This window comes from Hippopotamus amphibius, chromosome 17, assembly GCF_030028045.1.
Source record: "Hippopotamus amphibius kiboko isolate mHipAmp2 chromosome 17, mHipAmp2.hap2, whole genome shotgun sequence".
Taxonomy (NCBI): domain Eukaryota; kingdom Metazoa; phylum Chordata; class Mammalia; order Artiodactyla; family Hippopotamidae; genus Hippopotamus; species Hippopotamus amphibius.
In genome coordinates this window covers 37,416-178,186 of record NC_080202.1, presented here as the reverse complement: position 1 = coordinate 178,186, position 140,771 = coordinate 37,416, and the positions used below count along the sequence as shown (strand labels likewise).

General features: G+C 53.1%; 3 protein-coding genes and 1 long non-coding RNA gene across 7 annotated transcripts; 3 read left to right on the top strand and 1 right to left on the bottom strand.

The window, feature by feature from the left end:
- Positions 1–23,264: 23,264 nt before the first annotated feature.
- KCNJ12 (potassium inwardly rectifying channel subfamily J member 12) lies at positions 23,265–71,362 on the top strand. Of its 4 annotated transcripts, none has more exons than XM_057716863.1 (4): positions 23,265–23,305; positions 49,879–50,000; positions 55,963–57,257; positions 71,010–71,362. In XM_057716863.1, the coding sequence occupies exons 3-4, from the start codon at positions 56,025–56,027 to the stop codon at positions 71,169–71,171; spliced, it is 1,395 nt and encodes a 464-aa protein (XP_057572846.1). In that variant the 5' UTR covers positions 23,265–23,305; positions 49,879–50,000; positions 55,963–56,024; the 3' UTR covers positions 71,172–71,362. The 4 variants fall into 4 exon arrangements, 3 of the variants coding, with proteins under 3 accessions (XP_057572846.1, XP_057572848.1, XP_057572847.1); XR_009050079.1 differs by lacking the exon at positions 23,265–23,305 and adding an exon at positions 24,950–25,019 and having other exon boundaries at positions 55,963–57,882; positions 71,010–71,048; XM_057716864.1 differs by lacking the exon at positions 23,265–23,305 and adding an exon at positions 24,982–25,019.
- Positions 71,363–78,734: 7,372 nt separating this feature from the next.
- Positions 78,735–137,054, top strand: LOC130840501 (uncharacterized). Its single transcript, XR_009050020.1, has 7 exons — positions 78,735–78,885; positions 95,520–95,671; positions 111,275–111,307; positions 119,982–120,218; positions 131,022–131,081; positions 131,656–131,930; positions 132,930–137,054. It is a non-coding gene; the product is annotated as an uncharacterized LOC130840501 (long non-coding RNA).
- Positions 97,825–100,768, top strand: LOC130840499 (disintegrin and metalloproteinase domain-containing protein 21-like). Its single transcript, XM_057716089.1, has one exon. It carries the CDS (start codon positions 98,253–98,255, stop codon positions 100,464–100,466), a length of 2,214 nt encoding a protein of 737 aa, XP_057572072.1. The 5' UTR covers positions 97,825–98,252; the 3' UTR covers positions 100,467–100,768.
- Positions 130,081–130,848, bottom strand: LOC130840500 (U2 small nuclear ribonucleoprotein A'-like). The gene has a single exon (XM_057716090.1). The coding sequence runs from the start codon at positions 130,846–130,848 to the stop codon at positions 130,081–130,083; it is 768 nt and encodes a 255-aa protein (XP_057572073.1).
- Positions 137,055–140,771: the final 3,717 nt, after the last annotated feature.

Below are 140,771 nucleotides of genomic sequence, written 5' to 3'. Positions count from 1 at the left end.
TGGTGTCTGGTCCCTTCACGCACGGTGGGCAAAGCCCGGGGCGAGATGCCAGCTGACCAAGGACACGCAGGGACAGCTGCTGTGGCTCAGCTCTGGGCCGCTGAGGGGGGGCCCGTGGCCGCAGACACGGCTGGGGACAGCTGGGAGCCTCGCCTGCCCAGGGCAGCCGGGTTCAGGTGCTGTGGCCCTTGCTGGCGGCAGTGATGCGGCAGCAGGCCTGCTCTGCACAGCCCACTGGGCCTCCCTGCAGCCCTGGAGCTGCTGTGTTCTCCTTCCCCCACAAGTGGGGAAACGGGAGCTCAGAGAAGGAAGGAACGTGCCCGAGGTCACACGGCCGGCAGGTGGCAGGAGGCACCTGCACCTGGGTGTCTGCTCACTGCATCACCTGCTGTGGCTGCTGTGGTCCTGCCATGGCCCAGGAGACTCCCCCCTTTTCATTGAGGTAAAAGGTCCATCACATAAAATTAGCCAAAGTGTACAATTCAGTGGCGTTGCATGTGTTCACGGCGTCGTGCACCCTTCTCTGCGCGCTAGTTCCGGAGCATTTTCACCCCCAGAAGGAGTACCCCGTACCGGTCAGCAGTCGCCCAGCCCCCAGCACGCTCTAGGCGTCTTTCTGTCTGTGAATTTGCCTGTGCTGGATGCTTCGTGTGAGTGGAATCATGGTCTTTGTCCTTTGTGTTGTTTTACTTGGCGTAATAACGTCCAGGTTCATCCACGTTGCAGCCTGGTCAGAACGTCATTCTTCCCTAGGCCAGAGTAATAGTCCACCACGTGGACAGACCACCTTTCGTGTATCCGTTCATCCGCTGACGGATAAGTGGTTTGTTCCCCACTTTGGCCATTGAGGCCGGTGCCGGTCCCAACCTTCACAGATGGCTTTGTGTGAACGTGGGATTCAGTTCTTTTGGGCGGGACCTTGGAGGGGAGTTGCTGGGTCACGGCCTCCTTTTGTCCCCCAGCAGGCTGCACTCTGCTCCTCCCCTCCCTTACCCCCGGGGGCTGTGGTGGGGGCCCAGGGCTCTCACAGATGGGGCGATCGCGGCCCAGTGGGAAATGGGCTGTGGCCCACGGGATGCCCGAGTCCTGGCCTTCATGCGGTCATTGCGTGTCACGGGGGCCCTGCCCTGGAGACAGCCAAGCTGTGGGGCACGCGCAGCCCATCTCCTAGGGGCGTCGGCTTTCCTCGAAAATCCGGGGCAGGACGTGACACTTCCCGTGAGAGTAAACCTCGGGCAGATTCTGCAGCGGAACGTCCGCCTTGCGTGAATTTTTCATCCTCCGTCAGAGGCATCCAAGAAATCTCATGGCTTGGATGGGCCAAGACACGCCGGGGCCAGGGCCCTGGCCGCTCCGTGACCAGGGGGTGATTGACGCTCCAACAGGCTCCCAGGGTGCGCGTGTGGGAGGGGTCCCTGCACCGCCTTCCTCCTCCAAGGAGAGGCACTGCCAGAGGTCCCCTGGCCTCCCTGAAACCCTGAGGCGGTAGGGAAGGAGGCCTGCAGCACCAGTGTGACTGGGACCGTGGCAGGGACGTTTCTTCTTCCAGAGCCCGGGCGCCACGCAGTGTGCAGCTCCCCGACCCTTCCGAGCAGCCGTGGACACGCAAAAGCACGGAGCTGAGCGATGCGTCTGTGCTCCCTGCCCGGCCGAGGGGGCCTCTGGTGTCCCCGAGGGGCTGTATTTACCGCCGCCGCCACGGTGCCGGTGGGGCGACTGAGGCCTCCGCTGCCCCCGCTGTGCGGGCTGTGAGGGCAGCGACCTGCGCCCGGTCACCCTGGAGCTCCTGTCCTCACGGGGGAAACAGACACAGCGAAGTGCCAGGCAGAGGTGAGCACCGTGGGGGAAACCACACAGGGAACCGGGAAGCCGAAGGTCAGGGGAGGCCTCTCGGAGGTACCACCTGAGCAGACTCCTGAGCGCGGCGGGGGGTCTGGAGCAGGCGCTTTCGAGGCAGGGGAGGCCGCGCGCCGGGTCCCAGAGGCGGGCCCGGCTGAGCAAGCTGCCTGAGAGCTGGCCCCGTGGCAGAGGTGAGAACAAGGGCCCCACGGGGTTTGGGGCCCAACTTCCAGGCCTGGGGGGTCCGTCCTGTGGGTGTCCTCCGTCTGGTGGACACCAGAGCCCTGTCCAGTGGGGCAGAGAGGGGCCTGGGGCACCCGAGGCTCCAGGCTCACCTGGATGGTCCTGGCATTCCAGGGCTAACCCCACCTTAGAGAGGAGAGAACCAGCTTTCTGGAGGACATGCGCTCTCTCAAGGCCAGAAGCGAGGGGGTCAGGGCCGCAGACACCCGCTGCCGGACCCCTGATGATGTCACACCTGGTGGTGTCCCTTCCCGTCTCCCCTGGAGTGGGCGGGACCACGCAAGTTCAGCGGCAGTCTCAAAGGCACCAGGAGGAGCCAGTCGCCCCCCGCCCCGAGCGTGGCCCCTTGGAGGCCCATCCGTGGCACCTCGTGGGTGCAGGGTGCATCCCGCGGCCCCAACAGACAGCCCCTGTGGTCCGGTGTCCAGGGCTGGGTGCTGCCCACGCAGCAGTATGGGTGGCTGGGAGGGAGGCCCTGGCCTCCAGTCTCTGGGCAGGAGGACTGGCCCGGCCACCAACCCTGCCTTGACCTCTTTCTCCTGCCCCCTCGGAAGCAGGTGTGTGGAGCTCTGGGCCCCGGACCCGGGACCCTTCCTCATTCCTGTTCCCACAGACTCAGAGCCTCACAACACTCAGGCCTGCCCCTAAGCCCTGCCCGTCTTTAGGGCCAGGTGTGTGGGGCTTAGAGGGTCTGTTTTGTGGCCTAGCCCTCACTGGCAGGGGTTTCTCACCCCAGCAGCTCCGGGCATCTTGAAGGACCTGGCCTGGGAGCTCACATGGTCCCGTTACACACTGAGTGAGGCGGCCCAGAGAGGCTGAGCCACTTGCCTGTGGTCACACAGCATCTGCCCTTGCTGTGCTCTGCCTCCAGCCCATTCCTGGCCCCTTGCTTCTTTCCTCTCCCCCTCTTTTCCCAGAAGCTCAGAACTTGGGGCCCACATTGGTCCCAGGCATTCAAATCGAATGTCTCCATTCTGCCTGGGGTCCCCCGGCAGGACTCACAGGTGGGACCCCTGATGTCGTGAGTCTGCCACCTCTGTGGGGCCGAGTCCTCAGAGGGCGCTGGCAGGGCCCTGTCTGTGGAAGGAGGGCTGCCTTGTGGTACGTGGGGGTGACTAGCCTTTCAAAGCTCCTCGTGGCCCCTTCTGTCCCCCCACCAGTTTCTCGGTGTGGGTGTGAGACCGGGAGGTGTGGTGGGCCTGTGTTCCTGGGGGCTAATGTGGTCGTGTGGGAAAGCGGGGCCCCTGTCTCTGAGCCCAGAGCTGGGGCAGCTGATGCGAGGTGAGTGGTCGGCTTCAGGGACCGCAGCCTGGAGGGTGGGCCCGTCGTGGCGTCTGAGATGGGTCCTTCCCAGGTGCCCAGCCCTGTGGTGGGGACGGTGAAGGTCAGATGTGGCCTTGTCCTGGAGGAGCCAGCAGGGAGGACAGGAGTAGGTCCTTTTACTCCCACCAGCCACACACATTCTCAAAGGCAGAGAAAACAAGGAGGAGATACCAAAGATCTGGGCCCAGGGCTGAGCTTGCCCTCTAGACACGTCCCTCTGCACCTGAGCAAATCTTCCTCTCCTCCTTCTGTGATACCTGCTGTCTGCCGTCCTGCTTTCTGGCTCTGTGGGGCGCCGTCTGTGCCACTGGGTCCTTCCGTGTGGATGGCAGTCGTGGCTGCCACAGCCGCGCTGCCCACATGCCAAGCACCGTCCCCTCCTGCTGGACGTTGGGCTGCTTCCAGCTCTCAGCCATTAAAACAGACCCTGAGGTTGCAGCTTCACATATCTTAAATGTTTCTAGAGGGTTATTGCCCTGTTGTAAAATCCCTGGGCCCGTGGGTCAGCAGGTTTCGTTTTCACACTGAATTGGGTAGACGTGTGGGAACGGAGTCTGCGGCGACAGCACGGGTGCCTCCCGCGGCCCCTCCCGTCTCCCTTCTTGACGCCACCCCTGGGTTTCTTGGGTGTCCTTCCGGAGGCTCCCATATGTACACAGTATTGATGCAAAATCCTTTCTGTGGTTCTCATTTTGAACAGAGAAAGGTAGCACGTGTGAATGCTGTCCCACCCCTCGCATTTTCTTCACTTGTTGCCTTCGGAAGTGTCTCCTGTGCGGAGCGATGGTGCCGCCGTTCTCTTTGGCTCCGTGGGCACCGATGTTTGTGGCATCAGCGCCGCGCGACAGGCATCCTGGCCATCCAAACTTTTGTTCTTGCAAAAAGGCTGCAGCAAGCATCTTGCTCAGGTGTCTCACGTGTGTGAGAATATCCACGAGCTGAAGTTCCCAGTGGGCCTGGGGGGGTGGGTCATTGGTTTCCGGCAAGCTTGCCTAAACGGCTCTCTGTGTGGGCCATTTGGCCAGCAGCCAACCTGGTGCCCGCTTCCCTGTGCCCTGCTGGGGTCTGTGAAAATCCACTGGTGGAAAGCGGCGCCTCCAGGTAGACTGCGTTTGGCTTGCATTGCTTAGAGCTGGCAGAGTGGAAGGGGCTGGAGGGAGGGACCCCTGGGCGAAGCCGTCAGCCGTCACACAGGGTGGGCCTCCATGTTAAGGGCAGGCAAACCTTCCCGAAAGATGGACTTCGTCGGGCCCTTGGGATGGGGGGGTCACTGCCCCAGGTGGGAAGGAGGCCGGGCCTCCCGCCAGGTGGATCCCTGAGAGTAAGGCAGGGAGGTGTGGCCGGGAGTGCGGGTTTAGGGGGCAGCCAGGCTGTCCGCTTGGCAGGAGGGGACAAGGACAGGGCTGTGGGAGCCTCTGTCTGTCCCCTGGGTGCTGGGGAGTCAAGCAGGGAGGGGAGGAGGGAGGACCCTGGGAGAAGCAAGCAGGGCGACCCTAACCAGCGAGGCCTGAGCACACACGTAGCCCAGGGCAGAGGGAGGCTGATGTCTTATTCATGCCGGCTGCGCAGAGCCATCCGTCACCCCTGTACCACGCGGCCTGCGCCGCCTCCATCATCCTGCCGTCTCAGGCTATTTTGGGCTCGGGCTCGGCCTTGCCTCCCCCGTCACCCAGGCCCCTCTCCCTGCCTGGGGTGGGGGCACTCACCCTGGCTCGGAGTGACAGGCCAGAAGCCGTGGGTCCACTCCCGCCAAGCACTTGGGTAAACTGAGGTCCAGAGAGGTGGGAGACCCTACTGCAGCAGGGGACCAGGGCCTCATCTCCCCTGCGCAGACCCTCAGGCAGATGGGGCTTGTTCCTCCCACTTGATGGGGGAACGGGAGGCCTTCAGGCGCTAGACGGCAGCCGTAGATCACACAGGGCGTCAAGACCGAGACAAAGCTAGATGGTCTGCACCCGTCACCACTTTTCCCAGCCCTGTGAGCCCAGCGAGTCCCCTCTGGGAGAGCTCAACTCCAGTGTGGCTCCTTCATTCGCTCCACAAATGCCCCAGAGGTCTCCTCTGTGCCCGCCCTGTGCTGGCCTCCGAGGCCACGGAGAGCGACAGCTCGGGAGCACCGCCAGGGCCGCAGAGCATCCCACCTCATCTGCTCACCACCCCTGGTGAATTGTGGGCCCCCAAAATCCCAGAACCTCAGGGGTCCTGGCCGAGCTCCATCGAGAGACCAACTAACCCCGGGCTCAGAGAGGGAGGAAATCCACCCGAGGTCACACAGCATGGCACTGGTGGGGAGGGGAGAGGACACATATAGTCTATTCTCTCTCTGTGCCCATGGTGTTGAGGCCACCTGGCTCCCTGAAGCTCGGTCAGTCCTCATCACAGCCTGGAGGTCTCAGGGGTGAGCCACCCCCAAAGCAGGGGGCCCAGCCCTCCAGCCCTGGGCTCGAGGGGCCGGAAAAAGCCAAGAGACAAGCGCACGTGCGTTTGCTGCCAAGCTGCCCGCCTGCCGCTTGGCGATGCCGGGAGTGGGCGGAGCCGCCGGGTCCCCCAGGCCTCTCCAAGCGGGGTCCCCCGGGCTCCCAGGGCGGCTGCAGCCGCTACCGCACACCGCGGCGGGGGCGGGCCCGCCACGTCCCCGCACGTCTGAGGGGATGTCGGGAGCGGTCCCCAGCGAGGTCCGAGACGGAGACGGCCCCCGAGGTACCTCAGCCAAAGGGCTGTGTCTCGCCTGGGCCCCCCGGGGGGCCGGTGAGGCTGGAGCCAAGCGGGCAGCAGGTGAGGCGGTGGCCGCGAGGTGGCCAGCGGGCTGCGGCTGGATCGTGCGGGTCTTGTCGCCACACGTACACCGGCCCCTGCGTGAGCCCAGGCGGAGGACGGGCAGGGTCCGCCCGGTGTGCCAGGCCTGGGCGGTCAGCCAGCACCCGCGCGCTGCTTCTTTCCTTCCCTGCCCCGAGCACGCCTGAGCTGTCCCGGGGGTCATGGCCACACCGGCATGTTTCTCTCTCATCTTCCCGGGGAGGGCTGCCTCCAGGCCGACAGGGAGGTGGTGTGACGTGCTCCCCCCTCCGCGCCCAGAGCCGCGCCCGGCACACAGTAGGTGCTTGGGAAATACTGTCGAATGACGGTATTGGACAAATGAATTACGGTCAGTTCCACGCTCCCTGACTTCTGTCCCTTAAAACCCATCCCCTGGCAGTCTTTCCTTTTCTGTGGCACTTACTGGGCCCCTGCCGGGTGCCAGGCCCTGTGCAAGGGGCTAGGGATCCAGTGGTGACAGGACAATGGCCCTGCCCTTGTGGCGTTGACATTCAAGTTGGGGACGGATGAATAGCAGGAGGAGACAGTGCCTTGGAAAGACAAAGGCGGGATAGAGGGGCCCATGCTGCTGGGGTGGGAGGGACTGCAGGTTAAAAGCAAGTGATCTGGGAAGGCCTCCCTGAGCAGGTCACAGCGAGGAGAATGGGGATCCGTCCGGGGAAGAGCGTTCCTGGCAGAGGGAACAGAGCTTCGCCTCCTCCACACCCTGCCCCCCAGGAGACCCTGCAGTTCCACCTGCTGAATCCCAAACCTCCTCCCCACCTCCACGGCCACCGTCACTTGACTGGACGTGGCCAGTGGGTGCCTCGTGGCCTCCCTGGGCCACACGTGTCCACGGAACCTCTTTGCGTGGCCGCTGGGACTGGGCACACGACCAATGTCTGGGAAATGTTGGGGTAACAGGGGCTATTTCCTGTCCCTAGGGCTCCATCCTTGTGGAGAGATGATGGTGCCCAGGGCTCACGTCTGTGTGGAGACTGTTTCAAACATAAGACCGAGGGTCTGTAGGAGCCCAGATGAGGCGCCGAGCCAGCCCTGAGGGACTTCCTGGAGGAGGAAAGTGTGGGTGGTGCAGGTTCTGGAAAGGGTGTTCCCTGCAGAAGAAATCAGCTGAGCATAGGCCTGGAGGTGGGGAAAAGGGGACCTGAAGTCTGAGCCAGGCTGGAGGGAGGTGGGGAAGGAATCAGGCCCCCAGCAGGCCATCAGGCCTTCCTCTGGGGCCCCATTATGACTTTTAAGCACCCCAGGCACTGTTGACTTCATGAGCGCCTCCTCCGTGAAAATTATATTCTATACCTGGATTGGTTTAGAGACGGAGATTAACCTGTTCATTGCCCACCCGCCTGTCCGTCCGCCCACCCCCCCTCTTGATCCACCTGCTCACCCCACCCATCTGTCCACCCTTCCCTCACGTACACCCGCTCTGTTCACTTAGCCGTCTGTCCACACGTCCGTCTCTTTCGTTTCTTCGTCATTTACTGCCTCAGTCTCTACATTCTTCTCTTGTCTCTAGAGATTTTTCTGGCATCTGACTCCAACCTTCCCAGCGCAGATCCCCTCTTCGCCTCCTACTGCTGACAGATCCAACCCCAACTTCAAGCGTCGCCGGGCTCCGAGGCCCTGCAAGTTACCTCTTCTCTCCTCTCGCTGCTCCCACCCTTGGTCCTAGACGCTCGTGGGCCCGAGGCCCTGCGGCTGCTGTGCCCAGTGAGGGAGCTGTCCTCAAATGTCCCCCTCTGGCCTGGGTTGGAAGCTGTTCCCGAGGGTCTGTGGCTGGGCTCCTGCAGCCCAGAGAGGAGGGGCGACCCACGATCACGGGGGCCGGAGGGGAGGGGACGAACGGAAACAGATGCACGCACGGGGCCTCGGTTCTCTTACGCGCAGTGAGGGGAAGGAGGGCAGTGTCCTCCCCCCACACTCTAAGCTGGTTTCTCGACTCCCGGAGATGCCCGAGGGCCAGGGTGGGGGAGGAGGGGGGGCTTGCTCTTCCCCTCCCCTCCCTGCCACTTAGCCACCTAGCGGCCTGCTGACCTTGGGCTTCTGGAGGGGGCATCTCAGCCCCACTCACGCTGTTAACAGCCCCTGGGGATGCGGGGGCCACGAGCATCCCATGAGCCCCGTCCCACCCCCTCCCTCCCGCCTTAGGACCTGCACGTCCTGGCGGAGCTTCTGGCCTCTCACGCCGACCCCTGCGGGCCCTCATCGCGGGTCAAGGCCTGGTCAGCCTACACACGGTCGTGGAGGACGGAGGCAAGGGGGGCTCTGGCCGGTGTGAGCTGGTGGCTGGATCCGCGGAGCGGGTGGTGATGGCCCGTGGGGAGGTGCGGGGCGTGGGGCCAGCGGCTCGGCACGAAGTCCCCCCTGTCCCTTTGCCACGTAGGAGCCGTGTGCTCGCTGCCTTCTCCCCTCCAGCACGTGAGGGGCCTTTGATCCAGGAGCAGCTGTGCCGGGTGAGGCAGTCAGCCAGCAAACGTCCAGCGAAGTTCTGTCACGCCCTGGGTGCAAGGACAAGACGTAGACCCCCTCGTTATGGACGTCGTTCGTTCACCAGCACGTGTCTGCGGCGCGCCCAGCCTCCGGCAGCCCTGGGCAGAGCGGTGGCAGGGACAGATGTTCCGGGTGGGGAGGGGAAGGACATGTGGAGGGACAAACGGGAAAATTCTCGAAAAGGAAGTGCTGTGCGGGAGAGAAAACATGGTTTCATGTGAGACAAGGGCAGGGTGGCCTCTGTGCGCTGAGGACTTGGTGGGGTGGCTCTCGAGGAGGACGCCTTTGAGCTGAGGTCGGGAAGGTGAGACGAGACTGGTAAGCGGAGAGCTAGGGCAGGAGTGCCGCAGGCAGCAGGAACAGCACGTGCAAAGGTCCCGAGGTGGCGAAGGAGGCGAGGAAGCCCGTGCGAGGCAGAGAGGGAGGTGGGGGAGGGCACAGGGAGGACTGAGGGACCCAGGCATCTGGCTTCTTGTTACGCACAGGACAGTTGTTGGTGAGCTCCGAGCGTGAGGGACATGGCCCAGATCAAGTTTCCTGGGACCTGTGTGGCCTGGCGTGGCTGGAGAGGGGCCGGAGGCGGGCTGAGAGGCGGCTTCTGCCTGTGTCTTGGTGAGCCTCAGGGGCTCCCGCCGGCGGGGGAATGAAGGGTGGGGGTGGACTTAGACTTGCTTGGAGTCCGAGTCATTAGGACTTAGCAGCCTCGGGAATCTTAGAATTAGGGCCCCCCAGTTAGAACTGGAAAGGGCCGCCTCACAGCGTCTTGGCCTTAGATGCTGGTCCCTTTCCTCGTGGCCTCAGCCTCCCGGGCCCACCCCAACCTCTGCCTGAAACAGCCCTGGCCGCACTCCGCCTTTTGCCATTTGAGTTCGGCTTCCCCAGAAACTATCCCGCCCGCCCCCTCCCTGCCCCCAGCGTGTCGGTGGACCCCCAGGTCCGGGGCCGAAAAGCTGCTCCCCTAGCGTCCCACGGGGGGGCCCGTGAGCCAGCGTCCCTCGCACCAGGCTGGCCCGGGACCGGGGCCGCGCGCGCTGGGTGCTGCGTAACACGCCTTCACCGGCTGCTCGTGCAGCCCTGCTGGCGCGGGGCGAGGAGTCGAGGCCCAGCGGAGGGCTGGGCCCAGCCTTGGCTTGCTCTTGCTCTCTTGCTCGGCGGACCTCGGGGGCCCAGAGAGGAGAGTGGGTGGCGACAGGGCTCCTGCTCCTCCGGGGACGGGCACGACGGTCTCTAAGCGGGAGGAACGTCGGGTGGCATCGTCACCGGGGGGCTCGGGGAGAAAAGCTGTGACAAGGGCTCGATTATCTCCCAGCGAGCCGGCCGGAGTGAGGAGAGAGCCCCAGACGCTGGCGAAGCTGATGTGCGTGCGCGCGCGTGTGTGTGTGTGGGGGGGGGGGGCGTGCTGGTGTTGGGGGCAGGGGGATGGAGGTCCTTTCTTCTGGTTGCGAGGCCAGGAGGGCCCTCCTGCCGCACAGTTCACTTCCTCGTGAGCCTCTGATGCAGGACTTTCCGGCGTCCTGGGGGACACTTGGTGAGGATCCCGGAAGCTGACAGACCCTCTCTCCTTGACCGAGCTGGTGCGGGGGGGGCACCCGGGGAGGACAGACCCGCGTTCATCTCTGTCTGGGTCTCCACCAGCTCAACACCCTCCATGGCCTCCAGTCGCCGTGCTGCTAAGGTCCCAGCTCCACTGGCTTGGGTGGTCCTGGGCAACTCGCCCCACAGCCTCCCTCAGGCCCTGCGAGTTCCCTGCTCTGAGCTACTCTGATTCTTAACCAGGCCTGGCAGTTTCCTGCTGCTGGGACCACCACCTTCCTTTTGTTCATGTCATCTTTCCTGGCTTGGTTCAGCTTTTCTCCTCAGTAAACCATCCTGTGTATTTCACCTACTGGCAGGAGTCCCTGATGCGTCCTTGGGTAAGTCAACCCCTGCTGGGGCCTCAGTTATCTCATCTGTTCAATTAGGGTGGAGGTTGGACTGAAATTTCAGAATTCTGAAGTGCCTGCGCTGGGAAGGACCAGAATCTCCACCCCACAGGCCCCGAGAAGGTCTCCACAGCAGTTGGCCAGAGATCAGGCACCCGCCCCCAAGGGGCTCTGCCCCCAATAGACCCTGGCCTTTGGCAGGTGGTCAGTATGAGTGAGGCAAAGCGGAACATTATGGTTTCCATTTTACAATTAAATTTTTAATTTCAAACTAATTTTTTAAAACATGATTTTGCCTTCACAAATATGTCTGGGACTGGAACAGTATCTGAGAAATGGGAACCTGTTGGAGAATCATTGCTGGGGGCTCTCAGGAGGCAGCCCCAGGGGCCTCCACTTTGTCATCTGTGAAATGGGAACACTGATTTTCTCGCTAGTGCTGGGGCCAAGATGAGGCCTCCAGGGAGGGCTGAGCTCTATCAGAGAGGCTCAGTGTTACTGACAGTAGCTGTCATGGTCTGGGGGCAGAATGTGTGAACAGCCCTGCACCTCAGAGGCAGGGCTGGGGGGTCTCCTTCCCAACCTCCCTACCTGGCCCAGGACCAGGAGCCTGCGTGCAGCTGGCTGGAGGGAAGGGGCAGGAGGCAGAGTCTGCTGAACAAGGGCACCTCCCCAGAGACCCATGAAAGCTACAGGCTGCAGCCTGGAGCTGCCGGGGCCCTGAGACCCGCAGCTCTGGGTGGAGGGGTGGCTCCGTTTTACAGGAGAGCAGTGAAGGAGGAAGAGCAGAGAGCTTTGTGCTCTGTCTCCTTCCTTCCTTCCTTCCTTGTCTTGTTCACATCACCCCTTCCTCCCTCCCTTCTTTAATTTCAGGAAATGTTTCCCCACCTCCTGCTGTGCACCAGACAGCTTGCCGAGTGCTGGGGACAACTGGACAGACGCAGGCTCTGCCCTTGGGTCCCTCCAGTTGGGGAGGGGGATGGAACGGGGAGAGGCAGATTCTCACGCACCTTCCAGGGGTGGTAATCCAGAATTACAGCCAACCCTTGAGGGTCCTGGGGGAGGAGCCATGGGGCCTTGCCTGTCAGGCTCATTTATTTGCTCTAGAAGCGTCTCCTGCCTCCGTTTTGGAACCTAATTCAGCTCAGGTCACCCCTCTACTCAAAACCTTCCCATAGCTCCCCCTCCCTTGGAGACAAAGGCAACGATTTCTCAAGACTCCAGAGAAGCCCCTCCCGAGCCCCCATTCATCTCGCCCCCTCTGTTCAGCCCTGTGGGCTCCTGGAGCTCACCTGACTCATCCCACACCAGGGCCTTTGCGCGTGGAATTCTCTCTGCAGGCTGCTCTTTTCCCAGTTATCCTCATGGCACCTCTCTCACCTCCTTCAGGTCTTTCTCAGTGAGACCGCTCGTGGCCCAACCTAAAGCTGCCCCCTGGGCTCCTGCTTTATTTTTCTCTGTGATGCTTGGCATTTGGTGTCCTCACGCTGGGTGCTTATGGCCTGTCTCCTGCACTAGGGCCTCTGCCTGCTCAAGGGCAGGGCTTCTGTGTGTCTTGTTACTGCTCTGTCCCCAGCAGGTGACAGTGCCTGACACAGAGTGGGGGCGCAACACACGGGACTGGAATGAATGGAGGGTTGATCCACCGACTGCCTCCCTCCAGGGCACCCTGCCCGCTCTAGCTGCCAGTCCGGGCTTGGCTGGAGAGGAGGGGGCAGGGCTGAGGGGGGCAGTGGCCCTCCCTCCTCCTCCGCCCTCTTCCACCACGTCAGCCGCAAGACCCCCACTGCGTCCAGAGGTGGGGACTCAGCTAAGTGTGGATCTGACTGTGGCAGCAGCGAGCGGCGGAGAAAGGGCTTGTACTAGGAAGGCTGAGGCCAGATGGAGGTGAGAGATGAAGGAAAAAACGGATGCTCTTTTTAAAAAAAATATTTATTTATTTATTGGCTGTGTTGGGTCTTTATTGCTATGCGCGGGCTTTCTGTAGTTGCAGAGAGTGGGGGCTACTCTTCCTTGCCGTGCTCAGGCTTCTTATTGTGGTGGCTTCTCTTGATGTGGAGCACGGGCTCGAGGCGCGTGGGCTTCAGTAGTTGCGGCGCGTGGGCTCTAGAGCGCAGGCTCAGTAGTTGTGACTCACGGGTTTCCTTGTTCCTTGGCATATGGGATCTTCCCAGACCAGGACTCGAACCCGTGTCCCCTGCATTGGCAGGTGGATTCTTAACCACGGCACCATCAGGGAAGTCCAAAACTGATGTTCTAAATGGTGAAGAAAGGAAACCGATGGAAAGCAGGTGAATGAGGGACAGATGGATGCGTAAATGAATAGATGAATGGGTCAACAGGTGGCTGGATAGACAGGCAGATGGCTAGATGGACAAATGAGTTGATGGACGGATCAAGTGATGAGTGGTCGGGCGGGTGAGCGGGCAGTGAGGGGAAGGGCGGTTATGATGATGATGAGAAGAAGCAACTCATGTGTGCTGAGTGGTCCCTGCGCGCCCTGCCTGCCTTTCACATAATTGGTCTCATTGAATTCCCATTACAACCTTGTGAGGGAGGCATGTATGTCCCCATTTTGCAGATGAAAATAACTGAGTCTCAGAGATGTGAAATGACTTCCTAAGACCTCACAGCTGAGGAGACGTTGAGGCCAGATTGGTACCCAGGTTAGCGTAGCCTTAAAGGCTGCCTTGCTCTTTAGGGCGGGGTCACCATCACACAGGCAGGCACCCTCCGGGACCAGGCCGCCCACCTGGGCACCTCTGAAGCTCCCTCCAGTTGGCCTCCGGGAGACGAGGTCTGGTATTTACAGCTTCATTGGCCCCACAGGAGTGAGACCGTGAGAGCAGCCCACCCACAGCCCTCCACGCCACACTGGCACCCTGCGCCCCACCTACAGGAAAGGGGGTGTGGGCGGGAGCGTGGCTGGCGTGATCCACGGCGGGCAAAGGGAGCCTGTTCCCTCCAGCCCCGCGGTTCCCAGGGCCTGCGCTTCAGCCCCGCAGCCTCAGCGCTCCAAGCCTCAGTGCCTGCGGGGAGCAACGGCCGTCCTGCTGCCCAGCTCGCGCGCTGGGACGCTGGGAACGTACTGCGAGACGCTGAAGGTGACGCGTGCGGCGCACAGTCAGTGCTCAGCTTCTCCCGGTGATGATTCCAACCAGCTCTGCTGCGTCCTCGCTGGGAGTCGTGGCCAAGTCACTTTTCCCTGAGGCTGTTTCCTTCTCTCTCTCTTTGTTTAAAATTAATGTATTAATTTATTATTTATTTTGGCTGCATTAGGTCTTTGTTGTTGCGTGCAGGCTTTCTCTAGTTGTGGCGAGCAGGGACGACTCTTTGTGGTAGTGTGTGGGCGTCTCATTGTGGTGGCTTCTCTTGCTGTGGAGCACGGGCTCTAGGTGAGAGAGCTTCAGTAGTTGCAGCACATGAGCTCAGTAGTTGTGGAGTGTGGGCTCAGTAGTTGTGGCACACGGGATTAGTTGCTTTGCTGTATGTGGCATCTTCCTGGATCAGGGCTCAAACCTGCGTCCCCTGCATTTGCAGGCGGATTCTTAACCACTGTGCCACCAGGGAGGCCCCTGTTTCCTTCTCTTTAAAACAGAGAAGTGGATGCCTACTTTGCAGCTTTGTTAGGAAGATTCCATCCTTTAAACAAAGCTTTATTTCCCCACGTACCTCTAGGTGCTGAGAATACAGCAGAGAATAGAACAGACAAGCGTTCCTGACTTTGGGGAGAGGTAACCTAACAAATAGGTAAATCACACATCATATCATGTGGGGTTTAGCTGTACTTAGAAAAAGTACAGCTGGAAACGGGGTGATGGAGTGGGGGGGTACAATTTTAAGTAAACATTCAGAAAGGCATATCCCTGAGAAGAGACTTGTGAACAGAGACCTGAGTCTGGTGAAAAAGTGAGCCACGTGGAGATGCGGAGGAAGAGCATTCTGGTAGAGGAAGCAGCAAGTGCAAAGGCCCTGGGTGTGGCAGGACCCGGCGTGTTCTGGGAACAGCAAGGAGGTGTGAGAAGGAGGGGATAGCAAATGAGACCCCAGAGGTAGTGGAGGTCTTGGAGATGTGCTGGGTTGGGAGGCGTGGGAGGGTTTTGAACAGAGGGTCTGTGATGTGTGGGGATGGGGCTGTTTCTCCCCAGCAGAGCGGCCCCTCTCCTGGGCCCTTCAGAGGCTCAGCGCTGCCCTCCGTCCTCCACCCCATCCTCCCCCCCCAGAGTCCCCTGTGGAGGCTGCAGGAAGCGGAAAGCCCCCGACTCGGGCTCAGGCAGGTCTGCCAGTAAGAAAGAGCGCATGAGCCTGAGGGGCCAGGCAGAGACAGCGGCTACGTCAGCCCCTCACCTGAGACCCCACACCTGCAACAGCGAGACTGCGGATCGGCCTGGGGGCGGGTGCCAGGAAGTGGCTGCCCAGCTCCACGCCTAACCCACATAATCCCGTGTCACCTTCAGGAGCTTTATCTTTTCCATTTGGAAGCGGTTTGCGGTCCAGGTTTTTCCCAAGACAGAAACCGCTAAAGATGTGCCTGACACAGCCAGGCATCAACCAAAACGGTTCCTCAAGCAAAATGGCAAAAATCCCCTCTCAGCCTCCCTCTGCCCTCCTCAAATGATGCTGGGGGTGGGCCCAGCCTTCAGAGCCCCAGAGACGGGTGAGGCTGAAAGGGGCCCCGCCCAGGACGGGGGCTCCGTGCAGGGGGCAGCGCCTGCCTCGCCCAGTGTGAGCTATGTGCTGACACAAAGCCCCGAATTCCGCATCTCGCTTCCCTCACTGCACCCATTTTCTGTCTAAGCCCTGGCTCGACTGAAGGCCCAGGAGGGATCCCAGGACAATGGTGCCCAGCTCTGGCACTGACCTCGTGGCCACGCATGGACAGGCCTGACCTCGGCACGCCGGCGCACATGCGCGCGCTCACACACACACACACACACACACACACACACACACACACAAGACAAGCTGACCAGAGCCCCTGCCCAGACATCTGAAGCCTGCTGCTCAAGGACAGAAGGGTCCTGGCTACTTGCACACTTCCTGTAATGTGGCACTCACTACTCCTCATGGCAGCTGTGTCTGGCTTTGAGATGCTAGGTCGTAGGAAAAATTGCTCTTTCTTCTGCAGAAAGTACTGAGTAGAAAGAGGCTGAGCTTTGGCCTCTAAGAGACCTTAATTCCACACACACCGCCTGGTCCCACCTCCATCCCTTTGTCCTTACTCTTCTCTCTGCCCCAAGTGCCTTCCCTGCTCCCATTCACACTGTAATGCTGGACCTTTAGGCATCTGAGGACTAGGGGGAACTTGAACCTTGAGACTTCTTTTCTCGGGGAAGGGAGCAGTGCTGCTATGTGAGCATCAAGTCTGGAGTCAGCTGCTCTGAGGCTCTGTGACATTAGACTTAATGTCTCTGTGCCTTGCTTTCCCTTAACATAAAATGTCCAAGATGCTCTAAGTAAGAGAATGGAGATGTGGGTGGACAGGCTTCCTGGCGAATTCAGTGTATTGGACCCAGGGATGAGCTGAAACACCCTGAGGTCTTGGGGCCACCCCAAGAGGCAGAGGTTCTGGGTCCCCACGTTCAGCTGAGCTGCCTGCTTTGGGAATTTGAGGAGGGGCTGCTTTCTCCTCGCAGCGCACGTGTCCCATTCCAGAGACCCGTATTGTGGACAACTCCTGCCTCCTCCCGGCCTCCTGACTGGGAGGGGCTCCCCCTCTCGTCACTCTGCCTGTCTTGTCTTCTGAGTGCCAGTTTCAGGTGCTGGAGATGCTGGCTTTCCAGGGCCTTCAAGAGTAGCCAGAGGCATCAGGAGCCTCCGCCCAGATGCTGGGGAGGGACTGAGACCTGCAGTTGGAGAAGAGGGCTCCCTGGCAGATTTGGAAATGGTGAGGCCAGGAGTGAAGTCTCTTAGGGAACTCCCAATGGCAAGGCCCTGCCCGGCCCCCCACCCCAGGGCTCGGACATCCCCTTCTTGGTCTGACCCCCTGAAGGGTCACAGGGACACGGGAGCTTCTGCCAATAGACACGCGAGGCCCAGATCGAGGAGTGGTGAGCTTGGGGTTCCAAGGCACGTGGCTGCAGGCCCAGGACCGGAGTTGTGGGGTCTCGGTAGGCGTGTTGTCAGTGGGTCCACACCATCGCAGTGCCATCCCTCTGGGGGCTTCTGGCCCTTTCCTGTGCCTTAGACCCCCCTCCTCAGAATTTGGTCGTAAATGCATCAGATAACACCCAGAATTCCAAAGGAGCCAGTTGTCACAGTGACCAAAAAGCACATTTGTGATATGGTAAGCTGGGTGCTTTTTTGTGTACGCATTGATGATAAAGTTGAGTGGCACGTTTGATCCCAACCATCATTGGGGGCCAGATATGAACATAAATGACATTTGGAGAGGTCTGCAACCCGAGAGTGGGACATGAACACATCTGTGACTTTTCTTGATGATGGAGTCCTAGGTGCTGTTGCTGATACCAGGGTTTGCTGCCTTAATTTATAGTCGAAGGAAACGCTAATTTTCTGCTGTGCTTGGTAAAAATAGTGATACTCTCCCCAGTCAAACACGGGGGCCCCAAGGTCCATCCCTGACATTCTGCCTGCTCCTGCTGTCTCTGCAGGAAGAACAGCAACACCGATGATGCCATGGCCAGCGATGGACAGTGACAAGTGGTGATCACTGGTCTTTACGGAAGCCTTGCCCTGTGCCAGACACTTGGTGAGAGCTTTTCCTGCATCTTATCCTTGCCACAGTCCTGCAGGGCAAGCACTGGTATAGTCCCCATTGTGCAGAGGAATAAACTGAGGCACAGAGAAGTTAAGTAACTTGCCCAAGGTCACACAGCTTGTGAGCGATGGTGTCAGGATTTTGACCCAAGCCTGTCTGGCCCCAGAACCTGTGGCCATTACTGAACCCTCTGTGTTCACAGAGGGACGTTCCCTGGGGCTGGGCTGGGCTCTCTGGATGTGCAAGTGAGTCTCTGTGTATCACCCCCACCCCCAGGCGGGTGAATGGGTGGAAACGGAGGCGATACCCGCTGTCCCTGTGCTCTGCGTGGGCCGGCCGGGTGGGAGGGTTCCCTCCAGCCCTGAACACGGACCCGCACTGACCCTGCGGCCGAGACACCAGAAAGGGCGGAGCCTGGTCAAGGGAACAGGGTGGGCAAGGGCGTGTCGGGACCCCGTGGACCAGCCGGGGGACTGTGCCCGTCCTCAGAGCGGCGGTCCTCCTGGCCTCTGGCACGAGGCGAGGCGGTCCCTGAGGAGCTTCTGTGAGATCCGGGTCATCACAGGGTGTTTATTAATCACCACAGACAGGATGGGGTCGGGCAGCTGCACGGGAACCTGGAGCCGGAAGGAGCCGGTAGGAGCCGGTCATGGGGAGGCGTGAGGGGGGCTTCAGGATGGCTTTGTGGACCAGCCTCCCGGGCAGCAGGGAGCCCCAGAGGGGAGGGTCTCCCTCTCCCCTCAGCTTCAGGCTAGTTTTAAAATGAACTAGTGTAGCGGGGGTGGGCACGTGGAACCCTTGGAGGTGGTGTAAAGGCATAACCAACTCACAGAGCGCTGCTCCCCTCCCTCCTGTCCCCTAACCTCCCATTTCTCCTCTTGGGAGCCAGTTTCAGGTGTCTTTCCAGAAGATTCTACCCAACACCAGAGGGAGGGGGTGTGTGTGTGTGTATACATATCCTGCTTAAATAATATCCCAATGATGGCTTCCAGTCCCCTCTCTTCTGCACCGTGCTTTTCATTATGTCTTAAAGAATTTGCCCCGTTAGATTCATTCAACAGATATTTGTTGAGCACCTACTAAGTGCTGTCTCGTGGTCAACAGACCAGACCCCTGTCCTCATGAAGCCTGGTCCTCACTCCCCACAATGAGGTGTGTGCCCCCTGCCCCCCGCCACGGGCCACGTTGTCCTCACCTGCCTGGGAAGCATTGTGGACTGCTGCTGCTACAGAGTGAGAGCTAATGATGTACCTCTTGTGCTGCTGCTACAGAGTGAGAGCTAATGATGTACCTCTTGTGCTGCTGCTACAGAGTGAGAGCTAATGATGTACATCTTGGTACTTGTGTGCAAGAACATCAGTGGGATGAACTCCCAGCATCAGGAGATGTGTCTTCTTAACATGGCCAGCTGTGGCCAGATTGTGGCTGCAATGTCAGGGCTGGGCTGGAGGCGATGGCAGTGCCGGTGGAGAGGGAGATACAAGAGCCGGAAGTGGGATGTGTTTGGGGAGGGGAAGGGAGGAGCCCCCTCTGCTTCTCCTGAAGGAGCCCCCAGTTTGAGGGAGAGTCAGGCTTGGAGAGGGATGGCGATATGATGTGGGACGCCTGGGAGGCTGTGGGTGCCCAGAGCACGTGTGGGACCCGGCATGGGTGGGTGGGGAACCGGGGAGGCCACAGGAACCCCCACTGTGCTGGGCCTGTCTGAGCACCGTCCCCGGGAAAGCTGCGTCCTCTGCCCACTAGTCCAGTGAGTCACCCGAGGGCCTCCCAGGCGCTGGGCCCTGTGCTTGGGCAGCACCGTGCCCACTCTACAGTAGAGGTGATGGGGGCTCAGACAGGGAAGGCAGGAGCTGAGGCCCCAGAAACCCAGTCTCCTCCCTCCCCCCACCCCGCCTCTGACCCTGAGAAGAGCCCTTAAATAGGAGCTTCCACCCAGACTGATCCTTGGGACTGGACCTCAGGACGCCAGGGAGATTCGTCCACCCTGCCGATTTATGACATTTACAAGATAACCTCACTTAAAAAATGCTGACGTGATAAATGCTTTCTGTACAGAGTTGAAAAAAAAACAACCCAGCCCTGAAACCCACCTGTCGTACCTGTGCCAACGACTCTCCTTCCCCAGAGTGGAGGCTGAGCTCCTCTGAGGTGTCCAGTGAGGGGAGCGCACGGGCAGGAGCCCACCGGTGGCCCTGAACGCAGAGCACTCAGGAAGCAGGTGCAGACATCTGCTTCCACGCAGAAGTGAATGCGGGGAAAAGTCTCCAAACCTCCAGATGTTTTGCTTTGCTGATGCAAATATATCTGTAGTTTTTCTTAACATAAGTAGGGTCATGTGGTAGGCCCTATTCTGCCTCTTGATTCTTTGGTGGGGGGTGAGGCAGGGGAGACAGGGTGTCTTGGCCAATTCAGTCTCTGTCGTCAGGCCTTCCAGATCTACCTCTGTTTCCGAGTCAGGCCAGATCAGAGAAGAGGAGACCGAGGCAGAGGGCTCCAGCCCTGCCCCCTTGTGGGCATGGAGGGGTGAGGGGCTGGTTCTGGCGGCGGAGGCCCCGCCCGTGGAGGGCTGGCCCCTGTGGGCCTGCGATGGGCGGGCGCAGGGAGGAGGCGGGCCGCGCCAGCCAGGGCTGGGGCTGGTGATTGGCCGGATTATCCCCGCGGGGAGGCCTCCCTGGGGAGAGCGATCTTTGAGAACCCAGCAACTGCCCTCCCTCTGTTGCCCTTCCTGTCTGCCAGCCTGGGGCCCGCAGGCCATGCCCGCCCCCCTGGAGGAAGGGAGGGGGGAAAGGGAAGCGCAGCAGGTGGCCTCAACTGCACCGAGTTCTTTACCCCCGTGGTTCTGCCGAGGAGGGAGGAAGAGAGGTCTGGGGAGTTTGAGGGGCCTTGTGGAGGCCTTGCTGGTCTTCTTATATCCACCAGCAACCCCTTGAAGGCACGGAGAGGAGTCTTACGACCCACCTCAAAAATCTCTGAAGTTGCAAAAGGGATTCTTGGCATTGCAAAACTCGAAGTTCAGGGATGGATCTAAAGGGCCCCAAAGGCCATGCCTGGTGTCTGTTTCTTGCACCCTCACCTCTGCTTCCCTCTGGGTGGGGATCCTCTCAGGTGGGCTCAGCCCACGTTGGGGCAAAGGTGTCCCCAGCGGCCCCTGGGAAGAGTTCCTTTCCTAGCTGAGCCCATCAGTCTTGGGGATGGTTCTCATTGGTTGGCTTTGGTCACATGTCCACCCTGAACCAATCATAGTAAAGCTCACAGCCAAGTCTGGGTCACCTGCGTTCTGGGCCAGCTGTGGTCCCAGCCAGCCCTCCAGCAAGCAGGTGGTAGAGGGCACGGCGTACGTGTGGGTAAGGTTCTCGGGAGAGGTGCCTAAGCTGTGCGAGGACGTGGACCACTGATGCCTCCCGCGTGGCCCAGCCGGGACAGAACCTGCCTGACGCGCAGGAGGTGCTGGACTGAGCGGCTCCAGGGGAGCGCAGGGAGGAGGCCTCATGGAGAGCCTCCGCAGGAGGGAAACATCAGCCGGCCAGCTCCAGGCTAAGATCAATGCCTGCTTCCTGACGCGGTGGGCGGGACTCAGGGTTCCGTTCCCAGGGCTGCCCTCCCTTGCTGAAGTTCTGCTCTCCTCAGATGGATGCTGTAGGGTCAGCCCAGGGCCTGCAGGTGCCTGGGGACAGGGGGAGTGCGTGGCTGAGCGCTCGCAGGCTGTCGCTTTCTTGACCTCCCCCTGCCATCACATCCCCGCAGTCCCCCTGACGAAGGGCCTCAGCCTCCGCCTGCACACCTGTCACGTCCTCCCAGGCAGTCCCTTCCCCTGGGCTGTGAGCACGCCGGGCGGACGTTGTCTCTGCCCTCACCCGGCTGAGATATCTTGGAGGGGACAGTAAACGAGATGCTGCAGAAAGTGGCAGCTGGGAGGGAGGTAAAACGGGGGATGGGAGACTCTGGGTGCCCTGAGCTGCCCCCGAAGGAAGAACAGTCTGGGGAGAGAGCCCAGCAGCAGAGCCAAGCCAGCGGTGCTGAGGCTGGCTGGCCGGCCAGTGTGTTGGGAACAGGGAGGCTGGGGAGGGGGAGCACGGGGACTCTGGTTCTCAGGCCTGCCCTGGGAGGGCGTGAGCCCGTTTTGTGTCGTAAGGTTCTCCTACTGAGCAAGGAGAAACCTGGGCAGGCTCGTGGGACGAAGCAGCCCCAGGGGGCTGTGACTGCGAGGAGTCCTGGGCTTGCCTTCAGGCAGCAGCCTGCAGGGCAGGGCGCGGAAGCACCAGTGAGGGGCCACCTGGTGTTCACATCTCAGCCGACGGTTACTCTGCGCGGGTGTTGTCAGGTTACGACGTGAGTATCACAGGAGCTGGCAGCTCTGAGCCTGCTGGCCACTCAGACCAGTAAACCCCAGCCTGCAGGGCTTCCCTACCCACCCCTCCGCTGCTCCTCGTGGCTCTGTGTCCTTGGGCGCAGCCTCCTGTCTCTGGGCCCCACGTTCCTCAAACGAAGGAGGGATTCCAAATGGGCCGAGGGGTTCTTTGGCCTCCTGGCCTGTGGCTCTGAGAACGCCCGGCTCAGCAAATGTTTCTTGAACAGCTGCTGTGCGCCCTGCCCAGGGCTGGCAGGGCCTGGGCCCCACCCTGGAGCAGAAGAGAGAATTTCAGAGTAAGAGAAACCTGGCCACACTTGGAGGGTGCTGGGAAGGGCTGTCCGTAGCCAGAACTTCTGCTGTGTGCAGGAAGCCTGCCTCCTCTTGCCTTACTGGCTTCTCATGCAGCCGTGGGAGGGGGATTATTTTACAGAGAAGGGAGTGGGACCTCACCGGGGACAGGTCCAAGGTCACCCTACCTGCCCCTGCTTGGCCCCCTCCACACCAGAGGGAGGTGTGATGCCCCCACTGCTGTGGGCAGTGCCCTGGGAGGGCCGTGAGCCCTCTGCCCACAGATGGGAAGCCCCAGGCCCCTCTGTCCTTCAGTCCCTGCACCAGGACACAGGAGTGCCTCCCCAGGGAAGCTGGCCTCCCTTGTTGCCCAGCCAAGGGCTGTGTGTCCAGGGCCCAGAGAGGCTGCTGGTGGGGTGCAGCTAGGGTTGGGAATTGAGTTCTTAATTCCCAAAGAAGAAGAATGGAAGGGAAGTAAGAAAGCAGAGTCGGAAGGGCGGCAGCCTAAGGAGGTAGGCTCCCACCTCGGGGGGACCTCGGGGAGGATACTCGCTGGTCTGACCGTAGCTCTGGGGGAGGCTTGGGCCCAGGGGGATGACCAGCTTGCCTTCCACTGGCCCTGCTGGTGAGCAGCTGGGGGGGGGCTCTGTGTGTTTGGGGTGTCCTGGGGCTGAGGCTGCCCTGGGAGCACCCCCTTGTCCCATGAGCTGCCAGAATCCTAGACACAGAGTTGCCCCCCAGGTATTCCTGTCCATTCGCCAGCCGAGACCGTGTGCGGGAATCGTCTCCCAGCTGAGGGGCATGCCGGCTCCTCTGTGGATCCTGGGTGGGCTCTCACAGGATGGGTGTCTTGGGGCCCCTTCCTCCCGAGGGGGAACTGTGCTCTCTGTCTTCTGGGGAACCAGGCAGGGGAGGGTGGGGAGCCACTTCCCTCCTCGGTCACTGTGAGGGAGAGGGAGGAACAGTTTCCTGAGAGCTTATGGCCCCCTGGGAGCTGGTCTCTGAGGAGGAGAAAAGCAGGACACCGTGTACCAGTCGGGGCAGGGTGGAGGCACGGGGCTGGAATCTCCTGGAGTGCCCCTCCTCTCTACCACAGCCCCTCGAAGCCGTCAAGGCAAGGGGCGGGGGCTCTCGTTCTGGGGACAGACCCGCGTCTGGACTTGTGAAACGGCCCGCGGCGTGGGGACAATGAAGTGTTGTCGTGAGCCGGCACTCGGTCAGCATCCGGGGTCTACCTAGCCGTGAGCCTGCCGAGGGCGTTAGGTGCGCTCTGTCGTCAGTCCTCCCTGCAGCTGCACGACGAAGGCGGAGAAGGTGAGTCGCGGAGAGGTGAGGGGATCTGCCTCGGCAGCTGGGCAGAGGGCCTGGCGTGGCTCCAGCCCTGGGCGGGCTGGGGCGAGTTTCCTGGGTGGCCTCGGCCAGGCCGAACCCACCAGCTGCCTGGGGCCGGGAGCCTGGCGCTGGTGGGGCCTGCACACCGCTCTGTCTGAGCTGCCGGCGATCTGGGCGGCGGCCAGTAATCCCTCCTGCTTGGTCAGAATCCTGCAGCCAGTCCTCCTGCTGCGCAGACACATAATTATATTTCACATTAAAGGGGACGCTGGAGGCTGAGGAGGCCAGAGAGCCCTTTGAGGCTTGTGCTCCGGGCACAAACCTGCCTCCTTGCCCCAAATCCGAGGCCCCAGAGCTGAGCAAGGGGTCAGACTGGTGATAAAATGGGGTCTCCCGGGCCAAGGCCCAGCCGGGCAGGTCCGTCTGCCAGGATGAAAGGACTGGGCCCGGCGAAGGCTGGGAGATCTGAGGCCCAGACAATAGGCCCCAGGAGGCTTGGAGGGCAGGGCTTGTGGGGACAGGCTGGGAAGAGGCAGAGGCAGGGGTGGCAGGAGAAGAGGGTCACATGGGGGTTAGGTCCCCTGAGAAAGAGGGCAGGGGGAGGAGCACCAAGAGAAAGCAGGAAACGAAAAAGCCAAGCAGAGCACAGGATGAGGAGAGATGCTGTTACCGAGGGGGAACTGTGTGTGTGTGAGTGTGCATGCCTGGTGTGCGATGGGAGACGCGTCCATGGGAAGGCACAAGCTGGGGTCTGTGTGCACAGGTGCCTCCTGCAGCTGCCGCCCTGCAGGTGCATGCTTGGGTGGGTGTGTGCTGCACCTGTGCACCTGCAGCCATCATGCACCTCCCGGCATGCATTTTGCATGTGCGGATCCGGACGTCTGCACTTGTGCACTTGGCTGCGTGCACACGTGTGTGCAAGATTTCCTCGCCCGTGTATGCGTTCGCCAGGCACCTGTGTGGATCTCTGGGCGGACATGCCTCCGTGTGTGTGCACGCGCGCGCGCTCCCGGGCGCAAGTGGCTGGCCGTGTGTCTGTGCGCGGAGGGGGCAGCGGCCGGGCCGACCGGCCAGGCCTGGGCCGCGGGGGCGGGGGCGCGGGGCGCGGCGCGGGGCGGGCGTGCTCTCGGCGGAGAGTTGGAGTGGGTGCCGAGCCGGGCTCTGGTGACAGCCGGGCGCGGAGCTGGGTGCGCGCTGAGCCTCAGCCTCCCGCCGCCTCCTCGCCCTCCGTGCCGCTCTGCCCGCTTCTCGGGGCCTTGCCTCTGCCGCCGCCTCCCCGGGCACGGTAGCCGAGGGCCAGGGCGAGGGGCCAGGGCGGCCGGAGCGGGCCGGGAGGCGCGGGGCGCGCGGCGTGGGGGGAGCACGGCCGGCCCGGCCGGGGATCGGATAGCAGCCGGCGGGGGAGGGGGTGGCCGGCCGCACGCGCCGCGGGACGGAGGGACCCACGGCAGCCGCGCCGGCCCGAGCGTGCGCCCCGCGACCGGGGGCGCCGTCCAGGCGGGTGGATCCGGGCCGCCGGCGCTCCGGCCCGACGCGGCCCCCGGCATGGAGCGCCCCCGGGGGCTGCCCTGAGGCGGCGGCGGCGGCGGCGGCGGCGGCGGCGATGCAGGCAGCGCGGCGGCGGCCGCCGGGGCCGGGAGCGGCCGCCGGGAGCTCGGAGGACGCGGGGCGCGGCGCGCCCCGGGCACGGACCGAGGTAAGCGCGCGGGGGCCCAGCTGCAGCTCCGCGCGGGCCCCCTCCCCGGCCGGGCGAGCGCGAGGGGTGCCGCACGGGGACGGTGGGGCGGCGGGCTGTGTGCGCGCGCTCCCCCCGCGCTGGTGCGCGACGGAGGAAGTGCTGACTGCCCGCTTTCCTCCCGGCCCTGTCTCCAGCCACCGCCGCCGGGAACTTCTTTCCTTGTTAACCTTCGTGCTGGGGGCGCTCCGGGAAACTTTGAGGCGCCCTCGGCCCCCCTCTGGACGACGTGCCCGAGGGGGCTCAGGAGGGAACGCGGGGAGGCGCGTCCGCGGGCGGCGTCCGTCTTACGCGTGACCTTCCCCGGAGAACCCCCGCCACCCGGGTGGGGGTGCGGAGGGGGGCGCGGACGGCGGGGGGCCGCGAAAGTGCCCCCAGGCCCAAGGGCTGTGGGTCCTTCGCGTCGTCCCTCTGGCCCACCTCCTGTGCTCTAATGGAGTGAAAACATTCTGGAAATGGTGTTCTCCGCTGGCGAGTGAGCCAGCCGACGAGTCCAGCCGCACCTTTTTTTTTTTTTTTTTTTTTTTGCTTTCAGAAGTCGGCCTTGATCGCAGAGGGGTGATCCCTTGGCCGCGAAGGCTCGCAGCTTCCAGGGCCGGTGTCCCCTCCCCGTGCTGACGTCTGCTCTGGGTGTCCTGGGGCGCGGGGAGGGGCTTGGGGTGGGGGAGCCGGCGGCAACTGGGTGGGGAGCGCCTTCGGGGCTTCGGATGGGACTTGAGGCCCCGGTGGGTGTCTGGGCTGCCTGTTCTGACGGAGTGTGCGCCCGTCATGTAAATATTTTAAAACCTGTGTTCAGAACCAGAGGTCACAGGAGAGTGTCTCTTTGGAGGTGGTCTTTGGTTTTGGGAGGTTCTCCTGCCTCCCCGCGGCCTGGATCTGCAGGGACCGGGGCCACCGTGCTCCTTGTTTCCGGGGCAGCTCTTCATCCTGGAGCACTGCGCTGCGTGGGACCTTTGCTCCTTTCTTCTCTGCTCCCTGTGCCCAGGACAGACCCTGGAATTAAATGCTGGGGACCTCCTGCCCCCCATATGCAGCGCCCGGAGCCCGGGTTCGCAGGCGCCATCTCTTGGCAGCAGCCGCCTCCTTGAAGGTGCGAACCCAGAAGGCGGTAGCCTCCAGCCCACCCGCCGCTCGTGCTGCTCTCCACTGGGACCCCAGCCTCTCCTTGTGCTGGTTTTCTCCCTGGCAGGCCCTCGTTGCAGGTCTCCGCCCTGGACCGCCACCACGTGGCCGGAGAGGGCCAGGGAGGGGAGAACCTGTGGAGTAGTGGGGGCTTCTGGTCTTTTTGTGGTATACGCCCTCCGCCATTGTGAGAAAAGGACGCCCACCTCGCACTGGGACCCCCAGAGACACTCCTCTGCAACATCCGCCCCTCAGCTTTCTGGCAGCTCCGCCCCCTCCAGTTAGGGAGCTCCAGGAGGGGGCCTTGGAAGGGCTCCCGTCTTGTGGGGCCGAGACCCCTGAGGGGAGAGCAGGGTTCAAGGGGGGAGGGGCTTGCTTGGGCACCCTTGGGGACAGGAAGGGGGTGCCGGTGTGCCGGACAGCAGGGGAGGTCCCTCTTCTCTACTGGTGTACCGCTGAGTGCATACATTGGGCACTCTATAAATGCTGGATTTTGGCACAGCAGAGCCTCCTCCCTCGCCCTGAAGGGCACGGATCTCCTCTTGGGGAAAGGGGCAGAGCCTAAGTTTGTAGGTCTATCCCTGGACCCGCTCCCATTCCCAACTGCCATGTCAGACCCCCATCAGGCTTCAGGTTGCTCAGGAGGGACCCCTCAACTTGTGTGCCTGGTGGAAGGACGTTCAGGGAACTGTGCTGTGCTGGGAAGAGAAGGTGCCCAGAGGGAGTCAGGGTCTTGCTCAAAGCCACACAGCAAGTCAGGGGTTTGAGCAGAAACCTCCATCTAACTCCCCCCAGGCCAGAGGGCTGCTTTGCCAGGCTTCCTGTCCCAGGGCCATGGTGTCCCTGCTCTCAAGTCTGCCTAAAGCAGGACGAGGTAACATTGGTGGCCCTGAGGCAGTGAAATCATAGTGACAGCAGTGATAACAGTGACAGTGACAGCAGTGCCTGCAGTTAAGCAGCCCTGGGACCAGCTCTGCCGTGGGCAGTTTCCTCTGGCCTGGCGAGGCCTCCGGTGCCCTGGGCCATGGCTGGCAGCACCGAGCATGGCACCAGGAGGCCTTGGCACAATGTCTGGGGTGGAAGCAACTGCACTGTCACTCCCAGCAACCTCTGTGGCCCTTGTCTGGCTCCAGGCTGGAGGCTGCTGGAGCCCTCTCAGGGCCCACCTGATGCCCACGCTCAACTCCGCTGCTCCCAGCGCGGGCTCGGCCATCCTCCGACAGGTGCAGTGGGTGCCTGTTGCTGGGCCCCTGCTTGGGCTTCTGCTGTGAGTGATGCCTGGGCATACCTGCCTCTCCCCTGGGGCGGCAGCTGGAACCCTGCCTCGGGCTGGCATGGAGGAGAGGCTGGGAGCGAGGCAGCTCGTGGGCAGCAGGAGGGGGAGAGGCTGGGCTGGCCGCTTGGAAGGTGTGGTGGGTGTGGGCTTGGTCCACCGGATGGCTGCTCCAGGGGAACTGGCAGTGCGGTAGGGAGACCGCCAGGGGACGGCCGAGGATGAAAGAAAGCCAGCCTGAAACGGGGCCGCGGGCAGGGCAGGAGGCCCGGAGGCTTCAGAGGCGCCGTGGGGGTGGGGCTGGGGGTGGGGCTGGGCGCAGGCAGGAGGGTTTTCCAGAGGATCTAGGGCTGAGGGCCCAGCACGGCCAGCTGGTTTCATTTCCCAATGGTCTGCCAGTGTAGAGGGTGGCGGGATCTCTGTGAGGCCCAGGGAGGCTCTGGGAGAGGCTGGAACGCTGCTCGGACCCAGAGCCCCCCTTCCTGCATCCCACAGACACCCTGCCCAGATGTGCCTGTGCAGCGGGCTGGCTCCGGGGGCCGCCCCCACCCAGGGCTGGTCGCCTACAGGCCCTGGTGCCTGCCTGCCATCGCAGCTCCCAGGGTGCTGTGTGCTCGGGACCTGCTTAAGGCCCGGCATGCAGTAGGTGCTCAGTAAATGCTTGCTGGGTCTGTGTCTAGGCTGCTTTCTCTGCCGCAGAGGCCTCCGTGGGGGCTGTGGGGGGACTGTGAGCTCCTGGGGTGGAGACCCGGGTGCCCCACTGCTCAGATGTGGCCCCGGTGCCGTGTCTGGCGTATAGAAGGTGCTTGATAAACGGTGTGGAGTGAATGGAGACCCAGCCCTTGTCCTCAAGGGTCTCATTGTTTTGGGGGAGACTTTAGGGCAGACAACTAGGGCAAGTGAGGCCGGCGGCCTGACTGCGGCCGAGTCCCTTCTCCTGCTGGGCCTCAGTTTATCATCTGTGAAGTAGGATGGAGGCGCCAGGTGGGGAGGCTTCTGAGAGGGCCAGGATGGGAGCGTGGACGTGGGAGCCTCTGTGGTGCCAGAGCCTTGACGTCTGCATCCAGTCCAGCTTTTCCTTGGGCGGGGGTGGGGCGGGGGGAAACTGAGGCCCCGAGAGGGTAGGGGAGGGTTCCACGGGGGAGGAGGGCCTCCCTCTCCCCCTCCTGGTGTGTTGGCTTTACCCACCTGCCCGCCCTGCTCTCTGCACTCGCCCCGCCGATGTTCTGCATCTCAAGGCTTCCTGGCCACCTGCTGAAGTGGTAGCTGCAAAGGCCGCGTGAGGCTGTGGGGGCCCTGGAGACCTGGTCCGGCCCCCTAATGAGCCTTCAGCCCTGTAGCGCCAGACGCAGTTCCCGGTGCAAGGCCTCTAGGTCTTGGGCTGCAGACCTTCCTCGCCCTGGTCTGCGGGGCCCCACAGTCTGGTCCCTGCTGCTGCCTTCCCCTCGGGCCACCCTACCTCCCTCTCTGTTGTGCCTCCAACACACCAGGCCTGCTCCTGCCCCAGGGCCTTTGCACTTGTCACTCCCCTCTGCCTTGAATGTTCCTCTGCAGATCTCCACGTGGCCCCCTCCTCATCACCTTCAGGTCTTGCCCAAATGCCACCTGCACCACGAGGCCTCTCGTGGCTCCCCTGGGCCACACCGCAGCCTCCCTTTCCCCACCTCCTCCTCCTGCTTTTTTCTTCCGAAGAACTTAACACCATCTGCCACATTATTGTTTTATCTTATTGACTGTCCGTCTCCCCTGGCGCGTAAGCACCTTGAGTGCAGGGTAGGCACTGTCTCCCGAGCTGACCTCTGGGGCGGAGCTGGCCCCCTCCAGCTTGCCTGTGGCTGTGGCCCCCATGCTGCGAGGGGGTGTCCTGAGGGAGAGGATGCTGGGACATCCCCACTGTGGGAATGGGCAGCCTGTGCCCCAAGAGGGACAACCGCAGCCAAAGGTGGCACGGCGCTCTAGGAGCAAGGTCGGGGGCAGTGGCTGGGACCCTCTGCCCCCGGAGCCTCCTCACAGCTGCTGGGAGCCTTCCCCAGGAGAGCTGGGCTGAGGCGGGGCTGTGGCATGTGGAGGTAGTGAGGTACCGAGCTGTGTGTGTGTGTGTGTGTGTGTGTGTGTGTGTGTGTGTGTGTGCACGCGCGCGCGCGGCCGAGGTCAGGGAGGGGCTGTGTGCGTCCCACCCCTGCCCACCTCCCCTGCTTCCAGCTGCAGCCCAAGCCCCCTGAGCTGGCGGCTCTAGCCCTGCCATTCGCTAGCACTTAAAGCAAAAATAAATCACTGCCAGCAGCTGGCGTTCTGGGTGGCAGCCGCCACACCCCCCCCCCCCCCGCCCCTGCCCCTGCGCCTCCGGGCTCTTGGTTCCAGGCCAGGCTGGGCCAGGGGGCAGTGAGGGGAGCTGGCTTCATCTGGCCTTTTCACAGGACTAGGGGCTGACAAGGCCCAGAGAGCTCAGGGCCTGGCTGGGTGGCGTGGAGGGCAGAGATGGATGGACGCTGGTGACTCCCGAGGGGGCCAGGATCCGGGGGCAGGTGGGGGTGCTCAAAGGTGGGGCTTCCCGGGGGCCCGGGCCATGGCCTTGTGGAAGCAGGGTGTGGCAAGGGCCCTGGGACCCCTCTTCCACGACACCCTTGGGACCAGCCCCTGGACATCTCTTTTCTTGCCGGCCTCTCCCTTTCCTTCTCAGAGAGCCCCGGCGGTCTTCGTCTGGTGACTCTTGGTCACACAGGCCCTGAGGAGGTCAGAATTCAGCACTGTTCGTGCTTTCGACAATTAAGTCTTGAGTAGGTGCCACTGCTTTGCCTCATGCCTGGGAACTGATGGCTGGGTTGGGGGGCAGGGTGAAGGAGCACGTGAACAGACACTTAAGGAAGGATAGACCTCGTCATAGTCTCTTGCTAATTGTCACAGTTTTTAATGACCAGAGTGCCACAGGGTTATGGTGACGCATCACACAGTCGTAAGGAAGGAAAATGGATTTCTGTTTCTCAAACCTTGTCTCCCCCTCACCCCACCCCAAACCTTTATGCTCCTGAGGTGCCTGTCGTTATAGAACCTTCTGGGTTGTCCGAGTGCTTAACGACACGTGGACCTCGTTATGTACACAAGCCAGCAGCTGTGGTGCCCTCTCTCCCTCTTCTCTGCTTTCTTGTCTCTCCAGCCCTGCTGCCCCTGCTGGTGCCCCGGGCCCCACACTCAGGGGCTTTATCTTCTCTCCTTTGATGGCCGTTGACTTCAGGGCTGACTCAGCGTCTTGGGACCATAGAGTCCTAGCTGTGGAGCCTAGGAATGCACTCAGCCACCCAAGTTTGCCGGCGACGGGCTCTGAGTTGTGGAGTTGTGGCCTCTTTGGGAGAGAGAGCCTGGAATAGCAGAATTGGCATGTCTTAGACCTGGGAGCGGTGCTGGATCTTTGCTGGGGTACCTCCCTCCTCAGACCCCTCGGGAAGCCGTTGGAGAACCCAGATCTCCTGGCTCCGTCCCCAGAAGTTCTGGTTTCGAGGGCCTGGGGGGGAGCCTGGGATCCTGCGCGTGCAGTCTCCCCAGCAGCGCAGCCCCAGCCCAGCCACCGTGGGAAGATCGCCCTGCTGCAGCCCCGTCCCTGGCCCTGGGTCAGCCCCGGCTCCTCTGGGCCTCAGGGACCGCACAGCTCAGCGTGGACAAATGCGAGGCCAAGGCCAGCGCTGTGCTTGAGCCCTGCGGGGAGGGCCCTGGCCAGGCTGCTGCTCTGAGGTCCTCGGCGGGGGCAGGCCTGTGCTGGGCACTCAGTCACCCCTGACCCGCCTCTAAGCTTCGAGTCCGGTGCCAGCCCCGTCACTCCTGTCACCGGGTTTGAGAGAAATTGGAAGGAGAGCCCTGCCTGACTCCACCAAGGGCCCCCGTGGAAAGGGTCTGAGAGGGTGTTAGTTTTTCCTGTGCTGGTCCTGAGCCTCAGTCTCCCCGTGTGTAAAGTGGACGTGAACATCACGGCCCCGTCTGGGCATCTCTTTTCTCATCCCTTTTCCGTTTCAGCTCTGCGATCAGGGCAGCCTCCTCTCTCCCTGCCCCCAGCCCCTCTGCAGGCCGGAGGCTCAACGGTGCCCATCACCTCGGCGTGCTGTGCGCCAAGCTGTCGGCAGCATCTGCCTGGCCGAGGTGGCCAAGTTCTCCCCTTTGCCCCCTCCCCCCACCCCGGGCCCCAGGGGCCTTCAGGACCCCTGGAGGGGGTACCTCCAAAAGTCCCCGGCAGCCATGGAATGACCCAGCCCCTTCCTGGGGCTTCACAGCAAAGGAGACCCCAGCCACCCTCTTCCTCTCCTCTGTCGGCCCTGCCAGCTGGAGCCTCATGGCACTTGTGGGGTTTGGCCCCAATTCTACAGCAGATGCCCCGGCCCTGAGGCTCCAGAGCCAGGTGACCGGGTCTTGTCCCGACCCAGCTGCCCTCCTGGTGGGTCTCAGGGGTCCCCTACGCACCCTGCCGCAGATCAAGCCCTGGTGGATGGGGAGTGGAGGCGGAGCAGCACCCTTGGGAGCTGTGACCCCAGCCTTTGGCCTCCGTCTGCTCAACTGGGAACTGGGAACACAGGGGAAGTGGCTGAACAAACCCACACACCCGACACGTCTGCACTGCCCTGTGCAGAGCAGCTGTCCGGTGGGATGGTCAGTCAGCCCGGTCCAGAGGAGAAAGCAGAGGTGGGATGGCGGGGAGCGGGTGGGGTCTGTACCACTTTCTTTCATAACAAGTCACCACAAACTAGGGGGCTGAAAACAAAACGGATTACTGTCTCTTAGTTCTGGGGGCCAGAGTCTGAAATCAAGATGTCGGCAGGGTTGCTTCCTCCTGGAGGCTCCGGGGAGGATCCGCCCTGGACCTCTCTCTCCGGCTCCTGTGGCTGCTGGCAGCCCTTGGGGTTTCTTGGCTGGTAGACGTGTCCCTCCAGTCTCTGCCTCTGTCTTCCTGTGGCTTCTGCTCCCTGCATCTTCTCTCCTCTCATGAGGACGCTGTCATTGGATTTAGGGCCGTCGTCATCCAGGATGGTCTCCTCTCCACATCCTTAGCTTCATTATACCTGCAAAGATCTCTTATGTGAATAAACTCACATTCACAGGTGCTGGGGGAGCCATCCCTCAACCCAATGCACATGGTCAACCTGGATGTGCTGCCCTGTGTCTTGGCTTTTTTAAGAAAAAAAAATATTTTTAACACTGCATCTTGGAGACCCAAGCACGTACAGTGTGCTTGGTGAGCGCTGCTTACCAGCTGTGGGTCCCGGGGAGACTGCTTGGCTGCTCTGTGTCTCCGCTCGCTCATCTGCCGCAGGGAGGTACTCACAGTCCTTCTCCCCGTCAGGCTGCTGGAGCGATCAGAGGAATTGCACAGGGGAGGCGTAGCAGCTGACCCCTTTGATTAGCACATCAATCAGCAAACCGGTTTTAAGGTCTACCCAGTATTCCCCGCATTGGGCTGGATTTCTGTTCCGTGGGCCTGCCTCACTCCTTCCGGGGCACTTCCAGCCCTTGGCTGTTATCGAATGTAACGCTGCTGTGATCGCCTGGGTACTGAGGTCCTCGTGCCAGGGCCGTCCAAGCAAAAGGCCCAGAAGCGGCCTTGCTGGGTCGGAGGGCTTGTGCCTTGTGGCTGTTAGAGCTACCACCGCTGCAGCCTCCAAGGGTGGTCCCTGCCCCGCCCCTTGCAGAGCTGAGCGTGCCTGGATCTCACCGTGGCCTCCACTCCCTCTGTCTTAGAGCCAGTGGAGTGCTTCTTCCTGTTGAAACGCATTTCTGTCGTTCCCTTCCTGGCAGCTGCCGGCTCCTGCAGGGCCGTTATTTCCCTGACCTTCGTCCTCCCCCAGCGTGAGGTCTTCAGGAGTTGGGTGGTTGCCCCTGTCGTACGCGGGACCCGTTCTCATCCTGGTGGGTCCCCATGGCTAGCTCCAGGGATGGGGCGTAGCTGCCCTGTGTCCAGATGCCAACACCGAGGCTCAGAGAGCTTGCATAGCAGCCCAGCCCATCTCTAGCAGTCTGACTGGCCTGGAGCCCAAGGGACCTCCTCAGGTGTCCAGTTTCCCTGCAGACTTGCTGTCAAAGGAGGGAGAGGGCTGGGTTTCACTCCTGCTGGTCCCCCAGCCCTGGCTCCATCCCGGGCTGCCAGGCAGAGTCCCTCTGGAAATGGCTGGTGTGCTGACAAACCGCTGTGATCCCTTGGCCTGAGGCCATGTGCCCTGGGGGCCTGGGTGTCTTCGGCCTCCTCCCTTGGCTCCTGGCAACTGTCAGCATATTTTGGGGACTTCAGCAAAATGCCTGACTTGGTGGTGGATTCAGCACCCCATGGTGTTACTGGTGCCTTTATTTCTCAGGAAGTGCCGTGATGTTTCGCTGAGACTCGGCACACCAAAATAAGAATGAAGTGACTGTTTACTCTGTGTCCTGTGGTGCCAGGTGCTGCATTCAGTGCTTTCCCGAATATCTCATTTAATTCTCAAAATGTACTGGCCAGGAGAGGAGCAGGGATTGAGAGATGATACACTGAGGGAGGCAAGCTGCCAGACCAAGAAGCCCTGTGGCTGGGCCCCAGGTTCCTCCAAAGGCACAGAGGCCTTTGAGAAGGGCTCTAGCTTGAGGGGAGGCCGAGACCTGGGCTGGGGACCCAAGGAGGTGTAGTGTTGGGCCTGAGCCAGATTGGCCTGGATTTAATTGGGGCTGCTCCCCCACCCCCGCTGTGTGACTCCAGGCAAGCAGCTTCACCTCTCTGAGCCTCACTTCCCTACTCGGAAGAATGGGACCAAGTCTGCCCCATTCAAACTGGTTTTGTGTGCCAGGTGTTAGAACTGTTTCAGAAGTCTAGATGACGGAGGGTTCTCAGAGTCCTGTCTGTTTTACACGTGGAGAAACTGAGAGGGGGAGGGAATGCCACTCTCCATTCCCTGTGACCTCAGCCACAGGACATGGGGCTGGTCCAATCTCCCTCATTTTTGCCCCCACAAAACTAGGATAGAAAGACAGACCATTGTTTGAGCACCTACTCTGTGCTGGGAGGCTCATGCAAGGGGAAGATTTAGGTCAAGGCCCTGCTAAAGCTCTCAGGGTGGAGGGTTATACCCCCTTTATCCATTTCTTATGCAGAGGTAGGGCTTACATCTCTCCATCAACCCTGGGTCCCGGGAGCGTCCCCCTGCCCCATGGCTGAGTTCTGTGCTTCTGTGTATGTGAGCACGTTGGGCTTTCTGTAGACCTGCCCATGAATGCTGCTGGACGGCCCAGGATGGCCCAGGACGTGAGGGCACAGCTTTGTTGCTCGGGGAGACAGCAGAGCTGCCAATGTACTCATCCACTTAACTTTGGACCGAAGTGAAATGAATCCATGTGGCCTGAGTAGGAGTCTCTGCAGAAGTTGGGGGGGGGGGGGTTGTGCTAGGGCTGGTGGAGCAGAAAAGATGCCTCGGGGACGGGGCTCTGGCCCTGGCCCCACAGGAGGCTGTGGTGGCACCTGTGCCTCCGAGGGTATGTCCGGCCAGTGGACCTTAGAGAGCCCTTCAGAATCATCCCTGGTGCCCTGGTCCCCTGCTGCCTGTGTCCTGAGCCCACCCTGTCCCTCCTGGACATGCAGGAAACAAGGACATGAAGCCCTGAGTCCAATTGCAGTCTCTGCTGCTCTGGGGCCTCATGGACTCCTCTCTTGCTTCCAAGCTTGGGCCTCTGGTTCCAGACCCATCTCCTCCCTTTCCATCCCAGAACCTGCCTTCGTCGTCCTGGGGCCCTGCCTCATCTCCAGGGTCCCAGACTCTTAGCTGACAATGTGACCTCTGCATTAGTGAGGAGAGACTTCCACTTACTCCCACTGTAGGTCCCCCTTCCTGCCACTTGCACCCCTTCAGCATGCCTTCACCCCTTTCCTGTGGATGGATTGCTGTGCCCCATGTCCACATGGCCCCTCCGCTCTCACCTACCCGAGGCCATCACTGTGGTGTCTCCTTCTCCCTGCTAGACACTTCTCTACACTCTGCACCTGTTCCTTCCAAAGGTGATAACTGAGGGCCTGCCGTGGGCTGGCACTTCCTCCAAGCACCAGGACATACCAGGAGACAAAACAAATCCTGCCAACATTCATTGTAATAAAAAATTCTCAGTAAACTAGGAATAGAGGAAAACTTTCTCTACTTGATAAAGGTACCTACAAAAGTCTTGGAGCTGACATCATACTTAATGATGAGAAACTCAGCTTTCCCACCAGGATCAGGAACAAGGCAAGGAAGTCCTCTCTCATCACTGCTTTTCAACATCGTGCTAGAAATCCTGGCTAATGAGATAAGACAAGAAAAGGAAATAAAACGTATACAGATTGGGGAGGAAGACATAAAACTGTCCCTATTCATGAATGACATGATCATCTCTGTAGAAAATCTGAAAAAATTGATAAGAAAACTCCATGAACTAATAAGCAGTTATAGCAGGGTTGTAGGATACAAGGTTAATGTACAAGAGGCAATCACTTTCCTATATACCAGCAGTAAACAAGTGAGATCTAAAATTAAAATCACAATACCATTTATATTACCCCCCCCCCCAAAAAAAAAGAACTACCTAGGTATAAATCCAACAAGACCCTGATGAATGAAATCAAAGAAAAACTAAACAAATGGAGAGAGATTCCATGAACATGCATAGGAGGACTCAATATTGTTAGATGTCAGTTATTCCCAACTTGATCTATAGATTCAATGCATTCCCAGTCACAATCCAGGAAAGTTATTTTATGGGTACTGACAAACTAATTCTAGAGTTTATACGGAAAGGCAAAGGACCCAGAACAGCCAACATGGTATTGAAGGAGAAGTACAAAGTTGTACGACTGACACTAACTGACTTAAAGACTTACTATAAAGCTACAGCAATCAAGACAGTGTGGGATTGGCAACAGAACAGACAGATCAATGGAGAAAGACAGAGAGCCCAGAAACAGACGTGCACAAATGTAGTCGACAGATTGTTGACAAAGGAGCAAAGGCAGCACAGTGGAGCAAGGATAGTCTTTCGACAAATCGTGCTGGGAGAACCGGATGTCCACGTACAGAGAAGCTGATGTAGACACAGACCACACACCCTTCACAAGAATTAACTCAAAGTGCATCATGAACGTACAGGTAAAACACAAAGCTATGAAACTCCTAGACGATGACACAGGAGGAAACCTAGGTGACCTTGGGTATGCGTATGCCTTTTTAGTTACAAAATCAAAGGCATGATCCATGAAAGAAATAATTGACAACTGGACTTCATTAAAATTAAAAAGTTCTGCTCTGGGAAAGACGATGTCAAGAGAATTAGAAGATAAGCTACAGACAGGGAGAAAATATGTACAAAGGACACATCTGATCAAGGGCTGTTATTCAAAACAACTCTTAAAACTCAACAATAGAGAACAAATGACAAACAGACAATAGGAAAAAATGGGCCAAAGACCTGAACAGACACATCAGCAAAGAAGATACACAGATGGCAAGTAAACATATGAAAAGATGCCCCCCGTCATGTGTCCATAGGGACATGTAAGTTGAAACAGCAGTCAGGAGGCACTGCGTACCTTTAGAATGGCTGGTGAGGATGTGGAGCAGCAGGAACTCTCATCGCTGCTGACGGGAATGCAGAATGGCACAGTCACTTTGGAAGACTGCTTGGCAGTTTCTTACAAAACTAAACATTCTTTACTATATGACCCAGCAATGATACCCCTTGGTATTTACCCAAGGAGGCTGAAAACCTATGTCCATACAAAACCCTGCACACAGATGTTTATAGCAGCTTTATTAGTTATTGCCAAAACTTGGAAGCAACCAGGATGTCCTTGAGTAGGTGATGGGTGAACAAACCCTGGTCCCTCCTGACAGCGCAGTACCCTTTAGCACTGAAATGAAATGAGCCATCAAGCCATGGAAAGGCATGGAAGACCCGTAAACGCATATGACGGAGTGAAAGAAGTCAGTCCTAAAGAGCTGCATGCTGTGTGATCCCAACTATATGATGTTCCGGAAAAGGCAGAGCTATGGAAACAGCAGGCATATCAGTGGTTGCCAGGGGTGGAGAAGCGGAGACGCACAGGCAGAGCATGGGATTTTTAGGGCAATAGCTGTCCTGCGTGATACTGTAATGGTGGATTCAAGTCTTTGCACATCTGTACAAACCCACAGAAAGTAAGCAGCGAGAGTGAGCCCCGACGTAAACTGTGGACTTTGGGTGATGCCGACGTGTCAGTGTAGGTTCGTCGATGGTAGCAAAGGCCCCGCTCTGCTGAGGGATGTCGCTAACGCGGAGGCTGTGCATGTGTGGGGTCCGGGGATGCGTGGGAGCCCTCTCTACGCTCTCCCCTCGGGAGAACCTAAAACTGCTCTAATGGAGCCGGCCGGGGTCTCTCAGGCTGCAGTTGAGTTCACGTCTCTTCCATGTGTCTCCTCATAAAAGTGGATCGCGGTGAACCAAGGTGATCTGTGTTGAAGGACTGACACCAGCCACAGAGCCCCCCGGGCCCCGTGTCCCCAGGTGTGTGGTAGGAGGTACACTGCCCACTGGGGCCCCCGTGGATCCGTGGGACTCCAGGGTCCCACAGGCCCGGCACACAGTAGGTGCTCAGCATGTGTTTATTTGAGGGGTATGGATGTGCGTGTGTGTGCCTAGCGGGTGTGGGCGGCCCAGGGAAGGGTGGGCTTGCCTGCTGCGGGGAGGGTGGAAAGGCCGGCAGGGGACAGGAACCCCTCCCTTTGCACCCCCAAAGGCTGCAGCTGCTCGGGGCGGGAGGCAGGGGCCCAGCTGGTCCTCCACCTCCTAATCAGCCTGTCAGTGCTGAGGAGCTGGCAGGAGCCCCCGTCAGGGCTGGGCCAGCGGCTGGATTTGGAGGGAGTCCAAGCCACCTGGCTCCCCTCGGCCTGGGGGTGCTGGTGCTGCGGGAGTGGAGGGTCTCCTGGACCTCCACCCGCCCTCCTGTACCCGCTTCCTTACAGCACAGCGTCCTCAGGGGGTGGAGCCCAAGCAGGTGGGCTCAGAGGGTGGGCCTGGGACCAGCCATGTAGACAGGCTCAGGCCGTCTGAATGGCGGACCGTGTGGACGGGTGTGGACAGTGCAGGGGGCCGGGTGGGCTGCTTGGCTGTGCGCGCTGTGGCTGTGCAGGGCTCTGGCTGTGTGGAGGGTGCGTGTCTGAGTGTGCGAGGAGGAGTGCGTGTTCTGTGACCAGTGAGGTGGGTGTGACCAGTGCCACAGCTGGGTTTGGGCCCCACTGCCCTGAGCTGTGTGCTCTGACCCTCAGGACCTGTCAGGGCCTCGTGGCTTTCGCTGTCTCCTGCCCTGTCACTCTGCTCCCAGCACCTGCCCAGCTCACGGGTTCTCTGGCTTCCCGCTCGCGGCCCCCGCCACCCCCCAGCTGGAGGGAGAGCGCGGGCTCCTGGGTTTCAGGAAAGGATGTTCCTGGAAGCTTGTGCTGCTTTGGAGTTTGGTGGGTGTTGACTCATTGCTTTCCTAAGGTGACCCCGGAAAGGGCCAGCACTCTTTTTACCGCCACTTACAGGGGAAGGCATGAGGCTCAGAAAGGGATGTTCTGGGGCCCCAGGTGCTCCTCTGAGCCTCCGTCTAGGAGTCTGGCTGTGACTGACGGGGCAGCCTGCAGAAGCCCGGCTTCAGGGCCCTACACGGTCTGCCCCCGCGTCACTGGCTGCTCTCAGGGCCGACCCTGCTCACCCTGCCCCTGTGCTGCCCCTCCTCATGGGCACAGAGTCTCTGCAACTCCCTGCCTCTGTGCAAGGCCTGCGGTGCCTTTTCTTGCTTACTTAGGGGGCCGTCACTGTCCGGGGGCCGTTATTCTGGTGTCAGGACCTTCATGCCCCTCTGGGGGCCTCAGACCCCTGTCTGGGCTGAGCTGCCAGTAGGAGGTGGAGGCCTGAGTGGCGGGAGGCTGGTGGGCCCGGGCCATCAGGGCCTCTCCAGCCCTTCCTTCTATAGCTCATGGCCCACCCAGCCAGGCGCTGGGCTTGTCCCTACCACCCGTTATACAGAGGAGGCCGCAGAGGCCTGGAGTGCAGCCCCCACGCCCCTACTACTCCGCCTTCCAGCTGCCATGCTGAGCACTGAGGGCCCCACGTTTGGGCCAGAACATGGCTTCCCCACGTTTGGGGCCAGGGGTGCCACCGAGGGTCACGGGGGCCGTCCCCACTGTAGGGCGTTGCTGGTCACTAGTGCTGGCCTCTCCCACCATCCCACAGGCTTAACAGAGAAGGGGACGGGGTCTGGGCTGCAGCCCACATGGTCTCCAATGTTCAGAGGCCACCTTCCTGTGCCTTGGTTTCCTCCGATGTCAAAGCAGGACTCTCATGAGGCTTGAGTGAGAGCATCCAGGCAGAGCCCTCGGGTTCCAGGTGGGCGTGTGGTAGGTGTCCGGTAAGCACGTGTGTTTGTTACAGGTGCTGCACACAGACAGCAACCCTTGCTTGTGCTTGGCCCTGTGCTGGGTGACTCCAGTGATGGATCTGATCTAGAAGCTCGGGACTCCACGCTGGGGGTGGCAGGACACCTGGTGTGGTCAGGACTGTGACAGAGAGAAGCCCAGGGGCCGCAGAGGGTTTGGGGGAGGCCCCAGACCCAGCCCTAGGGTCCAGGTGGGAGCTGCTGGGTTCAGTGTTGCCAGAAGTGAACCACTGGGAAACGTGGGCTCATTTTCTTTCCAGATACTCTTTCCGGGCCCTGCTTGGGCCATAGAGAAGGGGTGCTTGGACATGCTTGAGGGGCTCCTGGGGCTGGCAGGCCTGGAAGCAGATCATGGGCACACAGTGTGGCCAGTGCTGGGACGCAGGGGTCCCTCCCTGCCATCGCCCAGTGCCTGGCACAGAGGGGCTGCCGCTGCCGGGGAGAGTGCTCCCACCGCTCTGGGCTCTTTATGAACTCGTCAGTCCTCACAAGAGCCACGCCTTTTAAAAAAAAATAAATTTAATTACTTATTTATTTACTGGCTGCATTGGGTCTTCCTTGCTGCACATGGGCTTTCTCAACTTGTGGAGAGCGGGGGCTCCTCTTCGTTGCGGTGCGCGGGCTTCTCATCGTGGTGGCTTCTCTTGTTGTTGAACCTGGCTCTAGGCTCGCGGGCTTCAGCACTTGTCGCTCGCGGGCTCTAGAGTGCAGGCCCAGTAGTTGTGGCACACGGGCTTAGTTGCTCCGAGGCACATGGGATCTTCCCGGACCAGGGCTCGAACCCGTGACCCCTGCACTGGCAGGTGGATTCTTAACCTCTGCGCCACCAGGGAAGTCCAAGAGTCACATCTTATTGCCCCCATGATACAGATGGGGACCCGAGGCCCTGAGAGGCGAAGTGACTTGCCCAAGCTCTGGCCTCATCTGTGTGGCAGCGCTGGGATCTGCATGTAGTCGGTACACAGGCCAGGGTTGTTGAGCGGCTGGGGGAGAGTGGAAGGGTGTTTCAGCTTCAGCTGAGGCAGGCGAGCGGGTGGGACCGTGCCCCATGGCCCGGGCCCTGGGCCTCTCTGGGCCCCCTGTGGGCAGGCCCTGGCAGAGGTGGCACTCAGAGATGCCCGCTGCCCTGGCCTTGGAGTCGGGTGGAGGGAGGGGCTGTTTGGCTCTCAAGTGCTTGCTGAGGCTGGGCCGAGTCCTGCACACGCCTGGACGGGCCTGCGGGGAAGGCAGGGACGCCGTGGCTCAGAGGGGGGCTGCCAGGTGCATGAGACACAACCATGGAGTCAGAGTCGGAATTTGACCCCAGAACTGGCACACTGCAAAGCCCGTGCAGCTCTGTGGTGCAGCAGGTCGGCTGCTTCGTGCTTTGCAAATGACGTGAGAGCCAACACCCGGCCACTTGCTGAGTGGTTACTGTGTGAAGGCTCTGTGCTGGGCACCACGCCTCGAATGCCCACCCCACCCTCAGAGGGCCTGTCAGTGACTGTCTTACAGAAGAGGACCCTGAGGGCTGGAGAGGCCACACTGCCTCTGGCAGCCGGAGTTCTAACCGGCTCAGTTCCCAGGGTCTCAGGAGAAGCCAGGGGTTGCGGCATGCCCAGGGGGTGGGCAGGGGGTTCCCAGAATTCCCTGGTCCAACGCTGGTGTGGCTGGGCGAGGGGCCCCGTATGACCAAAGGTCAGCGCTCGGATTCGAGGGCCCTTCACGCTTGTCCCTGTGTTGACAGGTGGGTCCTTGGAGGTACCAGAGGCAGGCAGGCTGACCTCCATTGGTGTCTGGAAGGTGGGCTGGGCGTTGAGGCAGGGCCGCCTCATAAGGTGAAGGGGCCCCACACGGCTTCTGCTTCAGGTGGCAGCGGGGACGGACTGCCCTGAGCCATTCTCAGCTCCCTGGGGCTGCTCTCTGCGCGCATCAGGGGGGTCACCCAGGGCGTGGACTGGGGCACGTCGTCATCAGTCAGGGTCGCACGTCTGGCTTCCATTCCCGGCTGCGTGACCCCGGGCAAGTCGCGTCACCGCTCTGAGCCTCAGTTTCCTCCTCTGTAAAACAGGAATCATAACGATGCCCGCCTCGCAGCGCTCCTCTGGGACTCAGGGAGGCCAGAGGCTGTGCAGTAAAGGCCCAGGCTGTGGGGGGCTCGGCTGGGTGTGGTCCCCAGCTCTGCGTGTCCTTGGGCAAGTCGCTTTAGCTTTCCAAACCTCAGTTTCCTCATCTTTCAGATGGGGACAACAGCAGACTCTTCCTTACAGGGCTTCCTCGGGACACAGTGAGGCAGGCAGGGCAAAGCCTCTGTAAATGTGAGCAGAATTCCAGCCCAGGCTCTTGAGCAAGGGTGTGAACACCTTGCACTTCCGCCTGACGCCGCCCGTGTCGGGGTTTCAGCCCCTGGCTGCCCGCGGGGAGCGGAGCCCCGGTGGTTTCATCCCTGTGCACTCTGTCTGATGAGATATAAATAGCGAGGCTGTTTGCGCGAGGACAGGGAGGCGTCTGGCCAGGCCCTCCCTCCCCACCCGGCAGAGGCAGCCAGGCTGGTGAGCTGGCCGCGGGGATGGGAAGGGGCTAGGAGCGCGTGAATAAATCATCCCGTGATCTGGGCTAATGCCCTGGCCTCCAGGCAGCGCGTGCAATTAGTGCGTTAATTGTCCGGAGAGGGTGACTGTGTGCGGCTGGGCCCAGTGTCCCCTGGTTTGCAAAGTGCCTGTTGTCTAGGGCGCCCTCTTCTGGCGCTTGGTGAATCTGCAGCCTCTGCCTGCTGCCTTCCTGGGTGGGCTCCCCCAGGACCCTGAGGGGACCCCACACGGGGACTGTCGGCCGGCTGGGCCCCGGGACCTGTGTCCTGGCTCCAGCAGCCCTCGCTGGGTCGGGACAGGCTGGCCGGGTTGCGGTGGGAGCCGTGCACACAGCCTGGAGCTGGGCCTTAGCCTCACAGCCCTCCAGCTCCTTCTCCTCTTTGTGTTCGGTGGTTTGATTTTTTTTTTCCTTTTGAACCAAGGCTGCCCCAGCTTAGCTAGCTCCTGCCCCGTTACCATGGTGACCAGATCATCTCCACCACCCCAGGACCACTGCCAGGGTCAGGCCAGGGGCTCGGGGGCACACACACACACACACAGCCTGGACGTGTGTGCATGCCTGTGCTACCATGTACACGTCTGTGCGCTCGCAGCTTGCACACACGCACACACGTGTGCAAGAGCAGGCACATGGAGACCCAGCCTGGGGCCCAGCTGCGCCGTGAGGCAGGGGCAGATGCGTCCCCTTCGTGTGCGCTCCTGCCGAGGGGCAGGGGCGGGGCGCGCAGACACGCACCGCGCACGTGTGAGCGCCAGGCTGCCAGCCTTGCCCCTCGCGCCCTGGTCTCTGTGTGAGCGCCGCCTCGGCCACGCAGCTGTGGGATGAACCGCAGAATCCAGACTCCAGGCCACTGCAGCTGTGTCTCCCACGGCACCTGCTTCCTGCTGCTGTCCTTCCCTGGTCACCTCCCTGGGGTCACCTCCCAAATAAACTACCTGCTCCCAAATCTTCGACTCAAAATCTGCTTCGGGGACACAAGGCAGAGCAAGGTGCGTGCGTATGCTGACACTCCTGGAACAACACGCAGCCACACCCAGGCTGTGTACCCGCGCACGACGTGCACGCACAGACACCTTCGTGTGCTGGACCCGGCCCTGGGCACTGTGCGTGGACTAACAGCTGTACTAGGCAGGCAGTAGAATTGGGCCCGTTTACAGATGTGGAAACTGAGGCAGGCATTAGTCATATAAACACGTGCCTCCGTGGTGGAGGAGGGCAAGCTGGAGCTGACGGAGGGCGGGACCAGGTTTGGGAGGACCGCACGGGCCCCCCGCAGTACAGCTGGCGGTACTGGCGTGAAAATGAAGGTGGGAGCAGCCTCACCATTCCCCCGGCTTCTGGCCATGTGCCCCAGCCACTGGGTGTGCACGACCTCTCCAGGACACCCTGCCTGAGGACGCAGCCCCAGGCACTGCCTGGCCTGTGGTCTTGGGGCACTGGATTCGCCCTCTGAACTTGTTGCTTCCTTTTGGGGCAGCGAGAGGCACAGCTGGTGCTAAACAAAAGCTCCGAGTGTGAGAAAGCTTTTCCTGGGGCTCTCAGTGGCCACCCTTTCTGCCTGTGGGGCAGAGACCTGCTGGTAAACCGCCTGCACCAGGAACCTGCCACCCCCACTCCCCTAGTCTACCTCATCTTTCTGGGCACAGGCTCAGAGAGGGCTGGTGGTTCAAGTCAAGGTCACACAGCACAGCAGGGGCCTAGTAGGGTCCAGACATCAGGCCCCTGCCCCACCCGTCTTGGGTTCTCAGCAGCCCCTGCCTTCCCACAGCACCAGTAGGCCATGAGGGAGAGGCAGCCAGGGAAGGCTTCCTGTAGGAGGTGGTCCTGAGCTCCTTGGAGAGATTGTCGTTTCTCCTGGAGACATCAGGGCCAGACGTGTGGTCACTTCTTGGGTCTCTGTTCCCACGGTCCTGAATCTGGGTTCAGATGGTTCCCACAAAGCTCTGGGTGGACAAGCTGTGTGGCCCTGAGCATGGCGCTCACCTTCTCTGAGCCCCAGTTTGTTGCGAGTATCCAAAGGAACCATAGTGAGCTGCAGTATCACGTGTCAGTGTCCAGGTGGGTGCACAGTCGCAGCGGTGGGGTTGGAAAAGCATGTGTGGCAGTGAGGCCCGTGTGAGGCTGTGGTGGGTCAGAAGGTCGGGCCCTCCAACTTGGCACCTACCCACCTGAGCCTCAGTTTCCTCTTGCGAGGCAGGAGGTGGGAGCATTTCCTCTGGAAGCCATTTCTGGGATGTGGATTGTTATTGCTGCGGGCAGATGAGAAAGAGGAGGCTTGGGTGCCCGCATGGGCCCGACAGCTGTCCCTCTGAGGGCGCCTGCCCTGCCACTTCCCTCCCGCTCCCAGCGTGCTTGGCTCCAGCCCCACTGCCCTCCCTCCAGCTCCTTGAGCACATGGAGCAGCCTCCCAGCCTCGAGGCCGTTGTCCTTGCTGTTACCACTTCCGGGAACACTGTTCCCACGTTCTCTCCTCCTGCAGGCCTCAGGCCAAATGTCACCCCCACAGAGAGGACTTTTTGTGCCCACCCTGCCTCTGGAATGACTTGGGTTCTTTGCTCCTCAGCATGTCTTTTGTCTGCCTTGCCCCACTCAGATCTCGGCCCTGAGCTCCGTGTCTGCACATAGTGGAGGCCCAGTAGGTGTCGGCTGAGGGAGTGAATGCCAAGTGCAGGTCTGGTGCGCAGGGGGAGACCCATGGCCTTGGCAGTGCTCCCGGAGCTGAGCTGTCAAGGGGGCCCTGGATGGACTGGTGGGTCGTCTGGAAGCCCACCCTGTTGTCCTGGACTCCTGATCTCAGAGCACAGCCTCCAGCCCATGCCAGGGTGAAGCCAGGCCTCAGAGGTCTGTCAGGCCCTCCCAGTGACTCTTCTGTTCTCCAAATAAAGCCCAGTTTACAAAATGAGGAGGGAAAGAAGAGGGAAGCTGACAAAACAGCTGTTCCTGTGCTCCCCCAGCAAGAGGCCGGAGCTCAGGCCACGTCCTGTCTGGCCTTTGCCTGGATGGCCTCACAGTGGGCCCAGCCTGCTGTGAAGTGAGGCTGCTCCCGGCTGGGAGGGCTCCTTAAGGAGGAGGTGGCTGGACGCAGAGGGACAGAGGCAGGACCCTGGATGCTGGGCTTGGAGCCGCGGCTCACAGCCTGGTGACTGCGGGCACAGTGCTCCTCTCCGCAACTTACTTCCTCCTTGTTCAGAGACGCTTGGGCCATCTCACCTGGAACGTTCTCAGATGCAATGCCAGGCACTGAGCAGAAACTAGGCATTCAGTTTCAGGGGTCCAAGAAACATGTGGGGACCTGGCAAGGAGAAGCAGGGGGCCCAGGGAAATCTTGAAAGGGTTCATAGAGGAGGCATCCTTTGAGCTTAAAAGATGGAAGGCGGGGCAGGGCACTCCATGGTGAGGGGCCACTGCACGCTGAGGTTCTAGGTGTGGGCATCCCTGAGACGTCACCTACTGAGGATCACACGGTCATTCCTATTGTGTCCTTGTATCTTGTTGATTTAAAAGAACCCTTTATATATTAAGTACGTCAACCCTTTTTATAACAAACATGTATCATTAATGTTTTATTTTGATGAACAATGTCATAAATATTCTTATGTTGACAAATTTCCATCCTTTTCTTTCATGATCTTTCTTGTCCCTTTATCTCAGGTCTTTGCTCTCCTGTGCACAGTTAGAAAATGTCTGAGACTTGAGTTAAGTGGAAGCTTGAAAAATTCCAGCTGTAAGAAAAATAAACACTGTGGTGCCTTTGCTCATTGGGTCCCTCCCAACATGTCCGTGTGCTCTCCCCTTCCTGCTTGGAGGTGAGATGCAGTCCAGGCCTTCCAGGGACCTGTGACCCCTCGTCAGTGTGAGTCAGGGGCTCCCAGATGTGATGAGGGGAGTGGGTGGGGGACCAGGAAATTTCCGCCTCCTTTTACTAACTTGAGGAAACCCTGTCATGACCCCCATGCAGTAGAGGACATTATTAATCCCATCTCACAGGTGAGAACACTGGGCTCAGAGAGGTTGTATGACTTGCCCAAGGTTACCCGGGAAGGAACAGAGACAAGATTTGAACGCAAGCCATATTGTCTCAGAATTTATACTTTCAAGCTCTTCTCTGGCACCCCATTGCCCTTGGGGTCAAGCCCAAGCTCATTAAAATGGCTTGCAGGGCCTCTCAGAGCCTCCGTTTCTGCATGCATCAGTGTAACGCCTGTGCACGTAGGCCCTCGGCACACCTCTGCCCTCCCTGTTATTAGGGTGACAAGGGGTGCGCTTGCCTGTCTCTCTATACCCCCTTCGGCCCCAAATGCTTAGGACCCTGAACGTTGGGGCTGGAAGGGCCAGCCCCCTCGTTTACAGTTAGGAACAGGGAGGCTCAGGGTTGGGCGAACCTGGCCCAAGGCGCAGTGTGTGAAGGGCAGAGTCCATGTGCACCCTGATCTGTGGGACTCTGCGCCCTGCTGTGCTGTGGGCCGTCTCAGCTGGGCTCTCTCCAGGGAGGCCCTGCCCCCGACTGGGTCAGACACGTCCCCGGAGCTCCCCTGACTGCGGCTCTGATCCCGCCTCACTCGCCCGTCTGCCTGCTCGGCGGGGTGCCCCTTGCAGGCAGGTGCTGCTGGTCCATCACCAGGTCCCCGGTGCCCGGCTGAGGCCGGCATTGAGCAGGCCCTCGGGAAAGTTTGCCTGCCAGAGGGAGGCCCAGAGAGGGACAGGAGCCCACCCTGGGTCACACAGCGAGTTTGAGCAGAGCTGGGAGCCCCACGAAAACCCCAAGACCCTCCAGGTCCCACGTACTCCTGGGACCCAAGGAAGCCCAAGGGTGGGGAAATGGCCACAATGGCCACTCTGGCAAAGGGCACCAGGGGGCTCTGACCTCTGCTGCGTCCAGGGGCCTGGGGCCAAGCACACCCTGTCTCTCTCCTGCCCCTACTCCCCATGGAAGGATGTTCTCAAGATAAAAATACCCTCCGAAACATTCTCTGGCACCTGGCATGACCTGTCATCCACACTGGGGGCCAGAACTTCCTGCCCTGGCTTCATCTTGGGGCTCAGAGAGTGGACACCCGCCCCTCGTGGCCTCTTGGTGCAGCCTGTCCTTACGGTCAGTGCATCCAGCCCCTGTCTCCAGGCCACGGAATCTGAGGGGCCTGAGGGTTCGTGGTCACTGTGGTTGCTGGGCACCCTTGCCAGCGATGACGCCCCTGGCACAGAGAAGCAGGGCAGCCAGGCTCCTGCCCCCGCAGAGCTCAGGGCCCTCCTGCTTCACTGCCTCTTGGGTGCATCCTGAGAGCATCACACCCGGCTGCACAGGAGGGCCCAGGATGCAGCAGCATTCCGTCGTGTCAGGCATCCAGATGCTTGTGAGAGCGGGAGACCCCTCAGAGAATACTGGGAGGACCGGCACTTACCGCGTGTCTGCTGTGCACCAGATGCCAGGGCAGGGCCTTGGTTTACCTTCTTCACAGCCTTCCCAGGTAGGCGGGATCTACCCATTTTGCAGATGAGAAGCCTGAGGCCCAGGGAAGTTCCCACTGGGAGCTGGGGGGCCATCAGGCCTCGAATGCACAGCTGGGGGCTCGCTGGCCCCCAGGCCCCGCTGCTCCAGGGGAGGCTGTGTGGTGGTGATGACAGAGTGACACGGTGCTGGGCCTGTGCCCAGGAGGCACCTCCCCCACCACATTGAATTTCACGGGCACATCCGTGAGGGGAAGTGCCCCGCCCCAGATGACAGGACAGCCCTGGGGGAGAAGCAGGGGGCTCCCCTCCCTTGCTGGGAGGCTGAGGGTCAGTCTTGCTGTCACGTAGGGTCACCCCCGTCACCTGCAGACCCTGCCCCTGATCTGGCCTCCCCTGTCCAGGACTGTGACCACCACCCAGGAAAGTGATGAACTTCAGAGGGTTGGGGTCACGTCTCGTGGGCCGTGGCCACTGCAGGGGCAAGAGGAGAGATGGACAGGGCGTCAGATCCTTGGACCTTGTCTCTGAACTGCCAGTCACTCCATGGCTTTGTGACCTTGGGAAAGTCCCTTCTCTGCTCTGAGCCTCCGTCTCCTCCTGCGTAGAATGGAGCTGGTTTTGCTTCCCTCATAGGAGAAAGCCCCTTCTAGGAAGCAGGGAGTCAGAGGCTGAGAAAGCCTGGGGCGGGCAGGCCGAGTGCCCACAGGAAGTGGGGAGGGAAGGTGCTCCACCCGTTTATCTCTCCCACCCTCCACGGCCCTGTGACGCCTCCTGTGCTCCAAGTTCCAGCGCTTGGTGATCTGGGGCAAGTGACCTCGCCTCTCTCAGCCTCAGTTTCCCCGTCTGTCCCTCAGGGTGGGCTGTGAAGGTTGGAATCACTGAGGCCGGGAGCCCAACACACAGGGCCGGGCACAGTGTGTGTCCACTCCAGGAGGAGGACAAGAGGTCAGAGACCCGGGTACAGGTCCTCGCCTTGGGGAGTCCAGTGGTGTGATGGGGCCCAGGATGGAGCCTCCATTGGGTTTAGAGGGAAAGGGATGAGGGGGCCAATGGTAGGGCCCCTGGCTGCTGCTCTGGGAATGATGAGAGTGGGGAAGCATTGGGCTGAGGATGGGGCATCTGAAGGTAAGAGCCTGGAGAGAGGAGGGACCAGCCAGGCCACCCCCTGGCAGAGCGAGCAGAGGCCCTGAGTGGTACATGACTCGCCCAAGGCCACACAGCTCGTGAGGGGCAGAGCTGCGACTGGCACCCAGGTCTGCGAGCTTCTAAACCCACTGCTGGCACTGCCCCAGGAGGCGGGTGATGTGGGGCTGACTCACCAGTAGTTCCCTTAATCCCAGCCGGAAAATCCAGTGGGACTGGACTCCTGCCACGTTGGCTGCTAGAGGGTGGCCTTTACGGGTGCCGTGGCCGGGAGGGCGGAGGTGACAGGGCATCTCAGGTTGGCTTGCCTTGAAGACGCTCGAGCCCCTTCCCGCCACTCTCTGCCCCAACCTCACAGCGCGCTGCAGGGGAAGGTGGGGGCCGTCCGCTCACAGTGGGGCCCGTGGCTGGCGCTGCAGGCGGCAGAGCGCGTAGGCCGGGCTCTGAGGTCCTCAGTGACCTGAGGAGATTTACATCAGTGCCCACGTCTCTGGAACGGGAGCAGCAGTCGTGCCAACTTCGTGTGGCTGTCGTGAGGCTTGCCCAGATCGAGCTCTGTGAAGCACCTACCAAGTGTCTGGCATGCAGGCGGCCCTCAGTCGCTCCAGGTGGTCCTAGTCTCCGGGGGCCCACCTTGCTCCGCCTTCTCTGGCTCTGAAGGCTGGTTCTGGACAAGCTCACTGGCTGTGAAGGTTTGGGGCGTCAGCGTGGGCTGGAGGCCCCTCCACCTGCCGTGGGGTCCTGGGCAAAGCAAGCAGACATGGGGGTTTGTACGGAGGGTTACGACTGCTGGGCCCCACCGCCCACCCCCAAGGAGAATGGTAACTGTGCTCTGTTAACTTTAGGGTCTTCCAGCCACTGAGTCCTCTGTAGCTGGTGCCTGGGAAATGGCAGCCACGGCTAATGCAGCCTTGAAGACAGTCACTTGCCTGGTGAGCACCGTTACTTAGAAGATAGGATTCCAGAGGTAAGATTAAAGCCTGGATGTGCACCTGTCCACCCCGTCATCCATCCAACCAGACACTCATCTGTGTACCCACTCACCCACTCATCTCTCTATTCACCTACCTACTCACCCATCCACCCATGTATTTGACCTCTCATTCACCCATTATCCATCCATTAGTTCTACACATTCCCCCATCCATCCACCCACCCATCCATCCATCTACCCATCTATCCATCCATCCACCCACTCATCCATCCATCCATCCACTCATCCATCTACCCGTCCACCCATTCACTCATCCATCCATTTACTCATCTATGCACTAATCCATTCATCTAACTCATCCAATCATTTCCAACCACCTAACCGATCCACCCGTCTAGTCATCCTCCATCCATCTCTCCATCCACCTGTCTGTCAGCCCTGTTTATCCATCCACACATTCGACCACCCACCTGTACATGCAACCGTCTCCTCATTCATTGATTCATCCATCTCCTCATCCATTCCTCTGTTCAGCAGCTTATTCCCTCATATTTGTCTGAACGTGAGCATTTCCTGGGTGCCTCTCGGTGCAAGGCCTGCACCAGACTCTCTGGACCTCTGAGGTGGGACCAGGGATGGGACCCAGGCAAGGTCAACTGTCACACAAGGTGGAAAGTGGTTTCTGGTCCTAACAGGAGAAGCCCAGGGCCAGATAATCTAAAAAGGCTTCATGAAAGCGATGGGCTTCTGCTGATTGCTGGCTGATGGGAGGATTTCCAGCATTCCCATTAGCTGTGATTTGGAGGTTGGACCACATGGGCAAGGGTCACCACAGGAAAACCCGTCAGGAGCCTTTTGCTCTGTCCAGATAGGAATGGCCTGGGGACAGGAGGGGTGTATGGGTGAAGAATGGGTGGGTGACTTTGAGTATTCAGGAGGTAAAATACACAGGACCTGGGGAGGAGTGGATTTGGGGGGTAAAGGAGAGGGAGGAGGCCAGGCTTATGGCTGGGGTAAGAGGCGGAAGTGGTTGGGCTACCTAGTGACCCCATGGGGTGGGGGAGGAGGGGGAGGGGTAGAAAGGGGAGGGGGAAAGAAGGGGACTGAGGGGGAGGAGGATGCTTTGGAGAAGAGGAGGCGCATTTTGGCCATGTGGTGCTGTGGGCCATGGCAGGGGAGCTGGGGTTCAGGAGTCTCTGCTGTGGAGGGGCGCCTGGTGCCTGGGAGGCGGGCCCGGGAGCTGAAGGGCCCTGGGAAACCAAGTTGAGCAGGTGCCCCGAGTGTGCCTATTGGGGTAGGGAGCCGCTCCCGGGGCACTGACTCCCTGGCCTGCTGATGCACAGGCAGAGCAAGCTTTTGGGTGGAAAGGCTGGTGTTGGTGTTTGGAAACTGGGCAGGTGGGCCTTGACGTGGTAAGGGCCCGGGGACAGCCCAGGGCCAGCCGTTCCCGTCCCCGGCACACATGACACGTCTCTCCTCAGCCCTCACGTGGGCCTTGCAGGGCCTGGCCCAGAAGACCTGCACGGTGTTGATCCCAAACGTTTGCAGGCCATGGGTGACTGAGGCTGGCTGAACGTTTTGAGGAAGGGGAGCGAATGTGTCCTGGAAGGAGATGGTGTCAGTTTCCCTAACCCTCCACCTCCCATCCAGGCCCGTTCTTAGCTTTCCTCAGCAAGCCTCAGCCTCCTCAATGGACCCTGAGGTGCCATCTGTCCTCCCCTCCCCGCCAGGAATGCCCCTCCCCGGCCTCTGCACCCCGCCTTTGGAGCCTGCCGCCCCTGAGCTGCCCTGTTGTGCTGTGGTGCACCCTCCAGGCCTGGCCCGTGCCGCTTACTTCCTATGTGACTGAGTAGGAGCACCCCTCTCAGAGCCTCCATCTTCCCACCTGCAGATGAAGGGTTGGATCTCTCAAGATCTTGTGCTACGTCTGATGGATACTGACTGAATTAGGAAAGATGCTGAGACCGCCACAGGGTGCAGTGAGAAAACATTCTGTGATGGATTAGTGATGCCTGCCTTGGGCATAGGCTGGGGAGGAGGTGTACGTGGCTACGTGCTGGCTTTCCCTGAGACAAGTGATTTTTAAGGATTCTTCCAATGGACCATGGACTTGGAAGGACTTGACCATGAGGTAGTATGTACCCCATCCCTAGATGTTCCAAGCGGGGCCCAAATGGCCAGAGATCAGGGGTGCTGGTGAGGGTCTTACCTCTGCTTTCATGTGCTGAGATTGGGGCTGTTTGTGTCTTATCACCACGTGGAATTGCAGGCACCCTGAGGACTGAGGCTTGGAATACAGTGTCATGTCCGCAATCTGGCCTTGGGGCCTGGGGGGAGATGAGGGGTTGAGTTCTCCCCACCCCCCAGACTAGGAGCTCACTCCTGAAAGGCTGTGTAACCCTGGGTAAGTGACCCAAGCTTTCTGGGCTTCAGTTTCCTCATCCAGAAAGTCAAAATAAGGGGTTTTGTGAGCTACTTGAGCTCTTCATGCCTGGCAAGTAGTAAGCGCTTAATAAATACCGACTACTCTGCTCATGCCCATGAAGGGGTTCCCTTGAGGGAGGGGGACGCTGAGCAGCTCCTCAGTGCCCCTTCCATCACCTGCCCAGTCAGTGCTTTCCTGGCCTTGCCCTGGTCCCCTCCCGGACGTTGCTGAAACCTGAGGCCCGGAGCCTCGGGGGCCTGGCATGGGTTGTCCCGCTCCATCCGGAGGCGCCTCCGCACACCCCCGCAGGTCATGTGTTAGCCGCCTCCCTAAAAAGCTCCCAGCCCAGGCCCTGCTGGTGTGCCGAGCCCACAGGGTGCCGGGAAGCTGTGTGCTCAGGCGCTCTGTGGCTGGCGGGGACGCCGGCTCCAGAGACTCCAGGCTCAGGACAGCTCCACCCCCCCTCAGGGCTCTCTGGGTCCAGCCCGCTGGGCCTGCCGCGTGCCTGATCTCCACTGCTGAAGTCGGCTAGTGTGGCTCAGGTAGGGGACCCTAATGCCCTCCGCGCCTTCCCCTCCCAGCAACACCTGGGACCCCTGCTGGCCAAACTGGGCATCCGACCAACGGCCATAGTCAACTGTTGCCTTTACCGCCTATCTTATCCCAGCCCACGAGGTGTTTTGTGACCTGGGACACGTCTCGGCCTCAGCTTTCCTGCCCATAAAACGAGGAGCCCTCTTGCTTGCTAAGGCCTCTTCCAGCAAAACGGACCTAGTTTCCTTTCTACCTGATCTAAGTGTGCGCACCCACTGAGCAGAAGCCAACCAGGCCTGACACCCGACGGAGCATCTTGTCCCACATTTCTTTTTCGTTTTCTCTCTCTCTTTTTTTTTGGGCCACACCGCGTGGTGTGCAGGATCTTAGTTCCCTGACCAGGGATCAAACCCGGGCCCCCTGCAGTGGAAGTGCCGAATCCTAACCCCTGCACTGCCAGGGAGCTCCCTCACGTTTCTTAAACTGAGTCCTTAAAGACCATGGAGCCCTGTAACCTTGCCTTGTGTGTATGGAGGGTCCCTGGACGTTGGCACGTTTGTGGTGCTGGGGCTGCTACTGCGGATCCTCTTCTTGGCCTTTCTTTGTGGTGTTTGCTCACCAAGCACCCGCGGGGGACTCCCCACCCCCTTGGCAGCGCATGCGTGCACACACACGGGCACACAGAGCCTTCTGCTGTGTCTCTGCTCCTTGGCCTGCAGGGGACTTTGCACAGGTGACTTCGCTGCGAGTACAGGTTTCCAGCTCCGAGAAGCGGGGGCGTGGCTGTGAACACGGCCTGTTGATTTTCTCTGTGGTTTTAGGAGGAATTGTCGATGGAAGAGGGGTTCCCGGGGACGGGGCCCAGGCGCCCAGCCCAAGCAGAGATGCCAGTGGTGACTGTGGCGTCCCCACGTACGTGGGAGCTGGCCAGGTGCGAGGCTGCCACGCTGGGCTCTCCTGGCCTTTGATTCTTGCGGTTCTGTCCCCCGCAGGCCTTGCGCTGCTCAGAGCAGCTGGACCCGGAGCAACCACGACCCGCTGGACATTCCTCAAGGCCTCCCGGCCACACACACCCGCCCCCTGCAATCTGGTGGCCTGCGGTCGGCATCTGAGTGCCCCAACCCTGGCCACCTCCCCCTGGAAGGCCCGGGAATCTAGGGCCGAGCTGTCTTCCCGGCACAGCCCCCAGGGTCCCCACCACTGTCGGCTCCCTGCCTCCTGGTCCAGGCCGGGGCAGCATCCACCATGACGGCCTCAGGCCTCCGCGCCTCAGACCCAGGGTGAGGTGGTCAGCTGGGGCAGCCGTGGGGGGAGGATGGCAGCATGAGCAGAGCTGCTGCGGAGCCTGGTGTCCCTGCGGTGGGAGACGTTGTCTTAGACAGAAGTGGTTCTGCGTTCAGCTCTCCTGCTTAGTGGTTGTGTGGCTTTGGGGACGTCACTTGACCTCTCTGAACCTCCATCCTGAGAGTAGAAGTAGCCATAGTGGCTACCTCCTTGGGCTGCTGAGAGGGTGACCCAGGAGCGTTTGCTGACGGGTCAGGCTTGCTCACCCTGTGGACGGATGCGTGGTTCACGCAGCAGGGAGTCCCCTGCCCCTGCCAGACCTGGGGGCCCAGTGGCTTCAGAGACTGGGCGGACCCTGGGAGGGGCCTGCAGCCTGGCTGGCCCTGTGTGTTTGGAGCAGAGGTCAGCGATCACCCCGTCCCACAGAACAGGGCTGGAGCCCAGCGCTGCCGCCTCCCCTCCCTTGGCCTGGCCACCTCGGGGCCTCCTCTAGGGGCTCTGCGTCTCCACGCATGCGAGTGCGCCCAGGCTGCTTTGGCTCTGAGCTCATCATGCGACTGGTGGGGGTTGGGGGACGTGGGGTCCACTGGTGGAGGGGCACGCCCACGTCCTCAGCGCCCTGCCGTGGGTGGCCAGGTGGCGTCGGTGCCCAAAGGGCCACGTGGTATCAGGGTCTCCAGTCTGCGGATGCCTCAGCCTGGCACCGACCGGCCAGCCCAGAGCCAGTGGGGCACTGAGGGAGAGGCGGCCAGCAGCCTGCACGTCTGGGGCCTGGGTGCTCGCCCCCAGCCGTGGGAACAGAGTTTGTTCGGCTGCCAGAACAGTGTGGTAGGGTGTGCCCTGGGACCCCCCGGCGCGTGAGTGTGTGGGCCGACCGGGTGCTCTGCCGGGTGGGCTGAGGACGGGGGCTCTGCGGAGTGCACCCCGTGTGCTCTTGCTTAGAGCTGGGGAGGCCGGGGGGACGGGTGCCCCTCCGGGGGCCGACTCACGGGCCCGCTCCCAGCGACCTCTGGTGACGGGGCGGCCACCGGCACAGCATGCGGGCAGTGAGAGGGGGCGCCTGGGTGCAGACGCATGAGCTTCAGGAGGGCGGGGGGGTCTAGGCCCTGGGGGCGAGACAGCAGTGAGTAAAGAGCAGACCCCCTGCACTCAGGCAGCTCCTGGTCTCGTGATGGGATGGCAGGTGCAGCCAGTGCCCTTGTCATTGCCACCGTTATGAGGTCAGAGGTCGGTGCTGTGGGATTACGGTGGGGTCCCGGGCAGGGTGCTCCGTTTTCCCAGGTGCAAGGAGGCCCTGGAGATGCCCCTGTGGCATCAGAGCCAGGGCCTAGGAGGAGGGTGTCCAGGTGGGCCTGGGGGGCAAGCGAGGGTGAGACTGGAGGGGAAACCCGAGGGGTCCCAGGGGAGGATGGACTGCCTCCTGGTGGCCGCCATGGACACTGGCACCGGGGTAGGAGTGGGGAGGCCGGCAAGTGGCCGTCACACGGGTCTCGGTGGGTGATGCCAGGGACTCCGGCCGGGAGGTAGAAGAAGGGGCTGGATCCTGAATATATGTGAAAGCAGAGTCCTTGGTGGGAGAAAGGGGAACCGAGGAGGAGCTCCGGGTCCTCGTCTGGAGCAGCTGGGAGGACGGGGGTGGGCGGGGAGGCAGGGCCGGGAGCTGGCTGTGGGTGAGCCGGGGCAGGGCGGAGGCGTGGGCGGGGCGGCTGCCCCCCCAGCCCCACCGCTGGCCCACTGTGCTCTCTGTTGCAGGAGCGGCTCTGCCCAGAGTCAGCCCCGGGGAGAGCTGGGGTCCCGCCGCCCCCGCCCCCGGGATGAACACGCCCGGCCTCGCCAACCCCTACAGCATCGTGTCGTCGGAGGAGGACGGGCTGCACTTGGTCACCATGTCGGGTGCCAACGGCTTCGGCAACGGCAAGGTGCACACACGGCGCAGGGGCCGGAACCGCTTCGTCAAGAAGAACGGCCAGTGTAACATCGAGTTCGCCAACATGGATGAGAAGTCGCAGCGTTACCTAGCGGACATGTTCACCACGTGCGTGGACATCCGCTGGCGCTACATGCTGCTCATCTTCTCGCTGGCCTTCCTCGCCTCCTGGCTGCTGTTCGGGGTCATCTTCTGGGTCATCGCCGTGGCCCACGGGGACCTGGAGCCGGCTGAGGGCCGCGGCCGCACGCCCTGCGTGCTGCAGGTGCACGGCTTCATGGCGGCCTTCCTCTTCTCCATTGAGACGCAGACCACCATCGGCTACGGGCTGCGCTGCGTCACCGAGGAGTGCCCGGTGGCCGTGTTCATGGTGGTGGCGCAGTCCATCGTGGGCTGCATCATCGACTCCTTCATGATCGGTGCCATCATGGCCAAGATGGCGCGGCCCAAGAAGCGCGCGCAGACGCTGCTCTTCAGCCACAACGCGGTGGTGGCACTGCGTGACGGCAAGCTCTGCCTCATGTGGCGCGTGGGCAACCTGCGCAAAAGCCACATCGTGGAGGCCCACGTGCGGGCCCAGCTCATCAAGCCCCGGGTGACGGAGGAGGGTGAGTACATCCCGCTGGACCAGATTGACATCGATGTCGGCTTTGACAAGGGCCTGGACCGCATCTTCCTGGTGTCGCCCATCACCATCCTGCACGAGATTGATGAGGCCAGCCCGCTGTTTGGCATCAGCCGGCAGGACCTGGAGACGGACGACTTCGAGATCGTGGTCATCCTGGAGGGCATGGTGGAGGCCACGGCCATGACCACGCAGGCCCGCAGCTCCTACCTGGCCAACGAGATCCTGTGGGGCCACCGCTTCGAGCCCGTCCTGTTCGAGGAGAAGAACCAGTACAAGATCGATTACTCGCACTTCCACAAGACGTACGAGGTGCCGTCCACGCCCCGCTGCAGCGCCAAGGACCTGGTGGAGAACAAGTTCCTGCTGCCCAGCGCCAACTCCTTCTGCTATGAGAACGAGCTGGCCTTCCTGAGCCGCGACGAGGAGGACGAGGCGGACGGAGAGCAAGACGGCCATGGCCCCCAGGCCAGGCGCGACTGTGACAGACCCCAGGTCAGCGCTGCCCTCGAGCAGCGGCCCTACAGACGGGAGTCCGAGATCTGAGCCGCCGTCGGCCAAGGTGCACCGTCTGCCCCGCTGAGGAGAGGCCCCGGGTCCTGAGAGGGCCCTGGGCCTGAGCAGAATGGGCTTGGGCCCTGGATGCAGACTCAGTAGTGTTTTAGATGTTTTACGTTTCTTCACAATGGCCTGGGGATGTTGGTGGGAGAGTGGGTGGCCTGAGTGGCCTCTGAAGTCGGAGCAGGCCTGGGGGCGGGGAAGTGGCCTTCTGGGGGCCGGGGCAAAGGAGCCAGGGGCTTCTGCCTGAGGAGGGGGCTGCAGCCTGTGCAGAAACGGCTCACCAGCCACCTGGCCTCTGTGAGAAAAGACTGGCAGGCCGCAGGGCACCTCACTGGTTTTTAACTTGGGAGAAACACCGGGTTTTGGCTTTTTCAACCTTAGTTTGAGTAAGACTGTTTACAAAAGAGAAAAAAAAACGTGATGGAAAAAAGTTTTATAATTCGTGGGTGGGGAAAAAAAGGACAATCAGGATCCCATTAGTCTGCTAGCATGCAAGCAGCTGGGTGGAGTTTCCAGAAGGCTCCCAAGGCTGGGCTGTCCCCTCTTCCGTGAAGGCCAGGTGTGTACCCAGTGGCACGACCTGCAGGGCAAGCACGGGGCTCACCCCGTTCTCTGCGCTCACAGAGTGAACTGGATTTCATCTGTGATGGCAAAACCGAGACCGTGTTAGGGGCCATAATAAAAGCTTTCCAGTGTCACTGGGGTGGGAATGAGGGCCGGGAAGAATCCAGTTTGAGCTCTTTAAGTTTGACTCCGTACCTCCTTCGAGGTGCGTCTCAGGGCTGGGGTGGGACCTGCCTGCTTGGAGGGTCTGCTCCCCACCCCCTGCCGCGGTCCACTGGATTCTCCTGTCGTGCTTCTCTCGCCTTTTCTGCCCAGCGGCCTCCACCCCTCCCCCAGAGAGGGGCAGCTGGGGAATGTAGGGCTGGATGGCCCCATGGGAAGGGGAGCTGGGTTCCCCGACTCCAAGGACGTGCTTCAGCCCCATCCCCTCGGGGCCCCAGCATGAGTCGTGCCTTAGAGACCCTGGGGGTCCGGCTCCAGCTGTCACTGTTTTTATTGGACGCGCCCACCCTCCCCGCTGCCCCCGACTCCACCGCGCCCCGTGGTCTGCGGAGGCCGGGTGGAGCCGGCACCCCACCCCCACAAGGGGGGCCGCGCAGGTGAGCCCCGGCAGGGCCGAGCCAGGCTGCGCCCTGGTGCTGCACGCACGGGAATGTCCTGGGAAGGGCGTGGGTTGTCAGCGCACACGTGCGGGCACCCTGGTCAGGTAGAGGCTCCGGCGCCCTGCTTTGTTCCTGGCTTTTGGCTCTGCCCGCCCAAGAGCGGCTCAACGCAGGCTCGTTCCTGGCGAAGGAAGCAGCCGGCAGGGCCAGGCCTCAGGACGGAGCCTGGGCCCTTCCCAGGACTACCACAAGCATCGTCTTCACAAGTGACCAGCCAGGGCAGTCACTAGAGAGCTGGTGTCTCCCCTGCCTGCCTCCCCAGGCTGCTGCGGGACAGCTCATGACCAGGCGGTGCCGGGGCCCCAGCTGTCCTGGGTGGCCGGGGCACCTCTTCTCAGGCCTGTCTGCCTCCCAGGCCCACACTGCACAGCTCAGGCCATGGACCCTGCAGGAGGGTTGCCTCAAGCTGCCTTTCATCTCTCACCAAAGGCAGATGCTGCGTTTTCAAACTCCACTGCCCTCTTTTTGCCTCCTCGGTATTTATTTATTTATTTGTTTATTTATTGCTCGTGCTGAAGACCAAAATAGTCTCCCTCTTTGTGCCCTCGAAGTGGGAGGGTGGATGGGAGGAGCCGTTTGTGCAGAGGCAGGATCACGTGGTCCCTGAGGGGGTGTGCCTGAGTGTGGGGCGTGGAGCACGTGAACCCACTGAGTGTGTGGCGTGCCGTGTGCTGTGTGTGCGCCGAGCACGTGTGTGCACGCGTGTGTCATGTGGGATTGTGTGTGCACCCGTGTGTATGTTATGTGTGGCCTGTGTGCTGTGTGGCTGGGTATATAAAACTGCTCCCCGCCCCCCGCAGGCAATGGTATTTCCAGCTTCTCGACAGCCTGGACCCGGTGGTGCAGAGGCTGGAGCAGAGGCTGGAGCCTGCCGAGGCGCCCTCTGCCCTGAGACACTGAGCCGCTTATGTGGGGAGAGGCGGCGAGGCCAAGTGTGTGTGTGAGCGCCGAGGGGTGAGTTCCCGTGTGGAGCCATCTCATCCGTGTGCCAGTGAGATGGATCCAATTTTGGCCTTTCCTGTAAGTGCACTGGTGTAGGTGGGAATGCTGTGCGGATGTGTGCCCACGACAGTCTCCACACACATGTGAATCTGGGCTGATGCCGTCTATACGCCACACACACGTGCACACAGGCACACACACTCACATGGTTATGTGTACAGCTCCCCATAGGTCTGTTTGTGTGCTCGTTGTACACACGCGTTGGCTGCAGTGTTCACCAGGCCGTGGGGCTGGGCACACAGCGCTCAGGGCGGACACCGGCTGCGGGCCCACCAGCCCTCTGCCCTGATTCTGTCGACATGGGCACACATGCAGCACACGTGACAGGGTGAGGCGTCTGTGTAGCTGGGTGCAAGGTGATAGCTATACGTGTGTGTGAGTGCACAGCCTCCAAAGGTGAGTGAGCGTTTACACACGATTGCATGTAGGAGGCCTGTGTGCATTTGTCCGTGAGCACGTGGACGTGTGTGCGCCAGGCTGTGTCAGCAGGGCTGTGCCCGCCTGTTGGGGGTGGCGTGTGTGTGCGTTTGTGGACCTGCCTGGGTCCCGGGGATGGTGTGTCCAGGTGTGGGTCTGGGCGTGTCTCTCAGAACACGGTGCCCCTGCCCCTGTACCCGCTGGTGCTGTGCTGCCTGGTCCCTGCCCGCCTGAGGGCCCCGGCCGGGGGCAGGGGGCCTGGTGGGAAGGAGGCCCCTACATAGGTCAAATCGAGCTCAAATCTATTTTAAATGGTGAAACTGGAAACTTTTCCTGTTATTTTCAGTACATAGCGGTATCTAAAGACATAGGCCACGAGACTAGACCACATTAAACGCAGCTGATCTCTTGGCGGCCACTGTGTGCGGACGTGTGTTTGCAGGGCCCCACCCGGCGCGGGGCGTGCTGGTTCTCCTGCTGCTTCTCGAACGGCCCCCGCCCCGCCCTCCCCCTCCATGTCCTGGGGTGGGGGGCTCCCTAGAGGCCAGCGGGGGAGGGGAGAGAGGCCGGAACTGGCCTCCTCAAGGGCCCCTGCGTGCTCCTCGGGCCGTCACACGTGCCCTCACGGCCCCCGTGGCCGCAGTCCGCTCCTCATGGCCTGACTGCGCCAGACTGCCCGCCGTGACTGGACCTCGGGCCCCCACCTCGCCCTGCCCAGCCCCTCACCTCCCCTTTCCTCTCCTCTGCAAGGGTCTGATGGGGGCAGGGCAGGTGTGTGCTGGGCCCCCGGCACGAGGCAGCCGCAGGTCTCGCCCGGGGGGAGGAAGCCGGGGGGCGTGGGGGGCGCTGGGGTGGCTGAGGCTGGGGCGATGGGAGGTGGGGGCAGCACGGGGCGGGCAGGGCGGATGCGCGCGGTCCCTTCTGGGCAGAAGGGAATGGCGTCTCCGCTAGGGCTTCTTCCCGAAGCAGCCCCCAGGGAGAGAATCCTTTCCTCTGCCCAGAGTTTCCAAGGGGAGACCTCCTCTGTGGCAGTGAAGGACCGGGGCCCCTCGTCCTGTGGGATCCCGGTGACGACCGCAGACCGCAGGACGAGAAGCCGCGTGGTGGGAGGGGCCGGGGGGGTTGCGACGGCGTCTCGGCAGCGGTTCCCTTGAGCCGGACCCGGAGGCGGTTGGCTTGATGGAGGAGAGGGGCTCTCCTCCCCTGGCCCTGGAGCTTTCCCTGGGACCCCAGTACCAGAATCTAAGCCAATGGTGGCCTCTCCCGCTCCCCTGGGAGCTATTTCCACAGCACCGACAGGTCTGGCCTCCCGGCGGGAGGCCCTGGCCCCAGCTGGAGCTCCAGAGTCCCACGGGGCCTGTCCTGGCTGGGACGCCAGGCCAGACCCCAGGCCTCGCGCTTGCTCCGTGATTGAGTGGCTTCCTTTTCTTCTCTGGCCTCAGTCTCCCCGTGGGTGGAAAAGGGTGTTCCTGACCATGGCCTGCCTGCAGTCTTGTTGAAAAGCATGGAGGAGATAGGCCCTCTACGTAGCACGTGCTTTGAACCCACGCCCTCGTGTGTGAGCACAAGTCCTCAGGTGGGGGCAGTGCGGCCAGGTCCCGCCCGCTGTGCGCGGCTGTGCCCACCGGCTCCCTCTGCGCTTTCCCGCCTCCCTGAGGGTGAGGTGCGTCCAACTCGGAATCCTCCCTAAAACAGATACGACTGGGGTGGGCGGTGATCAGGCGCCGGGCTTGCTGTTCCAGAGGGAGTCAGTTCAGGGTCGGTGAGGGACTTGCCCGAGGGCAGCGGGAGGCTAGCTATCTGAGCTGGGGTCAGAGCTGGGCCTCAAGCCCCCTGCCACCCTGTGGCCTTCGTGTCTGGTCATTTGACCCAGATGCCACCGCCCTCGCGGGCAGGAGGGACAGCCCAGCCACAGGGTCTGCCTTGGTTTATCCTTCCCAAACCCACCTCCTGTGGTGGGGGCCCCTGCGACTTGGGAGGAAATCGAAAGTGGGCCTTTCTTCAGCGCGGAGGGTCCAAGGTCAGAGCAGTGGGCTTCAAAGACAACCCCCGTTCTCCCACAGCTCACCCTCCACCCAGGACCACTGTGGTCTCAAAACCAGAATCAGTCCTTTTAACCCTGCTGCCCGACCACCTTCGGGCGGGGCTGGGCTTCTGCACCCTTGGCAGCCAGCCCTGGGGTGCTGCCACGCTGCCGAGCAGGGAGGTGCAGCCTCTTGGCTGTTTTAGGCCAAGGTGGCTCCTGTTGACCCAGCGGAGCTGAGAGCCATTAGCAAGTGACACAGCACCTGGGGTGCCGGGCTCACCCTGTAAAGGGGTCCAGGTAGCGCACAAGCCACGCGGGCTGTCGCAGAAACGACACAGCGTGGTCCCTGAGAGAGAGGGGCACACCAGGTGCCATGGGTAAAGCAAGGGGCGGCCTTGTAGGAGGGACCAAGGGGGGTCCTCCAAGGAAGGGACGTTCCCTCTGAGATTTGAAGGGTGAGTAGAGGTTTGCCAGGTACGTGGGGAGGAGGTTCCCAGAGAGAAGGGCCGGCAGCAGCAAAGGCCCTGACGTGGGAGAGCACAGGATGAAGCAAAAGGAGCAGCTTGGCTGGGGCAGGGAGACCAGCACGCAGGGCCCGGTCTCTTTCCCCAGCATTCAGCCTCCCTCAGGCCTCTGTGGCGGACTTGCCGCATCGCCCTCCTCCTCCTGGAGTGTCAGCCTCTCCGGAGTGGGAACCTGGGTTCTATCTTGTTCACGACGGAGCCCCGGCACCCAGAACAGGCAGTGCTTGGCATCCTGTAGGTGCTCAGCTTTGGCTGCTCCCACAAGATATAAAAGAACTGCAGGAAGTAAGATATCAGAAGAGTTGTTCTTGGCTTGTCCTGGGAGAGGCCTGGGGTCTTGCTGCGGGGCTGGAGGGGGGTGCGGTCCAGGGGGCCTCCCCCATGTCAGCCAGGCTGCGAGGCGCCCCGGAGCCACTGCCTGCAGACTTACAGTTTTCTGTGTCGTGGTCTCCTTCTCAGAGTAACATTTTGAAATGCACAAAATGAAATACCTATGGTTGCAAAGGAAATCCATCCTCGTGCAGAGCAGTTACCAAAATACAAACAAATAAATCTCTGGGATATTAATAACCACATTTCCTCACTACCCGCTGATGCCAGCTTCCTGGTGGTGAGCACAGCCTCACTGTCAGGGTCCCCAGAAAGTTACCGGTGAAGAACCCAGCCCCCCCACCCCCCATGCTGCAGCTGGCAGAATCGCCCCCATCCGGAAAGGAAGAGAACAGTAAAAACCCATTTGAAGTGAGCAGCGTGGAGCTGTACCTGCTCTCATGCAAGTGCGTGTGCCCCCAGGCTTCCCCGGAGCCCTGGTGGCTGTGCGGGCCTGGGTTCAAGCCCTGCAGGTCCAGTGATTTGGAGACAGGCTTGCTACTGCGGGGCAGAGCAGGAGCGTGTCGCCCTCAGAGGCCTGAGAGTAAATACTGCAGCCTTTGCGACCACGAGGGCTCTGGAAGGGGCATGGTGCTGTTGCAACATGAAAGCAAAGCCATTAGGTATTAGTTACTGTGTTCAAATAAAACCTCATTTATGGACACTGACATCTGAATTTCATATATTTTTCACGTGACACAAACAATTACTCTTCCTCTGATCCCCCCCCCCCCCGCCATCATTAAAAAAAATACAAGAACAATTCTTAGCAGAGGGCCTTGCAAAAACAGGCTGTGGGCTACATCAGAATCTCCCAGAGGACTTCTTTAAACTCACATCCCTGTGAGTTTTGACCCATCTGGCCTGTGGCAGTCCCCAAAAGTGCATTTCTAACAAGTTCCCAGGTGATGTTAAGCTGTTGTGAGGTCCTCACCTTGAGAACTGCTGTTGTTCTGCCTGGCGGATGGAGCCCCAGAGGTGTGTGGGTTGACCCCCGTCCTGGCTCTTACATGGTTATAATCCTTTCCGGGTGTGAGATTAGGTGGCCTGGTGTTCCCTACAGAGGTGCCAAGCAGAGGTAGCCCCTCTCTGATGTAGGAGAGGAAAAAGATGGCTTTCTCCTCTGTCCTCCGAAGCGCTTCAGCTGGTACCCTGCAAACTGGACTGACAAAAGAGATGAACAAGGGAAAAACAAGCAGACGTTTATCAATATACGCATCGCACATGCAACATGGGAGAACTCAGTGATGAGTGGCTCACAAGGACGGTTAGAACTTAGAATCTCAACAACACTTTACAGATGAGGAACCTGAGGTTCGAGGGCAATCAGGAGTGGGCCGGCCTCTCGCTGCTCAAGCCAGATCTCCGCACCGCGTTTTTGCTACACCTCTCTCTCCTTCAGTCCCCACTTGAGTGCAACACCCTGACCTTTTCTAGCTTCAAAATTAGTTTTCAGCCCCAATACACTTCTCTACCCTGCTGCCACTGCCCGGTCCAGGCCACTGTCATCACTGACCTGGATGACCGCCGTTAGCTCCTCTCAGTCCCTTGGGCCCCCTTGCCCTTCTCTACCTGCGCAAAGCTTTAGAGTCCCCTGGGCTTTGGGTCTGGGTGGCCCGGGCTCCCTGAACCCTGATGGGTCCATTCGGGCACTGCACGAAAGCTGTTCCAGCAGACAGAGAGTTCGTCTGGCTGGAAAGGGGCAGACCAGTCGCCTGGATCCCGGTTCCATCCTCTCTGAGTGATCTGCCAGCTGCAGCCGCTGCCTGAAACCTCAGTTTCTGACACACGAGGGATGATGTTCTCTGAGGCCCCGAGTCAGGCCCGCATGCTGAAGGGCTCTTCCTTTCCCTTCCTGGATCAGTGCTCCTTCAGTGCTGATGCCCGGGACTGTTGTTATTCCCTAGTGAGGCCCAGGGCAGAAAGTGAGCTGGAGCTCGGAGACCGCCTTTCTGGGCCAGGACAGGGCCCCAGGTTGTGTACTGCACAACTCCAGGGTGACAGTCACAACCTGCTTAGCCGTGCACGGCAGTGGCAACCTCTGAGGCCTCTTGCCTGCCGTCACTGCCTGCGGGCTCCGTGGGGAGGGACCCACAGCACGTGTGGAAGGTGTGGTCTGGGACGCCCGGGGCCCAGGCGGCAGCTGCTGCGGCAGACACCAGCGACGTTTTCTTGCGTGAACCTACAGACTAGCTGGAAAATGTTTGAAAGTGGGGTGTGGCCTCATACCAACACACACATAACCGCATACACACAGAGCCCCCCCCCACATGTACACACACCTAAAATGTACACAAACACATACACGTGCTAAACACGCACACATATTAGTGCATGTCATGTTACACGGTGCTGCAAAAGAGCAGGCTCTGATGCATGCACCACCGTGAAGGGGCCTCACAGTCACAGATGGGGACGTGCTCGAGTTCTAAGCCAGACGTGAGTCTATGGGGGTAGAAGTCAGGACAGGGGTTGCCTCTGGGAGCAGATGGGCCAGTAACTGAGTGTTGGGGCTAGAACTTGGTGGATTTGGGCTCAGAGCACAGGCAGCGTCCGGATTTGGAGGGATGGCTTGACAAGGAGAGGTTTCGGGTCCATGTGTCGTGCCCAGCAAAGAGCAGGTTTTTCTCAATAAAACCGTCACACATACACCTGGGACAACGCAGTGAGGAAAAAAGATATCTGTCTACCACCTATCTATCTAGACAGAAAAACAGATACAGAGACAAATAAAGTGACAGACCAAAAAACATATAGGCTGATATATGTGCAAAGAGATAGAAAGATGGACCTATAAACAGATACATTAACAAAGAGACAGACAGAAAGACAAGAAGGAATATGGATCGAGAGATACAGGTGGACTAACAGACAAATGAGGCAGACAGACAGACATTAAAACAGACCGGTAGACACACAAACACACATCTGTACGTAGAGTCACACACCCACAGATGTAGATACAGAGAGAGAGACACAGCCAGTGGAACAGAGGCAGACCGCATTTTTTTCTGTCTTTTTTTTTTTTTTCTTTTTCTGCCTTTGAATAGAGTTCCTCTACTGGGGCCTCTGCGGATGAGGCGCTGTGTGGGGCGCGCGGCTCGAGGAAGGCGCCATTATGAGCTCACTGTTAATTGGGAGCCTTGGTTTCTGGGTGAAACGTTTTGATGACTTCAAACGACGTGGAGGGCAAAACAATGCAGATCTGACGTCTCGTGTGGGATCAGAATGCTCTCTGCTCTTTGAATGTTTGACTAAGTATATACATCAAGAATTGTCATATTTTTATTTTATTTCAGCTTGTTTTGGGCTTAAGGGGAAACATCCAGAAAAATTCTGCCCTGAAGGTTTTTTCCTGGACTATATCTACAGGAACCAGCAGAGGGCAGGAAATCGTTAGTCACTAGATGGTGTTGCTTGGTCTGTGGACAGTAAACTCAAGGTTTTCTTGTGTCTTTGCTTCTTGAGTATTTGGTTAATTAACTAACTCCAGGACCTGCACAAACCCACCCACCCTTAATGAACGTGCTGAATCTTCAGTATTTATAGCATTCAGACTTTCTGCTCTTTCTCAGCAATGAGAAAGCAGAAGACACAGCTGTTTTTCAAAGTACGGAGGAAAATCAACAAAAATCCACTCAAAATTAATTTTAAGGATGGTGCAATGGGTTCTATTGGATAGAATAAAGCGCAATCCGGAAGGAATATCTTACTGAGATTACCAACTTTCAGCTTCTTTTCTATTACATTATTTACTAAATTCGCACTCACAGAAATACACTTGCTGTTCAGAAAGAATGACTTTTGGAAGATAAGTAATCAAAGTGTATCTAAGCTCATTACAACAACTGATATGGCCCCAGTCATGTGGTCTCTTCATCCAACTGCTGGCAATCATTAGACATATACTCATCAGTATTTACAGGCAACCCCGCCGCCCTCCCGCCCTCCCGCCGTCGCACAGGTAAACTGCAATTATAAATGCAGCCTTGAGTTTTTATGACTTTGGAATAAGTAGGAACAGGCTGATCCATACAAATAAGATCAAGCATGTTTCTCTTTGAACATGGAAATTACGAAACAGAAGAATTCCCATTAAAAGTAGCTTAAAGGCAGTAACATCTGCTGGAATACTGATGAATGAGAGGAGTTAAGAAACAAACAGGAAGACTCAAGCTAGAGCAAGGAGCAGTCCGTAGGGTCCTTAAAAGTGTCTAAAAGTGTCACAACACAAGTAGAAATGAGAATTCTTTTTTCTCTTGAGAGCAAGAAAAAAAAACATGAACAGACTAGAGGAGAAACATAACCTGGCCTGAAAGAGTTAATCAGTGCTTGTTTTACTGTCACTGATCTGTAGTAATTAGATTTGTTCTTCACAAAGCTAACTCCCTGATACTATGTAAATTACACTCTGCACCTATCACCCTTGACTCTGTGTGAGTTACATCCTGCCTCCACTCACTGCCTAACCTAATTACCACTTGGCACCTGCATTCCATATGGCTGTTGTAAGAAATCACACCTGTAGGTTTGTTTGCTTTTTGTTTTTGTTTTTTTGCATTTCGGAAAGGTCTCCAGCCTATAAACCAGAGGCAAAGGGGCAATTAACAGACTGCCACCCCAATTACGGGGTGGCTGACCCAGCTATGACTCTTTTGAAATAATGCAAAGGAAAAAGAATGCAAGATCTTCACCACCTGGACCCTTATCAGTTACCCCAGACTGTGAGCCCCACATATAAAATCTTTCCTGACTCCCGAGTTGGGAGTGTACAGTTCTTGAGGCACCCGCCTGCTGTGTCTTCCCTTCTGCCTGGCGGAAAAATAAAGCCATCACTCTCTTCCTCCAAAAGCTCCGCCTCGGTGCACAGAGTAGCCGTTATTACAGCAACAAAAGGAAGGCCCTCTGTGCTCTGTTAATGGACTTCACCCTGCCCCAAAACTAGCCACACCTGTATTCTCTGTTGGGCTTTGCCAGTTTCCGGACCTCAAAGCAAACACACGTTAGGTGCTTTTATACATCCAGCTTTTCCACTCAAGGTTATGTCTGTGAAATTCATCCACATTATTTCATGTAGCAATCATTCATTTCATCATTGCTATGTACTACTATTGTTTGAATATATCAGAATATATGTATCAGTTCGATTACTGATGTAAAATTTTTAATTATCTAATTTTAAAAAATCTTTTGCCTACTTGCATGTTGTTTTGTAGACATCAGGCTGTGTCAGAGGGGGTATGTATGTTCAGCTGTATAGACACTGCCAAGCAGTTTTCCATAGCTGTTGTAGTAATTTACATTCCCATCAGTAATGCTTATTTTGCCAGTTTTAAAATATTTAGTCTGTTTAATTTTAGTCATTCTGATGTGTGTGCTGTGAATGACATATTCATTTGAATTTCCTGAACAGTGATGATGTAGAATTGGCTTTCTGAGGCTTCTTAGCCATTTGGATATCACCTTTTTTGAAGGGCATGATCAAACTTTTGATTATTTTTAATTGGGCTCTCTTTTAAAAAAAATGGATTTGTAGCAGTTCTTTAGATGTTCTGGGTAGGAATCCTCTATGGGATAAATGTATTGCAAATACATTGTTCCCATTTGTGGCTGTTGTTTTTACTTGAAGTTCTTAATCTTAACAAAGTCCAGTTTAACAATCTTTTCTGTTGAGGTCTGAGTGCAGGTTGGAGAAGAATTTCCAGACACAGAGCAGTTCAGGAGAGAGAGAGTTCATTTAGAACAAGAGCAGCCTTTAGAAAGGTGGTGCCACGTGGGCAGTGGGCCAACTTCCTGGCAGACCAGGGAGAGCTGACCATGGGCTCGCAGCCAGCTTTTACAACCCCAAGACAAAGGAAATTCCTGCTAGGAAAATGGCATTAATCGATTTGGTCAGTGCACCATAAGGCAAAGGGTGTTATTAGGTGATTGGTCAGATTGCTAGATGTTGGATATTTTACCTAGTAAGGAGTTGGGGGCTGTTCAGCCAAGGTCAAGAGAGCCCTTGCCGACAGCTGCTATTGGACTCAGCCCAGGGATTTCTTTTGTTCTTTGTCTTTGCCGTAGGGCTCCTCATTTTACTTTATGGTTATTGCATTTTTTTGGGTCCCATTTGAGAACGCTTTTCTGACACCAAATTCACAAATGCTGTAACATAAAGAAGACGCACTCCTGTGTTTTCTTTCAGAACCTCTGTAGTTCCACCTTATGTCTGAGCAGGACCTTCTGCAAGGTCTGTGTCCCAGCTCTGAGTAGCTCTCTGCCTGTCCAGCCCCAGTGCAGCTAGGTGGTGGCCCTTCCCCAAAGACGGGCTCTGCAGGCCTCGAGCCCTGTGCTTTGCTCCTGCGGCCTCTCTCTTGTCTCGGGTGCCCCCCTCCCACCCCCCCGGCGTGATTCTCCACCTACCTACGTGCACTGGTCTCTATTAGACTAATAGGTATGGTTTCTGTTTTCCCAACTGGACAGTGATGAGACAACTACTAACCTGGAAAAGGTAAACTAAAGCTACTTGCTGTTCTTGCTACCTGTCTGACGAGTAGCAAGTAAGAAGATCAGCAATGTACAGGGTGGTCAACCGTGGGTAAATATACACACTTACACGCTGATTTTGAGTACAAATCAGTGCTATTTTCTGAGGGGCCATTTGGCAGTACATCGTAACGTTACAATGTATATGGATTTGACCCGTACATTTTCCTTCCTGTTACCCCTATCTCTTAGAGAAAGATGCTCACGTGAGTAGGAAGTCTCTTACTGGCATGATCACCTACACCATTTACGTTTGGACGTAAGTGGTCATAATAGAACAGTTGTCAAACGGACACCTCCGATGTACAACATGAGGTCAGTCTACACAGACCAAACAAGGCAGATACCCAGGACATAAAGGGCATGAAAATGTCGACCTGTACAGAGAAGCAGCTGATAGAATTATGGCCTACAAGTTATCTCGCCCTGCTGAGAGTTTCAGGCTCTGGCCTCTCAGTTCAGTAGATGAGTGGTGCCCTAGGCCATCTGGTGTTTTCAGGGGACCGGGGCTCTTGTGGAGTGCTGCTGGACCCGGGGTCACCCAGCTCTGCGGCCCCTGCAGCACGGCTGCTGGCCAAGCCCGTAAATCCAACACGGCCCCAAATCTTTACTCGTTTGCTCTGGTCAGCATGATCATGCCATGACCAGGTATGCCCCCAGGTGGGGTGAAGGCTGGGGCGCAGGATAAGGAGCCTGCTGAAGGCCCAGCAGACAGGGCACAGTGGCCAGCTGGCAGCAGGTAGACGTTTGCCTCCCAGGGTGGCTGCCCCGCTGCCGCTCCTGTGACTATGTCATTTTACAGAGCAAAGGGACTTTGCAGATGTGACTAAAGTTACTAATCAATGACCTTTGGAGGGATAAGATCCCCGTGGGCCTAATCTCATCACACGAGCCTTTACAGACTGATGGCTTTCTCTGGCTATAGGCACGAGGGCAAGTCCGGTACATGAGGAGCTCAGCTGAGAGAGAGCTGAGCTGTTAGGTGTGAGTAAGTGATTAAAGCCACAAGCCACACATGGAAGCATTAAAGCTTTAATCACTTCCTGTGACGAACGATGCGCGCATCTACAGCTGTTTCATTTTCCCCAAGAAACGATGCACATGTTGAGGGCTGGGCGGATCAGAGTCACGCACGCGCGTGCACGTGTGTGTGTGTGTGTGTGTGTGTGTGTGTGTGTGTGTGTGTGGGAGGCCCAGCAAAAGGCTCTGGCGGTTCTACAGACCCAAGGATGAGGGTGGGTGTGTGGGGGTGGGCTTGGAGTGGGAAGGTACTGGGCACCGAGTCGGAGTGGGGAAAGTGCCTTCAAGGTTTCCCCTCCTCCCGTGAAGGGGGCCTCACTGAGGCGCCTGGAGAGGACCCCTGTCCAAGGCCTCAGATCAAGGGACCTGGGAATGGAGGTGCTGGGGCTAGGAGGTGCGTCTGTGAAGAGCATGGCCAGCCAGGGGGCCTGCGTCCTTGATTGTACAGGGGAGCGAAATCTGTCACCCCAACACGTATCTCTCTGGCATGAGGATTCATTTAGGCTGATTATTTTAAGAAACAGAAGACTCAGGAAATGTGTTTTGTTTTGTTTTGTTTTTACCTCCCTCTTAGCTGCCTCTGGAATTTAGAGAAAGTGCCTGTTCCTGGAGCAGAGCTGTCATCGGAGAAATCTGCAAGGAACGTGGGTTACGTGTGGGGGGGAAACTCAGCAAAGCCTGGAGACCAGAGTCCACTGTGCGTCCCACTGTCTCTGCAGGGCCCAGGAGATCCTGATTTACCAAACACTTGCTTTTCTGTCTCCATGTGAAGTGTCTTCTTTCCCTTAGAAATTCCAAATCCCTACCTGACATCCTCTTTTTGTCTTTAGCTGAAGATGGTATTTAAGGTGAGAGTTCTGGCCATCGGTGAGTTACTCAGTGTCTCTGGGTCTCTCCCATGTATACATGTTATTAAACTTTGATTTTCTCCCGTTAATCTGCCTCATGTCAATTTATTTCTTATACCAACCAGATGAATCTAGAAGGGTAGAGGAAAATTTTCCTCCCAGAAAGCTGAGTATTTTATTTTACACACACACACACACACACACACACACCTCATCTCACATTTTCTTTATCCACTCATCCATTGATGGATGCTTGTGTTGTTGCCATATCTTGGCTTTTGCGAGTAACGCGGCAATGAACGTGGGGCACAGATAACTCTTTGAGATACTGATTTCCTTTCCTTTGGATATATACCCAGAAGTGGGATTGCTGGATCATATGGTAGGTCTATATTTAATTTTTTTAAGGTAACTTTCTACTATTTTCCACAGTGGCTGCACCAACTTCCACTTCCACCACTGTGCACAGGAGTTCCCTTTTCTCCCAAGTGAGAATTTTCAATCCGGGGAGATCGTCAGTGATGCCTCCCCAGAACCTCCCTGCTGGTTCCTCCTGGGTCTGAGCACCAGACTTCCCAGTATCACCGCCTTGGAAGAGACCTGCGGGCAAGAGGGAGCTTGTTCCGCAGGGAGAAACGAAGGCTGTAGGGGTGAGATGCAGGACACGTGTTGGGAGGTGTAGGGAGGCATCATTGCCTCCTTCAGCTGCAGCTCCTCAAAGGGCCCTGGAGGGTGCAGACACAGCCTGGTGCTGTCTTGAGAGCCACATCTGAAGTGTTTGCCTTGAGGGGTTTACTCCATGCGGGTGACTGGGGCCTCAGTAAAGTTTTGGGGGTACTGGGGTCCACTGCAGGCCACTGGGAGAGCAGCCCCATGTCTCCTCTGCCCTGGGTCTGGCTCCTGCATGCCGGCGGACACCCTCCCTGCTCCCAGATGCACACCTGCCCTGAAAACATCTGCTTCACATGCTTTTAAATTGGAAAGCCTCTGATTTGGGCTTTCCTGTGTAAGTCAAATTTCCTCTTTCATTTTAATCCACATTAGCCGTTATTTCAACCAAGCACATCCCTTGTGGCTGGGGGACCGAGGTCTCTAAGAATAAAGGACCATAGTTTAAAGCTTTTTCCTCTTCTTCCCGTGGCGCCCCCCATATGATCATGAACTAGAAATAAATCAGCAGCTCACGTTGTGAATCTTTTGCTGCATCTAGAGAGAGAGTTGTATCCATGCTCTAGCATGTTGCATGTCTAGAACATTGTTTTCAGCCGTCACCTGCTAATAATTGACATCGAGTAAATGCTGGCATTTTATTAAGTGGCTACAATGTACCTGTCGATCTTTAGGAAAATGAAGGTGACAGATGTTGTATGTTCTTTATCAAGACATTTCTGCAATGCCTTTAAAGGTAAATGTGTTAAATTCTATAATTAATCAACTTAGATCTCATTAGTAGGCTGGTGTTTTCAGTCAATAAAGAGCAGTGAGGTGCGTCAGATCCCTGTCTCGGCCTCCACTTAGGAGCAGCTCCATTAATTCAACGGTTCTTTATTGAGCACCTACTGTGTGGCAGCTTCTGTGTTTGGCTCTGGCCCTGGTTAGCTGCTGTTTAATAGATGCTTAGGTCTGTAGGTGGAGAACAAACGTCAAGTGGTCTTGGGGACGTTAAGCCCATGAGTGAGTCCATTTGTCTCCTTTACCGCCTTCCCGTGTTCGTTGCTCTCAGGATGTGTGTCTATGTTTGGGGGGTTGGACATTACCCATGGAAACCTGATCCCTGCTTGATGTCACTGTTGCCTGACATCAGAATCGCTGGCCCGTCCCCAGACTTGGTCCGCAATTGTCACGTCACTCGTCTTGCTTGTGCAGAACCACGCACCTGTTCACACCCATTCTACAGCCTGTGCGTTCTTCTCATTTCAGCGAACACTGTTATGAGAACATCTTCTCTTGGTTTGCAAAGGTTCCAGAGCATTCCTTCATTAGTGCCAGGCTGCTGGATATTCCATTTTTTAAGCTATAATAAATAATATTAACCTTCCAAAAAATACACTCGAGTAGTATTCGGGATAAAGATATCATCATAAGAGCTATCAAAGTGCTTCACCTGATTTTGCTTCTCTTTTCCAAATAAGGGTCCGTCGTGTGGGCTGTTCTCCCTCTGGAAGGGCACACTCCCAGTCCAGGGAGGGAGGAGAGACGTCTTGCCTGCCCTCAGGGAGTGCTCAGTGTTGGAGGCGTCAGCTGTCTCTGACTCGGACACAAGGCCCCAGTGGCATCTGTCCCTCACCACTGTCAGCCTCAGGGGATTGAACGTCACCTGGTGTACAGGTGTGCAGCCTCCCTGAGATCAGAGGTTTTGTCCGGTGAGAGTCAGGGACAGCAGGCACGTGCGAATGTGCACGTGACCAGGTGACACCCGTGTGTGGCTTACCCAGACATCCGGGAAGTCCTAAGGAGCCACACCACACCCTGATGGTCACAGTGAGGCCACCGCTTTGCTCACAGGTGTGCTCGTCAGGCACTTGTTCTCTCTGCTTTGTTATAAAAAGTTCAGCCACGGCATGGCTGGAGCACAGAGAATGGAAGGTGGGAGGCATTTGCTGTTGCAGGAGAGGCCTGCTGGCAGCAGTGACCAGGGGAAGAGACCGAGAAACTGTGAGCAGTGGATCTGAGAAATCAAAAAGCCCAGCAGGCAGGGCAGGTGGTGTCAGGGCTGCTTTCTTGGGTCCAAGAACTGTTCTTGCATTGTTGTTCGATGAGCCATGGCCTGAGCTTCCAGACGTGCGTACCGTGGCCCCAGTGGGCAAGGGATTTCCCAGGCTCTGTGCCACATGCTTGGCAGCCACGACTCAAGCTGGTGTCCTTCTCACTGTCCGAGGAACAAGAACGTCAGTGGTCTCTGCAAGCTGCATCCCAGGTTGCCGGGTCTCAAGGGGCTGCACTGAGGCGAGGCCTCCAACGCAGCGCTGTCTGACCCCATGGGGCCCCCTCCTCGGCAACCTTTGTGCACTTTGGAAATGGGCCTGACGTTAGCTACTTCAGCCTCATCAACGTTAAGAAGGTCAAATTAGGTTCTATCATATTACACTAGTTGACGGCAAATCAAATTAGACATTTTAAAAAACCTGAGTTGACAGAGGAGGCTGCCCCCACAAGTAAGTCTTCCAGAAAATAAGCCACGACTTACAGAGCAGCAACTCACAGCCCAGTGACTCGGCTTGTAGCCGAGACCCTCCCATAAACTCCCCTCTGTGGCTCACATCACATTTCCTGCTCCTGCCAGGCGGTGGTCGCCCCCAGGGCTGGCCTCCGCCCACGGCACACACATGGCCTCGGCACAACCAGATGGGCCACTGGCATGGAAGCTGGAATGGAGAGCCAACACCTCTGGGCCCAGATGTAATTTCTAAGGGGATCCAGCCCACAGAGCAGAGCTGCCTAGGTGTGTGGCTCTGACGCAGAGAGACGTCTGTGGTGCTGAATCAAGCCCCTGGTCTCCCCTCCCCCACCTCCTGCTGCCATAAAGGGATGACTAGGCATTCCAGCTCTAGGTGAGTGAGGGGAAATTCGCCCCAGGAGGTGGAGGGCAGCTAACTTTCCCAGGTCTAACTTCTCCCCTCTCTGGCCTATCCACGGCAGCATCAAGTCATCTTTGGCCCCAACCTTCTGCTGCCGGACCAGACGGAAGGAAGCCACTTGAAAAAGCCAGTCTCACATTATCCGCATTTCTTTCCAAGACTCCAAGTCCTGCCTGAGAAAGGAAAGATCAAGTACAAGGCAAAGAGCTCTCAGCCAGTGTTTCTCACACGCCCTAGGTGGTGCTTCAGGGGTCCAGGTCCAGGGGGAGGACTCGTGGGGTCGGGGAGTATAACCAAGCAGGACCCTATGGGGCCTTCCCGGGACAGACCTCTCCCCCACGTCCTCTGCTGTGGCTCTTCTCTGAAGTACGTAGATAATAGTATCTGATGCACATTCCCGAGTTGTTTTACAGATGCTGAAATCCCCACCAGATGGAAGACGTTCACTACTGATGACCATGAACATGTAGCCCCCAGACCTGCTGGAGCTTGAGAATTGATGATGTTCGCTTCTGTGACCCCGCCCTGTGACCTCATCATCCACAAATCAGAACTGTGCACAAGCTGATCCTGTACCCTGTGATTCCTGTCCCTCACCTGGCCTTTAGCATGACTCCCTGGAGCCCACCAGGGAGTTCAGGTGTTTTGAGCGTGAGCTGCCTTGGCCTCCTTGTCTGGTGCCTTACAGTAAACACCGCGGTTTCCTTTGCCACAACCCGGTGTCACTAGATTGGCTTTATTCCAATAAAGCCACGGGTGAGTGGACGGACCCACATTTGGTTCTGTCACAGGAGGACAGCTGCTCCCAAAGATCTGGAGTGTCTTCTGGTCATTTCCACCCCTGGCTGCTATTTTCTCAGCCGGTTACCCATCAGGGGCGCCAAGCCATCCACTCGAACATGTAGGGCTGCTGGGCACTTTGGGACTGTGGCGGGTGGGGTGGGTGCGGCAAGGGCACTCGCAGGCCTGTGTTCTTTAGAGAAGATGCTCTCATGGTTACGGACCCCGGCCCTGGGTGCTCTGGGGCTGGGCCGGCTCTGGGTGTGGTCAGGGGTCTGGGCCAGTGCTCAGGGCTCTGGCCGGTGGTGGGTCTGGGGTCAGTGATCCCCTGCAATCCCCCTCCCGGGCATTCCTGTGTCTGATCACAGATTGTGGGGGTTTTCTGTCTCCCTATCCCCAGGGACTGGCCCAGGGCTTGCTCCGTGGTGGCCGCTCAGGAGATGCTAAAAGTCAAACAGTGGATGAGCCCAGCCCAGCGTGACCCCCACCTGCTGTGCCCCGCCCCCCCCATGATGCCTGCTTGGCTCCACACACCTGGAGGACCAGGGCCTTGGCAGAAGCTGTGCCCCTGTGTGGTCAACGAGAATTCCTTGACCCATCAAGGTGTTAAGGATCTTCCCCATATCCTGGTGTGGAGGCTGAGGAGACAGTTGCTGGGGGAGAAGGTCAGGCAAGCAGGGGGAAGGGATGGGGTCCACCAGCTGGACGCGTTTGAGACCTCGACACTTGGAGGGGCCCAGGGACGGCATCCCCGGTAAGGCCTGCACCCTCTCCTTCCAGCCCACTTTACACAGCTCGGACCCGCCTCTCCCAGGTCTTCATGGGAGGGTCCCCTCTTAGGTGGCCTTTGATGTGTCAGATGACTGACGCGTCACCTGGAGACACGTGCTGGGTGAGGGGTCCGCCACCCCAACCCAGACCCTGACCCCAAACCAGGAGACACATGTGGGTCTTGGGACTGCCCTCCTCCAGGAGGGCATCCTCCGTCAGGAACGAGGTCCTCTGTTTTCCAAAACCGCCTGCCTGCAAGGGAGGGGCTTGGTGGCGGCGGCTGTGCGTCAGGTCCCTGCTGCTCCGCCCGAGCCTCTCCACACAGCGGCCCTTGAGGAAAAGCTCCTCAGATTCTTCTGTTTCAATTTTACTCTTCTCGCCCCCATTTTGGAAGGTTGTGAAGCACATTCCCTTGTTTCCTTATGAAGCTGTTGTGTCAGAGCTTGAGACACCACCAGGAGACTTCTGGGCCCAGTGCTGCCGTGGCTTCACCAAAGGGGCCGAGTGGAAGACAGGACCCCTGCAGGCCCTCCCCATGTCCCCACTGGGAATGAGTCCCATGAGGGCGCCGGGGCTCCCAGACTTCAGGGAACCTCTGCCCTCAGGACTGGTCTTCCTCCTTCCTCTCACCGGCTGGTCAGAGACCCAGGAACCCCCATCCTGGCCCCACCCTCCAGGCCCTGGATTTTGGGACAGCTTAGGGGTAAGCAAGACCCTCATGCTCCTTTACCTGGGGATGAGAATGTCTTAAAATCTGCATGTGGCTAATTTTGGAAGTCTGAGTGTTTCTAGCCCGTATGGGTGGAAGGATGGGGTGTGAAGTTTCTACATCTGCAGGGTCTTCCCAGCGTGAAGATCCGTGCATTCCACCGGCCAGTCATCTCCTCACACCATCTTCCCAGGAAGCTCCGATCCAGGATTATGAGGGCAGAGGCTCTCCCTTCGCTTATATGTACCTTTCCACTCCCACCGCGAGGAGCCTGGCTCCCACCATCTGCCATTTATCTATGCATTGCTCCTTTTCAGATTATATGTGCAGAGGTTTCAGAATTGTTAGCTACTACCCCCTGGAAAGAACTGCGTAAAATACAGCCCACTGTCCATGTATGGTCCATTTTGCCTTTCGTCTACAGATTCCATTCATCTCCAAAGTTGATCTAGGTCAGCACCTTTTGCCCCCACCCCTGACGGTTGTTTCCGTACATTTCTAATATAGTTAGATTCTATGTCACAGTATTCCCTCCTGTGACACTCCTACATCCTAAATAGCTAAATTTGAATAGATTATGATGGACCCCCTGGGCTATACAAACCTGTGGGCTTAGACAAATGCATAGAGACAGGAATCCATCCTAAAGCATCACCTGGAATACTTCAAACCCCCCACCGCGAGGTCTGCTTACCATCTGTAAGGGTGAGTCAAAAATTATCCACACTCTGCCTGTAGAATCTATAGATGTTTTAATATAACTGCAGTGCGGATAATTTTTGACTCACTCTCCCTGGTTGCTTTGCTTTTCCTAGAATGTCATAAATGGGGTCATACTGTGTGCAGCCACCTCAGACTGGATTCTTGTACGTCCCTAATAGTGTATGATATTGAGCATAGTTTTGTTTACTATGTGTATATCTTCTTCGGCCAGGTGTCTGTTCATATCTTTACCTATTCTTAGTGGGTTGTTTCTGTTAGAGGTCTTTGTATGTCTGAGACAAATCCTTCATTAGAGATGTGCTTGCAAATGTTTTTTCTCCCAGGTTATGGCTTGTCTTTTGATTTTCTGAATCAGGCCTTTCACAGAGTAGAAATCCTAAATTTTATAAAGTCCAAGGTATTACTTGCTCTTTTTTGTGGATTTCCTTTTCGTGTTGTGTGTTAAAACTCTAAGCTCATGGTCTTCGTAACCAAACACAAGGTCATGTAGATTTTCTTCCATATTTTCTTCTACAATTTTGAATAGTTGTGCATTTTAAATGTGTCTAAGAATAAATTTGAATGAGTTGGTGTAAGTTGTAAAGTTCGTGTCTACATTCGTTTCGTGTCATGAGGTTTCCAGTTAGTTGTTCCTTCACTATTTTTGGAGAAGTGGTGGGATGTTTGTCTCATTTCAGTGAATGCCCAACGTTGAACGGGTGCAGCAGTTCTGCCAGCAGGGGGCGCTGTGACCAGCGACCTGTGAGGGAGGCTTGGACGGCACTCCCCACAGCGACCACACGGTGGCGCTGAGCCCGCATGTCTGACCCGCAGCGCGTGTGGGTTCGCTCTCCCTGCCTGCCGCCGAGAGGAGCTGTGTCTCTTCAGGCACCGCGTGGGCTGCCGGGGCTGCGGCTGGGACGCGCAGGCCAGCTCCTCTGCGGACAGGAGCTCAGTCTCCTTAGGACTCGCTGGGCTTTCGGCTCCAGCACAAAGTGGGGCTGCGTCCACGCTGACGAGAACTGTGTTTCCTGACGACCCAGGCGACCCCGGGAGGAAAAGGTGAGGAGAATTGAGACGTGAGGAGACGCTTCCTGACTGACGGAGTGCTGAGGAAGGGACGGGGGGCGGGCAGGGCCTGTCTGCATACAACCCAGCAGGGCTTGACGGGGTTTTAGTCAGTTTTGTGTGCGGTGCAGTTGGTGTGCAGGTCCTTCACTGGCATGCCCAGTGTTCCCAGCACCACTTGTTGTGGGGACTTCTTCCCCTTGGTGTGCCCTTGGCCCCTTTGTCATCAGTTAACGGACCCGCCCCGTGTGGGCTGCATTCGGGCTCTCCGCCCTGTCCCTCCGGTCCCTGCGCCCGTTTCCGCGCTGCTCTGGTGACTGTAGCTTCGTGCTGTAGGGGGAGGTCCGGGAGGGGATGCCTCCCCGCTGTTCTCCTTTCTCAGGCTCGCCTTGGCTGTTTGGGGTCCTTGGTGGTTCCACACAAGTAGTAGGAGAATTTTCTCTGTTTCTGTGAAAAATACCATTGGAATTTGGGTAAGAATTACATTCACAGTGTACATTGCTTGGCGAGAATGGACATTTTAGCGATATGAATTCTTCCATACCGTGAGAACGGGGTATCTTTCCATTTGTTTGTGTCTTTTTCAGTTTCTTCATCAATGTCTTACAGTTTTCAGTGTACAGATCTTTCACATCCTTGGTTAAATTTGTTCTAGGTATTTTCTTCTTTTAGCTGGAATTGTAAGTAGGTTTTGGTTTTCTTTTTCCTCTTTCTGATGGTTCATGGTTCGTGTTTAGAAATGCAGTTGATTTCTGTGTATTAATTTTGTTACTTTACTGAGTTCATTTATTATTTCTAATAGTTTTTTTGGTGGAACGATGTAGAAAATTGGAACTCGAAAATCCCACTGTTTGTATCATATCTAGGTCATCCACAACATCGAAGACACAGTGTCCCCTACTAGAATCTTCCCATAGTGGCTGCCAATTCCATGTGGACTCCTACAGGGGCGATTAGATTCATGACTTTGTGTGAGGTGGATCCACAAAGGCTTGGCCTCTGTAAGGAAGCGTGGTATTTTCTCTGCTTTCCTGGTGGGGTCTTTTTTTCCTTTTCCTTATTATTTATTTATTTATTTTTGGCTGATTTGGGTCTTCATTGCTGTGTGTGGGCTTTCTCAACTTACGGTAGGTGGGGGCTACTCTTCATTGTGATGTGTGGGCTTCTCATTGCGGTGGCTTCTCTTGTTGCAGAGCATGACCTCTCGGCATGTGGGCTTCAGTAGTTGTGGCACATGGGCTCAATAGTTGTGGCTCACAGGCTCTAGAGCACAGGCTCAGTAGTTGTGGCACACAGGCTTAGTTGCACACAAGATGAGTGTGATCTGGGTGGCTTTTCTGTACTGTAACATGTATCAGTACTTCATTCATTGGGTGTATGTGTGTGTGTGTGTGTGTGTATGTTATTAAATGTACAGATCATTTCCATTTAAATGATTTTAAGTACCCCGTTCTATGACATCAACCACACTCACACTGCTGTACAAATATCCTCACCATCCACTTGCAGATTGTTTCAGTTTTCACTGGTGAAAGTCTCTAGCCATTAAACATGAATTCCCCTCAGCTGCTGGCAACCACCACATTCTACTTCCTTTCTCTGATTTTGACTTTTCTGGGTACTGGATGTCAATGGAATCATATCATTTTTGTTCTTTTGTGACGGAGTTATTTCACGTAATGACTGCAAGTTTCACATATGTTGTAGCACGTGTCAGAAGGTCCTTAGTTTTCAAGGCTGAGTTACGTTCCTTTGTGTTTACGCCACATTTAGTTTATCCACTCATCCATCGCTCTACACTTGGGTCACTTCCAACCTTTTGCTATTGTGGTTAGTGCTGCTGTGAAGATGGGTGTGCCCGTATGTGTTCCGGCCCCAGCTTTCAGTCTTTTGGGTGCACACACTCCCTGATGTGGAATTGATGGATCATACGTTAATTCTATGTTTACCTTTCTGAGGAGCTGCCAAACTGTCTTCCACGGGGGCTGCACCATTTCTCTTTATGCCTTTTATGGCAAAATAACATGGCGGTTTATGGATCAACCCCACGATATTTATCCGTTTACCCATTGATGGGCATTTGCATTGTTTCTTCCTTTTGGCTCTTGTGAGCAGTGCTGCTGCCAAAATATGTGTACACCTGTTTTCAGTTCTTTTGGATATTTATCTAGGAGTGGAGGTGTTGAACCATATGGTAATTGTACATTCATATTGTAAACGTAAGTTGCACCCTTTTCCATTTCCACAAGTTATGTTTAAAGGTTCCAATTTCTCTGCATTGTTGCCAACTTTTTATTTTTAATTCTCTTGATTATAATCATTTTAGTGTGTGAAGCAGTTATTGCATTGTTTTTAATTTGCTTTTCCCGCCTGTCTTGTCATCTGCTTGTGGACCATTTTCATGTCTTGTGCAAAGGAGGTCTATTTAAGTCCTTTGTCCCTCTTTAAAATTGGATTATTTGTTTTTGTTGATGAGTTGTGAAAGTTCTTGAGATACACTGGATAAAGAAAGACTCATCAGATATATAATGTGGAAATATTTTCTTCCATTATGTGGGCTGTCTTCTCACTTTCTGGATTGCATCCGGTCATTGTCAAGCCATGGAGAGAGGCCTAAAACTTAGTTGTCCCTCACAGCCCTCAGAAAGAGTTGACTTGGCCAACACTCAGATTTCCTTTAAGCCTCCAGATCTGTGAGATAATACATTTCTATTGCATATAGTTGCTCAGTGTGTGGCATTTGATATGGCAGCCCTAGCAAATAATAAAAATTTTGGTATCAGGAAGAGGAAGGCTGCCTAACACCTACCTACACATGTGGAAATATTTTTAGGTTTGGGCAATGAAAAGAGGCTGCTGTTGGTGTGCTTGAAAGGAGAAGCTCAGATAGGTTGGAAGGCCTGTTGGTAGAAAATGTGCATTGATGGAGATTATGGTGAAGGATCAGAAACGATTGAGGAAAGCTGAGAGAAAGCATCTATCATCTTAGAAATACACGTATAAGCATAAACAAATGAATGTAAGAGATGCTTTTGGTGATCTCTCTGATGGAAATGGAGAACATGCCATTGAAAACATGCAGAAAGGTGAATCTTGTAATTAAGTGGCAAAAAACTTTTCTGAATAGTATTAGGTTGCATATACAAATTAGAACTTGAGTGTGATTTTGGATGTTTAGCTGAAGAGATTTCTAAGCAAAGAATTGAAGAAGGTATGGCCTGATTTCTTCTTGATGCTTGCAGTTATGAGAAGAGAAAGTAAATTGAGGAGAAAATTGTTCAGAAAAGCAGAAAGAAATCCTGAAGTTTTGGAAACATCTCAGTCTATCCAGATAACCTGCTTTTGAAATGGAGCCAAGGGTGTGCCTGGAAAAACTTTTGCTAAAGGGTTGACGCATGTGACTCATAGATACAGTCAGCCATCTCAGCAGAACCAGGAATAGCTATGTGGTTGTGCAGGAAAGGCCTGTGGAGGATCCTCTTGTCTGATGACTTGAATCTCATGAATTGCATAGAAGGCCAAGAAGGTTTTTGAGAGCCTGACAGTAGCAGACACAATGTTGCTTTGGACTGAAATAACCAAATGGGATGAAGTAGAGAAAGACTGGTTTGAGGACAGAGACAGATGGAGTGGCTCACTTGGTTGCTACTGCCACCAGGTGTCCAGAGGGCACAGGCTGAGGTGCCAGGGTCACACACAGGTGGGCCCAGAGGACAGAGCATGCAGAGGAAAGGGAGCAAAATTTGCCACCCCAATGTGTCTCATTGTCTTGAGGATTAAATTAAGGTCATTATTTTTAAGAACAGAAGACTCAGGAAGAAATTTTGACCTCCGCCTTAGCTACCTATAGAATTTAGGCAGAGGACCTGTTACCAAATTAGGGCTGTCAGCAGAGATATGTGCAAAAAATATGGGCTAGGTGTGGTGGTGTGCGGGCCAGGAGGCTCAGCAGGGCCTAGAGATCAGAGCCCACCCTGTCCCACTGTTTCTGCTAGCCCAGGAAATATTTATTTATCAAACATCTACTTTTCTGTTTTCATGTGAATTGCCTTCTTCCCATTTGAAATCTCAAACCACTGACCCCAACCTCCTTCATCTTTCACTTAAGATGATATTTAAGGTGAGTTACTCAGGTTTCCTGGATCTCTCCCATGTGTACATATTATTAAATGTTTATTGGAATTTTTCCTGTCACTCTGTCTCATGTCAATTTAATTTTTAGACCAGCCAGACAGACCTAGAAATGTAGAAGAAAATTTCTTCCTCCTTGATAGAACCAATACACTTTTTCCCTTATGTTAAAATCCAATAGAATTTGCTCTGTTTCTTTCTGACTTGTGTGACACCTTTTTTACCTCATTTTGCTTTTGTACTTTGGGAATGGGAAAGTCTATCCTAAGCCAGCCCCACCAGTGTAGTTTGAAAGCAAAGAACTTTGATTAAAGAACAACAAATTATAAACCTTATAAAGATAGCAAGTGAGACTTTATTCAATACTACTGCAACCCAAGGCAGCTTGGACTGAACTCCAGATACCACAGGGACAAGTGGGGATTTATACCAACTGGCAGAGGGATCAGATGGAAACTCAGTTATAGGAGGTAACAAAGGTCAGAGGCTTCTTCTAAAAACTGGCTTAAGAGGTTCTTGCTAAATGCAGTCAAGGTCTTATATCTCAAAGGTGGAAGATCAGGAATTTGATCACATATCAAGGGTGGAGAAATTCTCAGTAAACTGACTTAGCAGGAGTCTTACTAAAGGCCGTCCAAGGTTGAGGTCTCATCAAGAAAGAGGCTCAGAGGAGCCTCACGAAAGTTTGATCATGGAGGGAGTCTTTGTCCATCCACCTTTCTGGTGCAAGGTAAGAAGAGACATTCTTCTTTCCTCTGTACGATGGAAGTCCATTTCTTGTTCAGTAGTCTTTTGATCGTTAAGGGCCTTCTGTACTATATGTTGAGAGTTTATAGTAGAAGATATTGTCTGTATGGAGTAAGCCTTTAAATCTACAGTAAGGGGGATTATCAAGCGAGTAAAATAAAAGCAAAGATTAATGGTTGAGACAGACTAAAATGACAATTTCTGAGTCCAGAGTGCAGCTAATTAAGAAAATTTCTAGACATTTAGATGGTGGAGTGACAACATCAGTGCCGGTCTGATGGATTTCTGAATGTGTGCTGAATGTTGCAGATGGTGGCAGAGACATCAGAGAGATTTTGATAAGATTGTCTACAGTCATGGTATTTCCTGGGGCAGAGACTAAAAGGTGCAGGAATTATGTGAACTTCCTGAGGGGCCTACACAGCAGCAGCTCCAGGCACCAAGGTTATTCGCATACCATCTTCTGAAGTTTCTTTGAAGCTTTTTTTTCTCCCCCCAGCTCTTTATTGGAGTATAATTGCTTTACACTGTTGTGCCAGTTTCTGCTGTACAACAAAGTAAATCAGCTGTATTTATACATATATCTCCATATGCCCTCCCTCTTGAGCCTCCCTGTCACAGCCAGGACATGGAAGCAACCTAAATGCCCATCAACAGATGAATGAATAAAGATGTGACAATACATGCCATGGAATATTACTCAGTTTTTGAAGTTTTTATCAAGTTGTCCTGCATCAGCTCACAGGGCTTCATTAGGTACCGGGGGTGCGGTGGGGTGGGGTGGGGAGGGGTGGGGGGTGGAGCGGGGAGGGGCGGGGGGAGGGAAGATCAGCTAAAGACAACTTAGAGTCGCAGTGAGGATCTGGGTAGTCAGGTTTTGGTTCTTCATGATGTAAATTCTGGAGGGTGGGATAAAATTTGGAACATTTTACTTTGGAGAGATGTGGCCAGATAGTGAAGGAAGCTATAAGAGATGAGAATTTATTAAGGACCAACTAATTATGAGAAATGGCGGGATCCAGACAAATTTACAGGGAACTTCCTAGGTGGTGCAGTGGTTGGGAACCTGCCTGCCAGTGCAGGGGACACGGGTTCAATCCCTGTTCCATGAACATCCCTCATGCCACGGAGCAACTAAGCTCGTGCACCGCAACTGTTGAGCCAGTGTTCTAGAGCCCCTGAGCCACAACTGTGGAGCCCATGTGCCACAATTACTGAAGCCTGTGTGCCTAGAGCCCATGCTCTGCAACGAGAGAAGCCATTGCAATGAGAAACCCATGTACTGCAATAAAGATTAGCTCCCGCTCGCCGAAATTAGAGAAAGCCCGTGTGCAGCAATGAAGACCCAACGCAGCCAATCAATCAATCAATCAATCAATCAATTTATAAAAAAAAAAAAGACAAATTTACAGGCAGATAAATACCTTCTAAGAAAAGAAACTTGGCTAGAATCTGATAACCCAAAAGGATTGTCTGTAGTTTTCTACTGAAACATAAAATTTCTCCATATAGTCACCCTACTTCTGATCAAACCTTAAGAAAGTAAGGTTATCCTTTTTTCTATAAAATTCATCTGTTTTAATTAGATTTAGCCTGATTATTCACACCTGTTCAGCAAGAATGATTACTGACCACATGAATATTTTACCTTGTCTTGGTTGAATTTTTTCATAAGGACTCTCGGGTTGTAGTCTTAAAAGCCTCTCGAGGTTAGGAAGACATGCCAAGAACTTACCACCAGACCTCATATGCTGTAGCTATAGGTTTAGGTGAATTCCTCTCTTCTCTCATCCTTATCTCTTCTGTAAAATATTGTAAGACTCCTGGTCCTATCAAGAAGTGCCTTTGCTTACTCTCCTGTAACACTGGATACCACATGAGCCAGGATCCAGGCCAGTTATCCTGAGATGTCCTTGTAACCATTGGCAATAAAAATCAACCTCAGTGTCTTGAATTCTCAGGACACATCTGATTTTATACGCATCATTCTAAAATATGACAGTCCTGTCAAAGCCTTGGTTCCATGACCAATATTTCTAAGTATGTTCTGTTATGAGGCGGGTAGATTCTGAATAAACCCGTGCAAAAGTCAAATTCTGGCAGGGAGTGGAGCATTAGGACCTTAGAAGACATTTTAACAGTTTCTTATGGAGCTAAACATACACTTACCATGGTTGAGGAGTGGGCTGCAAAGTGCTACCCAACTGATTTAAATTTTATGTTCATACCAATGCCTTCATGGGAATGCTTATATCAGCTTTATTTATTTGAACCATTTTCCAGTCTCTGAGTTTTGCTCATATGGTGATTGGTTTATGGGAAATTTCCAAAATAATTAGTGAATACTCATATCTATTGTGTATTTTCGATTACATAAACCCATTTTCTGAGGCACCTTCAGCCTAAACATCGTTGTCACCTCCTCAGCCCCAGCACAGCCAACCTCTCCCTCGGGGTTTCTGACATACTCCTGAGGAGGTTCATTGCACTGTGTGTCTTGCATAGTAACATTTCATGACTGTGACCTCAGATCTCAGACTGCTCAGCTCCATGTATGCTGTGGATGTATCCATACCCATGGAGACTGTCCTGGAACTTCTGCCCATACCTTGTTTTTTACCATCTTTGGGGTCGATTTGTGCCTTTCACTAAAGCCCTTGTGCAGAGGCCTTTTGAACCAAGTGTATAAAGCAGCCAGTGAAGGTGTATCTGAAAGCCTTGCCAGAGACATTCACTGATGCCTTGGGCTTCTTTGCCTTAGTGCCAGACTGCGCCAACTGGACGTGCGAGTGGATACCTGTGGAGAGGGGTCAGGAGTGGATGAAATCCACTTGACTGGTCCTGATTCCCTCCCCAGCCCAGGGACTGGGAAGTTCCTTACCTGTAGCCACTGCCACCAGGAAGAGGACTCTCCAGGTCTGGTCTGTGGTGAGGACTGTTAGGCTTCTGTAGAGGCTGGTGTCTGGCTGTTGCATGATGCTCTTAGGGCAAGACATACCCATGTTTAACCTAGGACACCTCATTTTATTTGCACACTGATGAGGCAGAATGTTTCATATTCGTTGCCTGTCTAGCCAGGAAAAGAAAATGTCGGTATCACACGGACCATACTCAGTGGGATACCAAAGGCCCAAGTCCTAATCCTTGTCTGAGAATATGTGTCCCCCATCGCATCTTTGACTTCTGTGCAGACAGCTCTTCAAAATGAGAAAGAAGCCCCACAGGACATGCTCCTCTTTGTGAGCCCACCTTTGAATGACAGGGAAACAACCTGAACATGTTCTGAGCTTTGATAACTAAACGTGACTCCTGGGGTCAGACCATCTCCCCATACCCTTCAAGCACTGGATTAAAAAAATCACGTTTTCCACTTCTAAGAATTAGGATATCTAGAAGGCCTACAAATTTACCTGTTAAACACAGGCCTCATTGCCTTACTGAGTTGGGTATGTGTTGCCAAGAGAATCCAGTATCAGTCACACTTCAGCAGTCCTTGTCTTATTCTTAATTTAGATTTGTTTTAGCTGAAAAGAGAAAACTCAGTCCCTGAGAGGAAACCGCTCCCCAGTTCCTTCTTCAGCCTTCTGGGGGCTGCAGTCCTGTGCTGGGTGGGTCCTGAGCACCCCCAGTACCACCTTGCAGGGAAGGGTCCTGTCTGGTCTCCCATTGTGTTTACCTCAGTGTCTCTAGTCCAGTATTCAATGGCTGTGCCCTGCCTTCAGAATCCTTTTACAGTGACACCATATTCTTTCTACATCATCTCTTGAAATAGTGAATTAGCCTTTCTAAACCCACATGCTTTACAGGGAAACCCCAAGCAAGGATTTTATGAAACCACAAGGGAGCCTTTTCCCTGGAGCTGCCAGATGCCACAATAAGAGTTGGCAGTCGTGTGAGTCCAGAATCTATCAGGGGCTTTGGGGGCTCCTCTCGTTTCCTTTGGGCTCCTCTGGTTTAATATTATGTCAGAAAACACCTGCACATAGAAGCCATGGCTCTCAATGCACACATCACGCCTAAGATTCCAATAACATAGACACACACACAGAGTGGCTGATTATCATAGTAATGGCCTTGCAATTTGTTCTTTTCTATACCTAGCACATGGGCAGTGTCCCCACACTGACCCTAGGCTTGAGCATGTGACTTGCTGTGAGTATGTGACATGCTTTGACAAACAAAAGCAAACACAATAAAGTGGAGACTGGAGTGTGCATGCATGTTGGGTTTGCCTGTTCTTGAAGAGTCTGGACACTGCAGTTGCCCCGTGAGAGGGTCCAGGCTTGCCCCAGAGAGTCTGTGAAGGACCGACTCATGACCTCCAGAGACAATGCCAAGAACACGCTGTATCTGCAAAGGGACAGCCTGAGTGCCGTGGACAGGACCATGCATTACTGTGTGAGAGACACAGTGAAGGGAAATCAGTGTGAGCCCTGCAGCGAGCCAGGAGGGGCTGGGCTGCGGGGTGTAATCAGGACACCAAAGAGTGCTCTGGACTCAGGAGCACGAGGTTATTCCCAGGGACAGGGCGGGTGCAGGGGGCTTAGCAGTGGACACCCTGGACAACAAGGAACCCCATCTTCACATTTATAACAAACTATTGGGCCATTGTCCAAAAATTGTCCCCTTCAGTGTAAAAGTATCTGGGAATCTCTTGTTCACAGATACCCGAAATGTAAATCAAAATGACACATATTTCCGTGTATGCTAAGACCTACAATGCCCTACTAGGGCACTACATATTTCCTTTGGAGTTATAGACGTTACTAATAGTAAACCACACATTTCATTTTCAGTACACACAGTGTAGGGCCTTGGAGTGTCGCTCAATAGGACCATCATGTCCCTGATAGGTCCTAGACACAAGTCTTCTCCAATAACTCCTTTCCGAATTCCAGTCTGGCATATAACCCCCTGAATGTTTCTCTCCCTCTCCGCATGGCTTTATTTATTTTTTGATGTATTTTACTGTCTTTCCCCCACACCAAAAGGGTTGGACACCGGATCTAGGGCACATACTCTCCTGGAAGCACTAACCCTAACCTGTCCTACAGGGCAGGTGGCTCATTTGATACAGGACTCTGTATGTCCACAACAAGAGCAAAGAGACTGGCCAAGCACACCAGCCTGCTGATTGCTGACATAATTGGTAATGGCCTAGTTGCGTTCATCAAATTATAACTGGAAGCCCACTCTGCCACAGAGACATTGCTTCACACAACCGTGGCAAATGCCACGAGACCCACATCCACTGCAGCAGAAACTCACTTGGAGTTTCTCCAGTCCACATCCCAGATGACACCTGTGCAACTCAAGACCTTCCCACTGGTGATGACTTCATCCCGGATGCTAAATCCTGAGCCCCAGTCAAGCTTGTGGACGGCCCCTCCTAAGACACAAATGATGAGCACGTAACATTACTGCTTTTCTGCTTTTGATATTGGGATTCCTATTATGTGTCTGGGCTCGCCCTCTGCTTAGCCCACAATCCTGGTTATAATCCTTGCTCTCTGCCAAAATGTACACCTTTGTTTTCCCAAGATTAAAGCAGAATCTGAAAGAGGTTACTCCTATCTGTGCCATTCTGAAAATTAATGGGGCTTTTTAGCAAATGGAGCAGCTGCACATCCACATGCAAAAAATGTGAATCTTGGCAAAGACCTTATAGTCTTCGCAGAACTTTACTGAAAATGGTTCACAGAGCTGAATGTAAAATTCAGAATTCTAAAACTCCTATGCTATACCACAGGAGAAAAACTAGATGATTTTGGATAGAATGAACGATGACTTTTTAGACACAATACCAAGAGCACGATCCACAAAATAAATCATTGATGAGCTAAATCCTGTTAAGTGTAGAAACTTCTGCTCTGTGGAATGCAACGGCCAGACAATGAGAATACAAGCCACAGACTAGGATACATTGTTTGTAATGGGTTCAACTGGTAAAGTACTGCTACCCAGTTATACCAAGAACACTTGAAACTCAACAACATGAAAACGGAAAACCTGGCTGAAAAATGGGCCAAAGACCTGAACAGAAACTCCCCCAACGGAGACAAACAGATGGCAAATGAGTGTATGAGAGGCAGCCCTGCTTCACACGTGATCAGGGAAACGCACAGTAAAACTACGATGTGATAACTGTATGCAAGTACTCAAACAGCCACAATCTGGAACAAAGACCACACCACATGCTGGCAAGGCTGTAGGAGGAAAGGAACTCATGCATTGCTGGTTGTAATGCAAAACAGTGAATCCTCTTTGGGAGACATTTCTGCAGTTTCTATGAAAGTAAACATGCTCTTACCATATGATCCAGCAATCACGCACCTTGGTATTTACCCAAAGTCATAGAAAACATAGGTCCACAGGACACAGCGTGCACACAAATGTTTATATCAGCCTTATTCATGGTTGACAAAATTTGGAAGCCACCAAGATGTGCTGCAGTAAGTGAACAGATAAACAAACTGTGATGTATCCAAACAATAGAATATTATTTGGCAATAAAAGAATGAAGACATGGAAGAGGCACGCATATTACTAAGTAAAAGAAGTCAATCTGAAAAGGCTTAATATTGTATGCTTTTAACTTTGTGATATTCTGGAAAACACAAAACTATGGAGACAATAAAAAGATCAGTGATTGTGTGGAGTTTGGGAAGAGGGAATGGATGAACAGGTGAATTCAGAGGATTTTTAGAGCAGGGAAATACCCCTTACGATTCTGTAAAACTGGACACCTGTCATACATGTGTAAAATCCCGTGAAATGTCCAAGACTGAACCCTAAGGGAAGCTATGGACTTGAGGTGATTGCAATGCGTCATGACAGTTCATCAGCTGTAACAGATGTGCCGTCCGAGGGCACTGATATTGGGGGAGGCTGTGCATGTGTGGGGGCAGTGTGTGCGTGGGTTATCTCTGTGCTCCCCCCCCCCATTATGCTGTAAACCTAAAACTGCTCTAAAAAATTGTCTCAGTTTAAAGAAAATAATGGAGATGCATGTCTCTAGGAAGCAGCGGCCTCCTTTCAGTCAACACCTTGACCCCTCTTCAGTAGGACCACCAGCTCCTACTCCAGCCTTGGCTATACGCAAACACTACTATCTTTGCATAAACTAACTTACAGTTCGTACTCTCAAAGGGCATAACTGTTGGACCTGCCTCCTTGACCTGAGCATATTCTAACATTCTTCACAACTCTACCAAGGTATTGTTAGAGACCCCAAAAGTCAAATCCATTTTCCTGGCTAATGCCACACAAATGGGGACCTGGTGATGGGTCTGTTTATGTTTACAAGGAATCTTTATACTTTTATTTATGTTTGTTCTTCCTACTCTCACAGTAAAATGTTTTATGCCATTTAGAGTGACTTCCGCCATGTTCTCTGAAAGTCACTCCCTCACCCAAAGTTCTCTTAATTTGAAGCCAGAGCACCACAGGGACAATTGTAGTGACTGTATTTTCCAGTTTCTGTATTCTCAATGTTCTGATCTGGGGGGCCTCAATCTTGGACAGACTGCCCCTCCCTGGGCTAGCAAGTTCCTGCAGATATCAGACACCTTCCTGCAGGTGTGCCTTTGATATACGAGCCACTAATCCAGAGCACGCACGGCATGTGTCTCCTTTACGAGCTCTTACACACCACTCCGTATTCCTCCAGACTTGGGTCACCCCAGGGCCAGGGCTCAGACAACCAGGGACCACCCACACCCAGGAGCATGAGGAACTATTCAAGTTCTCCAATGCTAATTTTCCTCAACATGCCTACCCTGCCTCACCCATTCCAAAACCCCAGTAGAGTCTCTGGTGCATGTTTGGCCTCCTCTTCTGTCTCCTGACCAACCTCGGTGCTTCTGTGAGTGGCCCCTGTGTGATGTGTGCCTCCTGTTTCTAGGGATCTGTGAGTGTAAACTGACCATCACTTCCATGTCCATGTGCCTCACCTTACCTGCTGAAGACAAATCTGGCTCCATTTTAGCGCACGCGCGCGTGTGCGCACACACACAGGTTTGTATGTATATTTTAGTAGAAAGCATACTTTGACAAGTTGAAAAAATAAGAGGTGCATAATGTTTCATTTTCTTTTTGAAAGAGAATTTCTGACACTGTTTATATTGATTACATGCCTTTCACTTAAATTTTTAAAGTACTCGTGAGTCACATATCTCTATTTTCTTTCTCCCTAAAATTGGGAAACATTTTTGTGCAACTAATAACATCAAGCTCCCTGGTCATAGATTTTGGGAATCAGGTGGGTAATTGGAAGGGAACAAGTCCCACCCTGACACCACTGCAGAAACCCTGTGAGAATCACAGATTAGAGACATGGAACTGCCTCACTGAGATTTAATCATAAGAATATAAAAGACCCCTCTCCCCCGCACAACTACCACAGCAATGAGGCTCCAGGAGGACACCTGTGGATGAAAGCTGAAAGTGTTACAAGACACAGACTCTCAAGGAGAAGAACTCAGGGTTGCCCAGAGGTCACAGTGAGACAATGTCCAGAACAGGAGATGAGGTGAAGCCTCTGACACCTGCAGCTTATAGAACAAACTCAGGTCCTCGCTCATCTGCCTCAGGCTGCTTTTCTTTCTTTCCTTAGTGTTCTGTGACAAAGATTCCCTCCTCCTCCAGGAATTTTTGGTGGACCCAGGTATAATCACAATCTGGGTTCCACCAGAGATGTAGAAGACGATGCAGGTTTCCCTCGGTTGGCAGGGTTGTGGGTGATTAAACAGGGCATCTATCTACCTGTCAGATGCTGGGGCCCTAGGGCCACAGGGGAGGTGGTCAAGAAGAAAGATGACCAGCAGGATTGAGCCCGAGGATAGAGAAGCTCCTGGTGACGAGGTGTCCTGCAAAGGCCAGGGCATCCCTCATGGAGCTGACCTAGCTCATCTTGCTGCTACTGCACCAGCCACCTGGTGACCCAGTAGAGCAGCACCACCTGAGTCAGTCGACAACAACACTGCCTCTTCCTCCTCCTCTTCCTCCTCCTCAGACTTCTCAGGGTCTTTCCTCCTGCAGGTGGGATCTCCAGGGGTCCCTCAGGTGCAGGCACTATGAGTGGATGAGACCCATGCCAGCCCCTTCCAGACGGACCCGGCTCATCCAGGAGCTACTGAAGGTGGCTCCAGAGGCTGCTCAGAAGAGTCTCAGCGGCCCCCCAGGCTGCACCAAGCCTCCCCCAGACTCCCCCAGCAGCACCTCACACTGGACACCTGCACACACAGAGACATCCTGATCAGGAGTCTGTCACATATCCACCGATTCCCTCATGGACATCCACTCACAGCCTCAGCATCACTTGCTCTCCACAAATGACCTTGTAGAATAACAGCAAGGACAACCCAGCTCAGCACAAACTCCATGGTGAGCTGTCTGTGTGAGCAGCCGATGCCGAGGCAGGGCCGTAACAGAGAGGCGTGGCGTCCTCCGAAGGATGACCTGGGCTCAAAGACGCTCCAGCTGGCCCTTCCTTGGACTGAAGGACACTTGATGTCCCACCCAACCGTCTCTCTCATCACTCAGGGTCAGAGCTGCATCGGAGCCGATGTCACTCTCAGCATCACAAACACACTTTCCTAAAAACAAATTCTATGCAATCGGAACCCATGTTTGATGTCTGCTTTCTAGGTGACCTGCGATAACTGAACAACATCTTAGCACAGCTGTGGATAATGTGAACCTGCTTCTTTTGTCAAATATAAAATATGAAATAACAACGGCGATGGTCAGCTTGACGTGTCAGCCTGCCTGGGCTCTGCTTTCCAGTTATTCAGTCAAACGCGAATCCAGGCGTTACCCTGGAGGTATTGTGCAGGTGTTGTTAAATTCTACCATCTTTCTACTCTAAGGTAGGAAGATTGTCCCAGATAACCTGGATGGGCTTGATTCAATCACAGCAGACCTGAAGAAGACGAAATTCCACAGTGGACAGCAGCTTCATCTACGACTCGAGATTTCCAGCCTGGCCCTCCTGACGTCTGGCCCCGTGAGGATTGCAGGTCTCCAGCCGCCCCCACAGTCTCCATCCTCCAGAGCTCCCAGCACAGCGGGGTGTCCATCAGGCTCTTCTCGAAGCCCCAGGTCAGGGTGCTGACCCCACAGTAGTCTGATCAGCAGAAGTTCAAACTCCACTTCCCACCGTGTCTAAACAAACACCACTCCTTTGAGTACTTGTGTCCACTTACCTTCCCTGGCGAGCGCATGCGCAGCAGACAGCAGGCACGTCCGGGTCCACAGCGAGTCCGAAAGTCCCATCACACCTTCCCAGGTGCCTGCAGGAGCCACAGCCTGAGCCACACCTGAGCTCCAGGTAAAGGGTCTGCCCCTAGGATTTAGACCACAGAAAGGACGTGACCCCTTTTCAGAGAGCGGAAGGAGAAAGGGTTTGGGGACAGAGAGATGAAGGAGAAAGAAAACTGATTCACAGAAGAAGAGACAACCTGATCAGTGTTCATTGTTCTGTGTTGAGTCTGGGCGAGAGGAGGGTTAGATTTAAAATCTGTCAGCTTCTCTCAGGGACTGGTCCAGGGTTAGATTCTGTCTGGCTGGGACCAGGACAGCAAAGACTGTCCTTGTCTAGGATTTCTATTGAGGGCTCTTCTTCCAGTCTGATAGGAAGCCAGCAACCAGGTTCCTTAGGCTTCCTCACAGCCCTGCTCCTGGTGGCCATCGGCAGTCATTTCTGGCTCTGTAAGTGGCACTCTGCACTGGTGCATGTGAGACTGTATGCTTGTGTTATAGCAGAAGTTTCTAATCGGCAATCTATAGTTGGCAAGTAATTATGAATGTAGAGAGGGTCTACGAGAAATGGTGAGATGCAGATTGAAGCACAGGCTCTGGCAGGGAACCTCCACCTTCCTCTGCACCTGCTTGTCGGGCTGGTCTCTGTGCTCAGTGGGTCCTGAGCATCCCCTGGTGGCCTCAGCCCTGCCTGGTGGTCCTCGTGAAACCTGCAGCCCAGCCCCTCCTGTCTCCCTGCAGGGAAGTTCCTGTCTGGGCTCACCTGGACCTCCCCTCCCTGTGTCCCTCGAACAGTCGGCAGCCATTCCCTCAGTGGTCACAGAGCTCAGCTGCAGGGAGAACTGGTTCCTGGAGATGTCTCTGGAGATGGGGGTTGACTTCTAGGGGCTGGGGCTGGGTCTGTGTCGTCATTCTAGCATATTGCTGACGACCAGTGCAGCCCCTTCCCCGAGGGCTGGTGGGTCCCAGCTCCAGCAATAACCGCTGGTTGGATTGAGGACTCCAGAGACAGCACAGGTGAGAGAGAGGGTCTGCAAGGTTCTGTGCTGGGCCCGACTCTTGTGCCTGCACCTGGGACAGGACTCTGGGGACAAGGAGAATCCGTCCCTGTCAGTCACCTTCGGCCACAACCACCTCCACAGCCCCATGTCAGACTCCCGAGACCCTCACCTTGGGGAGGTGTCACCAGGCAGAGGAGAAGACCCAACAGTCTCATCTTCTGCTGCACCAGGGCTCTGCCTTCCCCAGAGACCTCAGCCCTGTCTGCGGAGGGAGCTGTGAGCTCCCACAGCCCAGCGCTGGATTTCACCCTAGAGCTTGAAGGGGAATTTTCATACTGGAAGCCTTGTGCTTAGACGTGGAGAGACCGAAGAACTCCTTTTCTATTGTTATTTCTGATGATTGTTGACCTGCATATACTCATTCTCCCCACTTTCTGAGAACTCAGATTGTTTTCTATCCGTAATGGCCCTTTTCTCCTTTCTTTGCAGTTAATTTTTACAGGGGTTAAGTGGAAGAAATAGTCCTACTCTATTTTTGGATGTTTGAGAGCTGACACAAAGTTCATTCCCCTCTTCTTCCTCTGCCCACTGCTGGGAAACCTGGTAAGAAGCACAGACAGCTTCTCCCTCCTTCGATGCAGGTGAGAGATCAAAACCACATGAGCCCCGTCTGTGAGCGCAACACGCGTCCCTCCCACACGCCGGAACCACAGTAAAAACCCTCATCTGTCTCCATTGCTGCTGCTATCAAACCATTTCTAACGTGCTTGAGAGGCCTGCCCTGCTCTCAAGAGACACCTCAATCATGGAGGTGATACATTTTTCAAATTCCTTTCTTGTGTACCTGTGGCATCATCAGACGGAACGTGTCTCTCAAGCTTTGGTGGGGGTGGGGGTCCCTAGGGACTGTCTTGATGCCCACGATGAATACTGCTGGTGCTGTGAGTGTGGTGTCAAGGCAGTAACCGCCGCCGCCGCCGCCACCACGACCACCAGCACCACCACCGCCACCAGGGCTTGCTTCTCTTGCCCTGGGTGTGTGATGCTGAGGTGGCCCGGTACCCACCGCGCACTTTACGGTGCTGCTTGCTGGCAGCTTGTGCTCGGAGCTGTGCGTGTAGTGCTGCTTCGGTGACGGCATGGATTTAGCGGACTTGCTTCAGAAGTTGTGGTAATTAATCGGTATGTACGGACAGGAGTTAGCAACGGTGAGGGACTCCCTGCCTTCCATGCCTGGGACAGTGTTTTCCTCCTATGGCCGCCAGCATATCTTCCTAGTTCAGGTTTTAGAGTGAAGCATAGAATCATGAGGCAGAGCTGGGCTGGGGCACACTGCTCTCAGGGGAGGAAGCCCCACACCCTGGCAGGGAACAGCCTTGTGTTGGCAGCGCTGACCTCCCTCTGGAGGTCCTGAGATCTCCTGGGAGATCCTGATTGTTACCTGCAGGCCACACGCCTCCCCCTGTGAGGAGGTTTGTGTCTGGCTCACCGTGCCCTTGGACGGCAGCATCTCGGGCACATTCGTACGTGCCTGCATTCATGGCCTTGGCACTGCACAGCGGTGACAGCACCTGGAGATGCTGACTCAGGACTGGAGGCCAGGCAGTCCTGAGGGTGCCCCTGAGCCCAGACCACACTGACTGCTCCAGTCCCTTCCCTGGGTGCATGTGGATCCACCACAGGAAAGATTCTGAAACTGGGAACACATAGGTGACACAGGTGAGGCTGAGCCTCTCCGAGGAGACTACATCTTCCTCACACCTTTGTACAATGTGGTTCTCAGCCTGGGTACCTGGGAAGAGAGAAAACTCCTGAGTCACACAGACACGTGGCCTCATCCCATCATCCCATTTCTGAAAGAAAAGTGTGATTCTCTTCAAGTGGTTTACGATATGCAGTTGAGTCAGACTTCTCATCATGATGTATAGGCAGACAGAAGGGCTTGTGGCCTCTGGATTCTGAAGGGGGAATTAGTGCACGTGCGTAGAACTGTACCTATGAAACTGGGCCTGAGGAAAGCATTTCATGCTGTAGAAAGTACTTTAATGGAAGGCATAGTATGAAAAAACAAGTTAGAGTCCATGGTCAGCTGACAGGCACCAAAGATTGTGAAATATAACCTTACAGTAAAATGAAAATGGGCCCAGATAGAAGATGGGAGAAGAAGAAAGAAATGGGAAGCAGACAAGTGACAGCCATGTGTGTAAGCATAATTCAGTGGTGACTGGAGGAAAGGAGTACATTGTCTTGTATGGGTATACATTAAAAGAGTAGAATTAACATTCAGAAGGTCTGTGGGAATTCGTTTGAGAGAGCAGAGCTGTGGGCACTTAGAGTGAAGCTCTGGGCCTGCACAGAACCAGGGGGTGAGGGAAACGTCATTAGATGTGTACAGGCCCATTGTCCTCATCCTCCGCTCTGTGAAGACCCTCACGTGGACGTGGACGCGCGTGTAGCTCTCTCGCTCTCAGAGGGAGACGTATCCAGGGTGTAGGTCCGTCCGGGACGAGCGGGCGCATGAGGACGGGGAGGGACTTGGAGCAGCAGGCAGAGGGCACGGGGTACATGTCCTGCCCTGGGAGCTCATCCCCGAGCACAGTCAGTTTAAGTGACGGGACTGTTTGTGAATGAAGAGGGAAATATTCAGTTTGGAGGTCAATGAATTTTTTTCTTCTGCTCATGACCTGGTAGTAGATTTTTTCCTTCCCTCAAAACAAGTACAGAATTTCACAAGAGTGAAATATTTGTTTTCTTACCTTGGGCACAATGGAGAGATGGGATCAGCACACGCATAGGAGGAACCTGCCGCCGTCCAGGAAAGAACCACAGAAAAGGACTAGAGGAACACCCCCTGCGGCTCTCACGTGGTCAGGAGCCGTGTCTCTCCTCACCCGCGGGGGCAAGGAAAATAAAATGTGACAATGAAGGCAGCATCAGAGCACTGGGGAAAGATGACTCCTGCCCTACACGCTGACCCAGAAAGCCCTCAAGTCCACGGTAGCACTCGTGGGCGCAGCCTCCCGCTCTCCCACTGCAGCCCTGGCTGAGCTCACATCCAGGCCCACCCACTGCCACGCCCTGGGACTGTTACCTAATCCCATTAGGAGGCCCACCCAGCAACCCCTTTTTCTCTGCCACTGTCTCCTTGGTCGGACATGGCCACAGCAGAGGGTGTAGACCGGGCTCCTCTGGTTTCCTGCTCTTAACTGTTCTCATTGGCAGATGTCCGTGAGCAGGGCCCCAAGGCTGGCAGAGGACCAGGTCCCCCTGAGGGCAGCCCTCCTGCTGCTTGGGCTCTGGGCGGTGCTGGCTCCAGCCCTGTGCTCTCAAGGCCGTCCCTCATGGCGCTACATCTCTTCGGAGGTGGTGATACCCAGGAAGGAGCTGCACCGAGGCAAAGGCGTTCGGATGCCAGGCTGGCTCTCCTACAGCCTGCGCTTCGGGGGCCAGAGGCACGTTATCCACATGCGGCGCAAGAAGTTATTTTGGCCCGGACACCTGCCGCTGCTGACTCAGGATGAGCAAGAGGCCTTGCAGATGGACTACCCCTTCGTCCCTTCAGACTGTTACTACCTCGGCTACCTGGAGGAGATTCCTTTCTCCATGGTCACTGTAGACACGTGCGATGGGGGTCTCGAAGGTATTATGAAGTTGGATGACCTTGCCTACGAAATCAAACCCCTCAAGTATTCGGAAAGGTTTGAACATGTGGTTTCTCAGATAGTGGCAGACCCCAATGCAACAGGACCTGCGTATGGACCAGGACACAAGGAGGATAGGCACCCACTGTTCCCTGAAGCAGATGTCAGTGTAGCCCCCAGGGTGAGTGCTAGGGTGTACGCCGGACCTCAGGGATTTGTGAGAGGATTGGCTCAATATACCAATTCAATGTATCGTGTGTACAACAATGTAAGTAAGTGTGTAGGACACATGGTAGCTACCTGTAGTATGGTGGACTCCTTTCAACGAAGTCTTTCCACAAGGTTCTATCTCACTGCAGTGGTGATATATAATAAAAAAGATCCAACCAACATGACTGATTATAGACTACCAAATGGTCCATATGCTCGTTATCATGCAAGAAATTTCCAACAACTTTTATCTCCCACTGGATCCTTCATAGTAAATCGTGATGGACCAAAACCAGGTGAGTTTGAGGCATCGCTGTATGGTTTATGTAAAGGTGAGCTTGGTCTAGTCTTTGTTGGTTATCTAGGCAGACATTATTTCATGTTGGCTATTATAATAACCCAAAACTTTGGGAGAACTTTTGGTATATGGTATGATACTGATAATTGCTATTGCGTGAGAAGGGCCACTTGCCTTATGTCACAATACCCAGCCTTGACAGATGTCTTCAGTGACTGTTCCATTACGCATTGGTGGAACATAGTAGGAGTAGGGGGCAGCTGTGTGTTTAACACAACGGTGCGCTTTTTAAATGAAAGCATGACAAAAATGCGTTGTGGAAACTATAAAGTGGAGGATTGGGAGCAATGTGACTGTGGCTCCTTCAAGCAGTGTTATAACAACAGATGCTGCACACATGGCTGCATGTTTGAGGAAGGATCTACTTGTAATGGAGAACTGTGCTGTACAAACTGTGCCTACTCTGAACCTGGAACACTCTGCAGACCAATTAAAAATATATGTGACCTTCCAGAGTACTGTTTTGGAACAACCAGTAAATGTCCGGAAGATTTTCATATGCAAGATGGAACGCCCTGTACTGAAGAAAGCTACTGCTATCTCGGAAACTGCACTGACCGCAGTCTGAGCTGCAAAGAAATCTTTGGAAGACACGCTCTTAATGCTCATGATAACTGCTATACAATAAATCAAAAAGGGGATCGATTTGGACACTGTTTAAGAAATGACAGGACATTGAAATTTGTTGCTTGTAGAGAAGCAGACAGACAATGTGGAAGGCTGCAGTGTAGCAATGTCACTCATGTTCCACGGTTGCAGGAACGTATTTCATTCCATCAGTCAAAGATCTTAGGGTTCTGGTGTTGGGGAGTAGACCATCATTATTTGCCATATACAAGTGATGTTGGTCATGTGAAAAATGGTACCCCCTGTGCTCCTGGGAAGCTCTGTCTCAATAGTGTCTGCAATACTAGTATAGATGAAATAGTTTATGACTGTGACCCTGCGAAATGCAATCGTAGAGGAACTTGCAACAATAGAAAGAATTGCCATTGCCATGTAGGCTGGGAGCCTCCACTGTGCTTAAGTAAAGGTCCTGGAGGGAGCATAGACAGCGGACCAAGTACAGGAAGAGTTCGCTCCGTTAAAACAAGTCTAGAATCACTCGTATATTTGCGACTGGTCTTTGGGCGCATATATGCCTTCATAGCTGTACTCCTCCTTGGTGTGGCCACCAATGTTAGGAGTGTCAAGACTTCCAGAGTTAAGGAAGTGACAGGAAATTAGTAAATTATAAAGCAGCCTCCCGACCCCTGTACAACCATTGGTAATATAGAAGTCATATCAGTGGATGTGATGAAATCAGCAATGGGATGGCAAAGCTGAAGATCATGTTCCAGAAGTCTGCAGGAGATGATGGGGGACTTCCACACACCAGGGGCGGTCGAGGGGCATCGACGGTCTCACATCCGGTCTCTTTGATAGGTTGCTGATCAGCACTCTGAAATAAATCTTGAAAAACCACTTGTTGGTGTCCTCTAATATTTTGTAAATTCTAAGAGAGCAAACTGAGCCTGAGACTGGCCAGGAGAGAGGACCTGAGTCAGCAGCTGGATCTTGACCTGAGTTCACGCATCCCAGTAATAATGAAAGTTTTCATGGGCTTCTTTAGGGGCAGATTCATGGCGTTTCTCCAAATTAGTGCTCTTGAACACTGGGGTTTTCCTCTTTCTCTATTTAATCTCTCCTTTTCTAAAGCCAAAGTGGGTTCAGGGCAAAGAGGGCTCGTCCCACCAGCACTGGCTGTCTCCTCCTGGGGTGGCTGTGTTCTGCGGGGTGAGAGTGACGGGGGCTCAGTTCCCACCTAGTGTAAACTCTGACACTCTGGGGAGCATATTTCCCAAAGTGGGACACCGAGATTAGGAGGCTGAATGTAGCATTCACTGAAATCCCATCAGAAACTTAGGTAGAAATGCCTGTCAGTGACCCTGGCATTCAGAGGGAGTCCTGTGCCTGTTAATCCCTCCCTTCCTTCTTGCACCTACACTTCAGTGCAATTTCACTGAATGCAGGTCGAGTAATTCCTGGTAAATAATAGATACCAGTCTTTAGACCACCCCTGTGGGGGAGGAAATCCAAAGTTCAATGAACTCAATATTATTTTGATGTAGAATTAAGAAAATAAAATGTATAAGTAAAAAAGAAGCATTTTATTATAAATCAACACATATTATATTGACTTTCCCCCATGCAATAGAGGTACATCACATAGAATTTAAAAGACAATATCTCCCACCAGCCTAAGGACATACACTTCCTACATAGTCCACAGGAAACCGATTTTAGTCGTAACATTTGTTCCCAGGGTTTTCCTAGATGCATACAGTTACAACTGTCCTGCTGCTACACACACACTTTTGAAACCCTACCCTCTCATCTCCAAATGCACCTTGATGTTCTGTCTTTGAACCTCCTTCCATTTTCCAATATTCAGTCTGCCTTGAAGTCTTCCATTGTGGTGCCACTCTCGGTGTATTCCATTCTTTTACTGGTGAACATTAAAGAGAAATGTAAATGAGAGATCAGGTGAATTAAATACCCACCCACTTGCACACCCTTGGTGTTAACTGTGTTGTTGATGCGGCACCACCCTCCTCCCACCTACCTCTTCTTCCTGCAGCCTAAGGAGCAGACCTCCCCACGAAGCACGTGGAGGGAGGGTCTCCCAAGAGGGGATCATCTCCCCTCTCCCTGAGGCTCATGTGCATTTCAAGCTTAGTGTTTGATGTGCGCTAAGTCCTGATTTCCTTTGAACTCTTTCTGTTGTCCCCTTTTGTTCTCTTTCTGACTTTTGGTCCTCACATCATGCCTCGTGGCATGGCTAGTAGATTCTGATTCAAGTGTAGAGATGGTGTCTGAAAACTTATGGAGGTTCTGAGTAATGTGACTTTCCTCCAGAGAGGAATGACCCCACCAACTCCTGTAGAATCAGAGCACATGCAGATCACCTTGCTCCAGTGAGGGACTGAGCTACTTCAGGCTGGGTTCCAGGGTGTGTGAGGGCTGCTCTGTTTATGGTTTTCTCTCACTCACAGCACAGCCATCCAGGGGCCCCGGTGAGAGTCTGGGCCGTTTCTCCTCAGGAAGCAGTAAAATCCGATGTTTGACCTGATCTCTAACCAGACTACACAGCACTAGGCTTTGGCTGGCTTTTTTCTTCACTTTGAATCTCCTTTTATTTAAAATTTATTTATTTAAAATAAAATTTTATTGATATAGAATTGACATATAAGATTGTAGAAGTGTTGGTGTACAAAGGGGTGATTGCCTACGTTATACATCGTAATGGCATCACCACCATAGCGTTAGCTAACACTTCTATCACCTCATGTAATTATCATTTCTGTTTTGTGGTGCTAACAATTACGATCTAGTCTCATAGAAACTTTGAAGTTTACAATATCGTATTGTTGATTCTAATCACCGTTCTTGCACTAGTTGCAAATTGTACCCTAAAACCTATCTCCCCAATTCCCCCACCCCCAGCCTCTCTTAGTCGTTACTCTACTCTCTGTTTTTACGTTTCCTCTTTTTCACATTTCATATAGAAGTGGTATCATTCGCTATTTGTCTCTCTCCACATCCTCACCAACGCTTATCATCACTTGCCTTCTTGATGGTGGCCATTCTGACAGGTGTGAGGTGATAGCTCCTTATGATTTTGGGGCTGCAATTCTCTGATGACTAGGGCCATGGAGCATCTTTTTATGCACCTGTTGGTCTTATGGTCTTCTCTGGAAACATGTCCATTCAGTTCCTCTGCCCTTTTTATAATTAATTGGTTTTCGTTTTTTGTTCTTGAGTGCATGAGTTCCTTATATAACTTTGGTATTAACTCCTTATCTGATATATGGTATATAGATAGTTTCTCATGCTCCATAGGTTGCCTTTTCATATTTCTGATTGTTTCTTTGTCTGTGCAGAAGCTTCTTAGTTTGATGTAGTTTTCCTTGATCCTTTTTGCTTTCGTTGCTTATGCTCTTGGTGTCATAGCTAACAAATCATTGGCAAGACCACTGTCAGAGCTTCTTTCCTAGTTTGTCTTCCAGGAGTTTCATGATGTCAGGTCTTATGTTCACGTCTTTAATCCATTTGAGTTAATTTTTGTGTGATGCAAGTAGGGGTCAAATTTCCTTTATCTATGTGTGGTTGTCTCGTTATCTCAGCACCATGTGTTGAAGAGACTATTCCTTCCCCATGGATTGTTCTTGGCTCTCTTGACAGATGTTAGTTGAGGGTTTACTTATGGGTTCTCTTTTCAGACCCATTGGTCTATGTGTCAATTTGTATGCCAGTACCATACTGTTTTAATAACAATAGCTTGGCACTGTATATTAGAACCAGTAATGCAATGCCTCTGGCTTTATTTTTCTTTCTCATGATTGCAGTGGCTACTTGGGGTCTTTTGTGGTTCTGCACAGATTTGAGGGTTGTTTGTTCAATTTCTGTTTAAAAAAGCAATTGCACTGCATTTCTAAATTGCTTTGGGTAGTATGGACATCTTAATAACATTAATTTTTCCAGTCCATGAGCACAAAATAACTTTTCACTTATTTGGGTCTTCGATTTCTTTAAGCGATGTCTAATAGTATTTCAGTGCACAGATCTTTCATGTACTTGGTTAAATTTATTCCTAGGTATTTTATTCTTTTTAATGAAATTGTAAAAGCATTGTTTTCTTAGTTTTTATTTCTAAAAGTTTGTTGTAAATGTATAAAGTTACAACCAATTTTTTGTATATTAATTTTTTTATTTTATTTTATTTTATTTTATTTTTTTTGGGGGGTACATCAGGTTCAATCATCTGTTTTTTTTTTTTTTTTTAATTTTTTTTTGGGGGGTACACCAGGTTCAATCAACTGTTTTTATACACATATCCCCATATTCCCTCCCTTCCTTGACGCCCCCCCCTCGAGTCCCCCCCACCCTCCCTGCCCCAGTCCTCTAAGGCATCTTCCATCCTCGAGTTGGACTCCCTTTGTTATACAACAACTTCCCACTGACTATTTTACAGTTGGTAGTATATATATGTCTGTGCTACTCTCTCGCTTCGTCTCAGCTTCCCCTTCACCCCCCGTCCCCTCCCATACCTCGAGTTCTCCAGTCCATTCTCTGTATCTGCATCCTTATTCTTGTCACTGAGTTCATCAGTACCATTTTTAGATTCCGTATATGTGAGTTAGCATACAATATTTGTCCTTCTCTTTCTGACTTACTTCACTATGTATGACAGATTGTAGTTCTATCCACCTCATTACATATAGCTCCATCTCATCCCTTTTTATAGCTGAGTAATATTCCATTGTATATATATGCCACATCTTCTGTATCCATTCATTTGTTGATGGGCATTTCGGTTGTGTATATTAATTTTGTATTTTGCAAGTTCCCTGAAATTGTTTATTAGTTTTCTCAACTTTTTGATGGGGTCTTCAGGGTTTTCTGTAAATAATATGTATGTCTTCTGTAAATGGAGACAGTCTTCCTTCTTCCTTTCTGATTTGGATATATTTTGTTTATTTTCCTTGCCTAATTGCTCTGACTAAAACTTCTGGTGCCATCTCAAATAAAAGTGATGAGACTGGACATCCTTATCTTGTTCCTCATCTTAGAAGAAACACTTTTAGCTTTTAGGTGTGGAGTAGGATGTTAGCTTTCAGTTTATCAAATGTGCCTTGGTTATGATGTGAAATATTCCCTCTGTACCCATTCTAAAAACACTATTTATTTATGTATTTATTTATATTTTTATTGTTATTTTTTGTCTGTGCTGCACAGCTTGTGGGATCTCAGTTCCCCAAATCCAGGCCTTGGCAGTGAAAGCCTGGAATCCTAACCACTAGGCCACCAGGGAACTCCTTCTCTGTACCCATTTTTAACAGAGTTTACCATGAGAGGATGTTGACTTTTGTTAGATGCTGTTTCTGCATCTATTGGGATGATTGTATGGCATCACCATGCCTGGGATAAATCCTACTTGATCATGGTAGATGGTCCATGCGATGGCTTGGTGAACTTGTTTTGCTGAGAATGCGTGCATCCATATTCATCAGCTTTATTGGTCTGTATTCTATTTTTTTCTCAAGTAGTGTCCTTTGTGGTTTTGGTATCAGAATAATGCTGGCCTCATAAAATTAGTAGATATCATTTCCTCTTCTAGTTTTTGGAAGAATTCGTGAAAAATTGATAGTAATTCTTTTTTAACTGTTGGGTATAATTCGTTAGTGAAGCCACCTGGTCATAAAATTTTATTTGTTTTAAAGTTTTTGATCACTGATTCAATCTCCTCACTCATTATTGGTCTTTTCAGATTTTCTATTTCTTTTTTTTAAGCTCTTTATTGGAATATAATTGCTTTACACTCTTGTACCAGTTTTTGAGGTACGCCAAAGTGATTCAGCTGTATTTACACATATATCCCCATATCCTCTCCCTGCTGCTACTCCCTCCCACCCTCCCTGTCCTGGCCCTCTAAGGCATCACCCATCATTGAGTTGATCTCCCTTTGTTATACAGCAACTTCCCACCAGCTATCTATTTTACATTTGGTAGTGTATATGTGTCTGCTACAGATTTTCTATTTCTTTATGAACCAATCTTGGTTGGTGTAAGAGTCGAGGAGTGTGTCAATTTTTTTTCTAGGCTGTCCACTCTGTCAGTGAGTAATTGTTGATAGTAGTCTCTCATGATCTTTTGTATATCTGTGGTATCAGTTGTAGTATCTCCCCTTTTATGTCTACTTTATTTATTTTGAGTCCTTTCTCTTGGTGAGTCTACCTAAAGGTTTGTCTATTTTCATTTCCTATTCCAAACATACAGCTTTTAATTTCATTGTCTTTTTAGTCTCTATTTCATTTATTTCCACTCAAATCTTTGTTATTTCCTTCCTTTTAGTAACTTTGGCTTAGTTTGCTCTTCTCTTTCTAGGCCTTGATGTGTAAAATTAGTTTGTTTCTTGGAGGTCTTTCTTGTTTCTTAACATAGGTATTTATTGTTATAAACTTTCCTCTTAGAACTGCTTTTGCTGCATCCCATAAGTTTTGGTATACTGAATTTCTATTATTTGTCTGTAGATATTTTAAATCTCTTTTTTGCTGTCTTCTTTGACCCACTGGTGTTGTTCAATAGCATGTGTTTTAATCTCAAATATTTGTGAATTTTCTACTTTTTCTAATTGATTTCTAGTTTTGTACATTGTGGTCGGAAAAAAATGCTTGTTGTGATTTCAGTCTTCTTAAGTTTATTAAGACTTGTTTTGTAGTCTAACATGTGGTTATTCATCTTAGAGAATGTTCTATGTGTGCCTGAGAAGAAAGCACATCCTGCGGTTTCGGGGTCCAGTGTTCTGTAAAGGTCTGCTACGTCCATCTGGTCTCATGTGTAGTTTAACAGCATTGCTCTTTTATTTTATTTTATGTATGTATGTATGTATTTATGTATTTATTTTTCCTTTAGAACTTTTACTGAAATACAATTGACATACAATAAACTGTGTATCTTTAAACTGTACAATTTGATATTTTTTCTTATTTATAATGTATATATGGCAATCCCAATCTCCCAATTCATCCTCTGCAACCCCCCCACTTGCTTTCCCCCCTTGCTGTCCATATGTTTGTTCTCTGCATCTGTGTCTCCATTTCTGCCTTGCAGACTGGTTGATTTGTACGATTTTTGTATATTCCACATATATGTGTTAATATACGATATTTGTTTTTCTCTTTCTAACTCACTTCACTCTGTATGACAGTCTCTAGGTCCATCCATGTCTCTACAGATGTCCCAATTTTGTTCCTTTTTATGGCTGAACAATATTCCATTGCATGTATGGACCACATCTTCTTTATCCAATCATCTGTTTATGGACATTTAGCTTGCTTCCATGTCCTGGCTATTGTAAAGAGTGCTACAATGAACATTGGAGTGCATGTGTCTTTTTTTTTTTTTTGTGGATTGGGGGTGGGGTGAGTTGTTGAAATGTGAATTTAATGGTCTCAACTGGAAGTTGTATATTATTTTTTAATGTATATTTTTCTTTCAGTTGAGGAAAATCAGTATTGTTTTAATGTGTCTACATAAATGGTATCAGTGGGATATAGATAATTTTAATTGCGATTAAAAATATTTACCTTTTACTCTTAACACCTCTTCCCCATTCTATTAAAGAATATTTTCACATAGTATTGATATCTTTTTTTTAAAGAATTTTTATTGAGATACAGTTAACATACAATAAACTGCATATATTTAGAGTGTACTATTTGGTATCCTAATCTCCCAAGTCATTCCCTCCCAACCCTCCCCGCTTTCCTCACTTGGTGTCCATATGTTTGTTCTCTACATCTGTGTCTCTGTTTTCACCTTGCAAACTGGTTGATTTGTACCATTTTTCTATATTCCACATATATGTGTTAATATACGATATTTGTTTTTCTCTTTCTGACTCACTCACTCTGTATGACAGTCTCTAGGTCCATCCGTGTCTCTGCAAATGTCCCAGTTTCATTGTTTTTTTACAGCTGAGTAATATTCCATTGTATGTATGTACCACATCTATTTTATCCATTCATCTGTTGATGGACATTTAGGTTGCTTCCATGTCCTGGCTATTGTAAATAGTGCTGCAATGAACATTGGAGTGCATGTGTCTTTTTGAATGATGGTGTTCTCTGGGTTTATGCCCAGCAGTGGGATTGTTGGGTGTTATGGTAACTCTATTTTTAGTTTTTCAAGGAACATCCATACTGTTCTCCATAGTGGCTGTATCAATTTACATTCCCACCAGCAATGCAAGAGGGTTCTCTTTTCTCCACACTCTCTCCAGCGTTTACTGTTTATAGATTTTCTGATGATGCCCATTCTAGCCAATGTGACGTGATAGCTCATTGTAGTTTTGATTTGCATTTCTCTAGTAATGAGTGATGTTGAGTAGCTTTTCCTGTGCTTCTTGGCCATCCATATGTCTTCTTTGGAGAAATGCCTATTTAGGTCTTCTGCCCATTTTTTGATTGGGTTGTTTGTTTTTTGATATTGAGGTGCATGAACTGTTGATATATTTTGGAGATTAATCCTTTGTTGATTGGTTTGCAAATATTTTCTCCCATTCTGAGGGTTGTCTTTTTGTCTTGCTTATAGTTTCCTTTGCTCTGCAGAAGGCTTTAAGTTTCTTTAGGTCCCACTTATTTTTTTTTTGTTTTTATTTCCATTACTCTAGGAGGTGGGTCAAAAAAGATCTTGCTGTGATTTATGTCAAAGAGTGTTCTTCCTGTGTTTTCCTCTAGGAGTTTTATAGTGTCCAGCCTTACATTTAGGTCTTTAATCCATTTTGAGTTTATTTTTGTGTATGGTGTTAGGGAGTGTTCTAATTTCATTCTTTTACATGTAGCTGTGCAGTTTTCCCAGCACCACTTATTGAAGAGGCTGCCTTTTCTCCATTGTGTATCCTGGCCTCCTTTGTCATAGATTAGTTGCCCATAGTGTATCTCTGGGCTTTCTATCCTGTTCCATTGATCTATATCTTTGTGTTTGTGCCAGTACCATATTGTTTTGATTGCTGTAGCTTTGTAGTATAGTCTGAAGTCAGGGAGTCTGATTCCTCTAGCTCCATTTTTTCCTCTCAAGATTGCTTTGGCTGTTCAGGGTCTTTTTTGTCTCCATACAAATTTTAGGATGTTTTGTAAAAAATGCCATTGGTAATTTGATAGGGATTTCACTGAATCTGTAGATTGCTTTGGGTAGTATAGTCATTTTCACAATGTTGATTCTTCCAATCCAAGAACATGGCATATCTCTCCATTTGTTTGTGTTGTCTTTGATTTCTTTCATTAGTGTCTTATAGTTTTCTGAGCACAGGTCTTTTACCTCCTTAGTTAGGTTTATTCCTAGGTATTTTATTCTTTATGTTGCAATGGTGAATGGGATTGTTTCCTTAATTTCTCTTTCTGATTTTTCATTGTTAGCGTATAGAAATGCAAGAGATTTCTGTGTGTTAATTTTGTATCCTGCAATTTTACCAAATTCATTGATTAGCTTAAGTAGTTTTCTGGTGGCATCTTTAGGATTTTCTATATATAGTATCATGTCATCTGTGAACAGTGACAGTTTACTTCTTTTCCAATTTGGATTCCTTTTATTTCTTTTTCTTCTCTGATTGCTGTGACAAGGACTTCCAAAACTATGTTGAATAGTAGTGGTGAGAGTGGACATCCTTGTCTTGTTCCTGATCTTAGAGGGAATGCTTTCATTTTTTCACCATTGAGAATGATGTGTGCTGTGGGTTTGTTGTATATGGGCTTTATTATGTTGAGGTAGGTTCCCTCTATGCCCACCTTCTGGAGAGTTTGTATCATAAATGGGTGTTGAATTTTGTCAGAAGCTTTTTCTGCATCTCTTGAGATGATCATGTGGTTTTTATCCTTCAGTTTGTTAATATGGTGTATCACGTTGATTGATTTGTGTATATTGAAGAATCCTTGCATTCCAGGGATGAACCACACTTGATCATGGCGTATGATCCTTTGAATGTGTTGTTGGATTCTGTTGGCTAGTATTTTGTTGAGGATTTTTGCATCTAAATTCATCACTGTTATTGGTCTGTAATTTTCTTTTTTTGTAGTATCTTTGTCTGGTTTTGGTATCAGGGTGATGGTGGCCTCATAGAATGAGTTTGGGAGTGTTCCTTCCTCTGAAATTTTTTGGAAGAGTTTGAGAAGGATGGGTGTTAGCTCTTCTCTAAATGTTTGATAAAATTCACCTGTGAAGCCATCAGGTCCTGAACTTTAGTTTGTTGGAAGATTTTTAATTACAGTTTCAATTTCATTGCTTGTGATTGGTCTGTTCATATTTTCTGTTTCTTCCTGATTCAGTCTTGGAAGGTTATACCTTTCTAAGAGTATGTCCACTTCACTCAGGTTGTCCATTTTATTGGTGTATAGTTGCTTGTCATAGTCTCTTATGGTGCTTTTTATTTCTACAGTGCCCATTGTAACTTCTGTTTCCTTTCTAATTTTATTGATTTGAGTCTTCTCCCTCTATTTCTTGATGAGTCTTGTAGTGGTTTATCAAATTTATTTATCTTCTCAAAGAACCAGCTTTTAGTTTTATTGATTTTTGCTATTGTTTTCTTTGTTTCTATTTCACTTATTTCTGCTCTGATCTTTATGATTTCTCTCCTTCTACTAACTTTGGGTTTTGTTTGCTCTTTTTTCTCTAGTTTCTTTAGGTGTAAGCTTAGATTGCTTATTTGGGGTTTTCCTTGTTTCTTGTGGTAGGATTGTATTGATATAAACTTCCCTCTTAGAACTGCTTTTGCTGCATCACATAGGTTTTGGATTGTTGTGTTTTGCCATTTGTCTCTAGGTATTTTGTGATTTCCTCTTTGATTTCTTCCAGTGATCTCTTGGTTATTTAGCAGCGTATTGTTTAGTCTCCATGTGATTGGTGTTTTTTACAGTTTTTTTCCTGTAATTGATTTCTAATCTGATACCGTTGTGGTTGGAAAAGATGCTTGTTATGATTTCAATTTCCTTAAATTTACCAAGGTTTGATTTGTGAGCCAAAATGTGATGTATCCTGGAATGTTCCATGTGCACTTGAGAAGAATGTGTAATCTGCTGTTTTTGGGTGTAATGTCCTATAGATATGTATTAAATCTAGCTGGTGTAATGTGTCATTTAAAGCTTGTGTTTCCTTATTAATATTCTGTCTGGATGATCTGTCCATTGGTGTAAATGGGGTGTTAAAGTCCCCCACTATTATTGTGTTACTGTCAATTTCCTCTTTTATAGTTGTTAGCATTTGTCTTATGTATTGAGGTGCTCCTATATTGGGTGCATATATATTCATAATTGCCATCTCTTCTTCTTGGATTGATCCCTTGATCATTATGTAGTGTCCTTTGTAGTCTCTTACAACATTTATTATTTTGAAGTTTATTTTATCTGGTCTGAGTATCGAAACTCCAGCTTTCTTTCGATTTCCATTCGCATGGGATAACTTTTTCCATACAATCACTTTCAGTCTTTATGTGTCCCTAGGTCTGAAGTGGATTTCGTGGAAACAGCATATATGTAAGTATTGTTCTTGAATCCAATCAGCCAGTCTGTGTCTTTTGGTTGGAACATATGGTCTACTTACATTCAAGGTAATTATCAGTATGTATGTTGATATTAACATTTTCTTCATTGTTTTGTTTTAGTTTTTGAAGGTTTTTTTATTCTCTTGAGTTAGGAGTTTAGGGTTTAGGGGTTAGGGGTTAGGGTTAGGGTTAGGGTTTAGGGTTTAGGGTTAGGGTTAGGGTTAGGGTAGGGTTAGGGTTAGGGGTTAGGGTTAGGGGTTAGGGTTTAGGGTTCAGGTTGGGGTTGGGGTTGGGGTTAGGGGTTTGGGTTAGGGCTTAGGGTTAGGGTTGGGTTAAGGGTTTAGGGGTTAGGGTTAGGGTTAGAGTTAGCGTTTTGGGTTAGGGTTCGGGTTAGTGTTAGGGTTAGGGTGTTGGATTTGGGTTAGGGTTAGGGCTAGTGTGTCAGATCAGTGTTAGGCTTTTGGGTTAGGGTGTTGTTTTATGTTTTGGGTTAGGGTGAGAGTGCTGGCATGGTAGGTGGCTGTGGTCGGAGGGTTAGCCACCAATGCATGTGCGTGTGCCTGGCACTGTGTTGGGTGTTTGGGAATCATCAGTGACTGACTGAGGCTACGTCGACCTGAGCTAATGTTCACACAGTGGGAGACAGACAGCAAACCATGGAGCCGGTTCCCTCTCTAGTGTGTTAGAATGTGTGTAGACACTGTGGGGGAGGATCGTAGACAGGAATGCTGAGGATAGGCAGGGGGAGGCCTTTACCGCGTTAAGCGGTGTCAATGTTATCCATTTTGAAAAGCTACGTTTACAGCATGAGCTTACCTGGGCTTTGCCAGGTGTGTTGGATGCCAACAAAGAGGCCAGTGTGGGTTATGGTTATGGTTTAATAGTTTTGTGTTTTGGTTTAATGGATAAATGTTTGTGTGTTAGGGTTAAGATTGGAGGTTAGACTTTACGGGTTCATTTAGGGGTTAGGTTTCAGGGATTAATGATTAGGTTTAGGCATCGTGTTAGGTTGTAGGGATAAGATGTTAGGAATTAGGTGTTCGGTTAAGGGGTCAGGCTATGGGTACAGGTTAGGGTGCAGGTTAGGCTTAGGGTAGGGGTCAGGGCAGGGGTACAGGTTAGGTTAGGGTATGGGTTAAGGTTAGTTAATGCATAAATAGAGTTTCTTTCTTTACCTTAGTTTAACGCACATCCGTGGTGTGGACGTCTGCACGCACAAGCTTCTCCATGACCTCTTCCTACACTGGACACTGCCCTGTGTCCTCTTCCCACATGGGTTGACCCCATCCCTGCTTCTCCCTGATGACCTCATGTGTCCTGGGCAGGAAGGGGGCTGAGGAGGAGGCTGGCCTGTCCACCCACCTGAGGTGACTGCCTGTTCCCAGCAGGTTTCACATCCCCTCTCTGAGGGGACCAGCTGACAGAGACTCATCTTAGGGGGATTGCTTTGCAAATATCCCCTTCAGCAGGATTTGTATTACAAAACCTTCCTTTAATGGGATTATTTTATAATCCTGTCTTGGGGGGTCACCTGGGAGGCTTGCTGCCCTGAAGCAGGCTCAGCTTCACGTCACCAGGGCAGCTTTCCTGGACCACACTCACCCCCTCCTTGTCCACTCCCAGCTCAGACCCAGAAAGGGCCCCTCAGGCCCCGAGCCCCATGGCTCTGCCTGGGCTCCCACTCCCCTCCTGCCTGGTCCTTCCCTTCTGTGTCACCTGCAGGGTCACCAGGAGCTCCCACCCACCCGGGGCCGGCTGTCCGCTCTGCCCTGGGGAGGCCTCCTTGGTGGTCAGGCAGAAGAAACAAGAGGTCCCCATGGGGCTTCCCTCACGCAGCACAGTGGCCAGAACCCGCCTACAGATCTCATCACTCTGGATGTGCCCAGGCAGGGGTTCAGGGGGCCCGCAGCTTCTCCTGGTTCTCATCTCACCCCAGCACTGCACACAGGGAAGTTGCTAAGCAACTCTGTGCTCGCTGCACAGAGAGGACGCTCACTCACATGCCCTTCCCAGCACACGGGGCTCTCGTGGGCAGGCCCCTCCCAGGATATAGAGCTCACCTGGGGGGCACCCCGGCAGGGCTTGGCACACAGGAACCGTGCACATAGCCCTTGTTGTGGAGCACCCCCAGCCCACTTGTTGGTCAGAGCTGACCCTGAGCACCTACGAGCAGGACCTAAACGAACAAAGAGCAGCTCCTGGACAGGGCTGTGACCCTGGGCTTTACTCTGTGTGGCCTCCCTCCACCGGGTCTTCCAGAGGCTTCCACTGCACCCGTGGCACCAGGCCCCTGCCTCCACCCACCACCCCTCTTCTCCCTGAGTCACAGGTTCTTCTCAAGTAGAGAGGGTCTTCTTAAAGTTGTTTCCTACCCATGAGCCAGTTAAAATGATTAGAAAACAAGCCGGGGCTGCAGCCCTGTATCTATCCTGACCCTCAAGACCCCACACCTCTTCCTTGGACCTGGCCAGTGAAGCAAGGCCCATTTTCTCAACTGTGAGCCCCTGATGGGAGAGGTTTGGCTGACCTGGGCAGCCTGACCCTGCCGGCCAGCTCCCCCCCCAGGTGTGCCCGGGTTGAGGTCTATATAAACACCCCCTCCAGGCAATAGGGGCCTCTGCAGCTGTGCCTGACGCCTCACCCTCTGCCCCGTTAGCAGCCGTGGGGCTGGGATGGTGGGAGTGCGTGAGCGGCCATGGCCTTTTGGGTGCCCGGTCTGGGTGGGGCTCTGCGGGACGTTCCGCAGGAGGTGCCAGGCTGCCACCTGCTAAGGAAGAGGATGTGTCACCTTACCTGCTGTTGGAAGTTCTCCCCGGGCAGAGGTGAGGAAGCAAGAAAAAAAGTGGTGGCGGCCAGGCCAGGAGGGGTAACTCAGGGAGGGAAATGGAAGCTTCCAGAAGAACACCCGGGGCCAGGACCAGCCTGCCTGGTCTGCAGGTACCGACTTGGAATGAGTGCTGTCTCTGGGGTGGCTCCAAGCCCTTTCCTCCAGGCTTTAAAGTCTTTGCACATATTCAGGTGCTTTACCTGGGAAGGGTAGATAAAGTTCAGGAGCAGTTGGCCTGGTGTCCATGTTTACTCAGAGACGCCTCTTCCTGGCCCACCAGCTTTCCAATGAGGACACTCCTTGCAGGGGGCTGGTGGCTGCACGTGAGGCAATTCCCCACCTCTGACCATCTTCAGGATTGTTTATCACTGTGGCAAGTGTCCTGACTGGGTTTTCATCTGTGTAACTGGCGGGTCCTTAATTAGCCGCATGAATGGTGACATCAAAGGTCCTGAATCAGGATTGAAATACGTACCCCCCCACATGTACAGGTGTAAGAACCTGGGAAGGCCATGTGCAGCCGGCACCCTTAGGGATGGGCTTCTGACTAGACCCCTCAACATTCTGGTGTCCAGCCACCGCTTTAGGATTCTGGGGGCCCAACGCTGACTCTAAGGGTTCTGTAATCCAGCCTCTACCTGCCTTTAGTGAGACCCAGGATCCTACAGGGCAGGGTTTGTGTGACTGTTCTGTGGCTTCTGTAATGAATGACCACAAGCTGGGTGGTTTAAAACAACAGGAATTCATCCTCCCCCAGTCCCGGAGACCAGACATCTGCAATCAAGGTGTTGCAGGGCTGAGGTCCCTCCAGAGGCTCCAGAATAGGGTTCCTCCTGCCTTTTCCAGCTTCTGGGGGCTCCAGGCGTCCCCAGGCTTGCGGCTGCATCCCTCCCAAATCCGCCTTCATCTTCACGTGGCTTCTCCTCTGTGTCTGGTTCTGTCCTCTGTTGTCTCTCACAGGACTCTGTCAATTGGGTTGAGGGCCACCCTAACCCAAGATGACCTCACCTCGAGATCCTTAACCACATATACAAAGACCCTTTTCCCAGCTATGGTCCTGTTCACGTGCTCTGGGGGACACATCTTTTGGGGCCACCATTCAACCCATTATCTGTGCATGAAAGAACCCTCATTTTAGGAGATTACCAGGATCCCATATAGACTGGCGCAGGCAGCAGCCCTGTGGGTGGGGGTCTGGGGAGAATGAGGACCCTGGACTCACCTGGAAAGGATCAAGGCCTGGCGTCATCAAAAGGTGAGCTCTTCCACCACGGGGCCTGTGAAAACAGCCACTCCATCCTGTCCGTGGAAAGGGACTCAGTGCTAAGTCCAAAAGTGTTTACCTTGAAAGCTGGCTCTTCTGGGATTTCATCATCAATAGCATCACATAACCAGTCACTACGGGCCTGGAGGAGTTGCTTCCTGGCGCATGATGATGTCACTGTCACTTTAGGCTCAGGAAGCCTAGAACAGGAATGTTTGAAGGAGAAGAGTTTGGGAGATTGCAAAGATTGGTTGTCAAGGAAACTAAGCAGGTTTGTCAAGGTTGTCAAGGAAATGTCTCCTTTAAACTGAAGTCAGAGCTGGGGGAGCTGAACTCCAGGGATCTTTTAAAGGGGCTGCTCTGAAGCACCATCACCTGAGTGGTGGTCTCAGCCTAAACTGTGGTTTGAGAAAAAGTGTGATGAGATTAACAGATGGGGAGGGGTTTGTAAGGCACCTTGGCTTTTAGGACAAAGGTTTGTTGCTGGAAGTGTCTCCCCCAAATGGGCTGAAGCTCCGGATGTCTCTGTCCCCTTCACGTGAGAGTCCAGGGCAGGTGGATGTCAGGGCCCAGGCTCTGTCCACCTTGTTTCTCCTCCCTGCTTATGGGAGGAGGGCTCCAACCAGCAGGATGGGGTGACCACGTGGGCACCATGCCCTCCGTCCTAGGATGCAGGCTGGCCAAGGCCCTCGCCACCTCCACCACTTGCCCTTGGTGACACGAGACACTGCCCCAGCTGCAAGGGTAGGGAAGGCTGGGAGGTGCAGGGTGGCTGTGAACAGGAAGAAGGGAAATGGGCTCTGGTGGGCAGCTGGGCGGCTTTGCTGTGAGGGTCACCCGGACGCTAGCTCGTAGTCTCTGGGTCCTGTGATGCTTCAATGCTGTGTGTTTCGGGAAATCCTATAGGACACGGTCTACACAGGTGAAGCTTGTGCTCTCAGTGGAGGTGGTGAAACCAAAGGTCTGCAGTTCAGACTGAAGGCCCTGATGTGGGTGTTCAGACAGGGCAAGACCAACTGGTTGGAATGTAGTTCAGGCTCGTTTACTGTGAATGCAGTCAAGTTATGCCTAAAATCCTCTATCCTGTGCCTCCCCTCAGGGACCCCCTCCTTGGTTCCTGAGGCTCCTATAACTCATGTATGGGGGAATGGAGAGTGGGCTGTGTCTAGTCTGAGACCTGAGTTACCCTATGTTTGAGCTGCTCGGGGCTGCCGTAACAAATACCACAGTCCGGGCAGCTTCAACAACAGACATCTCCCAGTCCTGGATGCTGTCTCAGATCAAACTGTCTGCAGGCTGGTTTCAACTGAGGCCTCTCTCCTTGGCGTGCAGACAGCCGTCTTCTCCCAGCGTCCTCACATGGTCTCCCCCTGTGCCTGTCTGTGTCCTAATCGCTTCTTGTAGGACATCAGACCTGTTGGATTAGCATCCACCCCGGGATCTGATTTTTACCTTGATCACCTCTGTAAAAACCCCATCTCTAAATACAGCCACATCCTGGGGTCCTAGGGGTTAGAGATTCAGCATGTGAATTTGGGGGACACGACTGAGCCCACACCATCCTGCTTAGGAACCAACACGTGCCTCGGTTCTTCCCTCAGTTCCCACGAGGTGATGTAATGGCTCAGGAGAGGCCACTTGTGCAGAGTTTGTGTCTCAGCTGGGGAACCCTGCTCTGCTCTCTTCGATCAGGCAGAGGCAGTACCAGCCCTGTCCTGAGGTGAGCAGTTCTGGGGTTTCGTGCCGTGTCGCCTGGCCAGCTGAGGGGCTCAGTGTCAGGGGACCCAGGAGCCAGCAGCCTCTTGGGGATGCTGGGGATTCTCGGGGTGAGGACTCTCAGGGCCATGGTGCACGCCTCTCCCAACAGACACCCCAGCAATCGTGGGGAAAACCTTTGGTGGGGATTACGGGTGGGAGAGAGTCATGGTCTCGTTTATGCTTCAGAAAGGCCACGTTGGGGTGGGGTGTGAGATGCACTTTGGGGGCAGGAAGCTTTGTCAGGGCCTGATGGAGGAACCAGGCCCAAGATCGGGCCCGGGCCAGGGCTGTGGGTGGAGAGGGGAGTTAGTGTGGGCACTGGCCATGGGCTCTGGAGGAGGAGCTGACGGTCACTGGGGCACAAGGAGAGGGGGAGCCTGGGAGGCCCCAGTGTTACTGAACCAAACGTGGGTCCTCTCGCCCAAGGGCAGTAAAGCCAGTCTACTGACACCAGGTTGTGGTGAAGGAAAGTGCAGCTTTAATTGTAAACATGCCAATTCAAGGAGGACAGGTGGCTTGTCCTCCAAAACCCTGAACTTCCTGAAGGGTTTTGGCAAAGCAGTTTTAAAGGCCAGGTGAGGGAAGGGGGGTTGCAGGGTGTGGGGTCAGCGGGTGCCCTGTACTCTGGTTGATGGGGAGGTAACAGGGCAGTTAACATTATAAATTCTTAGGCACCAGAAGCTCTGGGGCTACGTGTTCAAGATCATCAAGTAGTTGATTTCTTCCATTTGGTGGTGGTTTTAGCATCTGCAAGACAACTCAGGAAGCCTGCATCCGATACTATTATCCAGGCGCTTCTGAGAGGAGCCAGAGCAGAGCATGTGGGGGAGGGCTCTGTCTGTGGAAGTCCCCCTAGGGTCCTGCTCAGTCCCAGCAGGTGTCTGGGCGCAGCCACCAGGGAGGTGGGGCTGCCTCCTGGGCGTGGGGAGCAGCAGGGTCGCCGTCCTCGGAGGGGCCTGTTGGCCCCAAGGTGAGATGGGGATGCGGTGGCTGGACAGAGGCGCCTGGCCTGGGCGAGGGGTCCAGGCTGGAAGTGTCACTGGGATCATTGCAGGGAGGAAGAGGAAAGGCCAGGCGGGGGCCGGTGGGTCACAGCAGACTAGGTGCAGCTGACGGTGGTCCTGCTGGAAGCAACTCGGGGCCAGAAAGGAGTGGCCATCAGGGGCTCAGCTTCCCTCTCTGGTTCCTTTGTAAAACCCTCGTGTCAGCGTTTGAGACACCGCCAGGAGACTTCTGAGCCCGGTGCTGCCATGGCTTCATTAGAGGGGCCCGGGTGGAGCACAGAACCACTGCAGGCCTCACCCATGTCCCCGCTGGGGATGAATCCCATCAGGGTCCCAGGCAGGACTCGCAGACTTCAGGGAACCTCTGCCTTCAGGACTGGTCTTCCTTCTTCCTTTCACCTGCTGGTCAGATGCCAATAACCCTTAACCCGGCTCCACCGTCCCGGGCCTGGATTCTGGGACGGCTTAGGGGTCGTGCAAGACCCTCACACTCCTATACCTGCCTGGCGGCGAGAATGTCTAAAAAGCTGCAACTCGCTGATCATGGAGGCTGAGTTGTTTGCAGCAGGTGTGGGTGGAGAGATGGGGTGTGAGGTTCCTACCTCTGCAGGGTCTGCGCCGCATGAAGATCTGTGAGTTTCCCCGGCCAGTCAGCTCCCCACACCTTCCTCCCAGGAAGCCCAGATCCAGGATTACCAGGGCAGAGACTCTCCCCTTGCGTATCTGTAACTTCCCACTCCCACAGCAAGGAGACTGGCTCCCACCATCTGCCATCTATCAATTCATTTCTCCGTTTCAGATTACACGGGCCGAAATTTCAGAATTGTTAGCCACTACCTCCTGGAAAGAACTTCTTAAAATAAAGCCCACTGTTTATGTATGGTTCATTTTGCCTTTAGTCTACAGATTCCGTTTCTTTCCAAAGTTAGCTTAGGGCAGCACCTTTTACCCCATCCCCTACAGTGTGGTTTTTCCATACATTTCTAATGCAGTTAGATTCTGTCGTTTTGACGGTTCCATCCTGCCATATTCCTACATTCTAAATAACTAAATTTTAATAGATCATGATGGACCCCGTGGGCTGTACAAACCTGTGGGCTTAGACAAATGCATAGTGACAGGTGTCCATCCTGAAAGTATCACATGAAACACTTCAAACTCCCCACGCCATGGTCTGTTTATCATTTATGTAGCTTTGCCTTTCCCAGAATGTCATAAATGGGGACACACTGTGTGCAGCCTCCTCAGACTGGGTTCTTTCACTTAACAGTATATACGGAAGATTTATCCATGTCTTTCCCTGCATGGATGGTGTATTCCTTTCTGTTGAGACGTGTTCCATTGCTTGTGTTTGGGAGGGAAAACAATCTTCCCTCTAATCCTCTAGGTTCTTGGTTGAGACCCCCTTGCCCCTGTCATTAAAGACAGATTATCAGGAGAAGACAGAAGTGTACCAGCATGTCCACCTCCTTTACACATGGGGGATACCAAGGAACGCTGAGTCACTCCCTGCCATGGCCAGAGCCATCCCCTTCCACACCACCTCCAGCTAAAAACAAGAAAGATGCTGGGGGAGGGGGGACGCCAGGTACGGCCCGTTATCAAAAGCGCAGTCAACAAGGGCATGATTGTTTGCACAGGTAAGTCAGGACGTCTCCATCAATAAGTATTTATTGAGACTTCATTATCCTTCTATTTCTGGTGCAAAGAGGGACACCCCCTTATAAATGGAGATTTCTCTATTGTAAATGTCCTTCACTAAAGGGCCATCTCTACTCAGTTTTCCGAGATTTTTTTTTCTTTTTTTGAATAGACTGAAATAATTCTTCTGCCAGAGAGGCATATTTTGGGGTGGCGTATTCTACTCGCCTTGACATGGATGTACCTCCGTTTGCGTATGCCTTCATCTATGGAAGGACATTCTGATTTCTTCAAGCTCTCAGCCGTTATAAGTGGAGCTGCTGTGCATAACGACATCCTTGTTTGCATTTGGACACAGATGTTCACAGCAGCTGCCTGAATCCTGGAAGCAAGATTGCTGGATCCCAAGGTGAGCCTTGTTTAGCTTTGGAAAAAACTGCCAAATTGTCTTACAGGGTGGCTGTATGTGCATCCCACCAGGGAGGGAGGAGCGTTCCTGCTGTTCCTTGCCCTCTAGCAGTTGGTACTGTCATATTTTGAGTTTAGCAGTCCTAGGTGTGCTGTGATATCTCATGATTTTAGCATGTAATTCCATAATGGTATATGATGTTGAGCATATCTTTGTATGATTTTTACTATCTGTATATCTTTTTTGGCTGAGTGTTCAGACCCTTACCCATTTTTTATGGGGTTGTTTTAGAGGTCTTTGTCCATTTTGAGTCCAAATCCTTTGTGGCTTGTCTTTTGATTTTCTGAATAAGTTAAGAGTAGAAAGCTTTAATTTTATCAATATAAAGTCCACAATAATATTTTCTTTTTTGGATCGGCTTTTTGTCTTCTGTGTTAAACTTCAAAGCTCAAGATCTACAGACAAAGCCAAAGGTCGTGTAGATGTCCTATATTTATCTCTATAACGTTGATAGTGATGCCCCAAATCTTGCCTCTCTGGGCACCAACGCCTCACAGAAATACAGAGACAGAGTTCTGGAGGAAAAGAAAGAATAACTTTCTTCTTTGCCAGGCAAAGAGGGAACACAGCAGGCTAGCACCTCAAGAAATGTGCCCCCCCGCCCCCCGGGAATCAGGAGAGGTTTTATAACTGGGGCTGGAGGACGGGGTGGCTGATAGGATCATGGTGAAGGCCTCGCGTTCTTCCTCCTGTGTCACTTCACAGTGGTCACAGCTGGCACCAGGTGGCCTGGTACCTGGGTCTGTTCGACTCTGGGTCATTGGCCTGTGAGCTTCTTTCTGAAATGCAGAACGCTCCAAGGGGTAATTTGTTACAAGGGAGTGTAGGTGGTGTAAGTACCAGGTGCAGGATGTCATTCACACAGGGTCAGAGAGTGTTAGGTGCAAGATGTAATGTACAGAGTCAGAGTGTTTAAGGTGTGAGCTTCCTGAAGGACAAGTAACAGTTAAACTAGGATTGCTAAACTCTTTCAGGCCAGCAGTATTTACCGGTTGGTATTGACCTCATGAAACTCTGCCCTTTAAAAAAATTTTTTTTGGATTACTTACCCCTGGAAATGTTTTAAGGGGTGGTATCTTTTACAGCCCAGTAGCCCTTGTGAATATGAAGTCCCCGTAAGCAATAGTTTTAAAGTTCCTGTTGTTGGAAACGGCCACAAGGCGGCAGGATTTCTTCGAGCCAACTCTGGTTTCTCTGGCACCAGAGCCTTAGTGGAAGTGCTGTTTTGGGGTTGTAAATTAGAGTGGAATATGCCAGAACAAACAGCCAAATGCTATTGTCTCATCCATTCTTCATCTTCTATTTTTTAAAATCAGTTTTATTTTTTCTTGGAGTTTCTGTGATAATGTTGTGCGAGTTGTAGGTGTACAGAATCTTTTTCATGAACACATATGCATATATATCTATTCATTTCAGATTGTTTTCCTATGAGGGTGATTACAGAGTGTTGAGTAGACCTCCCAGGGTATAGCTAGATCCTTGCTGATTATCTGTTTTATATGTAATAGTATCTATTTGTTAATCCCAAATTCCTATTATTCCTACCCCACATCTTTCCCCTTTGGTGAACATAGGCTTCTTTTCTAATTTTGTAAGTCTGTTTCTCTTTTGTCGATTGGTTCACGGTATTAATTTTCAGAGTCCACCTAGAAGTGATATCATATGATAGTTGTCTTTTCTTTCTGACTTAACTTAGTAGGATAACAACTAGGTCCGTCTGGGTTGTTGCGATTGGCATTATTTCCTTCCTTTTCATGCCTGAGTAATATTCCACTGTGTAATGGAACTACTACTTCTTTATCCACTCCTGGGTCCTTGGACATTTTGGTTGCTTCCTGGTCTTGGCTAGTGTACGTGGTGCCAAAGTGCACGTTTTTGTGCATGTGTCTTTTTGAATTCTGGTTTTCTCTGGATATGCTCTTAGCAGTGGGATGGCTGAATCATATGGTAGCTCTGCATCTACCTCTAATGGCACCTCCACGTTGTTCTCAATAGTGGCTCTTACTGTGTCCATCCCACCAGCAACATAGGAGGGCCCCCTGTTTTCCCCCAGCACTGTAGCTTTACTGTCTGCAGACCTTTGATTGACGGCCTTTCCGACTGTGGCCAGGGGATCCCTCGTTGCAATATCCATCGGCACATCTCAAATAATTCGCCATATTCAGCAGCACGTAATGTGCTGTTTTTTTAAAAACGTTGTATTATTTACCTGTTGATATTGTCTTCATGAAGATCTGACCTTTTGAAAAATTTTTTTAGAATTCTGACCCCAGGGAATTTTTTGAGCACTGGGGTCACTTACATCCTTTAGTCCTTGTGAATATTGTCTCCATAAGCTGCAGTTTTGAAGTTGCTGTTGTGGGAAATGGCCACAAGGCGGCAGGATTTCTTCAAAGCCCGACTCTGTTACTTGAGCAACCTGAGCCTCAGTGGAAGTCCTGTTTGGGGATGTAAATTAGAGTGGATTGTGCCGGAACAAACAGCCAAAAGCTGCTCTCTCATCCCTCCTTGGTGTTTTTTTGTTTTTTGTTTTTCTTTTAAATTCAGTTTTATTTTTTCTTGGGATAACCGTGGTAGGTAATGTTGTGTGTGTTGTAAGTGTACAGAATCTTTTTCATTTACATGTATCCATGTATCTATTAATTTTCAGATTTTCTTTTCCATAAAGGTGATGACAGAGTGTTGAGGTGACCTCCCTTGGTATACCCAGGTCCTTGTGGATTATGTATTTTGTATGTAATGGTATCTAGTTGTCAATCCCAACTGCCTAATTTATCCCTTCCCCTTATCTGTCCCCTTTGGTAAGCATAAGTTTGTTTTCTAATTTTGTGAGTCTGTTTCTCTTTTGTCAATTGGTTCATTGGTATTTGTTTATTTTCCACGTAGAAGTGATATCATGTGATGGTTGTCTTTTTCTTTCTGACTCACTTCACTTAGTAGGATTACAACTAGGTTAATCTAGGTTGCTATATTGGCATTATTTCATTCTTTTTCATGTCTGAGTAATATTCCACTGTATAATGGAACTACTGCTTCTTTATCCACTCCTGGGTCCTTGGACATTTTGGTTGCTTCCTGGTCTCGGCTAGTGTAAGTGGTGCCAAAGTGCACGTTTTTGTGCATGTGTCTTTTTGAATTCTGGTTTTCTTTGGATATGCTCTTAGGAGTGGGACTGGTAAATCATGTGGTAATCATATGACCCCACCTTAATAACCGAAAAAGGATATCTAAGAATATGTAAGAATGTGGAAAAGAATAAAAGATCTCTGTATAAGTGAATCAAGTGGCAGTACACAAAAAGTAACACAATATTGTAAATCAGCTATACTCCATTAAAAATTAAAAGTAAATTAGGAAAAAAGAGAGAAATGGTTACTCACTTTGTTCAGGCGCAGTGAGCCTGTTTGGTGTCACATCCCTGAAGCCAGAGCAGGCTTGGGTCCCATGGCGGGACTGTCGTGGGGCTGATGGAGCTGGGGAGGATGTGCTAGGACATGCGGCCCCCTTAAACTTGTACTGCCAGGACCACGCTATAGAGTCCCAAATCTCCCGGTGCAGGCGAGCCCCCCTATAGCTAAAACATGCCCGGGACACCCAAAAAATGGTGGACCCTTTGGGCTGGAAGAGATTTGAAAAGTCACCTCATCCCCACATCTCCCGGTGGTGGGGTTCCAGCTCCAGCCTCTTTCCTTAGACTGTCCCCACCTGGGGAAGACAGCACCCTCAACAGGCAGTTTTGTACAGCTTGGGATTTGCTGGGGGGAGGGGGAAGATGGGTAAGTGGGGAGAAGCAATGAGACACAAGGCCTTGGTTGTTAGGACAGGCACATGAAACTCTAATTTCCAATCAGGAAGAGGACTTTCCCTAAGGCTCAGGGCGCCCCAGTAGCCAGAGTTGGGCACGAGGAAATCCTGCCGCCTTGTGGCTGTTTCCTGAAACAACAACTTGAAAACAGGTGCTGGGGCACTGCTTGCTCACCAGGCCCTCGAGGCTGTAAAAGGTACCTGCCCTCGAAAATGTCTTGGGGTAAGGCATCGAAAACGACTTTAAAATGAGGCAGAATTTCAGGAACCAGATAGCCAAAGGCAAATTTACTCACTGGGGTTTTTTTTTTTTTTTTAAAGAAAGCACAGGAAAATGTGCTCAATGTCGTAAATTATGAGGGAAATGCAAATCAACACTACAACGAGGTACCACCTCTCATCAGTCAGAATGGCCATCATCCCAAAGTCTGAAAAGGAAAAATGCTGGAGAAGGCGTGGAGAAAAGGGAACGCTGCTACACTTGCGGTGGGAATGTAAATTGCTACCGGCCACTCTGGAGAACAGTATGGAGGTTGTTTTAATATCTAAATATCCAGCAATTCCACTCCTGGGTGTATGTCGAGGGGAAAACCCTAAATCGACAAGACACGTGTAGCCAACTTTCAGTGCAGCAGTGTTTACAAGAGCTTAGACTTGGACTCAGCCAAAATGTCCATCGAAAGCTGAATGGATAACAAAGATGTGGTCCGTATGTATAATGGAATATCACTCAGCTATGAAATGAATGAAACAAAGCCGTTTGCAGCAACTCGGAAGGACCTGGATATGATCATGCTAAGGGACATGGGTCAGACAGAGAAAGATACATATCACATGATATCACTTATAGTTGGCATGTAACAATTGATGCAGAGGAAGTAATTGAGAAAACAAAGTCTCAGACTTAGAAAACCAACTACCGAAGGGGAACGGTGGGAGAGAGGCATGAATCAGGAGGTTTAAATTAGCATATGTACCCTAGGGTTAGGGGTAGCATTATTTCATCCTTTTTTTTAATGGCTGAGCCATATTCCATCGTGTCTCTGGGCCCCATCTTCTTTATCCCTGCTTCTGTCCTTCGACACTTCGGTTGCTTCCATGTCTTGGCTTTTGTACACACTGCTGCCATGATCGCTAGGGTGCACGTGTCTGCTAAAATTTTTGTTTTCTCAGCATCTACGCCCAGGAGTGGGATTGCTGGGTCACAGGGGACCACCAGCCTGCTTCCTAAGGGTCGCCCCAACTACGGATGACAGCACCCTCAGAAGAGTGGTATTTCAGGAGTTGGGATTCACCGGGGAGTGAAGAGGTGGGTGGTAGAGGGTGAGGGGGAAGAAGTAATGAGACGAGTCTTGGGTGTTTCTTCGGGCACACGCCACTCTGATTGACAGCCCAGGAACGACTTTGCCTCAGGCTCCAGTTGCCCCAGTAACCAGAGTTGAGCATGAAGGAATGCTGCCGCCTTGTGGTCGTTTCCTGTAACAACAACTTTCAAGCTGGCACCCAGTGGCACTGAAACTTCACAAGGCCTGCAGGGCTGTAAATGACACCTGTCCCCAAGAAAGCCCTGGGGTAAATCATCAGAGAAGAATTCAATGCAGGGCCGACTTTCAAAAAGCGAACTTCAGGAGGTAAATTTTACTCACACTATGTAAAGAAAACAAAACAAAACAAAAACCAGAAAGATACTCAACATCACTAATTCTTGAAGAAAGGCAAATCAAAACTAAAAATAAGCTATCATTTCACACTGCTCAGGATGGCCATCATCAAAAAAAATCTACAAAGAATAAATGCTGGAGAGGGCGTGGGGAAAAGGGAGTCCTTCACAGTGTTGGTGGGGATGCAATGGGTGCAGCCGCTCTGGAGAACAGTACAGAGCTTCCTTAGAAAACTAAACATAGGGTTACTACATGACCTGACAATCCCACTTCTGGGCTTAGATCTGGAGAAAATCCTAATTGGAAGCAACACGTGCACCTCTATTTTCAGGGCAGTGCTATTTACAAGACATAGAATCAACTGAAATGTCTATTGACAGAAAAGTGAAGAATGTGTGGTACGTGTATACAGTGGAATACTAGTCAGTCATAAAAAAAGAACAAACTCATACCACTTGCAGCAACATGGACAGACTGAGAGATTATCATACTAAGTGAGGTAAGTCAGAGAGAGAAAGACAAATATCAGAAGATATCACTTATAGGTGGGATCTATCAGTGCATACAAAGTGGACTCATTTACAAAACAGAAACAGGCTCACAGGCTTAGAAAACAAACTTACGATTTCCAAAAGGGAACGATGAGGGGAGGGATAAATTAGGAGGTTGGGATTAACACGTACCACACACTGAAATACATCAAATAGACAATCGAAAATGACCCACTGGCCAGCACAGGGAACTCTCCTGAGCACACTGTAAGAAGTTACATGGGAAAAGAACCTGAAAAAGAATACATATATGTCTATGGATAACTGACTCAGGTTCCTATACACCGAAAACAGACACAACACTGGAAATCAACTCTACTGCAATAAAATAAAAATTGAATTGGAAATTTAAGAAAAAGAGTGTGGCATGAAGAAATGCTGCCACCCTGTGGCTATTTCTCATAACAAGAACTTTAAAACCTGTGCCGTTGGGCGCTGACAATTCACAAGGCCTGCGGGCTGTAAAGGAAAATCAGCTGCCCTCAAACAACGTCCTGGCGTAGGTCATCGAGAAAGGATTCCCAAGAGGGCAGACGTTCAAGAAGCCAATTGCAAGAGGTAAGTTTTCCTCACGCTGTTTACAAAAAGCCACGTGTAAGGATGTCAGCGTTGGTCAATATTAGAGAAATGCAAATCAAAACTACAACGAGGTATCACTTCACACCGGTCAGAATGGCCATTGTCAAAAAGTCTACAAATAGTACATGCTAGAGAGGGTGTGGAGAAGAGGGAACCCTCCTACACTGTCGTTGGGAAGGTAAATTGGTACAGCCACTATGGAGAACAGTGTGGAGGTTCCTTAAAAAATTAAAAAGAGAATGAAATTAGAATACTCTCAAACACCATACACAGAAATAAATAGATGAAAGATCTAAATGTAAGGACAGAGACTACAAAACTCTTGAGGAAAATAGAGGCAGAACACCCTTTGACAGAAATCGCAGCAAGTTCTTTTTTGATCCACCTCTCAGAATAATGAAAACCAAAATAAACAAATGGGACCTAATTCAACTTAAAAGCGTTGGCACAGCAAAGAAAACCATAAACAAAACAAGAAGACCACCCTTAGAATGGGAACAAATATTTGCAAACAAAGGTACCCATAAGGAATTAACCTCCAAAACGTACAAACCACTCCTGCAGCTCAATATCAAAAGAACAAACAACCCGATAGAAAATGTGTAAAAGATCTAAATGGACATCTCTCCAAAGAAGACATATAGATGGCCCTCGGGCCCATGAAAAGATGCTCAGCATCACTAATTGTGAGAGAAACGCACATCAGAATTACAATGAGGTATCACCTCTCACAGGTCAGAATGGCCATCATCAAAAAATCTACACCAATAAGTGAGGGAGAAGGTGTGGAGAAAGGGGAGCCCTCCTGCACTGTGGTTGGGAATGGAAATCGGTGCATCCACTGTGGAGAACAGTATGGAGGTTCCTTAGGAAACTAAACGTAGACGTCCCATGTGACCCAGCAATCCCACTCCTGAGCGTAGATCCCAAGAAAACCAAAATTTTAAAAGACACCTACACCCTAATGACTGTGACAGCAGTGTGTACAATAGGCAAGACATGGAAGCAACCTACGTGTATAAGGACAGAAGCAGGATTAAAGAAGACGCGGTCCAAAGACTCGATGGAATATGACTCAGCCATTGAAAAAAGGATGAAATCATGCCACTTGCAGCCACGGGGAAGGAGGTAGAGATGATCGTACTAAGGGACATGAGACAGCAAAAGACAAATACCTCATGATATCAAGTACAGGTGGAACCTAAGAATGGACACAAATGAACTTCTTTACAAAACAGACAGCCTCACAGACTTAGGAAAGAATCTTATGGTGAGCGAAAGGGAAAGGCGGTGGGCAGGGGGAAGTGAGAGTGTCGAGATTAGTATATACACACTACTGTTTACAGAGTAATCACTGAGGGCCCAGGGTACAGCACAAGGAACCCTACTCAACATTCTGTAATAACCGATACCGGACGAGAACTCCAAAGAGAACATACATAGGTCTATGTAGCAGTGAATCATGTTACTGTACACCTCAGAAAGAAAAAAAAGAGGAAGAAACCTGCAACATTGTAAATCACAAGATACAAAATAACAATTAACATTGAAAAGAAAAAAAAAGGAATGCCAAATCTCTTCCCCTCAGGCCTTGGTGACCTGGGCTGGGGTCACATCCCTGGACCCTGAGCAGGCGTGGGTCCCAAGGCTGGACTGTCAGGGGCTGAGGGAGTGGGGAGGATGGACTGGCAAATGAGACCCCTTTTGGTCCTGCAGGGCCTGTTCCCCTCTGCCTGGGCCCATAGTCCTCAGATGCAGGCGGGCCCTCCTTCAGTGCAGCCAAGCCTAGTGCACGCAGTGGACGTTACCGTGACAGTGACTGCCATCGGAGACAGACTCCGTGTTGGGGCGTCCTGCTCCACCCTTTCAAATCCCCGAGATCCGTGACTTTTACGTGGCTATGCAGGATTGTTTGAGCAGATGCGTGCGGAGATATCTGCGGCCCAATTCTGTCTGCAACCAACTTGCAAGTGGTTCCGGCAAACAGACAGGTGTGCACACAAGCACGCGCAGCTCACACACAAACATATGCATGAGCTCAGGACAAACATACACAGTAGCATATGAACACACGCACACATTTGCCCATGCACACATTAACCTGCACACACCTGTGCATGTGCCCAGCACAGCTATACTCACGCTAGCATATGAGCACATGCACACATTTGCCCACGCACACACTAACCTGAACACACCTGTGCATGTCCACCTCACATGTATGCAAACAGGCACATGCACATGCATAGCACACACATGGAATAAAGTGAATACCATGAAGCATTAATTCCTGAACATAAGTGAAGCTCATGTGTATTCTTCCCTTTTTCTTAGCTTTGATGTTTTTAAAAATAAAAAGTTTAAGAAAAAAATTAATGGTAAATGACGATTCATAGGACTTTTTTTCAGTTATTCGAGTTCATTTTAATTTGAAGGTTTTGGTGTTTTAGCTGGCAGCTCTTACATGGTGACAGCTTTCAGGTATTCTTACTTGCAGCACTTAACTTCTGTAGAGTATGGGGGGGTCTATTCTTTGTGAGCTCATTTCATGACATGGATGGAAAATACAAGCAATCTGTTCTCCAAAGTTAAGACATTCGGCCAGAGGCTAGCCCACCTGTAAGTGATTCAATGCATGGGTATATGTTAACTTTTATATACATGAGCTCTTTGTTGATAAAGCCATTCTGGTTTTCACTCTTGTGGTAGTAAAACTCCTAAGTGTATTTAAATCTTTTAAAAGATGAGCATCCATGATTCTTGGTTAAATTTTGGGTGCAATCACCAGTTGCTGTATCAAGATTATAGGCCAAGGGCAAAGTAAAAACATATGAATTCTTTTTTTTTTTAACAGATAATCGTAAGTTTTATTATGAATTTAAAAACCTAAATATTTCCTGAGGACTGGGAAGCCTACCCACAAGAGCCACCCTCCTGCATTTCCAACTCCGATACATCCACGCCTCACTGCACACCCCCCACAGTGATGCACAACCCGCCACACAGCGAGTGTCCTTTATCTGCAGTATTGGTAGAAAACTGGCATTTAGATTTCAAAATTTGTATTACAAAATACCAGCAGCAGTTTTAAGCATTTCAACAATGCTTATGAACTCTGCTTTGCCGACATGAACAAGGCTATTCAAAAAGCAGGACCTGTCCGAAGTGGACAGTTACACGTCCTGAGATCCTCAGAGGCCACTCCGCTCAGGACCCATTTGTGACTGTGTCTTCTTCCATCTCCTCTTCACCATCATCAGTGGGGCCTGATCTGCGTTTTCTGCCAGGTATCTGACTGGATTGCAGCAAGCCCTTCAGCCTCTCCACTTCAGTCAAAGTTGACGCATTTGCTGTAGCACTCTTAATTGCTTCCACATCCCCTGGAGACAGCGCACCTTTCTTTTTGTCAGTTGGCAAACCAGCACCTGGATTGAAAGTTTTGCTTCTCCTGGCAATATCCTTTGCAAGTTGTGCACCCTGTTTGCCCTTGAACATTTTCTCTGCTTCCTGACGCTCTTTTAGTTTCACCTTCTGGAAATCCAGTACTCTGACTTGTGGAACTTTATAAATCACATATAGTCTGTAATGCTTCTTATTTGTTACAGGATTTCTTAGAATACTTAGATAAGTCAGTGATTTAAGAGATGCCAAAGGGTCCAGATCACCCAATTCCACAAGACTGTTGTTGGTGAGAATGAGTTCTGTCAGACAGGGCAGAGCCTGATCAAGGCCCTCACCTATACGGCATATTCTGTTGTTATTCACTAATAAGGTTTTCAGTCTTCTCAACAAAGGAAGACCATCCAGTTTCCTGATTTCATTATCAGAAAAGTCAATGGCATCAAACTGGTCTAAGGTAGCACCTAGATTTTCAATGACAGGAATTTTATACGCCCGCAGGTCCAGCTCGCGGTCCCTCACGGCGTTGGTGTACTGTGCCGCCTGCTCTATCAGCTCCGCCGTCAGCTTCACCATCTGTAGCCTCCCGCGCGCCACGCCACCCGCTGCTCCTGCCGCACCGACGTCCCGGCGTGCTCCGCGCCTGAACATATGAATTCTTAAAGCACAATGACCAGACATATTCCATAGAATTTTAACCTTTTATGTCATTATGTGAAAAGTTTAAAAATTGATCTTTCCTCCTTTAGTGAGCTGCTAGATCTCCCCCAGTGATATGGAACATTTTGCTACTACCTTTAACTTACCAGGTATTTATTGCTATACCAATTTTTTTAAATTAACAATATTATTGGGCCTTAAGCTTTAGTTTTTTAAAACATAAATTGCATTTTAAGCATATGATCAGATAGTATCCATCTTATATTGAGAGATATAGTTTTTTTTAGAATTCCATCTTGTAGTGTTTTTGAGTGTGTTTCTCTGTACTGATTAGGTATTACATTTTGTATATATAACTTACAATCTATTGGTATCAGCATCTTACCACTCTCAGTGAAATGTAGAAACCTTACCTCCTTTTATGCTCTTTTACCCTCTCCTATTCATGATATAATTGTCATATATATTGATTTTATATATGTTGAGAACCACATCAGATAGTATTGTGATTTTCGCTTCAACTGTCAAACATAATTTGGAAAACTCAAGAGGAAAAGAAAAGTTCACTGAATTTACCCTTATTTTCCCTACTTTTGTTATTCTTTCTTCCTTCCTGATGTTCAGGGTTCCTTCTTTTATCATTTCCTTTCTGTTTAATGAGCTTCATATAGTCATTCTTTTAGGGTAGGTCTTCTGGCCACAACTTGTCTTAATTTTTCATAGGACTTTCGGAAGTTATTCCACAAACATTATAAGATGTGAGAAATTAATGTAGATATTACGTGTCCATGGATGGACGAATGGAGACGCAAAACGTGGTCCATCCATGCAATGGAATGTCATTCAGCCTGAAAAGGAAGGCAGTTCTGACACAGGCTGCAGCACGGATGCGCCTTGAGGGCACCATGCTCGGTGACAGACGCCAGACACGACAGAACAGACAGTGCCTGATCCATGCGTCCAAGCCCCTCGAGCAGTCAGAGGCACAGGGACAGAAGGTAGGGTGGGGGGGCCGGGCTGAGGGAGGGGGGATGGGGAGGGAGTGCTCAGTGGGGACTGTTCCAGGTGTGAGGGATGAAGAAGTTCTGGAGGTGGATGGCGGTTGGGGTTGCCCAACAGTGCGAATTACTTCATGACCCTGAAATGTGCACTTAAAGATAGTTAAGATGGTAAATTTTATATTATGTGTATTTGACCACAAATTTTAAAACTTTTTAAAAAATAACGAAACAGTCTATGAATGCAACAAGATGCACAATTTCACTAATAACCCAGGGGTTAAAGCCATAAGGAAAAGTGTGTACACCTAGCAGACCGGCAGACAGGAAAGACACAGCGTCAGATGTCAGCGGGACGTGGAGAGATGGAAAGCCTGGTACCCAGCAGGGGTGCAACTTGCACTTCTGAAACAGTCTGGCCTCAGATAGCGACGTCCGTGCACACAGGCCCACAGCGCTGTTCCCGGTTACACACAAACCCCCCAGCACTGCGCCAGGACACACAGACACGGACTCTGTGGCACAGGAGCCAAACCTGAACCCCCCTGGAGGCCGTCACAGGTGGATGCAGACATGAACCATGCGCACACACATGAGGGATGTTCCACAGCAGTGGCGTGCGCTTTTGTTGACAGCTGGTAAAATTATAGAAATTATTAAAAAAAACTGTATTCGCGAGATGAGAGAATCTCATGGACACCGTGCTGAGCCACCAGGAGCAGCAAGGCAGCCTGCACGGTGCACCCACGTCCGGAGCACGGAGCTCGGCACAGCTGGGCAGCGTCAGTTAGGGATGCGTGCCTGGGGGTGCACTGTGAGGACGAGATTACTGGCACAAAGTTGGGAGAACAGCTGCCTCACGGGGGGGAGGGGGTGTGATGAGGGAAGGGCACTCCTGGGCGCCCACTCGCTAAGTTATGTTTCTTCACCTTTATGATTATTCTGTACGTGCATATAACCTAATCTTTTTTTTTCCTTCCAAATCCTGTATCTCCCAAGGGACTTTTATCCAGGATATGTGAAGAGCTCTCAATATGTGATAATAAGAGAACAAACAATGCAACAGAAAAGGATAACATATTTCAACAAACATTTCATTAAAGAAGCTATTTGGATTACAGATAAGCTACATGAAGAGATTCTGAACATTATTTATGATTAAGGAAATAGAAATTAAAATCATAATGAGATGCTACTATAGACATAGTTGATTAGCTAAAATTTTAAAGAGAGCATACTTAGTTTTGGTGAAGATATGGAGGAGCTGGAACTTTCATACACTGCTGATGGTCATATAATATGTTACAACCACTATGAAAAGCAGCTTGGCAATTTCTTATAAACTTTTTTTTTTTTTTTACATACCTTACTGTATGACCCAGGCATTGAATGTGTAGGTTTTTTACCCGAGATAAATGAAAGCATATGACCATAAAAGGACATACAAGAATGCTTACAGAAGCTTACTTTCTGATGATTAAACACTAGGAACACCCTAAATACGTACCAGCAGGTACATGGATGAAGCAACAGGAGCACGTGGATGCAGCACAGCCCTGCCTGATAACAGACGTGAGGTCACAGCGTGGATGCGTCTCAAAGATACCGAACAAAAGTCAAACCAAAAGGAAGTATGTGCTTCACGATCCCATTATTTAAAAGTTGAGAACATGCAAACAAATCTGTAATTCTAGAAGACAGATCTGTGGCTGCCTGGGGAGTAACCTAATCTTTAATATGTACTTGCAGCTTATCATTTCTGTTTATTAAAAAGGGGGTCTCCCCAACAAAGTAGAAGGAGACCTGCTTCTCCCAGGGAAGCAAAGGAATAGTTTCTACCAGTGAAATCTCGATACCGTGGCCGCTTCAGCCATCGAGACTGACAACGACTCCCGTGAGCGGGGCACCGGGGCCACGACACTCAGAAGGAGGCTCCGGGACCTCGTCCCTGGGTCACTGCCTCTGAGGAGCTCCCCACCCCAATCAGACTTTTCAGTCATTCTGTGCGTGATGCTCTTGCCTCGGTAGCTCTGGCACAGCTCGGCCGGCACCATCTCCGGGAGAGAAAGAAGAAACGTGCAGAAGAGGGAAGCAGGGTTCAAGCTGACCCACCTCCTTCTATGGAGACGATGCCACAGTCCCTAAGAGAGGACGGCAAGGCCACGGAATCCAGCCTCTCTGCCTGAGGCCTAACCACACGAGGGCCCCACGCTTGTGAGGCCACGGGGAGGATTTCATGAGGTGCCCTCAGACCACCTGGTTGAACACAACGGGGCTTTCAGACACGCAGGTCTTGCCAGACCCCACAGCTCTGGGGTCAGATTCTGGAGGTGGGCCTGGAAGCTTCCAGTTTTTCACTTTTGATACCATCTATATAGAGATTTAATTTCCATAATGCATGTTCACTCATCTTAAGTATAAAGCTCAGTGGTGGGTGCATGTTCACAGGGCTGTACAACCACCAGCAGGTCCATTTTACAGCATTTGCATCATCTCCCCAAACCCCACCCTTTAGAGGTCATCCCTCATTTGCGGAGCCCCAGCACCACCCGGCCACTCTCTGTCTCTGCGGACGTGCCTGTGTGGACAGCTCGTGTAAGCGGAATCAACTCACTGTCCTTGTGTGTCTGGCGTCTCTCACGGAGCCCCGTGTTTTCAAGGTTCATGCACACTGTAGCCTGTGTCATCGCGTCGCTGCCTTTCGTGGCTGAGTGACGGTCACCCTCTCTGCTTCCAACGCTGTAATTTACTGTGCGTTCCTGCCCGCACTGCACAGGGCTGATGGGACAGTCCCCTTCCATCCTGCTCGGGGTGTAACCTGCACTTTTAACCAACACCCAGGGTCCTGTGCAGAGGCCGAAAGCCCAGCCCCACACAGGGCACAGTCCCCTGTGGGACCAGAGCCCAGGAGGAAGGGTGAGGTGGGCCTGCGTGTTTACAGGACCGGCGTCCTACGGTCTCATGTGAAACCAACTCGCTGGTCAGTGTCCTGTGAGCGTTGCTCCCCAGGGCGCCATGTGGGCAACACGGAACAGTCAGGGGCCACGGTGCTGCCTTCAGGTCAGGCCCGCTCGTGGCAGCTGTCTAGCTGGAAAGTGCTGAGGCAGGGTCCTTCCTGCCTCTTCCAGCTGCTGGGGCTCCAGGCTCCCCGGGCTTGTGGCTGCCTCCCTCCCACCTCTGCCTTCGTCTTCACGTGGCTTCCCCTCTGTGTCTGTGTCTCTGCTCATCTTATAAGGACACAGTCACATGGGATTTGGGCCACCATAATGCCCTGGTCTTACTTTCTTACACGACCAGGCCCTACTTCCAAATGAGGTCACGTCCTGAGGCCCTGGGGTCAGGACGTGGACGTCTCTTTCCCTGGGTGGACACAATTTCCCTTCACTCTGAGATAGCAGATAATGTTGCCCAGAGAAGAAGCAAACCCCTTACCTATGCCAGCCCCTCGAAGACGTCCAAGCCTGCCTGGTCGCTTGACCTGGACGGGAGAGTGCGGCTCGTGGCCCGAGTGTGAAGGATGCCAGGAAGCTTCCGTGTGAGGCTCCCCTTCGCAGCTGCAGCCCTGGACGGGCTGATGAGGTCCAGCAGGGCGACTCCGTCCTCCTTATAGGACTCGACCCACGTGGTCTGGGGGCGACAGGCAGCGGTGAGCGGGTGTGTGATTCCGTGTATGTGGCGGGCCTGCAAGGAGCAGGTGAGCACATGTGTGTGTGACATCAGGCACATGTGATGGGTCAGTAGTGAGCACACGTGTGATCAGGTGCATGTGACAGGCCAGCGGGTACACACACATGTGATCAGGTGCACGTGGCATCTTGGCACGCAGGGCTCCACAGGGCTGCCGTGCTGCCACGGGCTTGAGCCACTGACCCTGCCTGGTGTGGAGCACCCCTCCCCCGCCTCCCCACCCCCGTGTTCCTCCCCCACCACGCGCCCCAGCAGCTTCCATGTCCCCTCCCATGTCTCCCTGCAGTGGCTGCACCTGCACAGAGTACGTCCCCTGGGCAAGTACTTCTTTAAGAGGGTCACCTCCGTGGTGACGGCAGCCTTCCTCTTCTGCTGCTTCCCTGGGGGCTGCCCCCGCCCGTGGCTGCTCTGTGCCAAGGCATCCGGGCCACAGAGGGGTGCTCCCTGTACCTGAGACCAAAGAGAAGGACTTGAGGGGCTGTGTTTTCCCCCTCTGGGAGCCAGATGTCCAGTGGGGCCAGAGGGGGCATGTCAGACACACACGGCCCAGGGCTGGACATTCTGGTTCATCTTCCCCCAACACGGTGGGTGAAAGAAAAGCCCTGTGGAACCTCAGAGCACGTAGGACAAGGCACGTGTCGAGGACCACCTCCCGACTGTCAATTGGCCCATTCCGTGTGCTCTCCTGTGAAATGCTGTTCACGACCGGCCCAGTGTTCTGCTGGGCTGTGTGTGATTGGGACATACGTATGGCTAGTGATTATTGGGTAATTTTACACATGTGTGTGTATACATCAACGCATATGTATGTAGACAAATGTGTAATGTCATGTATCCACAACTATAGTAACATACAGGGTATTTCTCTGCCCTAAAAATCCTCTGTGCTCTGCCTGTTTGATGCCCCCAGCCCCTGGCAACACTACCCTCTTACTGTCTTTGTAATCCGCCCTCCCCAACGTGCCATTTGGTTGGAATCACACAGCACATAGCGTCTTAGACTAACTTCCTGTTCTTTGTTTATTTGAAATTGTCTTTTCATTCCACATCACTCAGAGACTGTTATTCCAGTGCAATGGACTGTGATGTCTGAAAGTCTCATTGATTACCCAGCATATCTATGCTTATAGAGAGATAACTAAATTTTTGTTCTATTAACTATGACCATAAACTTCTGAGTTACATTTATTTTCTGAATTATTATCATAGTTATAAGTACTTACAACTCAGTAAAACAGTATATATATATGATTACACATTTTTATAATTATTAAACAAAGACAAATCCTTATTTGAAACACATCTTTTAATAGAATGAATTTAACTTTTCCCTTTCATTTTTTTATGTGTATTCAAGGATGACCATGACTAATTGCTAGGAAGAGAAAAGATTAAATAATTAGATCCATTCCTAGTTTGTATTTTTTAGATATTAGCACTGAGACACCTTGTTCAGATAAGAGTGAGAGTTTTGTTTTAAAAATGTCACTTTTCATTCAATTCCTTCCCAATTACATACCCAAATACCACACAAAAAGTTTGGTAACCTATCAGCTGACAATGTGATTCACTTTTCTTCCCATCTTGTTGGGAGCAAACTATGTGAAACTTTCAAGAGGATTTATGAGAATCCCTTTTCAGTGTCTGGGAAGCAGGACAAAGGCTTCACCAGGCTCAGCAAGCGAGCAACTGTGGATTTGAGCAGCTACTCTTTCTCTGAGACCGTCTTGCTTAACCTGGGGGCCTGGGAAAGTTGCACCACTGTCCATCATATTCCCCCTTTGTGGGCTCTTACTGCAGGATGTGCTGTAAGTGCATCTTCTTCAAATCTGCACATGTAGCTTATTCTGTTTGTGGAAGATGGTTGGCATGTCTGTCTTCCCTGCCTGGCCCACCAGCCTGGCTGGATTCTCTGATCGTCAAGACTCATTTCAATGTTCACTGCAAGAAAAATGTGTTTGTGCTGCGAGGAGGCTCACCACACTGGTGAGAGCCAAACGGCAGGACGCATCCCTGAAAGCAGCCCTGCTGAGGTCCGAGTAAGGTGGAGCTGGGTGGTCACGGTTCCTGCGTAAGTCACCAAAGCGGGAGGGATCAAAATGCCGCTTCTCGTGAAGCTGCTGGACATGCAATGATGCATTATTACCTAAAACTCTGGGGTATTTTAACAGCTTTATCAAGGTGTAATCCACATATGACAAATACACACATTTAAAGTGTACAACTTGAAACACGTGTACCCCACCAAGATAATGATTATACTGTTGATGAAAAAGTAATCAACGTCAACCGAAGAAAAAAATGGAGAATTGTATGTGTGCCAACCTCAGCATTATAACCCAGGAGACAGTTTTTCAGGGAACTCTGAGGGCTGTTCTGAATAGGTAAGGGGCGGCCAGTATACATGCAGCTTTGACGAAGGGGTACGTGCAACCAAGCAGTCAGCTTGGTAGGAGGCCACTGCTGTTGAGGAGGAACAGATGCCTTCATGGCTTTAGTGCTTTTCTTTTCTTTATTTAAATTTATTTATTTATTGGCTGCATTGGGCCTTCATCGCTGTGCACAGCCTTTCTCTAGTTACATAGAGTGGGGGCTATTCTTCATTGCAGTGAGTGGGCTTCTTACTGTGGTGGTTTCTCTTGTTGCAGAGCATGAGCTCTAGTCATGTGGGCTCAGTAGTTGTGGTGCGCAGGCTTCGTTGCTCCATAATGGCATGCGGAATCTTTCTGGACCAGGGATCGAACCCGTGTCCCCTTCATTGACAGGAGGATTCTTAACTACTGCACCACCAGGGAAGCCCTTCAGTGGTTTTTTTTTTTTTTTTTTAAATTATTATTTATTTATTTGGTTGAGCCAGGTCTTAGTTGCAGCAGGTGAGCTCTTAGTTGTGGCATGCAAACTCTTAGTTGTGGCATGTGTGTGGGATCTAGTTCCCTGAGCAGGGAGTGAACCTGGGCCCCCTGCATTTGGAGTGTAGTGTCTTATCCACTGTGCCACCAGGGACTTCCCTTTAGTGCTTTTCTAAGTGTGGGAAGAGGCGAGAATCCAGCTTTGTAAGACTTTTGTCCTGAAAATATCTATCTGAAGGCCAGTTCTGCCGGTTTCCCCAGGGCACAAAGTGCCTCATCCTGGTCTTTGCCCTGAATGCCTTTCAGGCTGTCCTGTGAGTCAGTGACGGTGGAGGTTGATGACTTAATTCTTGTAGAACTGGATGGTGGGCATCATTCTTTGTCACAATCCCCTCCTTTTTGGTCTCCACTTTGACCAAGGTTTAGGAGGCATTTCATGAGGAATCTATCCCATGACTCTAGGAATGCTCACTCCCAGGTCAGGCAAGGATTTCCTTGATAGGCCACTCAATGTGCTGTTACTGGACTAGCGCTGTTAACAGTAGCGCGAAGCCTCTGGGCCGCCTGTCCTACGAGTCTGTTATGGTCCAGGAAATGGTTCCCTCTGTGGCTTCTTCCCACATCTAGAGCTACAATATTTCCATCACTGACCTTACGGAACTATGTATTTGGTCAGTTGTTTTAGGTCAGCTAGTCATCATTATCTGTATTGAAGTCTCAGTCACACTGTTGGTAATGCAAAAAGCAATAGTTTTGTAACATGGGCAGGATATAAGTAATATAGCCAGTGACATTAATAAGGTCATAAGTAAGTATTTCAGCTAAGAACTTGCTTTAGGTACAGCCCGGTATCTCCCCTGGTTGTCCGACCAATCTGTTCTGCACCAGTCATTATCTGTAAGGGAGATGATATATTGGCATTGTCCCTGAAGTCCACCAAAGATGTCTGCTCATACAAGGTGAGTGGTGGGTCATCTGACCGCTTCCAGGATAAGGAAGGGGAGGTTATCTTCTAAGGAGTTACGTGGTTGCCAGAAAGAGAAAATTGATTTTTGTGGCTGAGCAGATGTTTCTGCCACTGGGGAGGCCAGGTTAACACAGAGCACAGGTGCACATGCACCCCCGTGGGGAGGGGGGAGGCCAAAGGGCAGAGGAAAAGTTTATGTTTAAAATTTTTGTCTGGCCTTAAAATATGAATTTTTATTTCCTCAATACCCTCATCCCCAGAAGTTCCCTCCCGCTCTCCCCCATCCAGGCAAACTCGGATCTGCTTTTGGTCCCTACGGATTACTTTGTATTTTCTGGAAGTGTACATTGCAAGTGTGTACGTGTGCGGCGGGGGAGGGTGTATCAAAATTTTTTTTCAGCTTCAGAATAAGTGACTAAGAAGACATGAAGATTAAAAAATGCCTTCAATGCGTTTATCACAGTCAAACTTCAAGGCAATAGAAATGTATGTCCTGGGGGTGGGGTGGGGCAGATCAGATCAGCAGGTATAATACACTGTATTAATAAAAAGTGTGCAGATAGATACTCTGCTAATAGAAAGTTATAAACATTCTCTAAGGGTTGATGAGGACCAGCCACACATGGAGTGAACAGAAGAAGCTCTGGTCGCTCCAGGAAAGCACATCCCCTGGGAAGAGTCACCGAGTGCTTGCTCCAGACACAACCCCAGCCCTGGACAGTGTGACAGTTGACAACCCGTGACTTTCCTGGGGTCTTTCCTTTCATGTAGAGAAAAGCTGAGAAGAACTGCTTGTATTAAAAAAGTGATGCCTTTGTGTTCACCCCTCTCACCAGCACTGCAGACACCTTGTCCATGTGGGCTCCGCTCAGGGGCAGTGGTTCTCGTGTTGTTGGAGGATGGACGAGGCACAAGTGCAGAACTGTCCTGGCTCCCCCCACAGCTGATGTCCTGCTGCCCGGTGAGGCCACCTGCCCCATCTCCTGTCCTTGTCCTGGGCCGGAAAAGGCAGGTAGTCTTGTGTTACGGGCATGTGCCTGCTGTGGACTGAATTGTGTCCTCAAAATTCACAAGTTGTGTCCTCACCCCCAGGACCTCAGGATGGGACTGTGTTTGGAGATGAGGTCTTTAAAGAGGTGATTAAAATAAAATGAGGACTTCGTAGGTGGCACGGTGGTTAAGAATCCACCTGCCAATGCCGGGGACACGGGTTCGAGCCCTGCTCTGGGAAGATTCCACATGCCACGGAGCAACTAAGCCTGTGTGCCACAACTATTAAGCCTGTGCTCTAGAGCCCGTGAACCACAACTATTGAGCCCGTGTGCCACAACTATTGAA

Coding starts and splice junctions, on each gene's coding strand:
- KCNJ12 (XM_057716863.1), top strand. CDS start 56,025: ATGAACACGCCCGGCCTCGCCAACCCCTACAGCATCGTGTCGTCGGAG. Junction 57,258..71,009: donor GCGACTGTGACAGACCCCAG/GTCAGCGCTGCC, acceptor CCTCCCTCTTAG/CTGCCTCTGGAATTTAGAGA.
- LOC130840499 (XM_057716089.1), top strand. CDS start 98,253: ATGTCCGTGAGCAGGGCCCCAAGGCTGGCAGAGGACCAGGTCCCCCTG.
- LOC130840500 (XM_057716090.1), bottom strand. CDS start 130,848: ATGGTGAAGCTGACGGCGGAGCTGATAGAGCAGGCGGCACAGTACACC.